General features: G+C 32.6%; 10 protein-coding genes across 14 annotated transcripts in view; 6 read left to right on the top strand and 4 right to left on the bottom strand.

Moving 5' to 3' along the window:
* The window catches only part of LOC107427724 (putative disease resistance RPP13-like protein 1), a 4,168-nt gene extending 2,307 nt beyond the window's left edge, over positions 1 to 1,861 (bottom strand). Inside the window, exon 1 of the mRNA XM_016038100.4 lies at positions 1 to 1,861. This exon is cut by the window's left edge and continues 1,375 nt beyond it. Coding sequence (XP_015893586.3) covers positions 1 to 1,784 — 1,784 coding nt within the window. The 5' untranslated portion in view covers positions 1,785 to 1,861.
* Positions 1,862 to 7,674: 5,813 nt separating this feature from the next.
* On the bottom strand, positions 7,675 to 10,359 carry LOC107427725 (putative disease resistance RPP13-like protein 1). Its single transcript, XM_025077524.3, has one exon. It carries the CDS (start codon positions 10,357 to 10,359, stop codon positions 7,675 to 7,677), a length of 2,685 nt encoding a protein of 894 aa, XP_024933292.3.
* Positions 10,360 to 14,139: 3,780 nt separating this feature from the next.
* LOC107427729 (putative disease resistance RPP13-like protein 1) lies at positions 14,140 to 17,707 on the top strand. 2 transcript variants are annotated; one of them, XM_025077276.3, is made up of 2 exons: positions 14,140 to 16,878; positions 16,983 to 17,143. In XM_025077276.3, exons 1-2 carry the CDS (start codon positions 14,559 to 14,561, stop codon positions 17,009 to 17,011), a joined length of 2,349 nt encoding a protein of 782 aa, XP_024933044.3. In that variant the 5' UTR covers positions 14,140 to 14,558; the 3' UTR covers positions 17,012 to 17,143. The 2 variants fall into 2 exon arrangements, with proteins under 2 accessions (XP_024933044.3, XP_015893592.3); XM_016038106.4 differs by having other exon boundaries at positions 14,142 to 14,876; positions 14,979 to 17,707.
* Positions 17,708 to 19,177: 1,470 nt separating this feature from the next.
* On the bottom strand, positions 19,178 to 27,466 carry LOC107427728 (putative disease resistance RPP13-like protein 1). Of its 3 annotated transcripts, none has more exons than XM_048480912.2 (3): positions 24,219 to 27,466; positions 23,653 to 23,769; positions 19,178 to 22,362 (listed from the first exon to the last, which is right to left on the bottom strand). In XM_048480912.2, the coding sequence occupies exon 1, from the start codon at positions 27,358 to 27,360 to the stop codon at positions 24,274 to 24,276; it is 3,087 nt and encodes a 1,028-aa protein (XP_048336869.2). In that variant the 5' UTR covers positions 27,361 to 27,466; the 3' UTR covers positions 19,178 to 22,362; positions 23,653 to 23,769; positions 24,219 to 24,273. The 3 variants fall into 3 exon arrangements, with proteins under 3 accessions (XP_048336869.2, XP_060667522.1, XP_015893591.4); XM_060811539.1 differs by lacking the exon at positions 19,178 to 22,362 and having other exon boundaries at positions 23,191 to 23,769; positions 24,219 to 26,966; positions 27,043 to 27,182; XM_016038105.4 differs by lacking the exon at positions 19,178 to 22,362 and having other exon boundaries at positions 23,191 to 23,769.
* Positions 27,467 to 54,824: 27,358 nt separating this feature from the next.
* On the bottom strand, positions 54,825 to 59,271 carry LOC132799430 (uncharacterized). The gene is made up of 2 exons (XM_060811249.1): positions 58,706 to 59,271; positions 54,825 to 55,457 (listed from the first exon to the last, which is right to left on the bottom strand). Exons 1-2 carry the CDS (start codon positions 59,019 to 59,021, stop codon positions 55,120 to 55,122), a joined length of 654 nt encoding a protein of 217 aa, XP_060667232.1. The 5' UTR covers positions 59,022 to 59,271; the 3' UTR covers positions 54,825 to 55,119.
* Positions 59,272 to 62,624: 3,353 nt separating this feature from the next.
* Positions 62,625 to 65,182, top strand: LOC125418359 (uncharacterized). The gene is made up of 3 exons (XM_060811250.1): positions 62,625 to 62,731; positions 63,239 to 63,307; positions 64,692 to 65,182. Exons 1-3 carry the CDS (start codon positions 62,625 to 62,627, stop codon positions 64,999 to 65,001), a joined length of 486 nt encoding a protein of 161 aa, XP_060667233.1. The 3' UTR covers positions 65,002 to 65,182.
* A 22,334-nt stretch (positions 65,183 to 87,516) lies between these two features.
* On the top strand, positions 87,517 to 93,069 carry LOC107427696 (GATA transcription factor 24). Of its 2 annotated transcripts, XM_048480746.2 has the most exons (8): positions 87,517 to 87,697; positions 87,822 to 88,205; positions 88,936 to 89,019; positions 89,303 to 89,436; positions 90,945 to 91,064; positions 91,266 to 91,371; positions 92,397 to 92,468; positions 92,699 to 93,069. In XM_048480746.2, the coding sequence occupies exons 2-8, from the start codon at positions 87,903 to 87,905 to the stop codon at positions 92,804 to 92,806; spliced, it is 927 nt and encodes a 308-aa protein (XP_048336703.1). In that variant the 5' UTR covers positions 87,517 to 87,697; positions 87,822 to 87,902; the 3' UTR covers positions 92,807 to 93,069. The 2 variants fall into 2 exon arrangements, with proteins under 2 accessions (XP_048336703.1, XP_060676355.1); XM_060820372.1 differs by having other exon boundaries at positions 87,517 to 88,205.
* Positions 93,070 to 93,666: 597 nt separating this feature from the next.
* LOC107427714 (GATA transcription factor 19) lies at positions 93,667 to 100,233 on the top strand. Its single transcript, XM_048480745.2, has 11 exons — positions 93,667 to 94,292; positions 96,535 to 96,621; positions 96,718 to 96,851; positions 97,155 to 97,256; positions 97,410 to 97,524; positions 97,856 to 97,915; positions 98,231 to 98,299; positions 98,767 to 98,835; positions 99,064 to 99,144; positions 99,776 to 99,844; positions 99,981 to 100,233. Exons 1-11 carry the CDS (start codon positions 94,032 to 94,034, stop codon positions 100,029 to 100,031), a joined length of 1,098 nt encoding a protein of 365 aa, XP_048336702.2. The 5' UTR covers positions 93,667 to 94,031; the 3' UTR covers positions 100,032 to 100,233.
* A 3,109-nt stretch (positions 100,234 to 103,342) lies between these two features.
* Positions 103,343 to 107,408, top strand: LOC107427716 (protein PEP-RELATED DEVELOPMENT ARRESTED 1, chloroplastic). The gene is made up of 9 exons (XM_016038092.4): positions 103,343 to 103,796; positions 104,812 to 104,967; positions 105,352 to 105,420; positions 105,515 to 105,685; positions 106,028 to 106,171; positions 106,283 to 106,441; positions 106,565 to 106,630; positions 106,895 to 106,954; positions 107,186 to 107,408. The coding sequence occupies exons 1-9, from the start codon at positions 103,440 to 103,442 to the stop codon at positions 107,228 to 107,230; spliced, it is 1,227 nt and encodes a 408-aa protein (XP_015893578.4). The 5' UTR covers positions 103,343 to 103,439; the 3' UTR covers positions 107,231 to 107,408.
* A 4,894-nt stretch (positions 107,409 to 112,302) lies between these two features.
* Positions 112,303 to 119,221, top strand: LOC125424313 (fimbrin-2). Its single transcript, XM_048481378.2, has 14 exons — positions 112,303 to 112,725; positions 112,827 to 112,997; positions 113,551 to 113,792; positions 113,885 to 114,056; positions 115,033 to 115,071; positions 115,283 to 115,351; positions 115,464 to 115,580; positions 115,662 to 115,873; positions 116,216 to 116,371; positions 116,632 to 116,831; positions 117,008 to 117,165; positions 117,383 to 117,479; positions 118,081 to 118,172; positions 118,797 to 119,221. The coding sequence occupies exons 1-14, from the start codon at positions 112,639 to 112,641 to the stop codon at positions 118,980 to 118,982; spliced, it is 1,998 nt and encodes a 665-aa protein (XP_048337335.1). The 5' UTR covers positions 112,303 to 112,638; the 3' UTR covers positions 118,983 to 119,221.
* Positions 119,222 to 123,137: the final 3,916 nt, after the last annotated feature.

A 123,137-nucleotide genomic window follows, 5' to 3' on the forward strand; every position in this document is an offset into this window, starting at 1 on the left:
CTCAAGTGAGGTAGCCTCGGCAATAGTTCATGCTGTACTAATCTGAGTGGCAATCCTGTATTTACACTTCTACATTGGGCTTCTGGGAAGGCATGCAAAACTTTAGCTTCAGATAAAGTCTTAAGTTTCTGGAAGCCAACGTTTCTTAGTTGCATCTTGCTAACAAGGGCAAGGGAGATATAGTCATCCAACTTGAAACAAAATTCCCTTGAGATAGATTTAGCTAAATCGTGCACAAAATCATGCAGGGTGATCTTAGATTGACCAGCTCTTGAATGCTGGAGCAATGACCTTGATAGTAGTTGGTTTAAGTAAATTTCTCCAACTCCTTCAATGCTATTACCCATTTGGCGTTGCAAAAGGTCCTGAGCCATCCACATAAAAATTAACTGTTTCTTATCAACTTCATAACCTTTGGGGAACACAGAACAGTAAGCAAAACATGGCTTAAGATAAGGAGGTAGGTAATGGTAGCTCAACCAAAGCGCCGGGAGACTGCTATTTTCCTGGTTGGACGACTCCCATATGTTATCGTTTAGGGCATTTTCCCATGTCTCCCGTTTAGAATGACGCCGCAGGAAACCAGCAAGTACTTTTACAGCTAAGGGCAAACCGTTGCACTTCTCGACAAATTTTGGAGCTAGTACATTTAGATCTAAGCTTGGAACAGACTCTACCTTATCAAAAGCATGTTTCACAAACAATTGCAAGCCATCTTCAGCTGATAAGGGTTTGAGGTCAAAACTTGGAACATTACCTATCATGGTGGCAATAACCTCATTCCTTGTCGTGAAAATTATCTTACTGCCCCGAGCTCCAGATTCAAAGCAACTCTTGAAGAAATCCCAATGAACATAATTTTTATCCCACACATCATCTTGGACAAAGAGGAGTTTTTTACCCACTAAAGATTCCTTCAACTTAAACTGAAGAAAATTGGCATCCTCAACATCGCATGGAATAGAAGTGACGGCCTCAAAAATAAGTTTTGCTAACCTCAAGAGATCAAATTCGTCGGCGATAGAAACCCATACTTTGAGGTCAAAATGTTTATTCACTTGCGCATTTTCGTAAATCATATGAGCGAGGGTTGTTTTCCCAATACCACCCATACCATGTATGGGAATCACCGGTAGTACGGTATGTGAATCGGATAGCAACAATTTGAGAATAGATTCTTTCTCATGATCTCTACCATAAACATCACAATCATCAATCATTAAATTTTTTGGAGGTTGGAATTCTATATCGACACCAGATTTTTCTATCAAATGTTTTGTGTCATAGGCAGCAGTTGCAGGTAACGATTTGGTTTGACTATCATCTTCTTCTTTAAATTCTTTGAGATCGAGCTCATTTTTTAACTCCAAGAGAGATTCTAATTTAGCAATGACCTCCAATATGCCTTGATTTACTTTTTCGACATTGAAAGGAGAGGGAGTTGACATGCAGTTGAGTACCTTATTTGCAATGAAATATTCTCCAGATTCGCGTGCCACTTTGCATCTGAGAGCTTCAGTTTCAATCTCATCCAACAGGTCTTGCGCATTGTAGATTACATCTTCAACCTCGCGAACCCACATATCGATAGCTGTATCTTTGATTTGTTTCTTCACCACATCATTCAGCAGTGTATTCAAGGACAACAGCATGGTCTTCAGCTTCTGAAGCTGCTCTTTCATCGCTTCCTTCTCCTGGATGAATTCTACCAACTCCACAGATTCCAACGTCCTCAAACATGACATCGGCATCGGCAGGATCGCGCTCGCCGCTGGGATTATCATCTTCACACAAAAACACACACACGAATTTTTTTCGTTTCGTCGCCGCTGATTTTCCAAACTAGAAACCAAATTCAACCTATTTCGTTTTATAGCCCTTCCTTTCGACGGTAGAACCGACCCTCTAGGTCCACGTATTTACAAATGCTGCCCTTTCAACACGCCAACATATATAAATATATATATATTTTTTTCAACATTATCCCTTTATATATATATATATATTATTTCCAAAAATTCAAAGTTCGAAAAATCACCAAAATTTTTATATTTTCAAAAATCAAAAAGGACATATTGGTTTCAAATGATATCGACTAAAATTTTAAAAATTTCAATGAAATTTTAAAATATCCTTTAATAATTTTAAAGCAAAAAATATACCTTAACATAATATATTTTAAGGTAAAAAATGAAATTTTAAAACGTCTTTTAATAATATTTTATTTTTATTTTATCTATAAATAATTTTTTTTTGTTTTTTTAAATTCTCTTTCAAATATTATATTATTGGCATGAAAATATGTACCGTATTAAATTTAAATAATATAAATGTAAATAGAAAATGTATTTGGTTTTTTATATTTGAAGAATCAAAAAATATATTCTAAAGTAAATTTCAAAGCTTTTTTTAAGGATCGATTCTTTAAAAAATGAAAATGAAACCAATGCTTTTAGTATTCAACGAAAAGAAAAAAATTATTAGCTATAGTTTAATTCAAAATAAAAGTGAAAAAGTAAAAAAATTAATTTAAATATTGAAAATTACAAATAAAAATTCCATTAAATGTGGGAATTTTACTAATATTAATGTTAAAATCATTTATTCTATATTTAGTAGAGATTATTTGAACATTGGATTGAATAAGCACCGTTTAAACCTTCAATTAAGAATAAAAAATAAAAATCTGACACTAAATAAAAAATTTACAATTTAGAGCCTAAATCCACATTCCCCCTTTCTCCAAGTTACAACGAATTGAAATTGGAGAAAAGTTCATTTAAATCTTTCATTTTTGTTCTAATTAAATTTAAATTTTATATTTTTTAAAATTATTATTTATACCTCATATTTTAGTTTTTATTAATTAATTTTAATAGTTAACAATCATAATTGCATTTTTACAGTATTATTCAATTATAAAATATTAATTTTTAACTAGAAAATTAGTTATAAAACCTAACAAATACATCTATTAATAGTTTTTCTAAAAATGGAAATTGGATATAATTAAAATGGTCTAAGTAAAATTTGTATTGAAATTTGATTAAAAAATATCATAAAAAACCTTTAAACTCATTTTATTTACCAAAAAAACCTTCCAAATCTAGGATGTAATTGAAAATTCACCACCCGTCGCCCTCCCTAGTCAAAAAATGTAGATACGTGATATAATTGTATTACTAAAAATAATAATTTTTAATTTAAAGTTGAAAATTTTTCAGTTTAGATATGAAATATGTGCCTTTAGCACCTTCGTTGAAGTTTCCTTTATTAATAGTCAATTTTAATCACATACCATGCAATTTTTATTTATTTATTTTTTTTTTGTGAAATACACATACCATGCAATTTAAGGAAAAAAAAAAAAGAAGAAGAAAATTTATCCCCTTTTTTTCGTTAACAAATTCGTACTAAAAGACATACCAAAAAAATAAAAGTATTACAGAAGTTTACAATTATTATTTTTTTAAATCATTTAGGATAATTTACTTTTTCGTTGTGAGTGGCATATAATTATATCAATTTATCAACTGTATTAAAATAACTTTTTCTTTGAAAAAAATAAAGGTAAAAAATAAAGTCATATAATTATGTTTCAGGTTTTTTTTTTTTTTTTTTTTTTTAACTTTTCAAACATATGACCACATTTTTTGACATAAAAAATTAAGATTGATAGGGACAATAAAGGAACTGGCTTTAAAAAAAAAAAAAAAAAAAAAAAGGGAGAGGATTTTAGCATTTTGCGCTTTGATGGTTAACTGGTTATTTTTATATTTATTATTTTGCGCTTTGGATGCTCCTTTCAAGAGGACCAGGATCCCTTACCAAGAGACTTGGCATGTGTTCGGGTTAAACTATGTTTTCTTAATTTTTAAATTTGTAAATTTCTATTCTACGAAGCATCAAAGTTCTTAGTAGATTACACTTTAGTTCATCTGTTTGTTTTTCTCTGTGCTTGTTTTTTGTTTTTAATCCTAGCCGTCAATACGTTTGTCATTTGAAATAATAGTCAATTTTAATCATGCAGCCTATTGATTCGTTGATGACACATCCTTTCTATCAGAGTTCAAATGTAAATATAAAATAACAAATTTATTGTGTATATATAGATAATATTGTTGTAAAAAAAAAAAATAGATAATATCATTTTGTATGTGATTAAATAAAAAAATAAAAAAATAAACTACTATAACAACGTTGAACATGTATGTGACTTTAGTTTCGATTAAATAAAAAGGTGTATTCATCATGTGAATGCCAATCAAATTAAATGTAAAGCTGGTTTGATCCTGATTGCCCCGAAAAAAATTAAATAAATAAAAAATGCTAGATTGATCCAGAACAATCAATTAACTAATAAAGCTGGTTTCAAGAGGCAACTAGATATGGTTCATGAATAGTATAGTCAATAACTCCAAATATAAGGATAACAATGTTACATATGAATTAATTAAAATTTTATATCACTACCGTAAAAAAATTTATTTTTTAAATGTAAAAATATTTTCAATTTTTATTATATACATATTTATATTATTTGGTTGATATATACTAATTTAGAATCTGTCAAATATTGTAGTATTATAAAAACTAAAATTTTGTCTTCAATAAAAATGGTATTTCTGAAAATTTATATAACAAATGGGAGGGGAAAAAAAGTGTAAAAAGAGCACTTCTTTTTAAAGCTAAATCTAAAGTGTTGATTTTATAAGTCTTCAATATAATATTATTGGATCAATCTAATAAGATATTGTATACTCCAATTGATATTGGATAGATGTAATCAAACTACATATATTAGATAGAAAAAATTTAAAAAAAAAAAAAAAAACTAACATGTTCTGTGTTTGGAATCTTTTTTTGTTTTTTATTTTTGATTCTTTTCTACTTAAATGTATATAAAATACTTCAAATGCCTTTTTTTTTTTTTTTTCGGTGAATACTTACTTCAAATGCTTATTAATATTAGTCAAGGATGGTCAAACATCTTCATCAATATTAATATGTGTATATATATATATATATTTTTTTTTTTTTTTGGGTTTTTAACCTCTTAATCTTCATCAATACAAGCATAAGAGGTTAAAAATCCCCCCCCCCTCCCCCCCCCAAAAAAAAAAAAAAACCATTTGAAATTATATCTTTTTTTCTGTTTAAAATCATTTTTTCCTTTAAATTTATAATTATTTGAGATGTTCAACAAATTTTAATTCATAATATAAATATTTGAGACGAGCAAATCAAACACAATTATAGGTAGAAAAAAAAACAAAAAACGTAGACAACATCTGTTTGATTTTCTTTGTGCTTGTTTTTTGTTTTTAAAGCTAGCCATCCATCCATTCATTTCGCATTCGATCTAATGACTATTGTTAATGGTGTGCATACAGTGTAGTTACACGGCTGCTAGGTTGACTCATCCTCGACCAGAAGGAGGAAGTTCCTTGGCTGAGCCGAGTAATGAATGTCATTTGGAATGGTGGAACTTATTGTGGAAGTTGTCTCTTCAAAATAAGAAGGTAAATTTTATTTGATGTCCAGAGAGGAAACTTTGATTCATGCTGTTTGGAGTTGCTCTCATGCACGTCAAATTTTGAAAGTACGGCTTTTCCTCCTGTGCTGCCAAATTTATTTGAAGGTGATTTCACTTAGTTTTGTTCTTGGCTTTCGAAAATTTTGGAGGACCAAGAATTTTTTTTTATTTTTTTTATTTGGTTTTTTTGGTCCTCGCTTTTGTTCATGTTGAGTTTTTTAATTAATTTTCAACCATCAATATATATATATATATGTATATATATAGACATGACCACATCATTTGCATTGGCTTAGATACCAAAAGGACTATATGGTCTTTTTCTTTTTCCTTTTTTTTTCCCCATATTGACCATATGGTCTTTTATTTATTTATCTTTTCCCCCAAAAACAAAAAAGAAATTGTGCCGGTGATGCGAACGCCAACTCTATCCAAACTAACATCGGTCGAGCTTTTTTTTTATTTGTTATTTTTTTTGGTTCCTATGTTTCAGAGCTCGGAAAGTTGTTCGGTTTCCAAGCCCACACCGGTTTTATGCTGTGAAAGTTGATCCACATACAAAATTTAAGAAAAAGAAAATATGGGAATTGATGATGCATATTCCATCCTGCTGCAGAGTAAAACCAGAAACAACACAACATTTGAGGTTTGATCCAGGACTATCAAAATAATTTGTAAAGCTTTGGTTTCAAGAGGTTTACCCACAAAAAAATTAAAAAAATAAATAAAAAATAAAAAATAAAATAAAATCAAAGAAAAGAAGCTGGTTTCAAGAGGTACCAAGGAAAAGAGAGGGGACACTATTACGCTCATTCAAACTACCTAGAAAGGAAGGGAGATAAATGCATGTTGTTTTGACCACACAAAAACCTGATTCTCATCCGTGGAAAGTAATGAGAAAGGCTCTCAATGCCATTTCTGAATACGACTCCTTGGAAAGCTACGAGGCAGCACAATATCAAAGAGACGGAGATTCCATGAAAGCACAAGATCATGGAGTAATCAAGATCAATTTTTACCTAAAACGAACATACGAAGCTGATGTGGCAGTACGTACTGTTGCAAAGAACCATCAAGGACTGATCTTATTTATTTGTAAGGCAAGGCATGAGATTCTCTCCTGCAATCTGCTCTCAAAACTGAACCTATGATCTGGATTACAGATTGTGCACAAAAGAGATGTATTTTGCTCTCAAATAACAGTTAAGCTAATGCTTCTTGGTTAATAAGTGCATTTTCAAGATCTATGAGTCAAAGGTTGGATTGGTTAACAATAGAATACAAGGTTAAACCACTCACTCCAGATCTGTTTATTAACAAGGTTAAACCACTTACACCACATCGGGATGTAGCAGTATATTAACCTCTGTTTACCAACTTACTTAGACGATCTAGAAAAGGAGGGAGACTCTAACTCCAGAAACAATGGATCGCATAAAATATGACCCTTTAAATTCAAAAGGCATGTGATATATCAACTTTAGAATCTTCTAAACTGAAAGTATATATTCATACCAGAGACGAGACAAGAACCATGTATATATGCAACTAGGAAGGTAATATGAATACTTTATGAGAAAAAGACAAACATTGCACAGTATATGATGCTTACACTGAATAGCACAAGAAAGCCAGGGGGGAAAAAAAAAAAAAAAAAAACAAAAAGACAAAAAAAATGTAAACAAAAGGATAACAATAAAATGTGCAAAAAAATAGTTATATGACAAACATACAGTGACTTTAAGAAAAAAGGAATAATGAACAATAAGTTTATTAACAAGTAAGCAATTTTAGAATCGCATCTGTTATTACTTAATCTAAACTTTGAAAACTATAGGTCAAACCAAAACCCACTAGGAAACTAAAAATAGTCGAAAAGGGAACAAACTGAGAAAAATGGAGAGGACAAAGAAGCACAATCTCAGCGCATGAATCTGTCCTGTAGCTCTATTATGAAAGATCAGTCTAAAGTCCAGTTAAGAAAGAGAAGCAGGAGGCCCTTCCTTCGGCCAGCAAATTCTCAGAAATGGAGAAGGTTCCTAAAACAGAAGACCAAGAAAAGTTAAAGTGGGGGGAAGTGGGAAGTAGCCTCTCATCAGAAATCTCCAGAAACGCAGGCTCGCCGATATACAGGCTCATCAAATCTGTAATCTAGGGCATCCCTCAATTCTGAGAGTACCTTTCGTATTAGGTATGCTGCCAGTTAATTTGGGACACTCTATCATAGAAAGATCCCTAAGGCAAGAGAAAGCTCCACCTCCCAGAAGCAACCATATTTGCCATTCTGGCATATCGCCAAAGTGTAAAATTTCCAAGGAAGGAAATGGATTTGCCACTGAACCATAAAACTCCTTGCCTATGACTGCCAACTTACCAAACCCCTTAATGTAGAGCTTGATGAGAAAAGGTAACTGGCCAAGCGAAGGCAATTGAAAACAGTTTTCACCATCGCTTAAACAGATGCAGCATAAATTGGTAAATGAAGCATTTCCAAACCATTCAGGGAATCTGGTACCTCGATAAGAGCAGACAGATAATTTCTCCACCTTCCTGGGAGGCCGGAGGCTGTCAAGGACTTGAAGTTCGACTTCTGAATTGTCAGCGGGACCATCCCATTTGAAACATATATCGGTTAGCTGCAACTTACCCTCTAAATTGGCCTGCAAAATATCCCCAACAATAACATTTTGGAGCCCTGAAATACAAAGTCTTCCACACAATTGAAGATTCTGAAGCTCCTTGATGCGAGATCCATTGGCCTTGCCCAGAACAAAATTGGTTAACGTCTGCAGGTCTTTCAAAGCGGACATGTGCGGAGGCATCTCCACCAGAGGCGTGCCTGTAGTGTCAAGGCAGCGTAACTTGGTTAGGTGCCTCATAAGGAATGGCAGTCGAGCAAGAGCGGTACAGCATACCAATAGTAAAGTCTGCAGGTGAAAGCAACTACAAACTACATCAGGTATCGCTTGCAACTGAGTATAAGACAAGTCCAAGTATCTTAGATGCTTCAACATGCCAATGGAATCAGGCAACTGGGTGATAGGATACATGGACAGAGAAAGCACTCTCAAGTATGTCAGAATTCGGAACAACTTTGTCAGCACTGAGCGGTCCCATTTGAATGTTTTGTTGTCCTCCATGGGTCCCAAAGGCAGGAATGTGCGCAGGCGCTTGCTTTCAGACAAAGCCTCAAATTTCTTGACGTCCTGAATCTCTCGTCTCTTATAGGACAGATGACGAGTCTTGCGCACAGGGGTGAAGGAGCTATTGTTCTCCAGCCTCAAACAGAACTGTCCTGACAGCGATGTAGCCAAATTGTTCGCAAGGCAGTGCATGGTGAAATAGGATTCGTTTTGTCTTGATTGATGGATCAAGGACCTCGATTTCAGATCATGGAAGTACTCTTCCCCAACTTGTTCGATGGTCTTCCCATTTTGAGGTTCCAGAAGCCCTTCTGCATTCCACAAGAAGATTAAGTCTTGCATCTGGAATTCATAACCACAGTGATATATTGAGCAGTGAGTAAAGCATCGCTTGAGATGTTGAGGAAGGGAAAGGTAGCTGAACCATAGAGCAGGAAGAATATCACTCTCCCTTTCAGACCGCTTCCATATTGGGCTGCTTAGAATCCTGTCCCATTCCTCAGGATTGGGTTCAAGCCGCAAAATGGAGCCAATCAATTTGATTGCGAAGGGATTGCCTTGGCATTTGCTAACAAGCCTTTTGCCAACTATTTCCAGATACTGAGGAAAATGTGAGGATGTGGCGACGCCATGAAAGATGCGCTCGGCGAATAGCTTCCAGCAATCTTCATCATGAGAAATGGGGTTGAGGAGGTGAATAATTGTGAAGGTAGGCATCAGCACAGGTTCAGGACATGTGGAAGCGGTCATAATGATCTTACTCCTACTACCTCCAAACTCAGAAAGAATCCCCAGGGCATGTGGATCAAAAGGATTGCGGTTGCAGTTAGAATCCAGAACAAGTAGGAAATTCTTGCCGGCCAAAGCATCCTTCAATCTAGCTTGAAGTCGGGATGCATCCTCCTCCAGCGGATTACAGGGGGGTTGGCAAGTGAGCTCCTCCAAAAGTGTTCTAGTCATTCTGAGAGCATCAAAGTCATCTAACACAGGGACCCAGAGCAGAAGGTCAAAGTGGGCGTTAATTCGATCATCAGAGAAGACGAATTGAGCAAGAGCAGACTTGCCAATCCCATCAGGGCCCACTATGAGTGCAAACTTATTAGTGCCACAGGCATCAGCATCAGCATCATCATCATCAGAGAGCAACCAACCAACAATGGCCTCAATATCAGAATCTCTGCCATAAAGCTTAGATTCCTCAACAAAAGAGGTTGAGGGTATCCTCCGGAGAGGTCTAATACTGTCAGCACCTTCTTTGAAACCAAACATGTTCTTGAGTTTGAGAATACATTCCAAACAATTAATGGTCTTGACAAGCTCAGGTTCTATCTTTTTACCGAAAGGAGAGACGAGTTGGGACAAGTAGTCGAATACCTGGATCGCGCTGCTGCCTTGTTCCTTTCTCTGTTTGGATTGGACGTCATGAAAATCGATGGTCTCCAGGGCGTCCTCTCCGTCGTACAGAAGCTCCTGCAGCTCAGCAACCAAAGCCTTGCCGTCGGAGCTAGTGATGTGCTTCTCTTCAGCATCATAGTACAAGCTTTTAGCCGCCAGCAAGTAAAACTTCAAATTTTTGCTCATTTCCTCTGTGTTCGCCCCTCCTTTTCTCCCCCGCATCCACTCCATCAAATCTCCTGAAAACAGCTTCTCCAGGCAAGTCGACAGCATCCATTCTTCCATTCTCTCTCTCTTTCTCGCGTTATGTGAAGGTGGGAAATGATAGATTTAATCAGGACCGTTTAAAGGGTTTCTCTTTGCAACTCAACCCAGAACCCGGTTCCAACCATGATTGATCAAAAGCTAAGGTTTGGATTAGATGGTGTGGAGTGGGAACCGATTGATTTGATCTGGAACGATTAAATTTTCCTGAACCAAACGATATATGATTTGGGTAATTATTTCGGTAACTAAGGGTTTCTGTGTCTCATCATCAACCCGATTACTTGCTAGATTTTCTAAAGGCGACCCAAACAGAAACACAGATGATGTTGTCAGTGAGGGCTTCTGTGTCTGTTTCTGTCTCTGGCTCTGTGTGTGTCACAACCTGACGCCGTTAAGTCATGCCGTTAAAGTTTGCTGAACCACAGGAAGCCTTTTTTTTATTTATTTTTTGGTGGGGATTCTGAGCTACAAAAAACTCATTTGAATATCCAAGGATAAAAAAAAAATCCCCATTGTAAATTTATTTTTTCTTTTTCTATGTTTTTCCTTTTTTTTTCATTTGAAGTATGTTAATATAATTGCTATTAAGGTCCTCTCAGAATAATTAAAATAATAATCATAATGGATTGAATAAATTTTTTTCCGAACGGTTTAATTGATATATGTATGTAGTTAGCCTTTATCAAGTTACTCATACTTTAATAGCATCAAGCTATGAGATTAACTTTTACTTTTTACATACTGAACCAACCTATTTAAACAAATCCAAGAAAATTCCAACAGCTTGATAAGAGAAATTGGCATCTTTTTTTTTTTTTTTTTTTTTTTTTTTTTTTGGGTTTTTGATAGCAGAGATATTAGTTTAACATTAACATACATTAACATATGTAAACTTCTTTTCCAAAAAATAAAAATAAAATAAAATAAAAACCGCATATGTCAACATGATAATAGACAAGTTATATACATGTATGTCATTCAATTTCTTGTGGTACATTTTTTTTTTTTTGGGGTAAATAAAAATTGTACCTTTTGGCAAATAATTTCTAGGATTACATAAACGATACATTTACCTTTGTATCCATTTTGTTCCAAACACTACTATTCTCTCAATCAAACCATTACAAATTTTCTTTACAGGAAAAAAATATATATATATATATTAGTTAACGAATATATATATATATATATATATATATTTTCGTAGTGACATATCCATATACTAAAAATCTACTATTATTTTAGATAACGCAGCTGAAATTGCTTTCATGGCTTTATTATTATTCACTCTCTCTCTCTCTTTTCCCTCTCTCTCTCTCGTTTTTTCCACCATTTTCCGCCGGTTTCCGCCACTTCAACATTTCCTATTGTCTTCGTCTGTTTCTGCTGCTTAGACTATTTCCTTCGTTTTCCGGTGGCCGTTTTCTACCGACTGTTTTCCACTGTTTTCTTCCAATTTTCTGCCGGTTTCCACCGGTTAGGTTGAAAGATAAAAACGGAAATCAAAGATGCATTTTCCTATCCTTAAAATTGTCTTTATTTTTCCTTGTATTTTTAATATTTCAAACCAAATATAACAAAATGGACAAGTGAAAAATGCAAAGAACAATAGAAATTCACATTTTCATTATGGGATTATGATGCTTTTCACTTATGGCATACATTTTCCAGCAACTCCTTTTTAAGTAGACCCATTAATGAATGGTCCAATTCATACATCAAACACCTATAATTGGCATTATTACGAACTACGAAAATCCAATTAATAGAATTAAATTCTAACGGAATGGCTAACAAAGTAAAACCGCACAAAACTGGTCAATTACCTTCTTTCTTGGAGATATTAACAATCATGGTAATGTGAAGAGATGATAAATTTAATAAAAATATATCTATATATATATATATTTATTAATAATTATTGTTTAGATGATTAATGAATGGAAAAGGAAGTAAAGAAAAAATAAGAGATCCTATATATAAAATATCTCAATTAATTAGTTTTTAATTAGTAATGATAATTTTAAAATATTAAAAAGTCTTATTAAACTTTTTTTTTCTTTCATTTCCAGTTAAATTTGAGTAGAAATCTAAATATATTAAAATCGATATAATTTAATCTTTTCATTTCCTTCTCTATCGTTTCCTTTTTATTAATTTTAAAATTCAAATAAAAAATTGAATATTTTCCTTTTTTTTTTCCCCCTCTTATTCCATCAATGAAATAGATTGCATCAATAGTTAACTTTTAAAAAAATAAAATAAAAAAATTAAGACGTGGACTTTATGACATAATGAAATTTAGAATCCAGTGGAAGAGACCTAATGGTAAAAACATAAGATCCACCTATTAAAAGCCTGAACATATATATATATATATATATTCTTTTTGCTGCAAGTGTATATAATATTATTTTGATATGTTTGTTTCTTTGATTACTGGTACAATATTGCGAATTATTATATCCACAAAAAAAATAAAGCAACATTGCAAACAATAAGTTTTATATAAAATGACATACGAACTGAATTAATTTTATTTGACATTTAATTTAGAATTGTGTAAAATGAAATTTTTTTTATTAGTTTTTATAAATCTTATGTTTTGAAAAGAAAGTCTTAAGGCTGTATAAAGATACTTTTAAGATTTTCTTGATACGTATGTTTTTATAAGAAGTTAGAGCTTCCATGCATCCAAACACTTCCCGTTCAAATAAAATCAAATTCCTGCACCTTTGAGAATGAGACGAATTTTCTTTTTAACCCAAAAATGAGCCAGTTCGGCTTTTCTTTTATTTATTTATTTTTATTTTTTAGGTGAAATAATGAGCCAATTCTTGAAAGAGAGGAACATCTATTGTGCAAATTTTGTACTAAATAGCAATAATAGATGTCGACCAACAATGGTTTAATGTGTTAATAACGGCTTTAAGTGTTAAGCGTAGCTTAAACGCTTCCTATATTTCCTCTCTCCACCATAAAAGTCCACAATCTTCAACATGGTCAAACCATATTTCACATTCACACGAATCACGACCATTGAACTCGAATTCAATTTGCCTAACTGTAATTGATGCATAATATGTTTTTGTTTTTTTGTTTTTTTTTTTGGGATTTTTTGGTTTTTCAAATTTTCATTAAATAAGTAAAAAAGAAATGGCGGTGATAACAACAAAGCTACGTTGACCCTTAAAAAAAAAAAAAAAAAAAGCCATGAAAATAACTTCAGCTTCGTTATCTAAAATAATAATGGATTTTTAGTACAAGGATATGTAATTACAAAAATAAAACAAAACAAAAAAAAATCAAATAAAATAAAAAATTCGTTGACTAAGATTTTCATTTTTTTTTTTTGTTTTTTTTCTGTAAAGAAAATTTGTAATGGTTTGATTGAGAGAATAGTAGTGTTTGGAGGAAAATGAATACAAAGGTAAATGTATCATGTATGTATGTAATCCAGAAATTATTTGGCGAAAGGTACAATTTTAATTTACCAAAAAAACAAAAATGCAATACTAGAAATTGAATGGCATACATGTATATAACTTGTCGATTATCATGTTGACATATGCGTTTTTTTTTTTTTTGGAAAGGAAGTTTACATATGTTAATGCCGAACTAATATCTCTGCTATCAAAAACAAAAACAAAAAAACAAAAATGCTAATGTCTCTTATTAATACTGTTGGAATTTTCTTGGATTTGTTTAAATAGGTTGGTTCCGTATATGAAAAGTAAATCTCATAGCTTGATATTAAAGTATGAGCAACTTGATAAATGCTAACCACATACATATCTCAATTCAACCGTCAGGAAAAAGAATATTCAATCCATTATTATTATTATTTTAATTATTCTGAGAGGACCTTAATAAACAATTGTATTAACATACTTCAAATGGCCAAAAAAAAAAAAAAGAGAGGAAAAACATACAAAAAGAAAAAATGGGGATTTTTTGATGGTTGGATATTCAAATGTGTATTTTGTAGTTCAGATTCCCCACCAAAAAAGAAAAAAGGAAGCTTCCTGCGGTTCAGGGAAATTTAACGGTATGTCTTAACGGCGTCAGGTTGAGACACGAACAGAGCCAGACACAGACACAGACACAGACACAGACACAGAAACCCCCACTGACAAATCTCCTGTGTTTCTGTTTCGGTCGCCTTCAGAAATCTAGCTGGTAATCGGAAGAAGAGAGAGAGAGAGAGAGAGAGGAGAATGGAACAATGGATACTGTCGACTTCCCTGGAGGCGGTAGCGGAGAAGCTGTTTTCAGGAGATTTCATGGAGTGGATGGGGGGGAGAAAAGGAGGGGCGAACATGGAGGAAATGAGCAAGAATTTGAAGTTTTACTTGCTGGCGGCTAAGAGCTTGTACTATGATGCTGAAGAGAAGCACATCACCAGCTCCGACGGGAAGGCTTTGGTTGATGAGCTGCAGGAGCTTCTGTACGACGGAGAGGACGCCCTGGAGACGATCGATATTCATGGCATCCAATCCAAACAGAGAAAGGAACACGGCAGCAGCGCGACTCAGGTATTCAACTACTTGTCCGAACTCGTCTCTCCTTTTGGTAAAAAAATAGAACCTGATCTTGTCAAGACCATTAATTGTTTGGAATGTATTCTCAAACTCAAGAACATGTTTGGTTTGAAAGAAAGCGCTGAAACTATTAGACCTCTCCGGAGGATACCCTCAACAACCTCTTTTGCTGAGGAATCTAAGCTTTATGGTAGAGATTCTGATATTGAGGCCATTGTTGGTTGGTTGCTCTCTGATGATGATGCTGACGCTGATGACTGTAGCACTAAGTTTGCACTCATAGTGGGCCCTGATGGGATTGGCAAGTCTGCTCTTGCTCAATTCATTTTTTCTGATGATCGAATTAACGCCCACTTTGACCTTCTGCTCTGGGTCCCTGTGTTAGATGACTTTGATGCTCTGAGAATGAGTAGAACACTTTTGGAGGGGCTCATTTGCCAACCTCCCTGTAATCCGATGGAGGAGGAGGATGCATCCCGACTTCAAGCTAGATTGAAGGATGCTTTGGCCGGCAAGAATTTCCTACTTGTTCTGGATTCTAATTGCCACCGCAATCCCTTTGATCCCCATGCCTTGGGGATTCTCTCTGAGTTTGGAGGTAGTCGGAGTAAGATCATTATGACCGCTTCCACATGTCCTGAACCTGTGCTGATGCGTACCTTCACAATTATTCACCACCTCAACCCCATTTCTCATGATGAAGATTGCTGGAAGCTATTCGCCGAGCGCATCTTTCATGGCGTCGCCACATTCTCACATTTTCCTCAGTATCTGGAAATAGTTGGCAAAAGGCTTGTTAGCAAATGCCAAGGCAATCCCTTCGCAATCAAATTGATGGGCTGCATTTTGCGGCTTGAACGCAATCCCGAGGAATGGGACAGGATTCTAAGCAGCCCAATATGGAAGCTGTCTGAAAGGGAGAGTGATATTCTTCCTGCTCTATGGTTCAGCTACCTTTCCCTTCCTCAACATCTCAAGCGATGCTTTACTCACTGCTCAATATATCACTGTGGTTATGAATTCCAGATGCAAGACTTAATCTCCTTGTGGATGGCAGAAGGGCTTCTGGAACCTCAAAATGGGAAGACCATCGAACAAGTTGGGGAAGAGTACTTCCATGATCTGAAATCGAGGTCCTTGATCCATCAATCAAGACAAAACGAATCCTATTTCACCATGCACTGCCTTGTGAACAATTTGGCTACATCGCTGTCAGGACAGTTCTGTTTGAGGCTGGAGAACAATAGCTCCTTCACCCCTGTGCGCAAGACTCGTCATCTGTCCTATAAGAGACAAGAGATTCAGGACGTCAAGAAATTTGAGGCTTTGTCTGAAAGCAAGCGCCTGCGCACATTCCTGCCTTTGGGACCCATGGAGGACAACAAAACATTCAAATGGGACCGCTCGGCGCTGACAAGGTTGTTCCAAATTCTGACATACTTGAGAGTGCTTTCTCTGTCCATGTATCCTATCACCCAGTTGCCCGATTCCATTGGCATGTTGAAGCATCTAAGATACTTGGACTTGTCTTATACTCAATTGCAAGCGATACCTGATGTAGTTTGTACTTGGGTTAACCTGCAGACTTTACTATTGGTATGCTGTACCGCTCTTGCTCGACTGCCATCCCTTATGAGGCACCTAACCAAGCTACGCCGCCTTGACACTACAGGCACACCTCTGGTGGAGATGCCACTGCACATGTCCGCTTTGAAAGACCTGCAGACGTTAACCAATTTTGTTCTGGGCAAGGGTAATGGATCTGGCATCAAGGAGCTTCAGAATCTTCAATTGTGTGGAAGACTTTGTATTACAGGGCTCCAAAATGTTATCGTTGAGGATATTTTGCAGGCCAATTTAGAGGGTAAGTTGCAGCTAACCGATATAAGTTTCAAATGGGATGGTCCAGCTGACAATTCAGAAATTGAACTTCAAGTCCTTGACAACCTCCGGCCTCCCAGAAAGGTGGAGAAATTATCTGTCTGCTCTTATCAAGGTACCAGATTTCCTGAATGGTTTGGAAATGCTTCTTTTACAAATTTATACTGCATCTGTTTAAGCGATGGTGAAAACTGTTTTCAATTGCCTTCGCTTGGCCAGTTACCTTTTCTCATAGAGCTCTACATTAAGGGGTTTGGTAAGTTGGCAGTCATAGGCAAGGAGTTTTATGGTTCGGCAGCAAATCCGTTTCCTTCCTTGGAAGTTTTACACTTTGGCGATATGCCAGAATGGCAAGTATGGTTGCTTCCGGGAGGTGGAGCTTTCTCTCGCCTTAGAGATCTTTCTATGATAGAGTGTCCCAAATTAACTGGCAGCATACCTAATACGAAAGGTACACCCAGCATTGAGGGATGCCCTGGATTACAGATTTGATGAGCCTGTATATTGGCGAGCCTGCGTATCTGGAGATTTCTGATGAGAGGCAACTTCCCACTTCCCCCCACTTTGACTTTTCTTGGTCTTATGTTTTAGGAACCTTCTCCATTTCTGAGAATTTGCTGGCGAAGGAAGGGCCTCCTGCTTCTCTTTCTTAATTGGACTTTAGACTGATCTTTCATGCTATAGCTGCAGCGCCTGACAGTGGAAGAGGAAGTTGTGCTCATGACTGGTCCCTTGCATTGTTTACAGGTTGACAGATGCATGAGCTGAGATTGTGCGGCTTTGTCCTCTCCAGTTTTCCTCAGTTTGTTCTCTTTTCCACTATTTTTAGTTTCCTAATGGGTTTTGGTTTGACCTATAGTTTTCAAAGTTTAGATTAAGTAGTAGCAGATGTGAATCTAAAATTGATTACTTGTTAATAAACTTATTCTTCATTATTCCTTTTTCATGTATTAGTATTTTTTTTGTATTAGTATTTTTTTTGCACATTTTATTGTTCTCCTTTTGTGTACTTTTTTTTTTGTCTTCTTGCTTTGTTGTGCTATTCAGTATAATCATCATATACTGTGCAATGTTTGTCTTTTTCTCATGAAGTATTCATATTACCTTCCTAGTTGCATATATACATGGTTCTTGTCTTGTCTCTGGTATGAATAAATACTTTCTGTTAGAAGATTCTAAAGTTGAAATATCACATTCCTTTCGAGTTAAAAGGATCATATTATATGCGATCCATTGTTTTTGCAGTTGAGTCTCCCTCCCTCTGTAGATCGTCTAAGTCAGTTGGTAAACAGAGGTTAATATACTGGTACATCCCGACTGCTATGTAAAGTGAGAAAAGACAGTGTTCTGTATCTCCTTAGGTAGCATGCCTAGGTGAGTATAAGAAAAAGAGAGTAAGAAAATGTTGGTGGAAAAGAGGTAATGGGGTAGACTTGGATTGTTAGAGTGAATGTTGCCTGTTTTGTGTGTGAAGTTCAGAACAGGTGTGGAGTGGGTCATATAACCCTGTATCAGTTCCAAGATTGGCCAATCCAACTTTCACTCGTTGATTTAGAGAATGTGCTTATTAACAAAGAAGCATTAGCATAACAGTTATTTGTGCACGAAGTACTTCTCATCCGTGCATAATCTGTAGCCTAGATTCATAGTTTCAGCTTCGAGAACAGAATCACCCAACCTTCACTTGTTGATTTAGCGAATGTGCTTATTGACCAAGAAGCATTAGCATAACAGTTATTTGTGCACGAAGTACTTCTCATTATTGCACAATCTGTAGCCTAGATTCATAGTTTCAGTTTCGAGAACAGAATCATGTAGGAGACTATCTCACAACTTGCTAACATAAAATCTCTCCTTGATGGTTCCTTGGAACAGCACCTGCTGCCACCACTCCACAAAAGATGATCTTGTTTACTCTGTGATCTGGTGCTTTCCGAGGTACTTTTGATGGATCGGAATCAGGTTGTCATATGGTCAAAGCGACATAAATTTCTCACCCTTCGTTCCTCATGTTCCCCAGTACAACACCATGTCCAAGTAGTCGGGTTGTCTTTTCCTTGTTACCACTTGAAACCGGCTTTATTAGTCAATTTGATTGTCCTGTATCAACCTATCATTTTTTTTTTTTTTGGGTAATCAGGATCATACCTGCTTTAGTAATTAATTTGATTGGCATTCACATCATGAATGCACTTTTTTATTTAATCAAATCTAAAAGGACAAAAATTCCACAATTAAAAACAAATATATCTTCATTGTTAGGATTGTTAGAGTGAATGTCTTTGCCTGTTGTGTTTGGAAAGTTTAGGAACAGATATGGAGTGAGTGGTTTGACCCTGTATTCTATTGTTAGCCAATCCAACCTTGACCTATAGATCTTGAAAATGTGCTTATTAACCAAGAAGCATTAGCTTACCAAGAAGCATTAGCTTAACTGTTATTTGAGAGCAAAATACTTGTCGTTTGTGCACAATCTGTGATCCAGATCATAGGTTCAGTTTTGAGAGCAGAAATGCAGGAGAGAATCTCATGTGTTGCCTTACAAATAAATAAGATCTCTCCTTGATGGTTCTTTGCAACAGTGCCTACTGCGACCTCAGCTTCGCATGTTCTTTCTAGGTGAAAATTGATCTTGATTGCTCCATGATCTGGTGCTTTCCTGGAATCTCCGTCTCTTTGATATTGTGCTTCCTCGTAGCTTTTCAAGGAGGCGTTTTGGTAGTTTGATGTTGTTATTTAAAACAACATGTATTTCTCTCGCTTCCTTTCTAGGTAGTTTGGATGAGCTTTAAGAGTGTCCCCTCGCTATTCCTTGGTACCTCTTGAAACCAGCCTTTTTTGGTTTTTTTTCATTATTTTTTTTTTCTAAGTCTCAGAGCTCAGAAAGTTGTTTGGTTTCCAAGCCCACTGGTTTTATGCTGTGAATGTTGTTGATCCACATACAAAATTTAAGAAAAAATATGGGAATTGACGATGCGTATTCCATGCTGCTGCAGAGTTGAAACCAGAGCTTTACAAATTATTTTGGCTGTCCTGGATCAAACCTCAATTGTTGTTTTGTTTCTGGTTTCACTCTGCAGCAGGATGGAATATGCATCATCAATTCCCATATTTTCTTTTTCTTAAATTTTACATGTGGATCAACATTCGCAGCATAAAACCAGTGGGCTTGGAAACCGAACAATATTCTGAGCTCTGAAACACAGGAACCGAAAAAAAAAAAAAAAAAAATTGCTCGACTGATGATTAGTTTGGATAGAGTTGGCGTTCAAATCACGGGCACAATTTTTTGTTTTGGGAAAAGATAAATAAATAAAAGACGATATGGTCAATATGAAACAAAAAATGGAAAAAAAATTGCTCAAGACTTGAATTTGGCACTCCTCAGTAAACTAGCCTGGATGCTGGCCTCAGAGAATGATAGATTTTAGGTGCAGGCAATTAAAGCTAAATATTTTGCTGGTTGTTCCTTCCTGAAATGCTCGAAGAAGAAGAATTGCTCTTCTTCATGGAACGGCATTTATCAGGCTAGGAATATTCTGTTAAAAGGACTCTATTACAAGGTAGGAAAAGGAGATAGAATCAGTATATGGGAGGATCCATGGGTTCCTAATAACCCTCATTTCAAACCAACTCCAATCTCAGAAGCTGTATCCCAAGAATTTGGTATGGTAAACTCTCTCAGGAACAGGGATGGCAGCTGGAATAAAGATAGACTTGACCATCTTTTTGATGCAACCACTGTGAGGAATATTTGTAAAATCCCTTCTTCAAATTCTCATCTAGAGGATAAACTAATCCGGTGCGGCAACACAAATGGGAAATTCACGGTTAAATCAGCTTTCTTGATGGAATTCTGGAGAAATCACTTAGCCTCTCAATGGTGGAAGTATCTATGGTCCTCCAAGATTCATGAAAGACTCAAGTTCTTTCTTTGGAAGCTTTACAATGGAGGACTTCCAACAGTAGAGAACCTCATGCATAGAAATATACATGTCACTAGTAATGAATGCATTCATGGCTGTGGTGTGCTAGAATCGGACAACCACATCTTTTTTCATTGTCAAGTTGCAAGGGCCGTGTGGTATGGCCTCCCGTGGTGTATTAAGTGGGAGACGTTTACAGATTATCCAGTGAAAGAAAAACTCTGTCTGATCTCTAACCCCCTTGGTTCTCTTCCAGTGCTCCCGTCAGACAGGGATTTCTTTTTTCTTTTTGCTGCCCTTGTGATGGACCAACTATGGAAGGAAAGAAACTCCCGCATCTTTGAAAATAAAACTAACCCTCTCGATAGTATCATGGATGTGTTGAATTTCAGGTTTAGAGAGGCCAAAGCCATCTTGCTAAAGGAGGAGAAGGGTGTTCTACTCTATAGAGAACCCAGGAGGATAGTAAGAATGTGGGATACGCAGAGCATAAGAATTAATTCTGATGCAGCAGTTAAAAATGGAGTTAGCTTCATTGGACTGGTGGCAAGGGACTATGAGGTCAAAGTTATAAAGATAAAGTCTATTCGCACCCAGACAGATATCCCTGAGTTAGCTGAAGCTGTGGGAGTCCTGCAAGGATTAATTTTAGCTCAAGAGGAAGGCTGGCAAAAAATATGGTGTGATTCTGACGCCAAAAACATTGTATCAACTCTAAACAGTCAAGACACACACAATTCTCACTGGATAGTAGAAGGTATTTTGGAGGAGATCAGTTCTAAGAAAATAGGCTTCCAGAAGGTGTGTTTTAACTGGATCCCGAGGGAACAAAACTTTTTGGCTCACTCTGTATGCAACTGGTGTATTAGAAATGATGTTACTGGTTTTTTGACAGTTAATTCTCTTCCCAGCAATTTTAGTTATTTTGCAACCCAGGAGATGGGCCTTGTGCCATCATCCTTTTGATGGCTTAGTCATCGGGTTTTTTGGGTTTTACACCTCACCTTGTAAGCAAAAAAAAAAAAAAAAAAAAAATGGAAAAAAAAGAAAGAAAGAAAATAGAAAGACCATATTGTCCTTTTGGTATCTAAGATGGTCATGTATGTATGTATGAATATATATATATATATATATATATATTGATGGTGAAAATTAATTAAACTGGGCTAATCAGTTTATTAAAGCCCACGTAATTCGGGTTTCACATTCATAACATAGAGCCCACATAATTCGGGTTTTTCTGAATAGGTTTATAAAGGGTGAAAGTCAAATAGATAGGCCATTTCCTGGAAGCTGATGGTTTTGGAGGATGTACTTATACCACTCTAATCAGCTTTGATTAACATCCAAAGACCAAAAAAAAAATCTTGGTCCTCCTCCAAAATTTTTGAAAGCCAAGAACAAAACTAAGTGAAATCACCTTCAAATAAATTTGGCAGCACAGGAGGAAAAGCCGTACTTTCCAAATTTGACGTGCATGAGAGCAACTCCAAACAGCATGAATCAAAGTTTCCTCTCTGGACATCAAATAAAATTTACCTTCTTATTTTGAAGACACAACTTCCACAATAAGTTCCACCATTCCAAATGACATTCATTACTCGGCTCAGCCAAGGAACTTCCTCCTTCGGGTTGAGGATGAGTCAACCTAGCAGCCTTGTACCTACTCTTCACTGTATGCGCACCATTAACAGTAGTAATTAGATCAAATGACAAATGAATGAAAAACAAAAAACAAGCACAAAGTAAAACAAACAGATGAACTAGTTCTAATCTACAAAAGAACTACAATGCCTTGGAATAGAAATTTGCAAAATTAAAAATTAAAATTGTCGTCTACATTTTTTGTTTTTATTTTTTTTTTCTACCTATAATTTTGTGTGATTTGCTCATCTCAAATATTTAAACAAAAAGAAAAAAAAAAACAATTTCAAGTGGTTTTCAATTTGTGTGTGTGTATATATATATATATATATATATATATTTTTTTTTTTTTTGGGTTTTTAACCTCTTATGCTTGTATTGATGAAGATGTTTAACCATCGTTAAAACATTAATAAGCATTTGAATTAAGTATTTTATACACAATTTAGCAGAAAAAAATCAAAAATAAAAAACAAAAATAGCGGTTACCAAATATGTTTCGGAGTTATTGACTTTGTTATTCATGAACCATGTCTAGTTACCTCTTGAAACCAGCTTTAATTTATTTTTACATATGAACTTTGATAGAAAGGATGTGTCATCAACCAATCAATAGGCTTTAATTAAATTTAATGGTATGTGATTAAAATTAGCTGTTATTTCAAATGACAAACGTATTGACGGCTAGGATTAAAAACAAAAAACAAGCACAGAGAAAAACAAACAGATGAACTAGACTGTAAACTAATAAGAACTTTGATGCTTCGAAGAATAGAAATTTACAAATTTAAAAATTAAGAAAATATAGTTAACCAGAACAACGTGCCAAGTCTTTTGGTAAGTACACTCAATGACTGTTAAAACAACACAAGAGTCACAAACCATCTTATTTCATCAATCAAAATCAATTTAACGCAATGCATTTATAATATTCAAATTAGCCACATATCCCATAAATTCCTGCATAAATAATCCAACTTGGATTGAAGCTGTCATGCACCACACAACATCTTCTCATTATCGCTCAAATATGTGACTTCCTCAATGAATTAAGAAGTTCACTGGTGATACTAAAAACATCCAATAAAATCCACCCCAACCAAAAAAAAAAACATAAAGAACAAACATCCAATAAAATCCACCCCAACCAAAAAAAAAACATAAAGAACAATCATCCATAATGAATTCGTTAACCCACTGATGTCGATTCCATCACACAATGGACCAGAGCCGTCATACCAAAGAAGCAGTAACGATGTCAATTCCCTCCACGATAGACCATAGCCATTATACAGAATGAGCAGTAAAAGAGTACGGACCTTATCCTCTGGCAGTCAATCACATGCTGAGTTACAAGAATGGAGTTTGGAACGGTGCATGCAGTTTGAAGCAGTTGAAAAGCCTTTGGAAACGGTACCAACCACCAATTGCTCGAGCTGAATTTGAAATCCAACAAGCACATAGAAAATTAAAAAAAAAAAAATTAAATTAAATTTTCATAACTGCAAAAGAAGTTTGGGCATTGTTCAAAATATAAAGCTTATTATGATTAAATTCATGATAAAACTTTTCCTTCCAACATTATTTCCTTAGCTGAGGGAACTGTGAAACTAAACCACGCTACCAAGTCAAATAGAGTAATCAGAAAGATTTAACAGAATAATTCCAATAATATACAATGAAAGAAACAATTTGTCATATTTTTATAGCGTAAATGGATGTCAACCCAGTTGTTATGCCAGGACTTTGGAGTTAAAACAACAACGGTTAAAAAGGTCACTACCCCCTACTAAAACCAATAATAGAATAAAATTTAAAACAAGAGAAGCTTCAACACATACTACTGCAGGAAAAAAAAAATATATATATATATATATATATATACCTGAAGAAAATCCAACGAATAGGTAGACAGGGAAATATCCACATGATTCATCATCTCAATCCCCACACGAGCATGCCCAAGGTTTTTGCCAAATGCTGGGCCCATCTTCCTCCTTGTCTCCCTGATACCACTGGCCTTGCAAAGAAAAGACAGCTGTACTCTGACGAGAATGAGTATCTAGCAGCTTTTCTTCTGGTAAACACATGAACTCATGACAGCAAGCAATTCGCAGATTTTGAAGGGACCTGAGATGTCGGAAGCCATTTCCCTTTGGGGCTCTGAGATTTCTGCAATAGGAAATGGTAAGTGATTGTAAATTTGAAGGCCATTCCCCTTCCGGCAACGTCTCCAATTTCCTACAGTAATATATTTCCATTGTTTGAAGCGATGGATATGCGGTGCCCATCTGCACATCCTGCGGAAGCAAAGTTGCAATTTGTTGACATCCTGATATATGCAGCAATCTCAAGGATGGAAGACAATAAGGCAAGCCACCACATAGCTGCGGGCAATCTTCCAAATAAAGCTCCTCAAGATAAGGAAAACCTCCATCTTCGTTGCCACTTATCAAAAACCATTCCTGCCACTCTGACATACTACGCATGCGTAAAGTTTCAAGTGACCTAAAAGGCTTACTCGTGGAGGAACTGTTATAATAAAACTCCGGACCTATCCTCATTACTGAATCGAATCCAATAATTTCTAGATATCTGAGAGAGGGTAGTTCCCCAAGTGGCGGCAAAATACAGCAATTTTTACAATTTATTAGATGCACCGATACCATATTACAATACGAACTATCTCCTACCCAATTTGGGAATTTTGTACCACCATAAAATTTGACAATGAGTTTCTTTAGGTTTGTATGTGGTTGTACGCTGTCAAGAACTTCCCTTACTCTTAAGGAATCATCTGGGCGACCACTCCACGTCAAACCAAGCTCATTAAGGTACTTTTTATCCTTCAAATTAGCCTCCATGGCGTTTCCAATATTACTAACATTTTGAAGCCCCGAAATACAAAGTGTTCCATGAAGATGCTGAAGCTCTTTTAACTCTTGAATGCCGGAGCCACCATATTTACCCACAACAAAATTACTCAGTGACTGCAAATTCCTCATTCTACTCATTTGCAAAGGCATCTCTGTTAAACATGTGTTGCTAATATCAAGATGTCGCAACTGGTGTAGGGCTGTAATGTCAGTTGGCAACTGAGTAAGATTTCTACAATTTGACAGCAATAGTGTCTGCAATTTGGACAAACGACAAATTGTACCAGGTAGCTGCGTTATTAGAGTTGAAGATAAATCCAAGTATCGTAGATACTTCAACTTGCAAACCGAATCAGGCAATTCCAAAATTGGACAAGATGTTAAAGACAAAGATCTTAAGTGAGGTAGCCTTGGCAATAGTCCATGGTATACCAATCTGTGCAATGGCAATCCTGTATTTACCCTTCTCCATTGTGCTCCTGGGAAGGCATGCAAAACCTTAGCTTTGGATAAGGCCTTAAGCTTCTGGAAGCTAAAGTTTCTTACTTGCATCTTGCTAACAAGGGCAAGCGAGATATGGTCATCCAACTTGAAACAAAATTCTTTTGAAATAGATTTAGCAAAATTGTATACAAGGTTATGCATGGTGACAGCAGATTGACTGACTCTTGATTGCTGAAGCAGTGACCTTGATAATAGATGGTTTAAGTATATCTCTCCAACTTCTTCCATTCTCTTATCCATTCGGGGTTGTAAAAGATCCTGAGCCATCCACATCAAAATTAACAGTTTCTTATCAACTTCGTAACCTCGTGGAAACACAGAACAGTAAGCGAAGCATTGCTTAAGATGCGGAGGTAGGTAATGGTAGCTCAACCAAAGAGCCGGGAGAATGCTACTTTCCTCCTTTGACAACTCCCACACATTGCTATTTAGTATATTGTCCCATGTCTCCTGTTGAGAATGAAACCGCAGAAGACCAGCAAGTGTTTTAACAGCTAAGGGAATACCGTTGCTCTTTTTGACAATTTTTTCACCTATTACGTTTAGATCTGGAAAAAAACCAGACTCCACCTCATCAAAGGCATGTTTGAGAAGCAATTTGAAGCCATCTTCAGGTGATATGGTCTTGAGGTCAAAAGTGGGAACATTGCCAATCATGGTGGCAATAACCTCATTTTGAGTTGTTAAAATTATCTTACTCCCATTTGCTCCGGATTCGAAACAACTTTTGAAGAAATTCCAATGAACATAATTCTTATCCCAAACATCATCTTGAACAAAGAGGAACTTTTTTCCCATCAATGACTCCTTCAATTTAAACTGAAGAAAACTGACGTCCCTGACATCGCATGCAATAGAAGTGACAGACTCAAACATACATTTGGTTAACCTCAGGAGATCAAATTCGTCAGAGACACAAACCCATGCTTTCAGATCGAAATGTCTATTCACTTTTAAATCTTCGTAAAGCAGGTGAGCCAGAGTTGTTTTACCAACTCCTGCCATACCCAATATGGGGATCACTGATACGTTATTGTCATTGGATAGTAACAGTTTCAAAATAGTCTCTTTCTCATAGTCTCTACCATAAACATCATATTCCATTAAATTTTGTGGTGGTGGTGGAGAGAAGTTGTCATCGACGGCAGAGTTTTCCATCAATTTTGTTTCAGGTAAAGATTTGGGTTGAACATAATCATCTTCAAATTCAAATTCTTTGAGAGCGAGCCCATCTTTTAGCTCTAAGAGAGATTCTAATTTAACAATGATCTCCAATAAGCCTTGATAAACTGTCTCAACATTAAAGGGAGTTGACATAGAATTAAGTACCTGATTAATGCTGAAAAAGTCATGAGATTCTCGTGCAAGTTTGCATCTGAGAGCTTCAGTTTCGATCTCATCCAACAGGTCTTGTACATCATACATTACATCTTCAACATCGCTAACCCACATATCAACATCTGGGTTTCGGATTTGCATCTCCATAGCATCACTCAGGAGGTTATTGAAGGACAACAGCATAGTCTTGAGCTTCTGAAACTGCTTCTTCATGGCCTCCTTCTCCTCTATGAAGTCGACCAACTCCACAGAGTCCAACGTCTTCAAACACGACATGGGCAGGGATCCACCCTTCGCTGGTATAACCATGTTTTCGCTACACCACACAAAAAAGAGGATTGTTTTTCTTTTTTTTTTTTTCCTGTTTTTTCTTTGTTTTTGTTTTCGGACTCAGACCTTGCGAAGTAAAGCCTATCACACCAATTTCTACAAAATCTGCAAGGAATATAGACAAGGGTAAATCTGGAAATTGACAAACCCCGTACTCCACTTCACGGATGTCGTTTTCCCTATTTTAAAAAAATGAAATATAATTTGACGTTACCTTTTGAATTTTGTGCACTTCCTTTCCTTGAGTCTTCCTCCCATCTCGGTCCCATCACTCCGTGACTTCTCGATTTCTTTCTCTTTTTCTTTTTCTTTTTTTTTTTTTTTTTTTATTATCTAAAACACGTTTTTAGAACGGCCAACGCGTTTTTTGAACCGCGGGCCTTTCTGCAGTTTTTTTATTTTTATTTTTTTTCCTTCTCTGTAGCTTCCTATCTCCTTGGAGTTCGTACAAGTAACGTTAATTAATTATTTATTTAATTTTGGGTCGTACAAGTAAGGTTTATTTATTTATTTTTTGGGTGAAATCGCACAAGTAACTAGCTATGAGAAAATATTTTATTTATTTATACTTCTCGAGGTTTAATGGAAACACAAAAACGTCTTTGAAATTTTCAATAAAGTCATTTACGCTCCTAACCTTTATTCTCTTTTGTATATATATATAAAATTTTACAGTGGAACGCATATAAATCATAATATTAATTATTATTTTTTTATAGTATTAATAATAATTTTTTAAAAAATTATTGTTAATACTATAAAAAAATATTATTAATATTGTAATTTGTATAAATATCGTTATAGTGTATATATATATATTATATACATAGTTTAAAATTTTCATAATTCTTTTGATATTTTTTAAATATTTATTTTTTCAATGAATGCATAGGAGATACAAATTCTAAAATGAAATAGACATAATATTTATAATTTTTGTCAAAATTTTTAATATTTTTTAAAAATTTTCCCTCCATATATGTACATACCAATTTTTTTTTTTTTTTTTTACATTTTTGTTAAAATGTTCACAGTATTTTGACAAAATTTATGTGAAAATTTTTAAAATATCTATTAAATTTAATATTTGTTATCCAAGTTACAAAAACTAGGACCATTGCTTGTTATGGTTTGGTTACATTTTTTGGTTTATAAAACATGATTTTTCATTAAATATATATATGTTTTTCTTTTTGATCTTTTTGTTGCAAATTAATCCTTATATTTTTGTATTTTTGTTGTAATGCCCTGCCCTGACATTTTCAATTTCACTAGAAACTTCCTTTTGAATTTTCAGTATTTGCGATTTCACATTTATTTGAATTTAAAGTTGGAATGAATTAAATAGATGGGTGGAACGTAGAAATAATAAAAGTAGTATAGTATATATTTCAACTTAATAAAAAGAGTTACCCAAAAAAAAATTAATAAAAAATAATTATTAGATGCTAAAAGTTTTAATTCCAAAGACTTCATAAATTAAATCTTATCAATTATATAATCGAATAATTTTATTTTAGTATGACAATGAGATGGAAATTTTTTTTTTATTATGCCTTTTCCATTTAAAATTTTTAATCTAATTTTATACTTAATTCTTCATAAAATGAAGAAATAGTTAAAAAAAAAAAAATACTACAAGTGTCTCATATCTATCCACTCTTACTTTGGCAATATCACATTGGTTCATGCATGGTCATTCCAGTATAGCCCAATATATTGATCATCTTATCTTTTTTTACTTTGTATATTTCAGAACTTACATATCTTACAATGCAGTTTAATTATCTCTTGTTTCAAATATAAGTATTTTTAAAATTTAAATTTTATTCAATCAAAGTTAATCTATATATATATTATGGATTTTAGCTTTATAAAGTGAACAATTTTGATCTATTAGAAAATAGTTCTCATCTTATATTAATAACTTATTAATGTGTGTGACAAATGCTAAAGACAATCTGATTAAATTTTTAATTTTAAATTATTAATTAATATGACAATCTTAATATTTAATGCATAAACTTGTTCCCAATTTTATATTGAAAAGTTGTTTCTAAAATTATTCATGAAGTGAATGTAATAATTATAATTGAGAATATAAAATTTGTAAGTAATCGTCTGTAAATATTTTCAATGTAAATGATATTAAAAGTGAAAATTTGGAGTTCTCAAATAATATTTGTTTGAGTATAGAAATAGTCATATTGGTAAGTTTGGCAGAATGACAAAGCCCAGTAAATATGAAAATACATTTTTAAAACCAAGTTGAAACCTTGACTTGCCCAAAATCTTTTCTCTCGTACTATAATGTTGAAAAAAGGACCACAAAAAAAAAAAGAAAAAGAAAAAAAAAAGAGCTCAAACAAAAACATTGTGTTATTAACTAGTCACTGTCTTTTTGAACCATAGAAGTCTTATTTATGGATTCATTTTATTGAAAAATGTGCAGCAGCACCAAATTTTTAGGTTCTTTATATATATATATATATATATAGACCGGCTACAATAAGAACCGATCTTATACAGTATATTAGGACCAAAAACATGTTGAATTTGAAAGCTTTGGAATTGGCTCATCTGTCACGAACAGACCAGATTAAAGCCTTCCCACGTGTGGATTTTTGCCCAAAGCTTCCCTTCCCATTTGCTGGTTTCTCTTCCCTTCTCCTCTTCTCTTACCCACACTTCCCTTCCTTTTCAGCCGTTAGATGGTTAAAAAAAAAAAGGAAAAAAAATTGAAACTCCTTAATTTTCTTCTTCTTCTGCAACTAATTAATCCATAAGAATCTTTCCATCTCCTTTCCTCTTCACTTTCAACCTGAAACCTTAAAACCAAATTTATTTCCAAACACAAGCCATAAAATAAAATCTGTATCCAAATAGAAGTTCTAGTCCAAAAAATCCTGATTTCTTCTTCTTCTTTTTATTTTTATTTTATTTTTTATAAACTAATATGAGTATCTATATATATTTTGCTTTATTTAGATGGGTAAGAGAATAGAATGCGAGAGGTAAAGAGAGAGAGAGAAAGAGAGAGAGAGAGAGTATCTAGGCAAATTTGAACTTATGGGTATGTGGAAAGATAAAGAAAAGTCACGGAAAGAAAAAGAGGAGGAGACAAATGCCCATGTGAGGAGGCTTTAATCTGTCCCGTTCGTGACAGATGAGCAAATCCAAAAGTTTCAAATTTCAACATATTTTTTGTCCTGATATATTACATACAGTCGGTCTCATATATTTATATAAATATTTTCTCTATCAGTCTATTTAATAGATTTATAATTTTATCACCAGTTGAGAATTAGTTAATTTGTTAATTTATATATAAGGTGGCAATAATATTTCCAAAAGATTAAAATTCTATATGTGTATATAAAAATGATTTTTATTACTATTGATAATCATCATTAATTATACCCATGTACCCGTATAGTTTAATTGATTATTCATTTACTTGTATGATTTTCCTCTCCCATACTAAATTAAAAATTTTTAAAAGTACATAAAAAAAATTAAATGCAACCCATGGATAATCAATGTTCGTATCAGCAACAAATAACAAAGCTATATACATATTATCAAAAAAAAAAAAAAAGTTATATATATATGTATTTTTTTTTTTTTTGATGACTTGGCAATATGCATTAATTCTTAATTAATTCTCTCCAATATGGGTCCTGTTTTTGGGTCTCCAATTGATTGGAGTTGGAGTTTGGTTATTGGAGCCAACTTCTTGTTAAAATATCAATCTGGCCTTTTTTTGTTATTGACACTCCAATGCAAAGAGATTCGCGGTTGTTAAGATGGGTCAACAATTAGTGAGTTAATATATACTATACACAGAGGAGTGTTATTACTGACGAAAGCTAGCTTTGAAACTTCTATAAACTCGTGTTTTGATAACCAAACGCCTACAAAAACAACTGGTTGGATTAGAGAAGGTGACCAAACTGCTGCGAAAATCCAATCACCTTTCTATATCTTTTCCCAGCCAGACATGAAGACCATGTATATGCATTTGCATAATCCATATAAGAGCCCAATATAGCCTTGAAGTTTCTCATCTTAAAAACCGAAAACTCAAATTTTATAAAATCTTCAATTTTCATTGAGCAATGGCCTTCAGAAATTCCTTGTTCCTAGCCTTATGCTTTGTTGGTTTTGCCTTCTTGAGCAACATCAATGTTGGATTAGCAGGTCGTCAACTTTTGCAAACAACAACTACTCCTCCAAATTTGCCAAAGTTGCCACCATTGCCTACCTTACCAAACTTGCCAACTATGCCCACAATGCCAACCACTCTGCCTCCTCTTCCCAGCATACCAACCATCCCTGCCGTCCCGAAGCTGAGCTTACCTCCTCTTCCGGCGAAAATTCCCTCCATCCCCACAATCCCAACTGCTATCCCATCCATCCCTTTCTTTTCTCCACCACCTGCTAAAACCAGCCCTTGAATATGTTCACTCTGCAGCAGTAGTTTTTCTTTACTCTGAGATTGCTGTTATAGCTCTTATACACATTTGCAATATTTTTTTTATTTTTATTTTTGTTTTTTTGTGAGGAGATTTTTGTGTGCTATTTATTCTATGGAGTCTATGGTAGTGTATTTGATTTATTGCGATCCAGTTTAATTTTACAGCATATTACTTCTATCTGTATTTGGAAGTTTATATAGTTAAATTTCTCATATTTGTGAGTCATTAGAGGCTTATGTTTATTATTATTTTCTTTTTCATTATTATTTTTTTTTCTTTTGGAAATTTTGCGACATTTGTGCAATAAACTATTCAAAATTGCAATTTGACCCCACTTTCCGATCCACGTACCAATCGTGTGAGAATTCAATAATAAAAGAGCGAAAATAATAGTGCGACAAAAAGTGCAAGTTCAGCGTAGAAAAAAAGCATACATAGTCCGCATAAAAAATAAAAATAAAAATAATGTTCACACTGTTAAGCTGTAAGGAAAACATCTCTAATTTTCTTTATTGATAAAGCAGTTTGCCTCATTGGCTCGGAGCTCCTTTTCCACCACTTGGTCACGAAGAAGTACGTTAATGGGTTTTGATCCACCTAGAAACACGGTTTTAGGCTCAATTTTTAACTTTTTTCGCCCATTAGATCTTTGGACCCAATTGAAGCAATTTCTAACATTTGTAAAAACAAAAGGTTGGCCAGGTTCTGTTCCATCTTTTTATATATATATATATATATATATATATATTTATAGGAACATTTTATGATATAGAACATAGCAAAATTAATATTTTTTTAAAAAAAAATTAATTTTTTCTGTGTGTATGTACACAACATACATAATAAAGTTATTTTTTTTAAAAAAAATATCAGTTAAATATGATCTGCGTCATAAAATTATTATATATATATATATATTATTTTTTATTTCTTTACTTCTATATTATATAATATTTTAGAAAATTATTTTTGGAGGTTAGGATGAATTGCATTGCAAAGAAATAGATGAGCTTTATTGTCTATAATTGTTCAACAAAACTTGGCCAACCCCTTTTTTTTTTTAAATTATTCTCTTTACTTTTTTTTTTTTCATGACAGTTTTAGATACAAAATGTATTATTGAGTTCTAGATAAATAAATCTAAATACGCAAAAAAGGGAGAAAAATCTTCCCAAAAATACTAATATAAAAAAAAGAAAATCTTGCTCCACAACCTTTAGAAAAAAACAAAAACAATTACAAAAAAAATAAAATAAAATAAGAAAATCATCCAATAGAAAAAAGGAAGAGAATTTTGGTGATACATTTAATTGAATGAATTGAAGAAGCAGGAGATAAGTTTCAATAGGAAAATCATGAGTGGTAGCTAGAGAAAAAGAGGGTTATCCATAATTTCAGTAACTAGAACATTTTAAAGTATTTTAGAAACTGCTACAATAACTCAAGGAACAAAAGCTTATCTATTTTCATCAAAATAACATAGAAACCATTTTTAACCATGTATCTCCATCTATAAAAACCCAAGATATTATTATTATTTTTTATATATAAAATCCATATATATATATATATATAGATATGCTGGAAAAGATATTACACTATATATTTTGTCATATTAATTGTTATCACATTTTAATTAGTACGTGGATAGATTTCTTTAAATTGTCTTTGAATGCCATCAAATTACATCATTTTGTTGTGCTATTTTTGAATTATAATAAAGAGAGATGGGGATGCAATTAATGACCCAACCGTCTTTAATTGGATTAAACAATTTTAAATTTAATTTAATCAGCTTTAAATTATGCCCAAGTTAACCGTATTTGACTTATGATAGAGTACAATTGATAAAATCCAATGCAACAAACAAACGGATCCTTAAATTTTCTAAAGGGTATTACAACTTTTTAATAGCTCTACCTTACTTTTAACATCTTATATTCTCACATTTTTTTCTTTTTTGGGTTGACACTTCGTATTTTAAGTGGTTAGACCAACACTTCAAAATAATAACAAGGTAGTACAAATATATCATATTGTCAAATTAATTTATATAAATCAATGTAATTAACTACAAACTAAATTTTAACATCGAAGATCTCACCAAATAAATTTGCAGCATTTTGTCTTTCACGACAAATTAAGTATATTAGTTTTGAAATATGGTGATAATGTTAAAATTGAATTCATGCATATTCTTCTATACTTTTTTCATTTTGTAGATAATAACGTTGTTTAACATATCGTAAACAATTAGATAAAAATATTTGATCGGTAAAGCCATTCTTTTTAGGTGATTTTAAGTTATGTGAAATGCCACATCCCCAATTTCTTGAATAAAATGTTTTTATTTTTGCTTTTTGGATCGTCAAACCATATATTATTCCAATCAAATATCTAGATATCGATCTTGATCCTCAAAACCTTTTAGCAAATATCTAATTTTTATGGACATTCACTAATTCATTAATTATTGAAAATACTCAAGTTCATTTATTACCATAATTAGCTAATATCTATAGTCACAAACAATTTAACCCATAATGACATTGACATGCATCCAAGAATTATAAGAGCCAATGACATACATAGATATATCAGTTTTAGAATGTTAAATGAAATTGATTTATTTGGTATGGTTTAGCTCCAAAAATATCTTATTTTTTTATATTATAAATTATTGTTGTAAGAATAAAAGAATATATATAAATTTTACGATAAAAGGTTAAACAAGATTAAACTGGGGAACATAGTTTCTCCATTACATATATGAATACCAATAATAAAAAGATCGAGGATCTCTGAAATTTTTTCCTTTAATCGGGACTCTCGATTTCTAATCAATTTTAATTGGTTGATCATAACAGGATGAAATTGATGGAAAGATGCATTAAATTAAAAACACGTGTTGGTTTTCTATTATCCATGTTATGGCTCTGAGTCAACAAACGATTTTTATTATTATCAAAAAGAAACTAACTTACAAAAAAAAAAAAGGGGTCATTAGAAGGCCTTCAACTGCAATTGTGCCAAATTAGGAAGCAGTACATTGTTTTAAACACCAATAAACAAATAGAACATTGTTTCTCCATAACTAAAATGTAGATTTTAGTTAATTTTATTTCCTATAATTTATAATAGTTACTTTTTGACTTTAAAGTAGTTTTTTTCACTTGTTGACCTTTCCAATTTGGAATGAGCTTGGTGGGTTAAGATGGGTCCAACAATTTTGTAAACTAAGGCGTTAATGTAGATTTGAAACTCTATATTACAAGCTCATGTTAGATAACCAAATACTCTAGAAATTATATAAGAAGGTACGCAATTTGAGAAGGTGAACAAACTACATCAGAAAAACTCAAAGGCTAGAGAACATTCTATCCGTTTCTTCCCAACCAAACATGAAAATAATGTATCCTAATTGGGCACTACTCCGTGACTCTCCATATCTATAAAAACCCAAGTTATATAGCCTCGAAATCCATCATAACAAGATCAAAACTAAACCTTTCATTTTTAATATTAAGTCAGTTTGTAAGAAATTTCCTCTTGAATTTTCATCTAGCCATGGCTTTGAGCAATTCCTTCATCTTGGCCTTATGCTTTGCTGGTTTTGCATTTTTGAGCAATATCAATGTTGGCCTAGCAGGTCGTCAACTTTTGCAAACAACTCCTCCAAATTTGCCCAAATTGCCTCCATTGCCTACCATGCCAAACTTACCTCCTTTGCCCACACTGCCAACAACACAGCCATCTCTGCCTAAACCAGGCACTCTGCCTCCACTTCCAACCATCCCAAGCATCCCCAGTCTCCTCAAGCCGAGCTTCCCGCCCCTGCCAGCGACTTCGCTTCCCAACATTCCCTCCATCCCTACAATTCCATCCAATATCCCTTTCTTCTCCCCACCACCATCAAAAACCAGCCCTTGAAGATACATATTCACCCTGTACTGTTCTGTTTTCTGGAGTAGTACGTGCTCTATGTATGCATATATACGATACATTATTATTGCTTTGTAGTGAGGACATCCTCGGTGTGTCTGTGATCTTCTAGCACTCTATGGAGTTTGTAGCAGTATATTTGATTTTTTTGTCATGCAGTTACATTTATCAATAATAAATTTATCTGATATCTTGAATATATATATATATATATATATATATATATAAAGCTTCTTTCTTTATTTTGTCTCAACATTTTTTCTTTATATTAATCGTATTGCATGCCCTCATCGGATATAACTATCAACAAGGGTATTGGAAAAATAAAAAATAAAAAAAAAGGAAAAGAAAAAACAACAACAACAACAACAACAACAACAAACAAAACATAATAAAACGAGATAAATAGAGAGTAAATGTTTAATATTTTTGAAGTCTCGAAATCTAATTTGATGGCTTCCTAGGTGACACTAATTTCTACTTACTTTCAAAGGGGATCTTTAATAACCAAAATTATTATATCAGACATGAAAGACACTTTTTGTGGATATAAATGATGGTCATAAAAAAATGAACAACAAGTATTTTCCACGTATCCACATCTTGCAGTGTTATATGATATATTAACTTCCATGTTTAAATTAATCTCATCCACTTTCTTCTAACAAATGGATTTGGCAAAGAACTGTTAGAATTTTAAGGATCTAAATATACATAATAAATTCTATAAGTTATAAATTACTAACCTTCAAACGCAGCCATTGATAAATTAAAATTTTAATCTTGCAAAATAGAAAAGAATGTAAAGTAGTGTATATGGACACACTACTCTCAAACCACTCTTAGATCTTCGAAAAACCTAATCTCAAAATACCGTATATGGCATATGTTTGTTTGCTTGTCCTAAACCTTTTATAGTATTTGCAAGTCAGACTTACCTATTAATTTTTAACACACACAAAATAATAATAATTTAATAATATAATAATAATAGAAAAAATATGGGTAAGTCATTGGGCTTATAAAGAGAGTTGGTCCTCCAGTCCAATGGGTCAATTGGAGTCTTACAGAGAGTGTGTGACCAATGGTCCAACTACAAAAATAAAATAAACTAGTCTCATTAATAATATAAATAGGCCCTGTAAGTGAGTACTTGATTATGCTAAGTTCACAAATTATTTATTTATTTAACATTCTCTCACTTAGACTGCATAATCATCATCATATATATAATTCAAACTCACTTATTCCGAATCTCCCGAACCATAATACCATTTCATCTAAATATATAGCATACCAACATGGTACAACAATATACTAGACTAGGTAGTAGAAATTCTCTCAGTAAATCTCCCAAAACATGATACCATTTCAACTGAACACTTTGCATGTCGTAAACTCAGTCTAGATAGTAGAGATTTACTTAATCACGTGCAATCCTCCAATATACAAATACCATTTTATTCAAGCACATTGTGTATCGACAGGATAGAACAATATACCCAGACTAGGTAGCAGGGATTCATCATGGTACTTGTAGATCAACATACACATATACATAGACTAATAGTCTCAACGAGCCTATAAATATAGGAGCAATAATATGTGTAATAAATCATCTCATAAATAAATAATGATCCACATACATCAATGTATCAAAATACTCAAAAAAATAAATAATACTTAACATGGATATTACTGCAGAAAATATAACAAACTCCCATTGACCCACAGCAGTCTCAACTGTCTAACAATCCCATATATGGAACATATGTTCCTCAAATATGTCTACTAGTAAGGCTTTGGTCAGTGGATTTGCCACCATGCTGTAAGTAGGTGTGCGAACAACAGTAATGAGGCCTTTTTCAACTTTTTCCTTAACCACAAAATATTTTACATCAATGTACCTCGCACTAGAGATACCTTTTAAATTATTGGAGAAAGACACTGCTGTAGTATTGTCATAATACATCATAATAGGCCTTTCAATGGAATCAACCACTCCCAAATCATGAATAAAATTTCGAAGCCAAACTGCATGACAAGTAGCCTCATAATACACCACATACTCTGCCTTCATAGTTGAGGATGCTGTCACAGAGTGCTTGGCACTCCACCAAGACACAGCACCTCCTGCCATGATAAATATATATCCAGTGGTAGATTTCCTATCATCCACACAGCCTTTATAATCTGCATCACTATAACTAACTACATCAAGCGAGTTAGTACGTCGATATGTTAACATATGATCTTTAATACCCTGAAGATACCTAAAGACCTTCTTAACTACTTGGTAATGAATAGAACCAGGATTACTCATAAATCTACCAAGCACACCCATAGCAAAAGCTATATCAGGCCATGTACGAACTTGAGCATATATTAAACTACCCACTGCTGAAGAATAGCAAACATTTTTCATTTCCATCCTCTCTTTATCATTCTTGGGACATTGATCCTTAGAAAATCTTTCACCCTTTGTGACTGGTAAACTTCTAGGAAAACAATTATGCATATTAAATCTCTTAAGGATTCTATCAATATAGGCTTTCTAAGACAATTGCAACATATAATTAGTCATATCTCGAACAATCTTGATGTTCAAAACAAAAGAAGTCTCACCAAGGTCTTTCATGTCAAAATGATTGCAAAATATTTGTTTTGTCTCAGCCACTTGGTCAATGTCATTAGTAGCTAAAAGTATATCATCAACATACAACACCAGAAATATAAAACTGCTCCCACTGACCTTCATATATATGCACCTATCAACAACATTCTCCTTAAAGCCATTTTTTATGACAACCTCATCAAACTTGAGATATCATTGCCTCGAAGCCTGCTTAAGACCATAAATAGACTTCTTAAGCTTACAAACCAAATTTTCATTCTCTGTTTGCTAGAAGCTAACTGGTTGAACCATATATACATCCTCATACAAATCACCATTCAGAAAAGCAGTTTTGATATCCATCTTATGCAACTCCAGGTCATAATGTGCCACAATCGTCATAATAATTCTAAAAGAATCCTTTATGCATACTAGCGAGAATGTCTCTGTATAATCAATACCTTCCTTCTGGCTAAACCCTTTGGCTATAAGTCTAGCCTTATACCTCTCCACTTGACCATTAGAGTCTCTTTTAGTTTTAAAGACCCATTTGCATCCTATAGGCTTGCTACCCTCTGGTAACTCAACCAAATCCCAAACACCATTTGATGCCATATATTTCATTTCATCTTCCATTGCATCCAACCAAAAATTTGAATGCAAACTCTTATGGCTTCTTCATAAGTGACTGGATATGAATCATTACTTATGTCAAAATCATACTTTTGCAAGCAAACCTCATAGTCATCAAGAATAGCTGACCTCCTAGTCCTTTGTGATCTTCTCAAAGGCACATCAGTATTTGCAATAACTGGAATATCCTGCCCTTCATTAATTGGTTCATCCTAACCAACTACTGGTTCATCAACTACTAGATTAATAATATCTCTATTAGGAACAACAATACTGGGATTGAATACATTTTCTTCTCTAAATTAAGACTCCCTTAGACCATTATTATCATCAAACTCAAAATCATCTTCAAAATGAACAGCCTTGTCTGATTCTATAATTCTGGTGGTGTGAGATGGACAAAATAATCTTAAACCCCAAAATCCAATATAATAACCAATAAAATATCCACTAATAGTTTTAGGATCCAACTTCTTAATTTGGGGATTATAAATCCTTACTTCAGCCTTACAATCCCATACTCAAAAATGGTGCAAATTAGGCTTTCTTCCTAACCACAACTCAAAAGGTGTCTTAGGAATATATTTACTTGGTACTTGATTCAAAATATAATCCGCTGTCCTTAAAGCCTCTCCCCACAAATAATCTGGTAAACTAGTATTTGCCAATATAGATCGCACCATATCCAACAAAGTGCGATTTCTCCTCTCAGCTATACTATTCTACTGAGGTGTACCATACATCATATATTGCGCATCAATGCCACACTGACGTAAATATATTGCAAAAGGTCCTGGGTTCCATCCAGTCTCATCATATCTGCCATAAAATTCACCATCTTTATCAGACCTCACAGCCTTTATCTTCTTATTTTTTTGAAGCTCCATCTTTACCTTAAACTCCTTAAAAGCACCTAAAGAATCTGACTTCTCACGGATAAGCTCAACATGTCTATAACGAGAAAAATCATTAATGAATGTAATAAAATACCTATAACCACCCAAAGTAGTTGGAGTGAAAGGTCCACATATATGAGTATGGATTAATTTCAAAACATCTCCACACTTTACTATCTTATCCTTTCTAACCTTGGAAATTAGTTTTCCTTTCACACATTCTATACAAGTCAACAGATCGGAGAAATCAAGAGAGGAGTTATTCCATCCTTCACTAACCTTTCCATCCTGTGCCTAGAAATATGTCCCAACCGCTTATACCACAACATTGAGGAATTATCATTAGCTTTTATACGTTTAGAAGCAACAATAGGGGCAACAATAGAATTAACAGAATAATTAAGACTATTAAATAAATCAAATCTATATAAATTGCCACATAAAATTCCCAAACCAACAATTTTGCCATCCTTGTACACTTCAAATTTATGTCTAAACAAGAGACTATAACCTTGACTATCCAAAAGAGAAATGGATAATAAATTACTCCTAATTGAGGGTACATATGAAACTTTTTGTAATTTTAAAAGATATCCAGTCGTAAGCTTCAACTTGATTGTTCCCATAATATCAACTTTCACTCTTGAGCTATCTTCCATATAAACATGCTGCTCAAGATTGGTTGCCCCCTTTTGCCTTATTATCCCCTGCAATGAATTAGTAACATGAATTATTGCTTCAATATCTTACCACCAAGAATTCATAGGCACATCAATAATATTAATCTCAATCATTAAAATATTATCTTTCTTCTCTTGCTTTTCCTTTAAATTACAACATTCTATCTTCTTGTGTCCAACTTTATTGCAGTAGCCACACCTTCTATTGAAGTACTCTTTCCTTTCTCCTATCTGATAAGCAGCATCATACTTAATATTATTTAAAAGGTCCAAATAATAATGCTCCTCATTCATATCAAACTTGATAAATTTATTTCTTTTCTCCTCAAGAAGTTTCTTTGCAGTATCAACCTTAGGAATACTTGCATATATAGCTTCATCCATATAATTCTCCATCATCATCATGCAGCACTTATTAGAATACTTTCAATCCTCATAAAATTTCCTAATTGCTATACTACTCTCATCAATTGGTATATCTGGTAGATCTATCTCCAAGACCAAATCCAATTTCATAAAGGTCAAATTCATAACCAAAGTTTTCTTCCACTTCTGATAGTTTGTCCCATCCAATTTCATTATAGCAGTCATCCCTTATCACATAACATAAAATCAATATAGTTAGGGTCTTTGTAGCACTAAAAATACCCTTTCGCGGGCCAAGGACAGTCAACCAAATAATCACAATCAAATGCATTGAACTGAATCACCGACAGGGTAACTCAGAATCTGTGATTCATGGCATTCAATCAACTTCCACTGCCATTCCAAGAGTCATACAAAGTAACTAAAACCACTGACAGGGTAGCCTAGTTACCCGTATAGACCCTGGTTAATAAGAGGGAGATAACAACATATTGGCAATTTCATAAAATAGGTAAATATAAAATATTCCATTCACTATGCCAACATACATTACATTGGTATATATAATGCAGACAAAATAAGTCTCACAACAGGTGAGTACTTAAAATTCCACACTACTATACCAACTAGGCACAAAGCCTCTTTAAGGAAAGCTAACACAATCCAATTCTCCAAACATAAATGTTTAATTTAATTCAATAAATTTGGAATAAAATAATTAAACAAATAAACAAATGAACTAATTACCAATAAATAAATAAATAACAAATTTTTATGTTTTTATTTTATAATAATAAAATAAAAACAATAGATAAATAAATAATTAATCAACAATAAATTAAATAAATGAGAATAAATATAAGTAAGAAAACATGTTTTTTTTTTTAATTTTCGGCTGCTGACGTCAGCAAACGACATGTCATGCTGATATCATTATGCTGACATTAGCAGACTAGCCAAAACTACATATCGTATGTTTCATCTTCTGCAGCTAACCAGGTCACGGGAGACTCAGTTCCACTCCAAACGGGTCACGCGACCCGCTTATTCGACCCACCTGGAAATTTCTTTTCCGATATTCTTTTCCTGGGTAATATTTTCCACAAATCAATTTCAATGTTTTAGCAACCAAAACCAATGCCCAAGAAAACTTATTCATTCGGCCAAAACCGAGTGTCTCAATTTATTTATTTTATTCAAAAAAACAAAAAGGTTTCCAGTCCAATTAAAGATGTTAAAGAATACAATTCATGACAACAACCTATTTTTCCACCGTGCCCATATCTTAATTCGAACTAAAACAAAAAATTCACATAATTTGCACAAACTCAATATAAACCCGATATTGCGCAAGAGAAAAGAAATTAATCAATAAAATTCAAAATTAAAATTTGGATCTCTAGACAATCAATAGCCGTAAACACAGATGAATATTACATATTGTATTTCAGGAAACAAGCATGTAATAGCATAATCACAAGGACGAGAGAATAATTATAAAATAAATATCATGTCATCAACATACACAATCAAAGTTCAATGGCCGCATATCAATATAACGACAAATTTCAAAATAATTTATTATGCATATTAACAATAGGCTCGATACCAATTGTTAGAATTTTAAAGATCTAAATATACATAATAAATTTTATAAGTCATAAATTACTAACTTCCAAGTGCAGCCATTGATAAATTAAAATTTAATCCTGCAAAATAGAAAACAATATAAAGTAGTGCATATTAACACACTACTCTCAAACCACTCTCAGATCTCTGAAAATCCTAATCTCAAAGTACCATATATGACATATGTTTGTTTGCTTGCCTTAGACCTTTTATAGTCTCTGCAAGTCAGACTTACCTATTAATTTTTAACACACACAAAATAATAATAATTTAATAATATAATAATAATAGGAAAAATATGGGTAAGTCATTGGGATTATAAAGAAAGTTGGTCCTCTAGTCCAATAGATCAACTGGAGTCTTATAGAGAGTGTATGACCAAGGATCCTACTACAAAATAATAAAATAAGTCAATCCCATTAATGACATAAATAGATCTTGTAAACGAGTAATTGATTATGCTAAGTCCACAAATTATTTATTTATTTATTTAACAAGAACTAGTCTTTTGACCAAGAGGGACGTAAAAAACAGTTAACACGAATACAATAAAGTCCCAACCCCACTGCCTTGGTTCGCATCAACCCTGCCATGCCATGCTTAGACCTTGTCTAGGCGCTGAAGGGGCATCTCTCTTCTTTCCTAACTGTTTCTAATTATATAAGCAATCCGTGTGTATATATATATATATATATATATATATTGATGATGAAAATCAGATCGAAATTCCTTACAATTTCAGACTTTAAATTGATGAAACAATTTTTGTTTATAGATTTTGTCATTCTGAACAAGAACAAAAAGCAATTATTAGGAAAATAAATTTATCTCTTTTAGTTTGGGCTGGGAATTTTTCATAATCAAACAAGTTCTTCTAACCATGTCGAACAAACCAAAAAAAAAAAAAAAAGGTTTGTTCTAACAGCTAAAAGAAAGAAAAGTAGCTTTAGTAAATGCAATACCTCGCTGCACAAGAAATGTTTATTTCCATAGCCACCATTGTTCCTCTACACTACTGCACTTGCTCTCAAAAACTATGAACAAGATGAATATTATTTTGAGTTTGTGCGATGTATAGATCATGTAACCACAGGTTTTCTAGTGATAATTTTGTAGATAATATAGAGATTATTCATGTTATGTTACAATTTATGAGCTAGAAATATAGAGTTAAAACTCTTTTCACCTCCTTTGTTATGATAATATGAGATCGGATTCACTAGCATTAACTAATCCCCTTTTCCATTCTCGCATAAAACATAATGAAATTGAAATTTTCATTTTGTACAAGAGAAAGTTTCGTAAATAACATTGGAACTCCTATATATTCTAACCTTACATGTTTTAAAGCATTCTAACGTACAAAACTAGATGCAGGTGTGTCCAAGATAGCAACAAATAAAACAGAGGATGCTTACTCAATTAAATATATGCTTTCTCATATCTTTGACCCAATGATTTAGTGCCATCAAAAAAGATGTTTTTTATTACCATTAATATCACTAGAACATATATATCATAGATAAAGGATAATTTAAATGATTATTATTAAAATGTTTAATTTTAAAGTTTAAATATAAAAATAATATAATTAAATGGTCAAATTAAAATTTACCACATAAAATCGGTAATAAAAAATAACAAGATTAACTAAAATGTAAATTTTAATTATTTTATTTCCTAAAATTGTAACTTGAAAATTGGGAATTAATTGTAATAGTTGCCTTTTGACTTTAACGTAATGCATTTTATTTCTTACCTTCCGATTTGAAATAAGTTTGGTTGGTTAAGATGGGTCAACAATTTTGCGACTAAATGTAAGCTTTGAAACTTTATATTATAAACTCATGTTAGCTAACCAAACACCCTAGACAGTAGACAATAATCTAAGATGGTACGTAATTTGAGAAGGTGAACAAACTAAATAAAAGCTCACAAGTTAGAGAAAATTCTCTCTGTTTCCTTCCCAACCAAACATGAAAACTATGTAACGTTAATCGGACCCTACTCCATTAATCCATGTATCTATAAAAACCACCCATGATAGCCATGAAATCTATCATAGAAAAATCAAAACCGAATCCATCATTTTTATATTAATTCAGTTTTTAAGAAATTTTCTTTAGAATTTTCATTCAGGGATGGCCTTGAGCAATTCCGTCTTCTTGGCCTTATGCTTTGCTGGTTTTGCATTTTTGAGCAATATCAATGTTGGCCTAGCAGGTCGTCAGCTTTTGCAGACAACTCCTCCAAATTTGCCCAAACTGCCTCCATTGCCTACCATGCCAAACTTACCTCCTTTGCCCACACTGCCAACAACACAGCCATCTCTGCCTAAACCAGGCACTCTGCCTCCACTTTTAACCATCCCAAACATCCCCAATCTCCCGAAGCTGAACTTCCCGCCCCTGCCAGCGACTTCGCTTCCAAACATTCCCTCCATCCCAACAATGCCATCCAATATCCCTTTCTTCTCCCCACCACCTTCAAAAACCAGCCCTTGAAGATATATATTCACTCTGCACTGTTCTGTTCTCTGGAGTAGTACATGCTCCATATATATGATCCGTTATTGCCTTTATAGTGAGGACATCCTATGTATGTGATCTTCTAGTTCTCTACGGAGTTCGCAGCAGTATATTTGATTCGTTTGTTTTGCAGTTTCATTTATAGATAATAAAATAATGTATCTGATACTGAATTTTTATTTTTATTTTTATTTTTTTTGTGTGTAATGTGTTGTATATTTTGGGATTGTACTCGATAGATTTCACACAGATGCTATATCAATATCTAGTCATGTAAATTAACGTATTCATGACACATTGTAGCACAATATCATGTCTTTCATTAATGCGCCTTCAAATCATATTAATATTATAATGTTAAAGTGTTAACGCTTGCTAGCCCAAAAAAAAAAAGAAAAAAAAAAAAAGGAAAAAGGGAAAGAAAGAAAGAAAGAAACATTTTATTAATCATGCCCCCAGAAATATACTATTAGCTAATGATAAATAGTATTTAAAAAAACAAAAAAAAAAAAACAAAAGAAAAAAAGAAAAAGAAAACTAATATTAACGAGTAAATGTAAGATTTTCAAAGGCAACACAATCTAAGTTCATGGGTTCCACGTTCTATCTGGGACAAATTTTTAGTGTTTCAACAACTTTTCCCTCTTACAAACAGGTGACTCCCATATATATAATTAAGAATATAGAATTTGTAAGCAATCATTATAGATATTTTCTATGTAAATGATATTGAAAGGGAAAATTTGGAGCTCTCTAATAATATTTGTTTGAGCATAGAAATAGTCATATTAGTAAGTTTAGCACAATGATAAAAAAGAACCATTAAATATGAAAATACATTTTTAGAACCAAATCAAACATTGACTTCGCTAAAATCTTCTCTCTCGTATTGTAACGTTAAAAAAAAAAAAAAAATGTTCAAACGAAAACATAGGGTGTCATTAACTAATCACTTTCTTTTTGAACCATAAAAGTTGTAATATAGGTTCACTTTATTCAAAAATGTGCAGCACCAAATTTGTATGTTTTTTTCTTTTTTTATCAACTTCAATATAGATATATATATATATTATTTTATTTTTTTCTCTATCAGTCTATTTAATAGATTTTATTATTTTATCGGTCTATTTAATAGATTTACAACTTTACGAAAAACTTGTATTGTCAGTTTCGAAGGTTTTCTTTATCATATGTATTGAGTCATTAGAGGCTCATAGATTATATGTATCTAATTCATAGTTGTCCTATATATAATTGATTTGTGTTGTACTTTGAGGGAATCTTTTTTATGTCTATTTGTTTATTCTAATAAGATTTCACTGTATATTTTCTCATTTTAATTGTTTCACATGTTAATTTGTTGATAAATTTCTTTAAATTCGTAGCATTTTGTCTTTCACGTCAAATTAATTATACTAGTGATGAAATATAACGAAAATTTTTATATTGAAATCATGCATATTTTATTTTTTTGTAAATAATATTGTTGTTTAAAATATCAAGAACAAATAAGGTAAAAATATTTGATTGGTAAAACCATTTTTTAAGTGATTTTAAGTTCCAACAATATAAAAAATAAAAATATTTTATTTAAATAGGCGGTGATGTGACATTTCACATTTTCAATGCTTTGTTGGTTCCTCAAACCGTATATTACCCAAAAAAAATAATAATAATAAATAAATAAATAAATCTAGATCTCAATCTTGATCCTCTAAACCTCTTCGCTAATCTCTAATTTCGATGGAGATTGTTAATTAATTTATTATTGAAAATACTCAAACCAAGTTATTACATAGCTAAAAAGGCAGCCGACTGGGTTGCTAGGGCTGCCAAAAATAGACATATTATTATCCCGGGTGGGAATGGGATACTATTCTGCCTTGAGTTTCACTCTATTTTGGAAGGTGATTTGTGCTGATGTAATATTAATAAAATATTCTTCTTGATCAAAAAACAAATATATATATATATATATATATATATATAAAAAGTAAAATTTTACGGTGTAGGTGATTTGCTTCAAAAATGATAATTTTTGAAAAAATTATAATCAATATTAATAATAGTTTTTTTATAAATTATAATCAATAAAATGAAATCTACATTACAAAATCGTACGGATATTTATACTATAGATGGATTTTATATCTATATATATATATAGCTTACCACTCAAGTCACAACCAATAACATCATTTATATAAATTACTAGTGCCGATACACATACTATCAATTTCAGATCATCTGCAATAGCTTTATTCCCCATAAAAATTTATTTGCTTACATTAAAAAAAAATTATTTAAAAGATATTTTTTAATAGGTTTGTTCAAAAATTTTGTAAAGATGATATTGAAAAAATAAATAAATAAATAAATATAAACTTTCAATGTGAGTGTTATTTAATTTTTGTATAAAATCTATTAGACAGAGTAAACATTTAATGACACACTTATAAAAAAAAAATTAAAAACAATCTGCATAAGAAAATTTATTTTTAAAATAAAAAATAATTGACACATCATTGATTAATTAAAATTTAGATAAAATTATCAAAGATTAATTTTTGGATTTAACATCTATCCAGTGCTAAACATTCATGACAAATAGAATGAAAATTCTTCTAACCCATTAGAAATCCTTTGAGGATTAAAAGTTAAACAAACGTCTAGTATAATTTGGTAAGATTATTGGGGAAGTTTGATACTCCACAAATAATAACAATAATAATAATTGAGGATCTCTGAATATTTTCCTTTAATCAGATTCTAAATTCTTAATAATTTTTTATTAGAACATTTTTTTTTTTGGGTTTTCTGGTGAAAAATAAATTTTATTAGGACAGTTGATAACTTTACGGAATGAAACAGACGGAAAGATATGTGTTCGTTTTCTGTTAGCCGTGTTGTAGGTCCGTTAACAAATATTGTCTTTTTTTATTATTAAAAAAAAAAAAAACTAATTTTAAAGAAGAAGAAGAAGAAGAGGAAGAAAGAAAACCGTTAGAAGGCCTTAAATTGCAACTGTGCCAAATTAGGAAGTAATACAATGTATTAAACCCCCATTAGACAAATAAAATATTAGTTTGTGTGTAACTAAAATGTAGATCTGAGTTCATTTTATTTCCTAAAATGATAACCTGAAAAAATGGGGATTAATAGTAATAGTTGCCTTTTGACTTTAAGGTAATGCTTTTTCTTTGTTGACCTTCCCTATTTGCAATGAGTTTGGTTGGTTAAGATGGGTCACCAATTTTGTAAAATTAAGTTTTTTTATTTTTTTATTATTTGTATTTTTAATGTAGCTGAAATTTATATCATAAACTCATGTTTGATAACCAAAAACCCGCGTCAATAATCTAAGATGGTACGTAATTTGAGAAGGTGAACAAACTACATCAGAAACTCAAAAAGCTAGAGAAAATTCTCTGTGTTTCGTCCCAACCAAACAGGAAAACTATGTATGCTAGCTAGCCAATTGGACACTACTCCATGAATCTCTTCATCTATAAAAGCCCAGAATAGCCTTGAAATCCATCATACAAAAGCAAATCTGAAACTTTCATTTTATATATTCAGCTTCTGAGAAATTATCTTGAATTTTCTATCAACCATGGCTTTGAGCAATTCCTTCTTCTTGGCCTTATGCTTTGCTGGTTTTGCATTTTTGAGCAATATCAACGTTGGCCTAGCAGGTCGTCAGCTTTTGCAAACAACTCCTCCAAATTTGCCCAAATTGCCTCCGTTGCCTACCATGCCAAACTTACCTCCTTTGCCCACACTGCCAACGACACAGCCATCTCTGCCTAAACCAGGCACCCTGCCTCCGCTTCCAAGCATCCCCAATCTCCCGAAGCCGAGCTTACCACCCCTGCCGGCGACTTCGCTTCCCAACCTTCCCCCCATCCCAACAATCCCATCCAATATCCCTTTCTTCTCCCCACCACCTTCAAAAACCAGCCCTTGAAGATATATGTTCACTCTGCACTGTTCTGTTCTCTGGAGTAGTACATGCTCCGTAAATATGATACATTATTTGCTTTATAGCGAGGACATCCTATGTGTGTGATCTTCTAGTACTCTATGGATTTTGTAGCAGTATATTTGATTTGTTTGCGTTGCAGTTTCATTTATAGATAATAAATTAATGTATCTGATACTGTTTTTTTTTTTTTTTTTTTTTTAAGTTTTTTGTGAGTATGTGTGTTGTATACTTTGTGATTGTACTCGATAGATTTCACAGAGATGCTATATAAATATCTGTTCATATAAATTACGGTATTCATGACACATGGTAGCAATATCATGTCTTTCGTTAATGCACCTTCTAATCATATTATTATTGTAGTGTTAACAATCTATCAAAAAACAAAAAAAATGGTGTTAACGCTTGCCCAAAAAAAAAAAAAAAAAAAGAATGAAAGAAAAGAAACATCTTTATTATTCATGCCTTGCAAAAATATAACTCTTAGCTAATGATAAATAATATTTACAAAAAAAAAAAAAATTAAAAACAAACAAACAGAAGAAACGTTACAATAAGGAGTAAATGTGTGAATTTTCCAAGGCAACTCAGTCAAGTTCCATGGGTTCCACTAGACAAATTTCCAGTGTGTCAACAACTTTCCCTTATTACAAACAGGTAGTTCCCATGTATATGGGTCTCTCACGTAGACTTCATACATCTGGATCCTATATTGTTCTTATCTATTTGTGAGAGAGGAATTGTGCTCCTGGAAGCGTAATGAATTTTTTTAATCTGTATGGGATTTTAATTTGCTCCTATCTAGATGATATTTAATTTCAGAATTTTTATAAGCCTTGAAGTCAATTGTTTTGAAAAGATTTTGGTTGTTAAAAAAGTTTTTCATTTACATTTGAATCAACATCGTCTCATATCCAGGATTGTATGAAATTGGATATTAGTTGTCTTTGCCAACAAGAGAGGCTACCAATGCCTCATGGCCCACATATACCTCGGCAACGTCACAGTGGTTCACCAATAGTTGTCTCACTATATCCTATTGTATTGTTCACTGACATTGTGATCTTTTTTGTCTCGCATTTTTCTGACCTCACAAATCTTACAGTATGCTTTAACTAACCCTTATTTTGAATTTAAATATTTTTAAAATGCAAATTTCGTTCAGTCAAAATTAATTTACATATATATATATATATATATATGGAAAAATTTTACGGTATTGATGGTACATATGCGATCTCAGTATGGATGATGATTTTTTGAAAACATTATCGTCAATATTTTTTCTGTATGATAATATTGATGATGATTTTTTAAAAAACTGTCATTAATACTCATGGTTCATATACAGACTATCTGTACCATAGACGAACTCTATATATATGTGTACAAATATATACATAGGAAAATTCTACCATACCATAAATGGACTCTCTCTCTCTCTCTATATATATATATATATTATGGATTTTAATTTTATAAAGCGAACAATTTTGATCTGCTAAAATATAATTGTCATCTAATGTTTATAGCTTATTGACATATGTTACAAATGGTAAGGGCTATCCAACCAGAGTTTAAATTTTAAGTTATTAATTGATATAATATTCTCAGCATTTAACACTTTAACATATTCCCACTTCTATATGGGTAACTAGTTTCTAAAATTACTCGTGAAGTAAATGTTATAATTATAATTAAGAATCTAAAATTTGTAAGCAATCATCTGTAAATATTTTCAATAAAATTGGTAGTTAGGGAAAATTTGGAGCTTTCAAATAATATTTGTTCGAGTATAGAAATAGTCATATTGGTAAGCCTAATTAGCACAATAGTAAAAACCACTAAATATGAAAATACAATTTTAGAACCAAATTCAAACCTTGGCTCGCCTAAAATCTTCTCTCTCGTGTTGTAATGTTGGAAAGAAAAAAATAAAAAAAATGTTCAAACAAGAACATAAGGTGTTACTAACTATTCACTCTCTCCTTGAACAATAAAAGTCGTACATAGAGTCACTTTATTGAAAAAAAATGTGCAGCACCAAATTTTTATGGTTTTTTTCTATGTATATTTTCTCTATCAGTCTATTTAATAGATTTATAATATTATCACCAGTTGATTGTCAATTAGTTAATTTGTTAATTTAAGGGGTAATAATATTTCCAATAGATTAAAATTCTATATGTATATAAAAAATGATTTTTATTACTATTATAATCATTATCAACTATAACCACGTACCCATATAGTTTAATTGATTATTCCTATAAGTTTCATCTCCCATATTAAATTTAAAAGTTTTGAAAGTACAAAATAAATAATTAAATGCAACCTATTCACAAACATTGTTCATATCAGCAACAAATAACAAAGTTATATATATATATATATATATATCTGATGTCTTGTATGAATTAATTCTTAATTAATTCTCTCCGTTATCGGTCCGGTTTTTTTTGGCTTGGAGCTGGAGTCTGGTAATTGGAGCCCGTTTCTTGTAGAGTTAAAATAAATATCAATCTGGCCTTTTCTGTGTTTGACATTCCAGTACAAAGAGATTCGTGGTTGTTAAGATGTGTTAACAATTAGTGAGTTTATATATATATATATATATATATATAGGAGTGTTGTTGTGGATAAGTGGTGGGTAACTTTCCACACAATAACAATTCCATATATATATATATATATAAATATATAGAGCTAGCTTTGAAACTTGTATAAACTCATGTTCTGATAACCAAACACCTGGAGAAATATAACTGGTTGGATTAGAGAAGGTGAGCAAACTGCTGTCAATCATCTTTCTATATCTTTTACCAAACAGATATGAAGACATGTACATGCATTTCCATACATCTATTTAATTTCTCATATTTGTGAGTCGTCAGATCCCAATTTTCGATCCACGTACCAATTTAGACAAATGATAAAAGAGCGAAGATAATAGTGCAACAAAAAATAAGTTCAGCATACATGGTGCCAAAGTTCGAAGGAGAAAAAGAAAAGAAAAGAAAAAAAGAAAAAAGCGTACATAGTGCCAAGAAAAAAAAAAAAAAAAATAATGTTCACACTGTCAAAGCTCTAAAGAAAACATGCCTAATCTTCTTATTGACTCGGAGCTTTCTACCACTTACTAAAGGCCTTGGTCACGAAGAAGTAAATTCATGGGTTTTGATCCACCAATAAACATGGTTCTAGGCTCAATTTTAAACTTTTTCACGCATTAGATCTTTGGACGCAATTGAAGCAATTTCTAACATTTCTAGAAAAAAGGTTGGTCAGGTTCTGTCTCATCTTTATATATATATATATATATATATATATATGTATGTATCTTTTATTGTTTATTTCTTTACTTCTATATGTTCCAACATCTTTGGAAATTGTTTTTGAAGGTTAGCGTGAATTGCATTGCAAAGAAATAGATGAGCTCTATCCTCTAGAATTGTTCAACAAAGCCTGGCCAACCCTTTTTTATGATTATTCTCTTTGCTTTTCTTTTTCGTGACAATTTTATATACAAAATGTATTATTGAGTTCTAGATAAAGAAATCTAAATACACACAAAAAAAAAAAAAAAAAAAAGAGAGACAAAAATCTTCTAAAACATACTAGTACAACAAAAAGAAAAGCTCGTGCTCCTAACCTTTAAGAAAATAACAAAAACAATTACGAAAAATAAAATAAAATAAGAAAATCATCCAGTAGAAAAAAGGAAGAGAATTTTGGTGATACATTTAATTAAATGAATTGAAGAAGCAAGAGATAAGTTTGAATAGGAAAAATAATGAGTGGCAGAGGAAAAGAGGGTGATCCATAATTTTAGTGACTTGAACATTTTAAGGTAAATTACAAACTGCTACAATAACTCAAAGAACAAAAGCTTATCTATTTTTATCAAAATAACATAGAAACCATTTTCAACCATGTATCTCCATCTATAAAAACCCAAGATATTATTATATTTTTTATCTATAAAATCCACACACACACACATATATATATATATATATATACACTGGAAAGGATTTTACACTATATATTTTCTCATATTAATTGCTATCATAATTTAATTAGTATGTGGATAGATTTCTTTAAATTGTTTCTATATATTTGACTGCCATCAAATTAATTACATCATTTTTGTTGTGCTATTTTTGAGTTATAATAAAGAGAGATGGAGATCTAACTAATGACCCAACCGTTATTAATTGGATCGAACAATTTTAAATTTAATCTAATCAGCTTTGAATTATGCCCAATTTAACTGTGTTTGACTTAAATGGTAGAGTACAATTCATATAATCCAATGCAATGTCCCAAAATTTTTCTAAACGTGTATTACAACTTTTTAATAGCTCTTCCTTACTTTTCAAATCTTATCTTCTCACATTCTTTTTTTCCGTTTGGCAATCGGCACTTCGAATTTTTAAGTGGTTAGACCAACACTTCGAAATAATAACAAAGAGTACAAATATATCATATTTATATAAATTAATATAATTAACTACAAACTGATTTTAGCGTCGAAGACCTTACCAAATAGATTCGCAGTATTTTGTCTTTCACGTCAAATTAATTATACCAGTGTTGCAATATAATGATGATATTAAAACTGAATTCATGCCTATTCTTTTTTTTTTTCTTTTTTCCTTTTTGTAAATAATAATGTTGTTTAACATATCGTAAACAATTAGATAAAAATATTTGATTGGTAAAGCCATTTTTTTTTTAGGTGATTTTAAGTTATATGAAATGCCACATCACCAATTTTTTTAAATAAAATATTTTTATTTTTGCTTTTTGGATCTCGATCTTGATTATTAAAGCCTCATAGCAAATCACTAATTTTTAATGGACATTCACTAATTAATTAATTATTGAAAATACTCAAAGAAGTTCATTTATTACAATATATAGCTAATCACAATAATCACAAACTGTTCGATTTCATAATGACATTGGTATGTATCCAAGAATTATAAGTGCAAATGGTATATATATATATATATATATATGATCAGAATAATTTCTACTAAAAAGGAAATGAAGCATGATTAAATTGAGGATGTCAATTTCTCCCAAAAAAAACATATATATATATATATATATACATATATATGCACAAATGATACAAAATTAAGGATCTTGCAACTTTTTCCTTTAATCGAGACCCTCGATTTTTAATCAGAACAGTTGATCATAACAGGATGAAACTGATGGAAAGATGCATTAAATTAAAGACACGTGTTGGTTTTCTATTAGCCACGTTATAGTTTTGAGTTAACAATCAATTTTTATTACTACTAAAAGAAACTAACTGCGAAAAAAAAAACAAACAAAGTTCATTAGAAGGCCTTCAATTGCAGCTGTGCCAAATTAGGAAACTGCAATAAACAAATAGAATATTGTTTCTCCATAAGTGAAATGTAGACTTTAGTTAGTTTTATTTCCTATAATTATAATAGTTACGCATTGACTTTAAAGTATTACATTTCACTTGTTGACCTTTCCGATTTGCAATGAGTTTGGTGGTTAAGATGGTCCAACAATTTGGTGAACTAAGGTGTTAATGTAGATTTGAAACTTTATATTATAAACTGATCATTTTAGATAACCAAACGCCCTAGACAATTATATAAGATGGTACGCAACTTGATAAGGTGAACAAACTACGTCAGAAAAACTCAAAGGCTAGAGAACATTCTCTCTCTTTCTTCCCAACTAAACATGAAAATAATGTATCCTAACTGGGTACTACTCCATGACTCTCCATATCTATAAAAACCCAAGATATATAGCCTCCAAATCCATCATACAAGATCAAAACTGAACCTTTCATTTTTAATATTAATTCACTTTGTAAGAGATTTCCTCTTGAACTTTCATTTTGCCATGGCTTTGAGCAATTCCTTCTTCTTGGCCTTATGCTTTGCTGGTTTTGTATTTTTGAGCAATATCAATGTTGGCCTAGCAGGTCGTCAGCTTTTGCAAACAACTCCTCCAAATTTGCCCAAATTGCCTCCATTGCCTACCATGCCAAACTTACCTCCTTTGCCCACATTGCCAACAACACAACCATCTCTGCCTAAACCAGGCACTCTGCCTCCACTTCCAACCATCCCAAACATCCCCAATCTCCCGAAGCTGAGCTTCCCGCCCCTGCCAGCGACTTCGCTTCCAAACATTCCCTCCATCCCAACAATCCCATCCAATATCCCTTTCTTCTCCCCACCACCTTCAAAAACCAGCCCTTGAACATATATGTTCACTCTGCATTGTTCTGTTCTCTGGAGTAGTACATGCTCCATAAATATGATACATTATTTGCTTTATAGCGAGGACATCCTATCTGTGTGATCTTCTAGTATTCTACGGAGTTTGTAGCAGTATATTTAATTCGTTTGCGTTGCAGTTTCATTTATAGATAATAAAATAATGTATCTGATAATGAATTTTTTTTTTTTTTTTTTTTTTTTGGTGTTGTATGTGTTGTATACTTTCGGGTTATACTCGATAGATTTCACACAGATGCTATATCAATATCTATTCATGTAAATTACCCTATTCATGACACATTGTAGCACAATATCATGTTTTTCATTGGAGCTCTCTGATAATATTTGTTTGAGCATAGAAATAGTCATATTAGTAAGTCTAGCACTATGATAAAAAAGAACCATTAAATATGAAAATACATTTTTAGAACCAAATCAAACATTGACTTCGCTAAAATCTTCTCTCTCGTATTGTAACGTTAAAAAAAATAAAATAAATGTTCAAACAAAAATATAGGGTGTCATTAACTAATCACTCTCTTTTTGAACCACAAAAGTTGTAATATAGGTTCACTTTATTCAAAAATGTGCAGCACCAAATTTGTATGGTTTTTTCTTTTTTTATCAACTTCAATATATATATATATATATATAATTTTTTTTTTCTCTATCAGTCTATTTAATAGATTTTATAATTTTATCGGTCTATTTAATAGATTTACAACTTTACGAAAAACTTGTATTGTCAGTTTCGAAAGCTTTCTTTATCATATGTATTGAGTCATTAGAGGCTCATAGATTATATGTATCTAATTCATAGTTGTCCTATATATAATTGATTTCTGTTGTACTTTGAGGGAATCTTTTTTATGTCTATTTGTTTATTCTAATAAGATTTCACTGTATATTTTCTCATTTTAATTGTTTCACATTTTAATTCGTTGATAAATTTTTTTAAATTCGTAGCATTTTGTCTTTCACGTCAAATTAATTATACTAGTGATGAAATATAACGAAAATTTTTATATTGAAATCATGCATATTTTATTTTTTTGTAAATAATAATGTTGTTTAAAATATCAAGAACAAATAAGGTAAAAATATTTGATTGGTAAAGCCATTTTTTCAGGTGATTTTAAGTTCCAACAATATAAAAAATAAAAATATTTTATTTAAATAGCGGTGATGTGACATTTCACATTTTCGGTGCTTTGTTGGTTCCTCAAACCGTATATTACCCAAAAAAAAAAAAATCTAGATCTCAATCTTGATCCTCTAAACCTCTTCGCTAATCTCTAATTTCGATGGAGATTGTTAATTAATTTATTATTGAAAATACTCAAAACAAGTTATTACATAGCTTAAAAGGCAGCCGACTGGGTTGCTAGGGCTGCCAAAAATAGACATATTATTATCCCCGGTGGGAATGGGATACTATTCTGCCTTCAGTTTCAATCTATTTTGGACGTTGATTTATGCTGATGTAATATCAATAAAATATTCTTCTTGATCAAAAAGCAAATATATATTTATATATATATATATATAAAAAGTGAAATTTTATAGTGTGAGTGGTGGTTTTAAAAATGATAATTTTTGAAAAAATTATTATCAATACTGAAAATCATAATCAATAATGAGATCTACGTTATAAAACCGTACGGATGTTTATATCATAGATGGATTTTATATATATATATATATATATGTATAGCTTACCACTCAAGTCACAAACAATAACATCATTTATATAAATTACTAGTGCCGATGGCATATACACATACTATCAATTTTAGATAATCTACTATCAATTTTAGATAATCTGCAATAGCTTTATTCCCCATAAAAATTTATTTGCTTACACCAAAAAAATAAAAAAATTATTTAAAAGATAAGATATTTTTTAATAGGTTTGTTCAAAAATTTTGTAAAGATGATATGATAAAAATAAATAAATATAAACTTTCAATGTGAGTGTTATTTAATTTTTGTATAAAATCTATTAGACAGAGTAAACGTTTAATGACACACTTATAAAAAAAATTAAAAACAATCTGCATAAGAAAATTTATTTTTAAAATAAAAAATAATTGACACATCATTGATTAATTAAAATTTAGATAAAATTATCAAAGATTAATTTTTGGATTTAACATCTATCAAGTTATAAACATTCATGCCAAATAGAATGAAAATTCTTTTAACCCATTAGAGATCCTATGAGGATTAAAAGTTAAACAAAGGTCTAGTATATTTTGGTAAGATTATTGGGGAAGTTTGTTACTCCACAAATAATAATAATAATAATAATAATAATAATAATAATTGAGGATCTCTGAATATTCTCCTTTAATCAGATTCTAAACTTTTAATAAATTTTTATTAGAACATTTTTTTTTTTGGGTTTTTTGGTGAAAAATAAATTTTATCAGGACAGTTGATAACTTTACGGAATGAAACAGACGGAAAGATATGTGTTCGTTTTCTGTAGCCGTGTTGTAGGTCCGTTAACAAATATTGTCTTTTTTTATTATTAAAAAAAAAAACTAATTGTAAAGAAGAAGAAGAAGAGGAAGAAAGAAAACCGTTGGAAGGCCTTAAATTGCAACCGTGCCAAATTAGGAAGTAATACAATGTATTAAACCCCCATTAGACAAATAAAATATTAGTTTGTGTGTAACTAAAATGTAGATCTGAGTTCATTTTATTTCCTAAAATGGTAACCTGAAAAATTGGGGATTAATAGTAATAGTTGCCTTTTGACTTTAAAGTAATGCTTTTTCTTTGTTGACCTTCCCTATTTGCAATGAGTTTGGTTGGTTAAGATGGGTCACCAATTTTGTAAACTAAGTTTTTTTATTTTTTATTTTATTTTTATTTTTAATGTAGCTGAAATTTTATATCATAAACTCATGTTTGATAACCAAAAACCCGCGTCAATAATCTAAGATGGTACGTAATTTGAGAAGGTGAGCAAACTACATCAGAAACTCAAAAAGCTAGATAGAATTCTCTCTGTTTCGTCCCAACAAAACAGGAAAACTATGTATGCTAGCTAGCCAATTGGACACTACTCCATGAATCTCTACGTCTATAAAAACCCAAAATAGCCGTGAAATCCATCATACGAAACCAAATCTGAAACTTTCATTTTATGTATTCAGCTTCTGAGAAATTATCTTGAATTTTCTATCAACCATGGCTTTGAGCAATTCCTTCTTCTTGGCCTTATGCTTTGCTGGTTTTGCATTTTTGAGCAATATCAACGTTGGCCTAGCAGGTCGTCAGCTTTTGCAAACAACTCCTCCAAATTTGCCCAAATTGCCTCCATTGCCTACCATGCCAAACTTACCTCCTTTGCCCACCCTGCCAACGACACAACCATCTCTGCCTAAACCAGGCACCCTCCCTCCGCTTCCAAGCATCCCCAATCTCCCGAAGCCGAGCTTACCACCCCTGCCGGCGGCTTCGCTTCCCAACCTCCCCCCCCTCCCAACAATCCCATCCAATATCCCTTTCTTCTCCCCACCACCTTCAAAAACCAGCCCTTGAACATACATGTTCACTCTGCACTGTTCTGTTCTCTGGAGTAGTACATGCTCCATACATATGATACATTATTTGCTTTATAGCGAGGACATCCTATGTGTGTGATCTTCTAGTACTCTATGGCGTTTGTAGCAGTATATTTGATTCGTTTGCGTTGCAGTTTCATTTATAGATAATAAATTAATGTATCTGATACTTTTTTTTTTTTTTTTGGTGCGTGTGTGTGTTGTATACTTTGTGATTGAACTCGATAGATTTCACAGAGATGCTATATAAATATCTGTTCGTATAAATTACCGTATTCATGACATATTGTAGCAATATCATGTCTTTCGTTAATGTGCCTTCTAATCATATTAATATTGTAGTGTTAACAATCTATCAAAAAACAAAAAAAATGGTGTTAACGCTTGCCAAAAAAGAAGAAGAAAGAAAAACAAACAAACAGAAGAAAAGTTATAATAAGGAGTAAATGTGTGAATTTTCCAAGGCAACTCAGTCAAGTTCCATGGGTTCCACTAGACAAATTTCCAGTGTGTCAACAACTTTCCCTTATTACAAACAGGTAGTTCCCATGTATATGGGTCTCACGTGGACTTCGTACATGTGGATCCTATATTGTTCTTATCTATTTGTGAGAGAGGAATTGTGCTCCTGGAAGCGTAATGGATTTTTTTAATCTGTGTGGGATTTTAATTTGCTCCTATCTGGATGATATTTAATTTCGGATGATATTTAATTTCAGAGTTTTTATAAGTCTTGAAGTCAATTGTTTTGAAAAGATTTTGGTTGTTAAAAAAGTTTTTCTTTCACATTTGAATCAACATCTTTCATATTTGGGATTATGTGAAATTGGATATTAGATAGTCTTTGCCAACAAGGTAGGCTACCAATGCCTCATGGCCCACACATACCTCGGCAACGTCACACTGGTTCACCAATAGTTGTCTCAATATATCCTATTGTATTGTTCACTGATATTGATTTTCTTACAGTATCTTTTAACTAACCCTTGTTTTGAATTTAAATATTTTTAAAATTCAAATTTTATTTAGTCAAAATTAATTTACATACATATATATATATATATATATATATATGGAAAAATTCTATGGTACGGACGGTATATATACGGATCTCAGTATGGACAATAATTTTTTGATAAAACTGTCGTCAATACTCTTTCTGTGTGATAAATGATTTATTCAAAAACCGTCATTAATACTCATGGTTCATATACGGATCGTCTGTACCATAAACGGACTATATATATATATATATATATATATAAGTATATACTTATATATATATATATATACATGGGGAAATTCTACCATACCATAAACGGACTCTCTCTCTCTCTCTCTCTCTCTCTCTTTATATATATATATATATATATATTATGGATTTTAATTTTATAAAGTGAACAATTTTGATCTGTTAAAAAATAATTTTCATCTAATGTTAATAGCTTATTGACATATGTTACAAATGCTAAGGGCTATCCAACCAGATTTTAAATTTTAAGTTATTAATTGATATAATATTCTCAGCATTTAACACTTTAATATATTCCCACTTCTATATTGGTAACTAGTTTCTAAAATTACTCGTGAAGTAAATGTTATAATTATTATTAAGAATCTAAAATTTGTAAGCAATCATCTGTAAATATTTTCAATAAAATTGTTAGTTAGGGAAAATTTGGAGCTTTCAAATAATATTTGTTCGAGTATAGAAATAGTCATATTGGTAAGCCTAATTAGCTCAATAGTAAAAACCACTAAATATGAAAATACAATTTTAGAACCAAATTCAAACCTTGGCTCGCCTAAAATCTTCTCTCTCGTGTTGTAATGTTGGAAAAGAAAAAAAAAAAAATGTTCAAACAAAAGCATAAGGTGTTACTAACTAATCACTCTCTCCTTGAACAATAAAAGTCGTACGTATAGAGTCACTTTATTGAAAAATGTGCAGCACCAAATTTTTATGGCTTTTTTCTATGTATATTTTCTCTATCAGTCTATTTAATAGATTTATAATTTTATCAGTAGTTGATTGTCAATTAGTTAATTTGTTAATTTAAGGGGTAATAATATTTCCAATCGAATAAAATTCTGTATGTGTATATAAAAAATGATTTTTATTACTATTATAATCATTATTAATTATACCCACGTGCCCATATAGTTTAATTGATTATTCCTATAAGTTTCATCTCCCATATTAAATTTAAAAGTTTTGAAAGTACAAAATAAAGAATTAAATGCAACCTATTCACAGACAGTGTTCATATCAGCAACAAATAACAAAGTTATATATAGGATCCTTCTACAACGAGGACCGACCGCATGCTTCATTTGTGGACCAAAAATGTGATGAAATAAGAAGCCATTGGATTATCATACCTGGCATGAACGGCCCAGATTGAATAGCTTCTCACGTGTGAAATTTTGCCCAAATCTCCCATTCCAACTTGAACCGCCTTTGCCAAAATTCCCCAGTCGCTCCAGCACCACCATTGTCACCCTTCAGATTCTTCCCAAACACAAATCCCATTTTTCCGATCCTTGCTGTTATTGGGATTCATATAAAGATTTTTAAAAAAAAATCTTTATGGCTTTTTTCCCTCTCATTTTTCATATTTTTGGCAAATTGGTTTGGATTTTTAAATGATGAATAACTTCATAACATGAACAAAAAACCCAAAAGAAAAAACTCATGTGAACCAGATCAATTAGAAAATAAGCCATCATTTATCAGAATTGGGATGATTTCTACGAATCTAGTGCCCCACTAAAACCAAATTACTTAACCATGCATATCTCTCTCTCTCTGTCTCTCTCAGAGACACCTGCAATTTTTTACCACCTTTCTGCCTCTTCGAAACCCCCAAAATCCCGTCCTCTCCCACTACCCAATTCCAAATATTAATATTGTTTAACTTTCTATTCAGACAATCTCTTCCTTTTGATTTAAAATTTCTAACCCCACCAGTGAGATTGTTTAAAAGATCACTACCCACTTTGATTTCTTGCACATTGGTTTTTAGGATTGGAGTAGTGTTCCTTCGTTGATGGAGATGTAATAGTAATTAGTGTTTGGAAAATGTATCGAGATGGGTTTCTAGTTCCAATGGAGATGAAGAAGAAAATAAGGGTTTCTACAAGTTGGATTTGAAGGTAGGTGAGAAAACAGCTTCTGGAAGGTTGGAAGCAAAGGAGAAAAGGAGAAATGAAGAGAAATGTGCAAATGGGAAGGAGGGATTTGGGTAAAATTCCACACGTGAGTTTCTATTCAATCTAGGCCGTTCATGCCAGGTATGATAATCCAATGGCTTCCCATTTCATCACGTTTTTTGTACTCAAATAAAGCATGAGGTCGGTCCTTATTCTAGAAGGACTTGTTATATATATATATATATATATCATATGACTTGTATGAATTAATTCTTAATTAATTCTCTCCGTTATCGGCCCGTTTTTTGGGTCTCCATTTGGCTTGGAGTTGGAGTTGGTAATTGGAGCCAGTTTCTTGTAGAGTTAAAATAAATATCAATCTGGCCTTTTCTGTGTTTGACATTCCAGTACAAAGAGATTCGCGGTTGTTAAGATGTGTCAACAATTAGTGAGTTTATATATATAGAGAGAGAGTCTACCATGGGGACCGACCGCATGCCTCCTGTGCGGGCCAAACATGTGATCAAAATTGGAGCCATCCGATCTGCACATCTGGCATTAACGGCCCAGCTTCAAATTGCTCTCATGTGAGAATTTTGGCCAAAATCTCCCTGAGCCCTTTGCAGCTTCCTCTTCTATTTGCCTCTGCATTTTCCCTTTCCATTCATGAGATCTTTGGCCAAATTTTCCCTGAGCCCTTCTTAGCTTCCTCTTCTATTTGCCTCTGCATTTCCCCTTTCCATTTGTGAGATCTTTTTTTCGTATTGCCTTCAAGTTGGGTTCTTGGAAACCAGAGGTTAAAGGAAACGAAATGCAGCTTTTGTATTAATGAGAGTCTTGGGATTTTGTGTTTTCTTTTGTGGGTTTGGGGATAAAGGATTTGAGGAAAAAAAAGAAAGAGGAAGAGAAGAAGAAGACAGCAGAGGCTACAACTGAGCCGAAGAAGAAGGAAAAAAGGGTTTTTGATTTGGCTGGGTAGAAGCGAGACCCTCCTGAGGAGGTATATTTGTCACTTTCTTTATTCTCTGTGAGAGGGAGAGATAGTGCTCGAGAATCTTTAAGTAATTGTAATATCAAATTCTGAAACTTCAAAGGGACCCATTAATGATTTTCTACGAAACGCTGTATAAGCAAATTCCACATAGCGAAATGGCACAGTTCTGGTGAGTGGGAGAAACCAGTCTTTCTTAATTACCTTCTTGATATCATATGCATACATTCAGTTCGGTTCGTAGAAGGATTATACAGAATAAAATTCTAATTGCATTGGCATTCTAGCAAAACTATATTCTTAGGATGCATTAAGTAGAAAACTTATGGAGTGGGAACCAAAGCATGATAAAAGTATGGGATGGCACTTTCTTTTACTGAAAAAGGGAGACTGAGAGGATGAATCACTTGGCGAATGGATAGCTTGTAGAAACTTCGCTTATAAAAACATTGAAAACCTTTGATCTGCAAATGTACTTGAGCATTTCTTAAAGCAATGTGCATATGTCCATTATTTATAAAACAAGATTGTTAATTGTTTAACACATGCTACTTTTTTCTATCATTTCTTAACATTATTTACCACATTCCGTATTTTTGTATTTTTATTGGACTCTTCTGTGTAAGATTCTATTCTCAACCATGCGTATGGGTTTAAACTGGATGAGCTACCTAATGTATTCTTGTGGAGTATTATAAGTTAAATACCTCTCAGAACAGGGGTCTAATAATATAGATGACCAATTATGTTCTCACTGCCATATTTGTATGTTTGTTTTCTGGCTTATTACTGGATATCAAAAGGCCTGTCTTCAAGCATGGGGGTACACTCTTAATCATGAGAATGTACCTTATGATAATTAAATGCCACCTCTTTTTGTGTTAATAATATTTTTGTATTGTTTCTCTTGTAGTCTTATGTAAAGCCTTTCTTGTTTCTTTCTTTCTGAAATTACATTTTTTGCGTAGGCTAAACATTACTCTTCTTGTTTCATGGTTCGTTGTTATATATTGCATGATGGTAACGTGATAGTCTCTTCTTTAAACCTAGCAAGTCATGTTGGATTTTCGTTCCTTTTATTCTAATAACAAATCCATATTTTCATTCAAGAAGCTTTTTGCATTTCTTTGCCATTTACTCTGCGTGTGATTGAATTAAATCTGCCACTTCTTTATCACACTTTTTTCTATCTAGCTACGAGGCTGTCTGTTTAAAGATGCAAAAGTAAAAATCTCACAAAGTAGTTGCATGCTTGTATAGGATGACCTAACACTCCTTTTTCCCCTTACCTCTATTCTGCTTAACTCAATTGCAACTGATTAATCATCACTTTTGGAATATGAATTTATTCAGAGCTGAACAGTTATTATTTTACTAGTGGTGCGAATAATGCATTGTGCATGCTGAATGTCATTATCTATAGCTTAGTAATTTATAAACGTCCTTTTCTTGTTAATTTAGTCATACCTCACAGCATATAAAATTAAAAAATTTCTTCTTGTAATTTAATTGTTGATGGCTTTTTTTATTAACCATGCATTTCAATTTGACTGGAGGATGATGGAATGTGGTTTGCTTTCAAAAGAGGAGGCGAAGAAAGCCTTTGAGAAGAAGCAGAAGAAGAGTCAGCAGCAAAGGCTGGTATCCCCAACAAAATCTGCAATTGCTGTTAAGAGCACCAAGTCTGCTACTGTTAGGAGTACAACATCATCCTCCCCAAATTCTTCCAATAAAAAGACCAAAACAGAATCCAAAACTGGTTCTAAGCAGATTAGAAAGCGGAAGATTGAAGATGAAAGCTCCAACGATGATTCTGATGATGACTTTGTGGCCAACAGACTCATGAAAAAAAAGAGAGCAGCCTAATTTATAATGTTTCTCATCAATTCAAAATTCATTTGCTATTTGAAAATCATGATTTAGCTTATTAGTTGTTGTTGTTGCCAACATTGCCTTTATTATTAGTTCTATGATTTAAGCAATGGAAACTTTTCACCTAACGATTTTTATTGTCAACTCACATTTGAGACCTTGGATTATTAATTAACCAAAATTCCTTAGTACTCCATGATTATGTTCTTTATCATCTAATGAACAGTTTGAACCGCTAGCCACTTTGATCACTAGCATTAACGAGTGTTTCTTTTTATGTGTTTATACATTAATTCATAATATTATTTTTAAATTTCTCTATATTTCAGTTGCTTCTTTATTAGAGTTTGTTTAAAACTCGATTACTGGATCAGGCACGCATTTAGAGTTTTACTTCTAGTATATGACCAGGTGGAGCATGGCATAAAAAAAACAACCAAGTCTGGTGGAAATAAAAGACTGATATTCTAAACAGGGGAGTGGCAAAACCACACTGACACTGCCACTTTTCATAGATATATATATATATTTTTTTACCTTTTTTTGCTTTTTTTTTTTTTTTGGTTACAAAGGGAAAAATAATAATAATATTGATAACAAGGCCTTTTTCATGGGTATTTGGAAAAAAAAAACAATTTACTTATTTTCATGCAAAAGAAACTAGGTTTCTTAAGTCTTTTTCTTTTTTTTTTTTTGGGTTGGTTTTTTTCTCGAGCACTAATTCACGAATGTCCAAGACCTCTCTTTTGGATTGTTTTAATGAGGAAGAGAAAAAGTTGCAGATATTTTACTAGAAATTCCTAGTCTTATTCATAAAGAAAACGAGGGAGTTGCTGCTGTTGATAAGGCCACCAATACTGAAATTGCGAATAAGGAGATTCAATCCTCAAAGCCAAAGAGAAAATTGCCTAAAAAAATGGTAAACATATATATATATATATACAGAGAGTCTTCTCTTCCTCTTTCGTTTTTTTTTTTCAAATCCTTTATCCCCAAACCCACAAAAGAAAATACAAAATCCCAAGACTCTCATTAATACAAAAGCTGCATTTTGTTTCCTTTAACCTCCAGTTTCCAAGAACCCAAATTGAAAGAAATACGAAAAAAAGATCTCACGAATGGAAAGGGGAAATGCAGAGGCAAATAGAAGAGGAAGCTGCGAAGGGCTCAGAGGAAATTTAGCCAAAGATCTCATGAATGGAAAGGGAAAATGTAGAGGCCAATAAAAGAGGAAGTTGCGAAGGGCTCAGGGGAGATTTTGGCCAAAATTTTCACGTGAGAGCAATTTGAAACTGGGCCGCTGATGCCAAATGTGCAGATTGGATGGCTCCAATTTTGATTATATCTTTGGTCAGCACAATATATATATATATATAAGAGTGTTGTTGTGGATAAGTGGTAGGTAACTTCCCACACAATAACAATTCCATACCGGCTACAATAAGGACTGGCCGTATGCAATATATCAGGACCAAAAACATGTTGAAATTGGAAGCCTTTAGATTTGCTCATCTGTCACGAACGGGCTAGATTAAAGCCTCCTCACGTGTGGATTTGTCTCCTCCTCTTTTTCTTTCTTTTCACATAATCGTGACTTTTCTTCTCCTTTCCACATGCCCATAAGTTCAAATCTGCCGAGATCCCCCCCTCTCTCTCTCTCTCTCTTTACCTCTCGCACTCTATTCTCTTACCCATCCAAAGAAATCTGCCTAGATCTCCTCTCTCTCTCTCTCTCTCTCTCTCTTTACCTCTCACACCCTATTCTCCTACCCATCCAAAGAAAGCAAAATATATATAGATACTAATATTAGTTTATAAAAAATAAAAAATAAAATAAAAATAAAAAGAAGAAGGAGAAATCAGGATTTTTTAGACTAGAACTTCTATTTGGATACAGATTTTATTTTAAGGTTGAAGGTGAAAAGGAAAGGAGATGAAAAGATTCTTATGGATTAATTAGTTGAAAAGAAGAAAATTAAGGAGTTTCCATTTTTTTTTTTTTTTTTTTTTACCATCTAACGGCTGGAAGGGAAGGGAAGTGTGGGCAAGAGAAAAGGAGAAGGGAAGAGAAACCAGTGAATGGGAAGGGAAGCTTTTGGGCAAAAATCCACACGTGAGGATGCTTTAATCTGGCCCGTTCGTGACAAATGAACAAATCCAAGGCTCCCAATTTCAGCATATTTTTTGTCCTAATATATTGCATATGGTCGGTCCTTATTCTAGCCGATCTTTATATATATATATATATATATGTAAGTTTATAGAGCTAGCTTTGAAACTTGTATATACTCATTGTCAGGACCCGTCCAGAATTCCTTCCCCGGAACCCTAGACAGCCCTGATCCCAGGGAAACCCTACCGAACTCTCCAACGGAAAATCCGGCAGAGCTTCCCCTAAGGGATTTACTTACCACAATTTACCTGCACTGAAAACACACTTCTAAAAACAACCCCTTATTCCTCCCACATTACTACAGATTGATTCCACAAATTACAGCACTCCAAAATAAATACAGTAATCCAGTGCATAATAAATACAACAAGAGTGAAAGAAATATTACAACTGCAATAAAAGAATAACGGGTACTGCCGAACTAAAACAGCGAGGAAGATCAAGTCCGCTCCGAATGAACACCGACAACCTGGTACCTAGAGGAACGGAATTTAAGAGTGTGAGATGCTAATCATCTCAGTGAGTGACCCTATCTACTGTACAATATAATACCACTGTAAGGGTATATAAATAATAATTATTTGGAAATAATATTTTCTCTCAAAACCCTTACAATTCTCTTAGTTGGAAAGGTTCCCCTTTTAAAACATTTTCACAAAACCCTTTATTCATATTCCCCGAAAACCAAGACATCAAATAATTAAATACCAGAAACAGTAATAATTAATTTTAATTCCAAAACCATTTTATTTTTAAAACACAGTTCCAAAATCAGTTGATGCACCCACTATATACCAGTGGCGCCAGAGTACCCAGCGTCCCGAGGTACTGCCAGACAGGAGGTTATAGAGAGAAACCGGCATACGGTCGCGTGGCGTCCCACTGCGCCGCTGCTAACCTGGTGTCCCGGCCAAGGGGGTGGCCTACCCTCATCCGATGGCAACCACAGGACAACCTTATCATATCAACCGCGCGCTACTCACACCCACCTGCGCGCTAATCACAACCGTGTGCACACTAACCATATCACATATAAACAGAAAACCAGTACGTGCACGGTGCATCCAAAAATCATAAAATCCACATGTTTAAATTATATAACAAATTTCACATTTTTCATAAACATAGCGGGCATAGTCCATCCGCTTGAACCCGGAAATTCTCCGTAATTTCTTTATAATCAACACCATAAATTCCATGATTTTCAAATCCATCAATTCAAATATCCACATTTTCTCAATAGCATAAATAATTCTCGAAATATAATAATCAAATCTCATAATATTCCATGGGCATATTTTATAAAAATTGAAATCACCAACATAACCAAATATTTTCCTTGAAATATTTGAAAGTCAAATCGTGCCCAATTTACCATTAAAACCACACCAATTTCAAAATCCTCAAAACCATAAAATAATTTCACATGGCATAAATTTGTAGAATGCACATTTTCTTAAATCCAATAAATTCATAAATAATTCCACAATAAATCCAATAAATATTTGGCACATAGAAATTAAATTCCAAATATTTAAATCGCACATAATATATTCACCAAATAAATTCCCAAAATTAATTTGAAGGTGGGTCACTCACCTGGAGCACGCAATTAACCCATGACCCACTACGGGATCAATTCTACGACTCACCGGTGCTCCTAGAACAAAATTCACAGGCAGTCAAATAAATTAATATTTTATTCGGATAAATAATACCTGGTACCCGGGGGGTCAAAACATAAACGATACCTAGAATTTACGAGTTATATACCGAATCGAAGCTCGAGTGATGCTGATCACAGATTCGGTCTCAATTTCCAAGGATTGTACCCGACGGGGTCGGAATTTCACCGGGAAGCTTTTCGGGTTTCGGCTCCGCAATTCTCCCAAACCGTCACGAATTGGCGGAAACGGAAGCCGGATTCGGGTTCAGGAGGTCGAACACTGCGGACTGGAGCTGGCCGGAATTTCGGATACTCGCCGGAACAGTATTTTCCGGCGAGCTGCCGCGGTCACCGGCAACCGTCGCCGGCGGGGCGCTTGCGGTGGCCGTTGGTCGTGAAAATTTGCAGTCTTGTAGATCGTGAGGAGAGCAATCCAATGGGACCGGCGGTGAGCAAAACGGAGGCCGGACGGCGAAGAAATCACCGTTTGAAGATTTCCGGCCCCTCGCCGGAAAACGTTCCGATCCCGGCGCGTCGGTGGTCCGATGGCCATGATTTTTAGTGGGTCGGTCGGACTTGAGGAGGGGATCAAGGCTAGCTGGCGCGTGTGGCCGGAAAATGGCCGGAATAGTGTCGATTCGCGGTGGCCGGAGGTGAAGGGGAAAAAGTCGCCGCCGAACTTCGGAGCTCCGATCCGGGCGCGTCCGGCGGCCGTTCACCGTGAAATTTGGAGGTTTTGCCGGAAATGAGGTGGGCAATCTGCCTGGCCGGCGCGTGTACAGTAACTCGGCCGGAACAGTGCAAAAATTCGGGTGGCCGGCGGTCCTCTCTCTCTCTCTTTCTCTCTCCTCTCTCTCTTTCTCTCTCTTCCCCGAGAGTTTTACCAAATAAAAACCCTTGTTTGACACTGTTCATACCACGTGGACCAATCAGAAGCTGACACGTGGCGTTTTAACCGGATGTCCGTTTTGAGCGTGCCGCTAGTCTGTGAACTCGTATCGACGAGCACTTCACAACCATGTACGAGTCAAAGCTCAATTCCCCATAAACAAAAAGTCAACTCCGGCACCCCTGGACAGTTTGGACCGCAACTTGTTTCACCCATAACTTTCAAACCGTAGCTCCGTTTTCGACGTGCTACCAGTCTACGAACTCAGGGCATCGTGCACTTCGCCCCGGTACCCTGGTCAACTCGAAATTCCCACCGAGTCAAAAAGTCAACTTTTGACCCCTTGGTCAACGGTCAACCTCGGTCAACGTGCACGGATTCCGGTGCGATTCGGGACGGGGTGTTACACTCATGTTCTGATAACCAAACACCTGGACAAATATAACTAGTTGGATTAAAGAAGGTGAGCAAACTTAGACCTGGCAAATTGGATCATGACACGGCGACATGACTCGAAAATGACACGGAATAAATGGGTTTGGGTTTATTATAAATGGATTCGGATCATAATCGGATCAACCCGTTTAACACGAATATTAATCGTGTCGTTTTCTGGTTGACCTGTTTAACTCGAAATTGACCCGTTACGACCCATTTATTGAACGTGTCAGTCTCAACCCGATACGATTATACACCTATTACAACCCATTTAAATTTAATTTTAAATTAATATTTTATCACTAATATAATATTTAATAACTAAAAAATATTATAAATTAAAAATTTTATAAAAATAATTTTCTAAAAACAAAAAATACATCTTTAATAAAACAAAAACATAAAAATAAAATTTTTTTTGGGTTAATAGGTTAATTTTCGGATTAACGGGTTAATAGGTTAGTTTTCGGGTTAATAGGTCAATTTCAGGTTAATGGGTTAATAGGTCAACACGACCCGTTAAAATAATCGTATTAAACGGGTAGTGTCGTGTCGTGTTGACCTGTTTATAAACAGGTCGGGTTAGTGTTTTAGGTACCTGACACGATTAATAAATGGGTCATGTTCGGGTTAGGTATTTTTGACACGATTATTAAACAGGTTGACACGAACACGACCCACGAACACGAATTGCCAGGTATAAGCAAACTGCTGTCAATCATCTTTCTATATCTTTTACCAAACACACATGAAGACCATGTACATGCATTTCCGTACATCTATTTAAAAACCCAAAATAGCCTTGAAGTTTCTCGTCCAAAAAACCGAAAACTCAAATTTTATAAAATCTTCAATTTTCATTCAGCAATGGCCTTCAGAAATTCCTTGTTCCTAGCCATATACTTTGTTGGTTTTGCCTTCTTGAGCAACATCAATGTTGGATTAGCAGGTCGTCAACTTTTGCAAACAACAAGCACTCCTCCAAATTTGCCAAAGGTTCCACCATTGCCTATCATACCAAACTTGCCAACTATGCCCACAATGCCAACCACTCTGCCTCCTCTTCCCAGCATACCAACCATCCCCACCATCCCGAAGCTGAGCTTGCCTCCTCTTCCGGCGAAAATTCCCTCCATCGCTACAATCCCAACTACTATCCCACCCATCCCTTTCTTTTCTCCACCACCTGCTAAAACCAGCCCTTGAATATTTTCACTCTGCAGCAGTAGTTTTCTGTATAAACTCTGAGATTTCTCTTATACACATTTGCCTTTTTTTTTCTCTTTTTTTTTTGCGAGGAGATTTATGTGTGCTATTTATTCTATTAAGTCTGTGGCAGTGTATTTGATTTGTTGTGATCCAGCTTAATTTACTTTTAGAGCTCATTACTTCTATGTTTATTTGGAAGTTTATATAGTTTAATTTCTCATATTTGTGAGTCGTCAGATCCCAATTTTCGATCCACGTACCAATTAAGAAAAATGATAAAAGAGCGAAGATAATAGTGCAACAAAAAATAAGTTCAGCATACATGGTGCCAAAGTTCGAAGGAGAAAAAGAAAAGGAAAAAAAAAAAGAAAAAGTAGTGCCAAGAAAAAAAAAAAAAATTACGTTCACACTGTCAAAGCTCTAAGAAAACATCCCTAATCTTCTTATTGAAAATGTTGTTTGTCTTATTGACTCGGAGCTTTCCACCACTTACTAAAGGCCTTGGTCACGAAGAAGTAAATTCATGGGTTTTGATCCACCAAGAAACATGGTTCTAGGCTCAATTTTAAACTTTTTCACGCATTAGATCTTTGGACTAAATTGAAGCAATTTCTAACATTTCTAGTAAAAAGGTTGGCCAGCTTCTGTCTCATCTTTTTATATATATATATATATATATCTTTTGTTGTTTATTTCTTTACTTCTATATTTTCCAACATCTTTGGAAATTGTTTTCGAAGGTTAGGGTGAACTGCATTGCAAAGAAATAGATGAGCTTTATCCTCTAGGATTGTTCAATTTTTATAATTATTCTCTTTGCTTTTCTTTTTCGTGACAATTTTATATACAAAATGTATTATTGAGTTCTAGATAAAGAAATCTAAATACAAAAAAAAAGGGAGAAAAATCTTCTAAAAAATATTAGTACAACAAAAAGAAAAGCTCTTGCTCCTAACCTTTAAGAAAATAACAAAAATAATTACGAAAAATAAAATAAAATAAGAAAATCATCCAGTAGAAAAAAGGAAGAGAATTTTGGTGATACATTTAATTAAATGAATTGAAGAAGCAGGAGATAAGTTTGAATAGGAAAAATAATGAGTGGTAGAGGAAAAGAGGGTGATCCATAATTTTAGTGACTTGAACATTTTAAAGTATATTACAAACTGCTACAATAACTCAAAGAACAAAAGCTTATCTATTTTTATCAAAATAACATAGAAACCATTTTTAACTATGTATCTCCATCTATAAAAACCCAAGATATTATTATATTTTTTATCTATAAAATCCACACACACACACATATATATATACACTGGAAAAGATTTTACACTATATATTTTCTCATATTAACTCTATCATAATTTAATTAGTACGTGGATAGATTTCTTTAAATTGTTTCTATATATTTGACTGCCATCAAACTAATTACATCATTTTTGTTGTGCTATTTTTGAATTATAATAAAGAGAGATGGAGATCTAACTAATGACCCAACCGATATTAATTGGATCGAACAATTTTAAATTTAATCTAATCAGCTTTGAATTATGCCCAATTTAACTTTGTTTGACTTAAATGGTAGAGTACAATTCATATAATCCAATGCAATGTCCCAAAATTTTTCTAAACGTGTATTACAACTTTTTAATAGCTCTTCCTTACTTTTAAAATCTTATCTTCTCACATTCTTTTTTTCCGTTTGGCAATCGGCACTTCGAATTTTTAAGTGGTTAGACCAACACTTCAAAATAATAACAAAGAGTACAAATATATCATATTTATATAAATTAATATAATTAACTACAAACTGATTTTTAACGTCGAAGACCTTACCAAATAGATTCGCAGTATTTTGTCTTTCACGTCAAATTAATTATACCAGTGTTGCAATATAGTGATGATATTAAAACTGAATTCATGCCTATTCTTTTTTTTTTTTTCTTTTTTCCTTTTTGTAAATAATAATGTTGTTTAACATATCGTAAACAATTAGACAAAAATATTTGATTGGTAAACCCATTTTTTTTAGGTGATTTTAAGTTATGTGAAATGCCACATCACCAATTTTTTAAATAAAACATTTTTATTTTTGCTTTTTGGATCTCGATCTTGATTATTAAAGCCTCATAGCAAATCTCTAATTTTAATGGACATTCACTAATTAATTAATTATTGAAAATACTCAAACAATTTCATTTATTACAATATATAGCTAATCACAATAATCACGAACTGTTCGATTCATAATGACATTGATATGCATCCAAGAATTATAAGTGCAAATGGCACATATATATATATATATATATATATCAGTTTTAGGATGTCGAATAAGTTAGTTCAGTTGGTATGCTTTTGTTCGAAACATGCTTCATTTCCTTTTTATTAGAAATTATTCTGATCATATATATATATATATATATATCAATTTTAGGATTAAAACTTAAACAAGATTAAATTGAGGAAGTCAATTTCTCCAAAAAAAAATAAATATATATATATATACAAAAATGATACAAAATTGAGTTTCTTGCAACTTTTTCCTTTAATCGAGACCCTCGATTTTTAATCAGAACAGTTGATCATAACAGGATGAAACTGATGGAAAGATGCATTAAATTAAAGACACGTGTTGGTTTTCTATTAGCCACGTTATAGTTTTGAGTTAACAATCAATTTTTATTACTACTAAAAGAAACTAACTGCGAAAAAGGGCCAAAAAAAAAAAAAAAAAAAAGTTCATTAGAAGGCCTTCAATTGCAGCTGTGCCAAATTAGGAAAACTGCAATAAACAAACAGAATATTGTTTCTCCATAAGTGAAATGTAGACTTTAGTTAGTTTTATTTCCTATAATTATAATAGTTACACATTGACTTTAAAGTATTACATTTCACTTGTTGACCTTTCCGATTTGCAATGAGTTTGGTGGCTAAGATGGTCCAACAATTTGGTGAACTAAGGTGTTAATGTAGATTTGAAACTATATATTATAAACTGATCATTTTAGATAACCAAACACCCTAGACAATTATATAAGATGGTACGCAACTTGATAAGGTGAACAAACTACGTCAGAAAACTCAAAGGCTAGAGAACATTCTCTCTCTTTCTTCCCAACCAAACATGAAAATAGTGTATCCTAATTGGGCACTACTCCATGACTCTCCATATCTATAAAAACCCAAAGTTATATAGCCTCCAAATCCATCATACAAGATCAAAACTGAACCTTTCATTTTTAATATTAATTCAGTTTGTAAGAGATTTCCTCTTGAATTTTCATTTAGCCATGGCTTTGAGCAATTCCTTCTTCTTGGCCTTATGCTTTGGTGGTTTTGTATTTTTGAGCAATATCAATGTTGGCCTAGCAGGTCGTCAGCTTTTGCAAACAACTCCTCCAAATTTGCCCAAATTGCCTCCATTGCCTACCATGCCAAACTTACCTCCTTTGCCCACATTGCCAACAACACAACCATCTCTGCCTCCACTTCCAACCATCCCAAACATCCCCAATCTCCCGAAGCTGAGCTTCCCGCCCCTGCCAGCGACTTCGCTTCCAAACATTCCCTCCATCCCAACAATCCCATCCAATATCCCTTTCTTCTCCCCACCACCTTCAAAAACCAGCCCTTGAAGATATATGTTCACTCTGCATTGTTCTGTTCTCTGGAGTAGTACATGCTCCATAAATATGATACATTATTTGCTTTATAGCGAGGACATCCTATGTGTGTGATCTTCTAGTATTCTACGGAGTTTGTAGCAGTATATTTAATTTGTTTGCGTTGTAGTTTCATTCATAGATAATAAAATAATGTATCTGATACTGATTTTTTTTTTTTTTTTTGGTTTGTTGTATGTGTTGTTTACTTTCGGGTTATACTCGATAGATTTCACACAGATGCTATATAATATCTATTCATATAAATTACCGTATTCATGACACATTGTAGCACAATATCATGTCTTTTATTTATGCACCTTCAAATCATATTAATATTATAGTGTTAACATTTAAAATCTATCCCAAAAAAAAAAAACCAGTGATAACTATTGCCCAAAAAAAGGGAAGAAAGAAACATTTTTATTAATCATGGCCCCTAGAAATATAATTATTAGCTAATGATAAAAGTATTTAAAACAAAAAACCAAAAAAGAAAACAAAAGAAAACTAATTTTAATGAGTCTTACATTTCAAAAGCAACACAATCTAATTCCATGGTTCCACGTTCTATTTGGGACAAATTTCTAGTGTTTCAACAACTTTCCGCTCTTACAGACAGGTGATTCCCATATATATGGGTCTCATGTGAACTTCAAACATGTGAATCCCATATAGATCTTATCTATTTGTGAGAGAGGAATTGTGCGCTCCTGGAAGGATAATAGATCTTGTCCATTTGTAAGAGAGGAATTGTGCTCCTGGAAGGATAATGGATTTTTTTTAATCTGTTGGTTAATCTAACCTTACTTCAAATAGGGTCTTAAGACAAGAATTCTTATAAATCTTAAAACCAACTGTTTTGAAAAGATCTTGGTCGTTAAAAAAATATTTAATTTATATTTGAACCAATATCATTTCATACATGATGGATATGAGATTGGATATCACACGGTTTTTACCAATAAAATAATCTGTTAGTAAGGTAACCTGTTGATACCTCATACCTATTAATACTTACCATAGCAAAATCACACTAGTTTGCTTATGATTATCACAATATATCTCAGTATATTATCACTGATCTTGCCTTTTGGTATATCACATTTTTAGAATTCATAGGCCTTATAACGCACTTTAGCTATTTATTGTTTCAAATTTAAATATTTTTTAAAATTTAAATATCATTCGGTCAAAATTAATCTATATATATATATATATATATATTATGGATTTTAGTATTATAAAATGAACAAATTTGATCTGTTAGAAAATAATTCTCATGTATGTTAATAACTTATTGACACATGTTACAAGTGTCACGGGTTATCCAACTAGATTTTTAATTTTAATTCATTAATTGAAATGAAATTTTTACCATTTAAATCATAAGCATGTTCTCAAAATTTTATATTGGAAACTTGTTCCTAAAATTACTCATGAATTAATAATTAAAATTAAAATTATAGAATTTGTAATTAATCATCTGTAAAATTTTTCAATGTAAATGATATATTGAAAGAGAAAATTTGGAGCTCTCAAGTAATATTTGTTTGAGTATAGAAATAGTCATATTGGTAAATTTGGCACAATGATAAAAAAGTACCACTAAATATGCAAATACATTTTTAGAGCCAACTTCAAACCTTGCCTTCGATCTTCTCTCTCGTATTGTAATATTGAAAATATATATATATATATATGTTCGAACAAAAACATAGGGTGTTATTAACTAATCACTCTCTTTTTGAACCACAAAAGTCGTATATATAGATTCACTTTATTGAAAAATGTGCAGCACCAAATTTTTATGGTTTTTTCTTTTTTATCAACTTCAACATATATATATATATATATATATTTTTTTTTTCTCTGTCAGTCTTTTTAATATATTTAATTTTATCACTAGTCAATGGCCAATTAGTTAATTTGTTAATTTATATACAAGGTGGCAATAATATTTCCAATGTATTAAAATTCTATATGTGTATATAAAAAATGGTTTTTATTAATACTATCGATAACCATCGTTAATTATACCCATGTACCGAGTATCCATATAGTTTAATTGATTATTCATTTATCCATATGATTTTCCTCTCCTCTTTGAAATTTAAAATTCTAGAAAGTACCAAAAAAAAAAAAAAAAACAACCGATTGACAATCAATGTTCATGTCAGCAACAAACAACAAAGCCATATATATATATATATATATATTTTGATGACTTCGCTATATGCATTAATTCTTAATTAATTCTCTCCATTATGGGTACCGTTTTTGGGTCACCAATTGGCTTGGAGTTGGAGTTTGGCAATTGAAGCCAGTTTCTTGTTGAGTTAAAATAACTATCAATCTGGCTTTTTTGTTATCGACATTCCAATGCAAAGAGATTCGCGATTGTTAAGATGGGTCAACAATAAGTGAGTTTATATATATATATATATATATATAAACACATATACGGAGGAATGTTATTGTGGACAAGTGGTGGGTAACTTTCCACAATAACAATTCCATATATATATATATATATATATATATAAATATATAGAGCTAACTTTGAAACTTGCATAAACTCATGTTCTGATAACCAAACACCTAGACAAATATAACTGGATGGATTAGAGAAGGTGAGCAAACTGCTGCGAAAATCCAATCATCTTTCTATATCTTTTCCTAAACAGGCATGAAGACCATGTATATGCATTTCCATACATCTATATAAAGACCCAATATAGCCTTGAAGTTTCTCATCCAAAAAACCAAAAATTCAAATTTGATAAAATCTTCAATTTCTATTGAGCCATGGCCTTCAGAAATTCCTTGTTCCTAGCCTTATGCTTTGTTGGTTTTGCCTTCTTGAGCAACGTCAATGTTGGATTAGCAGGTCGTCAACTTTTGCAAACAGCAAGCACTCCTCCAAATTTGCCAAAGTTGCCACCATTGCCTACCATACCAAACATGCCAACTATGCCCACAATGCCAACCACTCTGCCTCCTCTTCCCAGCATACCAACCATCCCCGCCGTCCCGAAACTGAGCTTGCCTCCTCTTCCGGCGAAAATTCCCTCCATCCCCACAATCCCAACTACTATCCCATCCATCCCTTTCTTTTCTCCACCACCTGCTAAAACCAGCCCTTGAATATGTTCACTCTGCAGCAGTAGTTTTCTCTATATACTCTGAGATTGCTCTTATACACATTTGCTTCTTTCTTTTTTATTTTTTTCCCTTTGCGAGGAGATTTATGTGTGCTATTTATTCTATGGAATCTGTGGCAGTGTATTTGATTTCTTGTGATCCAGTTTAATTTAATTTTACAGCGTATTACTTCTATGTTTATATGGAAGTTTATATAATTTAATTTCTCATATTTGTGAGTCATTAGATCCTACTTTTCGATCCACGTGCCAATTTAAAAAAAAAAAAGATAAAAGAGCGAAAATAATAGTGCAACCAAAAATAAACTCGACAAAAAGAATAATTTTAATAGTTGGACACTTTTATCCATACTATAAGAATATAAATTCAAATTATAAAAATAAAATTTGGAATAATTTATAATTTAAAAAAAAAAAAACAAAAAACAAAAAATAAGCTCAGCATACATAGTGCCAAAAAAAAAAAAAATTTATGTTCACACTGTCAAAGCTCTAAAGCAAACATCCCTAATTTTCTTATTGAAAAAGTTGTTTGCCTTATTTACGCGGAGCTTTCCACCACTTGCTAAAGGCCTTGGTCACGAAGCAGTAAATTCATGGGTTTTGATCCACCAAGAAACAATGTTAAACTTTTTCACGCATTAGATCTTTGGACCCAATTGAAGCAATTTCTAATATTTGTAGAAAAAAGGTTGGCCAGATTCTTTCTCATCTTTATATATATATATATATATATATATTATTTTTTATTTCTTTACTTCTATATTTTCCAACATCTTTGGAAATTGTTTTTGAAGGCTAGGGTGAATTGCATTGCAAAGAAATAGATGAGCTTTATCCTCTAGAATTGTTCAACAAAACCTGGCCAGCCCTTTTTTTTATAATTATTCTCTTTGCTTTTCTTTTTCGTAGACAATTTTATATACTTAATGTATTATTGAATTCTAGATAAGGAAATCTAAATAAAAAAGGGAGAAAAATCTTCCCAAAAATACTAATGTAACAAAAAGAAAAGCTTGCTTCTGAACCTTTAAGACAAAAACAAAAACAATTACAAAAATAAAAAATAAAAATGAGAAAATCATCCCATAGAAAAAAGGAAGAGAATTTTGGATGATACATTTAAATGAATTGAAGAAGCAGGAGATAAATTTGAATAGGAAAAATAATGAGTTGTAGAGAAAAAGAGGGTGATCCATAATTTTAGTCAGTTGCACATTTTAAAGTATTTTACAAACTGCTACAATACCCTAAAGAAAAAAAAGCTTACCTATTTTTATCAAACTAACATAGAAATCATTTTTAACCACGTATCTTCGTCTATGAAAATCCAAGGTATTATTATGTTTTTATACATAAAATCCATATACATATTATATATATATATATATATATATATACTGGAAAAGATTTTACACTATATAGTTTCGCATATTAATTGCTGTCACATTTTAATTAGTACGTAGGTAGATTTCATTAAATTGTTTCTGTATCTTTGAATGCCATCAAATTACATCATTTCGTTGTGCTAGTTTGAATTATAATAAAGCGAGATGGACATCTAATTAATGACCCAACCATCTTTACTTGGATTGAAAATTTTTAAATTTAATCTAATCAGCTTTAAATTATGCCCTATTTAACAGTATTTGATTTAAATGGTAGAGTACAATTCATACAATCCAATGCAACAAACAAGGTTCTAAAATTTTTCTAAAATGTATTAACAACTTTTTAATAACGCTACCTTAATCTTAAAATCTTATCTTCTCGCTTTTTTTTTTTCTTTTCGTTTTTTTCATTTGGCAATCGACATTTCCAATTTTTAAGTGGTTAGATTAACGTTCAAAATAATAACAAGGTAATACAAATATATCATATCGTCAAATTACTTTATATAAATTAATGTAATTAACTGCAAACTGATTTCTAGCGTAGAAGATTTCACCAAATAAATTCGCAGCATTTTGTCTTTCACGTCGAATTAATTATACTAATGTTGAAATATAATGATAATATTCAAATTGAAGTCATGCATATTATTTTTTTTTTTTCCTTTTTGCAAATAATAATGTTGTTTAACATATTATAAACAATTAGATAAAAATATTTGATTGATAAATCCCTTTTTTTGGGATGATTCTAAGTTAGTGAAATGCCACGTACGTCCCCAATTTTTTAAATAAAATATTTATATTTTTGCTTTTTGGATCGTCAAACCATATATTATTCCAATCAAATATCTTGACCTCGATCTTGATCATCAAAGCCTCTTAGCAAATATCTAATTTTTATGGACATCCACTAATTAATTAATTATTGAAAATACTCAAACAAGTTCATTCTTTACAATATATAGCTAATCATTATAGTCACAAAAAGTTTGACCCGTAATGACATTGATATGCACCCAAGAATTGTAAGTGCCAATGGCATATACAAATATATCAATTTTAGGATATCAAATAAAGTTGGCTCATTTGATATGTTTTGATTTGAGGCATTAATAAATAAAAAAATATATATCAATCTTAGGATTAAAAGTTAAACAAGATTAAGTTGAGAAACTCAGTTTCTCCAAATATTTATATATATATATATATATATGCAAATAATAAAAAAAAAATTGAGGATCTCTGAAATCTTTTTCTTTAATCGAGATTCTCGATTTTTAATCAAATTTTAATTGGGATAGTTGATAATAACAGGCTGAATCTAATGGAAAGATGCATTAAATTAAAGACACGTGTTGGTTTTGTATTAGCCATGTTATAGCTCTGAATTAACAATCGATTTTTATTATTATTAAAAGAAACTAACTGTTAAAAAAAAACTTTTCATCAGAATGCCTTCAATTGCAATTGTGCCAAATTAGGAAGCAGTACATAGTTTTAAACCCCAACAAACAAATAGAACATTGTTTCCCATAACTAAAATGTAGATTTTAGTTAATTTTATTTCCTATAATTATAATAGTTACATTTTGACTTTAAAGTAGTTCGTTTCACTTGTTGATCTTTCCAATTTGGAATGAGTTTGGTGGGTTAAGATGGGTCCAACAATTTTGTAAACTAAGGCGTTAATATAGATTTGAAACTTTATATTATAAACTCATGTTAGATAACCAAACACCCTAGAAATTATATAAGATGGTACGCAATTTGAGAAGGTGAACAAACTACATCAGAAAAACTCAAAGGCTAGAGAACATTCTCTCCCTTTCATCCCAACCAAACATGAAAATAGTGTATCCTAATTGGGCACTACTCCATGACTCTCCATATCTATAAAAACCCACAGTTATATAGCCTCCAAATCCATCATACAAGATCAAAACTGAACCTTTCATTTTTAATATTAATTCACTTTGCAAGAGATTTCCTCTTGAATTTTCATTTAGCCATGGCTTTGAGCAATTCCTTCTTCTTGGCCTTATGCTTTGCTGGTTTTGCATTTTTGAGCAATATCAATGTTGGCCTAGCAGGTCGTCAACTTTTGCAAACAACTCCTCCAAATTTGCCCAAATTGCCTCCATTGCCTACCATGCCAAACTTACCTCCTTTGCCCACACTGCCAACAACACAGCCATCTCTGCCTAAACCAGGCACTTTGCCTCCACTTCCAAGCATCCCCAGTCTCCCGAAGCTGAGCTTCCCGCCCCTGCCAGTGACTTCGCTTCCCAACATTCCTTCCATCCCAACAATCCCGTCCAATATCCCTTTCTTCTCCCCACCACCTTCAAAAACCAGCCCTTGAAGATGCACATTCACACCGCACCGTTCTGTTTTCTGGAGTAGTACTGCTCTATATATATATATATATGATACTTTATTAGCTTTGTAATGAGGACATTCTATGTGTGTGATCTGCCAGACTCTCTGGACTTTGTAGCAGAATTGTTTGTATTGCAGTTTCATTTATCGATAATAAATTAATGTATCTCATACTGAATTTTTTTTTTTTTTAAATTTTGTTGCTTGGTATACTTTGGGATTGTACTCTATAGATTTCAGTTCTATATGATCAATATCTATTTATATAAATTACCGTATTCATGACATATTGTCGCAGAATATCACGTTTTTGATTAATGCGCTTTCGAATTATTTATAATATTGTATTGTTAAGATGTAATATTTATCCCAAAAACAAATTGTCAACACTTAATATTAATCTCTTTCCCAAAAATATATATATATATATTTTTTTATTAATCATGGTCCCAAACATATAACTAAAGAACAAAACAAAACAAAACTAATGATAAGTAGTAGATGTGAGTTTTTTCAAAGTCATCACAATCTAATTCCATGGGCTTCACGTTATATTGGCACAAATTTATAGTGTTCAAGGGAGCACATGAACTCTTCCCCTCCCACAAACAGGTGAGACGCATACATATGAGTCCGATGTGAATTCCATATATATAGATCTTATATGGATCCTATATGTTTGTGAGAGAGGAATTTGCTTCCCGTAGGTTTATTCGATCTATTGGTTAATCCACCCTTACTTCAAATGGGATCTTAATTAGTTCAAGTGACCAAAATAAATTAAAAATTGGGACGTAAGAAAGCACCTTTTAACTATCACTTGTTTGGGAATCAAACATTTTTAAAAATATCATTCAGTCAAAATTAATCTATATATTTATATTATGGATTCTAATCTTTATAAAGAGAATAATTTTGTTTTGTTGAAAACATAGTTCCCATTATATATTAATAATTTATTGACATACATAGTAAATGGGTATTTAGCACATCAACATGTTCTCAAAATTACTCATCAAATGAATGTAACAAGTATAATAAGAATCAAAAATTTGTAAGTAAGGAGTGAATATTTTCAGTGTAAATGGTATTGAGAGGGGGAAAATTTGGAGCTCTCAAATAATATTTGCTTGAGTATAGATAGAAATAGTCACAATGGTAAAAACTACTTAATATGAAAATACATTTTCAAAGACAAGTTCAAACCTTAACTTGCCTATAATCTACTCTCTCGTGCTGTAATGTTGAAAAAAAAATAATAATAATAAGGTGCTATTATTCTCTCTTTGAACCATAAAAGTTGTACATCTTTTATTGAAAAATGTGCGTCACCAAATTTTTATGGTTTTTTCTTTTTTAATCAACTTCAATATTTTTTTTCTCTATCAGTATGTTTAATAGATTTATAATTTTATTACTAGTTTATTGTTAACTAGTTTTGATTTGTTAATTTATATGTAAGGTGCCAACAATGTTTTCAATATATTAAAATCCTATATGTATATAAAAAATAATTGTTATCACTATTGATTATTATCATTATTGTGGCCCATATTCACACATGATAGTTTTATTGATTATCCCTATAAGTTTACTCTCCCATATTAGAAATTACATGTAATCGATCAATAATCAATGTTCATAGACTAACAAAGAACAAAACTATATATATTTTATGAATTGGATAGATATATGCATTAATTCTTAATTAATTCTCTCCGTTATGAGTCTTGTTAATTGGCTTGGAGTTTGGTAATTGGAGCCACTTTCTTGTGAAAGTTAAATAAACATCAACCTGGCCTTTTAATTTGTTGACATTCCAATGCAAAGAGATTGGCGGTTGTTAAGACGGGTCAACAATTAGTAGTAATATATATATATATATATATATATATATATATCTACGCGCACACACATATATGTAAATCTATAAAGCTAGCTTTGAAACCTGTATAAACTCAAGTTTGATAACCAAACACCTAGACAAATATAACTGGTTGGATAAGAGAAGGTGAACAAACTGCTACAAAACACCAATCATCTTCATTTATCTTTCTCAACCAGACATAAAAAGCATGTAAGTACGCATTCCCATCTATATAAATACCCAATATTGCCTGGGAGTTTCTCATCCAAAACACCCAAAACCCAAATTTGATAAAATCTTTGATCTCATAGAGCCATGGCCTTCAGAAATTCCTTCTTCCTAGCCTTATGCTTTATCGGTTTTGCCTTCTTGAGCAATATCAATGTTGGATTAGCAGGTCGTCAACTTTTGCAAACAACAACTACTCCTCCAAATTTGCCAAATTTGCCACCATTGCCTACCATACCAAACTTGCCAACCATGCCCACAATACCAACCACTTTGCCTCCTCTTCCCAGCATGCCAACCCTCCCGGCCGTCCCGAAGCTGAGCTTGCCTCCTCTTCCGGCGAACATTCCCTCCATCCCCACGATCCCAACTACTATCCCATCCATCCCTTTCTTTTCCCCACCACCTTCTAAAACCAGTCCTTGAAGATGTTCACTCTGCAGCAATAGTGTTCTCTATACTCTGAGATTGCTATACTTTTCTTTTTTTAAGGAGATTTATGTGTGCTATTTTATTCTATGGAGTCTGTGGTAGTGTATTTGATTTGTTATGATCCAGTTTAATTTTACAGCTTATTACTTCCATGTTTATTTGGAAGTTTATACAGTTTAATTTTCTCATAGTTGTGAGTCATTAATTAGAGGCTTATATCCAAGCTATTTATTTGTTTGTACCTGGGTCTATTTTGAGATTGTACTCTATATATTTATACAGAATATTGTTGTCATTTTTTTTATTTTTTATTTTTGGTCTTTTAAGATTTGCTATATCTCATTGAACATGCTACAAAATTTTTTTAACTCGTTTATTGTCTTTAGAAGCAACATAAATTATGTTAGCTGGCGTTTTTAGTAACAGAGAATTGAAAGCAAACATACAAAGATAAGATAAAAAAGAATTACTTAATTTGGGTCAGTGTTTAAAAGGAATTGCCCATCAATTAATTAATTAAACAGCCCAATAATTTGGCAAAGTAAAAAGAATATTTAAAAAAATATCAAAAACCAAAATGTGCATATCTCTCGGTAAAATTTTATACTCCAAGAAGAGTATTTAAAGGACCAATTGAAAACAGCCAATGACGGAAGAATTAAACAGAGAATTGAGAAATCTGAAGGAATATACTTAAAACTTGTCAAATTAGAATGATAATAATCACATTTATAAAACAAACAATATCTATCTATATATATATATATAGCTTTAAACTCTCCAGTAATTGGCAATTATCAAAGAAACAACCAAGCAATGTTGAGGCAAAATCATACAAAGTAAAGGCCAACGGAAATTTGCCAAACAAGAGCAAGCACAAGTGAAAAAGCTCTACTCTGCTTCATTATTGCCACCTTTTTCTTTCATAAAAATAAAGGTGCATCCACCTTGCTTCTTGAAGTAAAAAAATAGCAAACGCTTTTTTATTTGACAACGACCTCTATATCATAATCTCTGCCAAAAGCTTGGATATTGATTTTTCTTGGACCAAAAAATAAAATAATGTTTTAATTCTTTCAAATCAAATGTATGAATTCCATTTGGAGAATGCACATCTTCATTATCTAGTATTAATCTTTTGTGTGCCGAATTTCCATACATAGACTTTAGAATTTTAAACCTAATAAGTTAAATATCGGCCGTCATTGTTGTCTGAATTTTGGACGACCTCAAATTATTTATTGATTTGCAAAAATTCTAATTTCAACTATCATCTGTTCAGAAAAGTTGCTAAACTTACTGCTTTACCACTAAAGTCACTTTTGTGGGGTGGGGAGCCATTTTTTTTTTTTTTTCAAAAAACCAAAATGGAAAATTGATAATCAAGAAGATTTTCAACTATTTCTGTTTTTAAATTTGGGTTTTGGCTATTTATAATGTGGATTTTTACTTTATATATGTAAGATTTAATCCTGATTAATTTGATAGAAAAAGTTGAATAAAAATGAGACAAACTTCCATGCCCGATCCATTTATTTAATGGATAAGAGTTAGAAATAAAACCCATATGGAGCTGGCAGAGTAGATTATGTTGGGGCACAGTGCATGTCATATACTTGGAAGAAGATTTTGTTTGCAGCAGTGGAAATTTAGTACTCGGCATTTCATACATGTAGTCAAACAGCCTTAACACCGACATGTGGTCCTATCAGTGCCTCCCAAACACAAACCAAAGTAGCCAACCACGGGCCCACTTCCCAATCCTCCGACTCCGAAACCTAGAGAAAGAAAAAGACAGAGGACACTCACTTTTGTATTCTGTTTCAATTTTAAACTGCGTGTCTCTAAAACAAATGTTGAATAAAAATGGGACAAAAAGTGTCATGCCCAATTAAAATAGGCCCATTTATTTAATTAGGCATAACCATTTCCATGAGCCTGATGAATAAGAGAAGATTATATAAATAAAAAACATAAATGATGTTAGCCATCAACAATCCATTGATCTCTCAAACAATAGATTTTATATGGAGAAATTCCAAGTAGCTAGCATAGATAAGTTGCTGTCTATAATCAATGCTCTTTTCTGTATATATTTTTCTTTTTTGGTACGTAATTGATCTATAACCGTGTTCAATTTGGACAATTTAAAAATCTTACATTAACTTATTCAGTACTTAAACCTCTTTAATACTCAACTAACATGCACAAAGCCACAAGGCAGACAGTACTTGCATGCTAAATTTTCTATAAGTTCATCTTATTAGGAAATTAAATGGATGATTATGTCACTGTCGAAGAAATGTGAAAACATGGACACATCATTAAGAAGAAGAATCATGAGAGGATGGTTCTAATTAGGTGGAAAAATAGTGATTATGGGATATAAAATTTGGACTAATTAATCCTCGGACATATATGTTTAATTACCCTCTCTCAACTCCAACAAGGTCAAAGATGGTCTTATTCACCCAAAAAAAAACAAAAAAAAGGTCAAACTGGTTTTGGTAGAAGCTTAATTTGTGGGACGGACCTAATAGATATGGACTAGCAGTACAGACTATACATGCTGATGTTGATTATTTATCTATTTATTTTTTCTTTTCAAGTTATATAAATAATTAAGCTTTATTAATTATAGGACGGGTCAACAAGATTTCAAGTAATTTACATCTATAAATTTCTCTAACAATGTCTGCAATAAACTTTTTGGTCTAAGTTCCTTTAATTTTAGATGTTATATATTTTAGGTAGATTTTGTTTGCGGCGTTAGAATTTAGTACCTGGTTGCATTTCATGATTCATATGACAAACAATCCATAGCACGACACGTGTTCTCATTTAGCGCCTCCGAAACACAAAGCCAAGTAACCCAACCGCGAGCCACAGTCCCAATCCTCCGAATCCGAATCCATATCCGAATCCGAAACCTAGCTTGCTTGCATTTACTCAGTGGCATTATCGCGTAAATAATCTTATAACTTGGTCTCAAAATTGTCAATTTACATATTCTTCTGTTGTCCTCGCTCTCCATCATCATCATCATCATCTTCTTCTTCTTTCTTCCCCGCTCTCTTTATCAGATTCAATTCCCAGCATCCCACTCAATAAATTACAGAATTGTGAGGGAAAAAAAAAAAAAAAAGGAAAAGAAAAAGAAAAAAGCGGTCTTTTTTTTCTGGGGTGCGAATTTAATTTTTTTGTTTATTTTCCTTTCTTTGAATTGTGAAAATTTTTCTTTGTATTTTCTTTAAGTTTTTTATTTCTATTTATTTTTTAATAATACAATTTCTGTTTTGGCTTTTAGGGTTTTTTTTTGGGTTTGGAATTGGGGTTGTTTTGAATTTTCTTTTTCTTTTTTTGGGGTGTAATGGTATGAAAAAGAAAAATGGCGGAAACGAATCACCACCACCAGCAGGCTTCAATGTTCAACAACATACAACAGAGTGGCCAAGTGGAGGATGAAGACGACGACGTTGCGACCGCGGAGGAGTCAATTGACAACCCTCAGATCCGTTTCGAAGAAGGTTCCGGCGTTGCGCCGATGAACGGCGTCCAAGATGTTCCTCCCAATGCTCTTTACGTTCCGAGCTCCGATTATCATCCCGTTGCCGAGAATGGTGGTTCTGATCAGCTCACGCTCTCCTTTCAGGGCGAGGTTTACGTCTTCGATGCTGTTTCGCCCGATAAGGTGTGGTTTTTTAATTTTTAATTTTGTTTTTGGCTGAGAATTTTCCAAATTGTACTCAGTTAAGCGAACTATGCACTGTTTTCTGTGTGCGTTTTGTGTATTTGCTTGAAATTTGCATTGCTGTTTTGCTTCAATTTACCTAAAAAAAAGTTTCGTTCTTTTTTTTTTTTTAATTCTTTTTGTAGCTTGCTAAATTAAGTTCTTGTTGTTGTTTCTGGTTGCAGTTTCTTATAAAAAAAAAAGATTGCATTTCATGTATTAAAGATTAGTCACATCTTAATCTTTAATGCATAAGTATTACTTGTGCATTTCTTGAAAATTGATTGCTTTGTTGTGCATTTCATGAACTCTGTAGTTGTTCTAGATTGCTTGTATGTGTTATTTGTGGTGTGGTAGTATTTTTGAGTGTTTTAAGATTTGGAGGAGTTAATGTGGCTCTTGGTTCGCATTGCTTATGTCTGAGGTTGTTCTACTTTAACTTGTTCTAGAAAGCAAGGCCATTATTAAGTGCCAGTAAATTGAAAGTTGTTTTGTTAGAGGAACTTTTCAATGGTAGATTAGCTCAAACTAGCTAGACAGGGTTATTTTTTTGTTTTATAAAATTGTAGAGCAAAGCTGTTGGTTGGGTAAAGATGTTCTAAGAATCGAAATACTTTAGGGGCTCCAATTTTGTAATTATGTCAGAACAATACAAGGAACTCTAAGCATTTCAGATGTTTGATGTTTGCAGGTGCAGGCAGTGTTATTACTGTTGGGTGGATATGAGATACCCTCTGGCATTCCTGCCGTTGGATCGGTCCCTCTTAATCAACGGGTAATATGCTGAGATAATCTATTAAATATGTTAAGTATCTTTCGATCTTTCGATATGAAATCTAATTCCAAACTCTTTATAGAAGTCATTCTCTTATTTTATAGCTTGTTTGAATACAAAATTGTTTTCGAAATTAATGAATCACATGGTTATTCTTTTCCAATTGCAAAGCAGACGCACCCTAAGGGTGCATCCTTTGTAATCATTTACTAGTAAACAAATGCCATGATTAGACTATGTGAGTGTTGCTTTCTCTTCTCAACTATGATATAATTTCTTTCAGGGCATAAATGAATTTACTGGAAAACCGATTCAGCCACAGCGAGCTGCTTCTTTAAGTCGGTTCCGGGAGAAGAGAAAAGAGCGTTGCTTTGATAAAAAGATCCGTTACAGTGTCCGTAAAGAAGTTGCACTGAGGTAGTTCCTAGAATAAATATCCTGTTTGTTTGTTATTCTTGTGCTTTTCAATTGAAGAGAAATGGGAATAAAAGATGTTTGCCATCTTCTGGCAGAAAATGAAGTTATCAATTTAATAGGATGTAATGTGTTTTGATCCAGAACATATTATGAATAAAGATTTTCGATTTTATGAAATTAGATTATATTCATTTTAGACAATTGTGCACACCACTTTCCAGGGTTGTGCTTTTTTTTTTTTTATATGTTACTTTGCTATGTTCCACAAATGTCTATGTTTGCATGCACACATGCGCATGGTTGTCAAAATTTGTATCACAACATGTCTCATGCATTGTAATGTTTATTTTGGTGTTTACTTTTTGTCATATATAGTCGTTGGGGTTTATGGTACACCCAAAAAATCATTTCCTAGTCCCTGTACAATATAAATCTTAAACATAGATAGAAGCATCAATCGTTAAGGTAAACTATGAACCTTATTATTAAGGTGAAATTCCTAAAAACTTCCTAAACAACTAAATGTTCTTTTTTCAGTCATCTATTTCATTTTTAATGGCATGATAATCGTCCTTTAATGTCAAGAAAATTTCACTCCCTAATTTTTTACAAAACAAGATAGAATTACACCGATCTTTGTCTGTTTTACACTGAAAAGCTGGTGTTATGATAAAGTATTGTGTATCGTACAATGGTTGTATCGTACATATCATTCTAAGATGTATTGTGTCCGACAATATGTTGCAATTTCCAATACAGGTAAGATATATATGGTTTTTTTTTTTTTTTTCCCTGCAACACACATATTGTATGTATCTTGTCATGTATCATGCAATGCTGACAACAATGCACATGCATATGCTCTCTTGTTTTCTTTTAAATATTGTATATCAGTGAATGGAATTCAATGAGGCATTAATTGAAAGCTTTAAAAGATAGGAAAATTGTTTGAAAGGTCAATAATCTTGCCTCCTGAGGATATTTTATAACTGCCATCCTAATTGATGTGTAAACTGCCAAGCATGATTAAATTATCTAAAAGAACAATTTATTTGTTTGCAATATATATTGCCCATGCCGATGGCAGCTTGTTCTAAGAAAGGAATATCCTTCCAACTTTTTGTGAATTTAAATTATCCTATATCCACCAAGCTTACTTCTCCATGGGAATCTCTTAATTTGCCATGCCAGGAATACAGTAGGTTTAAATTGTTTCGAGTTTCCAATCACTGTACCAAGTAATATTTAAATTGCAAGAGTGTTTTGATTCCTTCATTTATTTAGGAATATTAAATATGTTAACCAATATGCAAATGCTATCGTTACTAAGGAATAGTAAACTTGGAACTATAGTACTACTCTGGTGTGCAAACTAGCTTTATTGATCAGTATAAGAACTTCAGTTAGAGACGCTTTTTCTTCCTTCCCAAATTCCATGGCATTCTTATCATACCAAAGAGGTTTTCTTTCTACCCATCATTAAATATATACCTTATGCAATTGTTCAGGATGCAGCGGAAGAAGGGCCAGTTTGTATCATCCAAGGTTAGTTCTGATGAAGGCTCACCTTCATCTGTTTGGAATGCAACACAGGGTTCCGGGCAGGATGAGAGCACACAGGAAACTTTGTGAGTGTATAGTATATTTACATTCCTATGTATAGTAACTTTGCATTCTGAGGACCTTTAAATCGATACTTCCAATCTCCTCTCTATTTTCCTTTCATCTTCAAAGAAACGTATGCTGCTGTTGACTGCTCTTCAAATTCAAGTTACACTAATTTTTCGGTTATACTTGCAAGTTTGGTTTTTAATATCATAGTTGTTCAGATGTACGCACTGTGGAACAAGTTCAAAGTCTACTCCAATGATGCGTCGTGGACCAGCTGGTCCAAGGACTCTATGTAATGCCTGCGGGCTCAAGTGGGCCAACAAGGTTTGTATAGTTTTAAAAGTATTTACATGTTTATTCTTTTGCTCATTCCAGGAGAATATATGACTGAATAAGAAAATTCTGCTTAACCAGTATGGAAGAATTTTTGCTTAACTAGGGTATCGGATTTATGATGGATAAGGGAATTGTTTTATCATGGTTGAAGTTTCTGATGGTTGAGAGATCATGAATCAATATTGCATATATTAAATGAGGATGTTAAGCAAAATTAGTAATCACTCTAAGCATTATACATGAGATACAACAATATAGATCTTTAGACATAGCACAGTTAATAGAGAAACAGATAATTATTGCCGAAGTTGATTCCTTAAGGCTACAGTACACTTGATTTTTTGCCAACACTGATAACAGGAAAGGTTTAGTCTGTCTAGAAATCTAGTTCTTCATATTCATAGCTGTATAAAAGTAACTGCAAAGCTTTTGCTATCAATAGACAAATAAATGAATGCTGAAATCAACAGCAAGAAAAAATCATTGCTATCTTGTATTATTTAAGGTGAGATTCAGACTATATGGTGGTGAAATCCTTTTGACAATCATTACCTTCTTTTTGAGGCCGTAAAAGTTCATGTATCCTTCTTTATGGGTGATTGATCAAGTGTTTAGTGGACTTATTTCTTAGTGTTGATACAAATATGCTTTCCTAAATGGGATAAATGTGCAAAAATGTAAAGAAGACAGAGAATGTATTTCTAAATTTGTTTTAGGAAGAATGTTCAACACAAGTTTGTTTCCTCCATTGTTCAATGATCAATGTTTGGAAGGTGTTTAGGTTACTAACAATCATAAACCTTCTATTTGTTACGTAATGTTCCCATGGTGTTGAAATGCTATCCCTCACTTAGACCAATATTCTGCCCTGCATTTTGCTATTAACCTTGAAAGTGTTTTTAAAAAAACTTACTATGAGTTGTATCTTCTACGGTACAAGAAACGAGAATGTATTGAAATTAGTTGCCGGATTTGTCAAGCAATCTCACTGAGAAAAGCTTGTTATTTTGCAGGGAATCTTAAGAGATCTCTCTAAGGTTTCAAGCACCGGAATCCAGGATCCGTCAGCCAAGGAGACCGAGCAGGTATAACTCAAATGCAAACAAATAAAGGTTCAAAAAGTCCCTGTACATAATTCTACCTTCCAGTGTTCCCGAGGAAACAATAAGACTGGCAAGAGTTTCTCCCACCAAAAAACCCATTTAGGATCCTAGCAACCCTGATCCTTTAAAATCTTAGCAAAAGAAAAACCAAAGAAAACTGTAATTTTGTTTCATATTTGGGTGTTTCTTATGGTTGTTTGTTGGTGTTATAGAGTGATGGTGAAGCTAATGACTCAGATGCTGTAACCACAACTGCAGACATTGTTGCTACTAATGGTGACAATTCAGCAATGACTGCTGCTGCTGCTGCTAAAAGGTGAATGAATGACTAGTTAGTTTGATTCCCTTGAAAGCAAGTTTCAATAGCTATTTTCTTTCTCCCCCCTCAACATTGTTGTGAAAATAGGTTTATCAAATGTGTAATGTAACTGGTTCTCTGGATATTTTCGTTTTTTTTTTTTTTTTTTTCCTTTTTTTTTTTTTTTTTTTTTTTTGCATTTAATGTGTATATATAGTTTAGGTTCTCGAGAATAAAGATAATAATTACTTTTGGAATTTATATATTATTAGCATTTGTATATTTCTTTCTGATTATCCAAGTTTAGAATTACTTTTTCACCCTTAAAGCGAATAATGTAAATTTTCTGTGGAGTAGATGACAATTTTCTTTTCCTCAATTACATTTTTTTAACTTAAAAGAAATTAATCCCTCAGAAATTGGTACAATACGAGGCTGACGAAATGATAGACAATTAAAAATAAATAAATAGATTTGCAATTGATCAAAATTTATAATATATTATAGAAATACACGTAAAATGGACCTGTTATATAAACATTTTTCTTTAATTCCTCTACCTTTAAAAGATGTTTGTCCAAAGTATAAAGCAAAAAGAGGGGAAAAAAAATAAAATGTTTAAAAGCGAAAAAGATATCTGTAAGGTTCACCGTTGGATCTAACATATGAACGGTGATGGAACGTGGATATCCCTATGCGTTCCTTCGTGTCCCTTCATCTGACACACGCCCTCCACGGCACGTGATATATACCCTTACTAGGTCCCACGTTCCCCACCAACTCATCCACGGATCAACGGCTCCGATCTCCTCCTTCCATCACAATCTTTCACAACTCCCAAAAAAAAAAAGGAAATAAAAATAAATTCTGGGAAATACAAAGTAAAAATTGCTGTGTTTCTTCTTTGTAAAAGCTCAAATGAAATCGTTTCTAGGAAAGCACAAAAACACCAACTTTCAATTTTCTCCGTTTCTGGCGTCATAATTTCTGCACCTATACATACACTGTATATATAAATATATATAGATATATTTGTATTTATATTATACACAGAGAGATAGATGGGGTTAGTGACTTAAAATTAATTTTGAGTCAATCTTTGGTCATCTTTTGGTTAGAAAAGATTAGACTAGGTGTTTGGGAAGCGAGAAAATTTACAGAGTTCAAAGTTCGAGAAAAATAGAGGTGCGAGAGAGAAGGGGAGAAATAGAGGTGTGAGAGTTTGAAGTGTCTGTGATGCTTGAGAAATGGAGATGGTCAATCCGCAGCCGCTGCAAGCTAGGCCTTACAGGAATGGAGAAGATGGAATCCAGCAGATTCCGTCGCAGGTCGAAAGGGGTGGTGTTGGTGGAGGTCGTGAGGAGTACATGAATGGAGTGGAGGAGGAGAGGGCGACGAGCTCTGGTGTGACGGTGAATCGCAATTCCGTATCGCATTCTCGGACTGGCGAGCTAACCATTGCGTTTGAGGGCGAGGTCTACGTTTTCCCTGCGGTTACTCCTGAGAAGGTTTGGATTCTTTTGCTTGTTAAGAGTTTTTTTTTTTTTTTTCTTGGTTCTGTTTGTTTTCTTGGAAAGGTTGGGAAAGAGTAAAGAATAAAAAATAAAAAAGAAGAAGTTTAGCATCCGTTTTTCTTTTTCCTTTAAAAATGTTGTTTAAAAATTATGAGTTAGAAATGCATGGCTAATTTTCTAAGTGCTGTCAGATACTTGGAGAAATTAATTTAGATTATAAGAGTTACCTTATTTCTAATGTTATTTTGAATATACAATTCTCAAGTGTCCTGAGTATATATTTATATTTCATAATTTTTTACATTTCAATATGCTTTCCTTTTTTGTTGTGTACCTACTTTCTTCCTTGAGAGTTCATATTGCGTATTAAGTGTTTAATTTACTTGTCAAGAAAAATGCTTTGCTTGAATGGGACAACTCGACTTTACGTGTTTGCCTTGGAGATTGAACTGGAGTTTGTTAATTAGGGTGTATAGTACCCCAAAAAAACAATAAATAAATAAAAAATAAAAAAATAGAGGAAAAGATAGGGGTAAAAGGTGTTTGGGATGTCAATTTTTTGAGAATGAGATGACTTATGAGTCATGGAGATAGGTCGTTATGGGGTTTATTGGTGAGTAATAACCATTAGTTGAACATTGAGATTTCATTTAGCTGCTGATAAAAGAGTCCAAAGGCATTGAAATTAATGTTATGTCTGAAAATTGATAAACTTGCTAGATTAAGCATATTTGAGGGTAATTGCTCTTTAATGGTACATTACAGTTCAAGATTTGTTGTGATTATATCAAATAGTGAAGTACTTGATGTCTTTTCCTATAAAAAAGAGTATTTGATATCTCTTCAAATGTAGTTTTAATTAATTTCTATACAATAGACATTCCAAACTATACATTATGGTTGTTGTTGTACTATGCAGAGTGCCTTGTTATGCATCATGTATGCTTATGCCTTCATTGCAAACCCTTTCTAATAGGAAACGCGATGTCCTATGCTTGTCTGAATTGTCTTACCCAGGCATTATTCATGGAATCATGTTATATTTTAAAAAGATGCCCTTTTCACTTAGGATACAAGGGGCATATGCAATGATGATTTTACATACCAAGCATATCTTTTGCAAGTTTATGATTGGCTTGGATCCAAACTGCTAAGATGATGATACTTTTGAAAATAACATTATTTTGTAAATTAATGTCAAGAATAAGAACAAGAATAACAGTAATAGAAACTATTATAACTGTAATCACATAATTTACAGCATTTTGCAGAATAGATTAAAAAATCAAACAGATCAGTCTCAAGTAGAGTACCATACATACTTGTGAAACATGGTAATGGAAGATAAATTAAAGGTCTTTTCCTTTAATTTCTATTTTTCTTGTTACAAGTGTCTTATAAACTAATAATCATGTGATTTTTTAAACAGCTGAGATAAGGAAGGTATATGAGAGAATGATTTTGAAACCCTCAAAGATTTAGCACCTCTATAGGCAATCGTGTTCTCTAAAAGAAGTTGATTACCCCCTCATAGTCCACCGAGAGCTAGTTGTTTGAATAGAAAAACACACCCAGTGGAACATCATAAATATAATTAACGAAAAATACAATTCAAGTGCATGCCAATATCCTATCCATATAATAATGATAATAAAAAAAAGGGGTGTATGCTACTATTCATATTTTAGTTGCTTTGTTAGGCAAGGAAAGTAAAGGAGTAGATAATTTTATTTCCCTCCTTCCAATTGGAGAGTCTTGTGTTACAAATTTCTTCAAAATATCAACAAATCCTTTTGAACAACAACTTAAATTACTGGTAGTTTTGCATTTCAATCTTCTTATGTACCTTTTGAAATGGATAATGTATGTGACACAATTTCCAGGGGTCTTAAATAGCTAAGTTGAAGTTGGCTCTTTTTCCTCCTTTCTCTAGTCAAGTAACCCATACTTATGAGTCACTCTATTAATGTATGATGATTTATCTCTTTATTTTTTTATCACTTTAGCTAATTTGTAATATATATATATATATATATATATTTTTTTTTTCCCCCCCTGTACTCTTTTCAATGACTATTTATTTTCTGCTTCCATGGACAAATGGTTTAAGCATAGTACATATTTTAGCTAAGAACTTGAGATGCTTTTGATTCTTATAGTGTAGCATACAATTAAAGCCGGTTATTCTGCGTCCTTTAAGTTAAGAATGCATATTTTGGGTATATCTCCACTACAGGTGCAAGCAGTGCTGTTACTTTTAGGAGGGCGTGATGGACTTAGCTGTGTTCCTAACCCTGAGTTTATGTTACAACAAAATAGCAAGGTGTTCTTCTATTAAGTCACGCTCTCTTTGTTTCTCTTTCAATGTCAATCTTTTTTTTTAATTGTGGATTGTTTTTTCAATAATAATAAACACTAGGGTTTAGGCGATCCTTCACGAAGTTCGAAACTTTCACGAAGGATTGCTTCCCTTGTTAGGTTTCGTGAAAAACGAAAAGAGAGATGCTTTGAAAAGAAAATCCGTTATACTTGCCGAAAAGAAGTTGCTCAAAGGTAAGGTTTAAGATGTATTCAATGCTTAATATCACTAAAAGGTACCATTTTCTTTTTTTAATATGATTGTAAGTTGACGACTTTAGCTACCTGTTGAAATTATTTTCTTAGATTTCTAGAAAATATTTTACATCATCATCAAAAAAAGCACATTTGCATATTTATATGAGTCTGATACTCTTCAGAAATTCTTTTACCTTTCATTGCATGATATATTTATATAAGCTTGTAATGATGCACAATAATTATAGTGAAGTTTGGTATTGTTTGTTTATTATTATTAATATTTGTTTTCTTCTCCAGAATGCATCGCAAGAATGGACAGTTCGCATCAGTAAAGGAATCCTGCAAACTGGATGCTGGAAACTGGGATTCAAGTGACAGTATTCCTTGTCCAGAATCTACGTGAGTTTGAATCTTCTCTTGATTGGTTTGAACTTTTCTGATGTAGAAGTTTTCTTCCACAAGGATTTCACTGGCTTGTTCTGAAGCTGTCAATTATTTTTTCTGATTCGATCCTTGTTCTTTTTGTGGTTATTCTTTCAACTATCTTTGCAGATTACGTAGATGCCAACATTGTGGGATTGATGAAAAGTGTACTCCAGCAATGCGTCGAGGGCCAGGTGGTCCAAGATCTCTTTGCAATGCTTGTGGACTCATGTGGGCCAACAAGGTGAGTTTTATCTGTTAATCAAATTTATATATACTGGTTGTATTTGTGCAATAATTTATAGTATTTATTATTATTATTATTTTTTTCCATGTTTATGAAAGCTAGTAGGCAAACAGTATTTACATGGACAGATGTTAGGAATCATCTTTGGCTTCTTCCTACTAATTAGCCGTAGTTGCCTTAGCATATACAAACTCAATGCATTGGCAATTAGGAACTTTAATCACATACTTTTTAGTTCCATTGGACTGATCTAGTGCTGTTAATGCTTGTTTTGATTTTTTGCATTGTTCATGCTTTGGTGTTACTTATTCTATTATTGAACTTGAAGGGAACTCTGAGAGATCTCACAAAGGCAGGAAGGGTGACTTCTCTCGATCACACTGAGCCGGTATGTATTTCAAGCCATACTTTCTAAATTTCCTAGTCTCTCTCACCACAACTTTATGGGAAATCCACGTAAAATAAATGTAGTTGTCATGAGGACCCAATCTCCTACATGTGAGGGTATGCTACGTGGATTTAAGTTACTCTTTTTGGCTCAAGGAAGACATTTTGTGTTTCAAATATATCTCCTGAAATTTTTCTATAGATAATAGTGGCCTATCTGATGTCTGTGCACATTATAACTTTTTTATGTACAGCTATATGTTGTTTTCTTAAAACTAGTCTCTTCTCTGACAATACATACTCATGTGATCTTTAGGAAACTCCAGCTGAAATTAAGCCATCAAGCGTGGAGCCAGAAAATTCGTATCATGAACAGGACGAGCTGGTATGACTTTTTAGATTGGCTTTTATGGTTAATTGACAAATTAGCTCCAGTGCGTAGTTTTTCTGAAACATGAAATTAATTATGTTGATTTCAAAGTTATTTCGTAAGTTTTTCTAGCACATCTGTATGGTTTTTAAGTACCTCCTGTAGGTCTCAGGTGACCAAGTAATTAATTTTAATATTAATGATATTCCAGAAGCATGTTAAGTGAAAATATATATATATATATATATATGAAATTCCTGCATTTTTATGCTTGTGTTTTTTCATTTTTCATTTTCGTTTTTCTAAATTTTCTTGCGGCCTTAATGAGGTCACGCTTGTCGACCTATGTATCTGGTGATGTTACTAGGAAGTGGTTCTGATTAAGATATAGTAGCTTTACAGAAAGCAGTAGAATCATTGAACTGATTATCAATGCTCCACATTGGCTTGACTTGCTTGACCTTGTAATTTTGCGTCATCAGGGAAGCCCAGAGGAGAGTAAACCTAATCAATTGAAATCGGAAATTCCTTCTTTGAGTCTGGATGAGCAGGTACTACATATTTATAAAGCTGTAATACACTATATACACTACATATTTGGATTAATATGGGAGGGGTCTGCAGCGATTTTCTGCTGAAATTTTGTTTCTGATTTTCTGCTGAAATTTTGTTTCCTATGTGGTTACAAAAATGTTGCCCAGTATAACCAGTTTGAAGTTGATGAAGAGGTTATTGCTAGTGCTTGGAATCCACCATAGATTTAATCTTCTATTGTGCAGGATATGCTGGAAACTGATGAAGTTGTAACTAATCATATATCTGTTCAAATGGAAAATTCTTCTGTTGAGCTTGATGAACAGGTATTCCTTTTGTCAAATTAATAATTTAAGCATTTAAGGTTGAACATGGACAGATGGTTGTCCCATTATGGGTTCTGATCCACTTTGATTGAGCTTATACTGTTTTCCTGCTAACATGGATGGAAATGGAATCTCTAGAATATCAAGGGTTTAGAATAATTGCTTGAAGTAACTTTTTGGTATATTTTTTAATTTTTATGAGGGAGCGATTCAAGTTCTTTTGATAGTATCTATTTGAAATATTATATATATATATATATATATATGAATGTATATAAAGTGAAATCTGAAGCTTATTGGCCAATACTCCGATCTAGAAACGGCTTTTAACTTAATTGTTTTAAGCTACGTGGTAATAAAGTCAATTATACTGAGGTTGGTCCAGCACTTTATCATGGCATTACATTAGAATTCTATGGGAACAAGTTCTTTTGTGGTGTTGCACATTTGTACTGCACTTTGTGCTACTACATCAATGTATATATAATAATTACAATGAGTAATTTTTCCCTTACTGAACATGACTTGCCTGTAGGTATATCTGAAAAACCATAACGTTTGAGTGTTATCATGGGATACATGAACAAGACACATATCATAATTGATCATTTTCTAATATTGGGACTTACAGGACACACTGGATGATTTTGCCAACGCTTCAGGTTCAGAATTTGAGATTCCTGGAAATTTCGATGAGCAGGTATCTGTCTTTAGCAGTTTGGCATCAAGTATATAGGGGACTAATCATATATATAGGAGACTAACTGACTGTATGAGTTTGGCTGGGTTTAAGCTTTAAATGTTACTGGTTCAAGTTCATGAATACCAACCTACAGGTTCATGATGTTTATGACTGCAACATGGGCACTCACTGGCCTGGAACTTGACATCATGCGAGGGAACCGTGAAGTGCACATGGTTTAATTTATTTCGTCAGAATGGAGATCCAGTGCTAATTTCTTCCTGCTAACATTGGATTTCAAGATTATGGTTTTATGTTTATATCTATAGGACTTCCATAAGTTATTAGAGTTGCTAGACACCTGTTTCCCAATCTCTATAATGTGAATAAGTTCCTGTTTTCTATCATATTTTCCCCTTCGCTTCTTTCAGCATGTTGGACTTGTTTAGATTTGTATATTTTGGTTGGTCTTCACAAAATGCCTTTTTTGTTTTTTTCACCCCGGTGGAAAGAACACAACTTTGCTTTTGTCTTAACAGGGCTACTGGTTTCAAAAAAATTTTGATCATAAAAAGTCAGCTGAATTTGGATAAAATTTCATACAAAATGAGAGGGAATTTTATTTTATATGAGGAAGGGCGGAGAGGGAGGAAGCATGTGATATTGATTCTTCTTTTGGGGTTTGAAATTTAGGTTGGTGGTTTTTGGTTAAAATAACTCGCTTCCTTGCAGCATTTGAAAAGTAGCTTGTTTTGAAGAAGACTTTTTTTTTGGATGATATATCGTTGAAGCCTTGAGTGCTTCTATAATCACTAAAAGTGCTTCTACGAGGATGAAATTATTTTATGTATTATTTAGCTAGAAGTAATGTACTTCTTGGTGATTATTAGTTGGAAGGTACCATTTTTGTTGTTTGTTTGTCTTAGGAGAAGTACTCGATGGGTGTTTCTTATTTAAGTTCTGTAAAAGGAGAAGTTTTTGATACAAAAGCACTGCGACAAGTCGTTTAATATTGATAAGAAAAATTAACAACAATAACAAGAAAACAAGAAAAACGTCATCAAATTCGTGAATTTATCGATAGTTATCTGTGACTAACATTTTATATGCTAATTGTTTTTATCATCAATTTATTTGCAAAATAATGTAATAATATGTTAGTAGTTTAAAAATTAATATAAGCTAAGAAGATTAAGTATATCATTAAATTAAATAAATTAGCAAAATTTAATATAAATTGATAAAATAAAGCACACCAGTTGATACCTAAAGATTAAGGAGTACGTACTGAAAGCTTTTTTTGTTTTTTGTATTTTTTTGGTTTTTTTTTTTTTTTTTTTTTTTTTTTTTTTTTTTTTGGCTTCCTAAGAAACTAAAAGCATTTTTGGCTATCCGTAGATCCCCCCGTCCAGCATATTCAAATTTATTCAAATCCATGCTTTTGAAATATAAAGAGATGTTTGACTATTGAAGCTATTAAAATTACTTTGTTTAAAGAATTAAAATTACTATTGTTGAACATCTGAAGCTACTACTTTTGTTTAAAGAATTAAAAGTATACTACTTTTGTTTAAAGAATTAAAAGTATTATTGTTTAGGATTTGCTTCCTCTATATATATATATATATATATATATACACAACTCAAGGCATAAGGGACAGCAAAGAAAAAAAAAAAAAAAACTCAAATTAAATACAGAAAGGAAAAGTAACCATTTATAAAGTCTTATAAATGTTAAAATTAGCAAAAAGCCCCTCCATCTTCCCATTTCTTATTTTCTTTTATTGGTTCTACTTCTCTGTTATTACTATCGATTGTAATCTCTACCGACACATTTTTCTTCTTCTACTCAACACCATTTCCTCATCAACCGTCATTGTACGAAATTAAACCCTCTGCTCAAATTATGCAGACCTTCTCTACACACAAAAAAAATAAAAATAAAAATAAAAAAATCTTTCGGTTGGAGAAGTATTCGCAGTTTACTAAAAATACCCATTTTCAATTTCCGCAATAAGAACTCGCATCCATGGTTGTTAAAGCTTTTAAAGTAGCAATCTAATGCGCCACCATGTGAGTTATAAATAGTGTTAATATGGTGAACAGGTGAACAAAATTATCGAAAATGGGATATTACAAACCAAAATCCAAAAATATCCAGTGAAATTCTCTTTAAAGATTACAAATAGTGTTGGATCCATTCATTAACCTTGAAAATTAGTTTCGATCCCTGTATCTGGTATTTGGAAGCATTACAATGTTTTATACCATATGTATGAAGTGTAGTTTAGAAAATAAAAAATTTGGAGAATGTATTAAGTTATTTCGGTTTTATAAATAGAACTTCTCATTTTCTTTCCTATTTAAAAAACAATGATTTGTCTAAATTGCACTGCTGAAACTAATTTATTGACATGGCATTATATTATGGTGACAACTTCATCCGGTGGTGCCAATTCCATTCCCCTCTCCATCACTTATAATTAAACAAAATTTTGTGTTTATTTCTCATATGAAAAAAATAAACAATACATAATAAATAATCAGCTAAATCTCACCTTCTCCATGTAGGTGCTGTTATTTATTTGATTCTTTCCTCGCAAACTATATCAAAATAATTTTAGTATCATCATATTAATTCTAATATTAGACCAACTTAACTAATTTAAATATTGAGCCATATGAATAATGCACCCTATAAAAGTAATTAGGATTTTTATTTTTTATGGAAAAATATAATGCTTCAAACAATTAAAAACAATAAATATAATGTTTGTTTTGCTAGATTTTTTGCAAAATGACAATATATATACATATATATAAACCCTAATATTGATATGCAACATTGAAGATTTTATGTTATGAGGAAATCTTAACTTCATGTCCAATATAGTTATTGGATGATATAATTTCAAAGCAAACTAAAGGGTTGGATGATATAATTTCAAAGCAAATTAAATTTTGCATGTATCAAATCACCGCCAGAACAAAAAAAATATTTATATGTTGATTTTTGTTTTATAAGATCAGTTTTGTAGACAAATAAATTTAATAAACGTTTTTGATAAATCATTTTAATTCTAATCATTAGATGAGGTTCATTCAATAGTTGAAAACTATTTCATACTGATGGATTCTAACTTATAAAAGTTAATTTTATGAATAACTGATTTATTAAGATAAACAATTATTGAACATTGAATATGAAAAATCAAAAATTAAAATGATTTGTCAAAAGCATTTATCAAATCTCTTTATATAAGGGAGTAGTCTCCTTGTTTTTTTTATTTGTTTTCAGTAACATTTTCAAATCATTGAACGGTAAATGTCCCTACCATTTTTTTTAACCTTATTTTTAGAATTATCTTTAAACAAAATGTGAAAGGAGTTTTTGATAAGTTAAATAATAAAAGGAGTGTGAATAAAGCTAATTTGAAATTGGATACTACAATCATTGTGTAATTTTTTTATTTTACATTTTTATTATTATAAAACTGTTATTATTTATGTTGGAAATCTTCAGCAACCGCTATCACCACCTTCAAACACAAAAACCCACCCAAAACCCAAAAGAAGAAAAGGAAAGGCAGAGAGAGTGCCAACTGCCAAGGCTATGTTGCAGAGAAGCCTGTTCTCATATGGTTGTTCGTGCCCAGTACCACTACCTCGGAAACCTCGATCCCGAAGCAATTTCTCATCCACTTCGTACCTCTTTGCCATGCCCTCATCCCACAAGCCGAACCTGCACAAGCAATGGCAGACAAAGCAACCCAAGAAAAATGGAAACTTTCTGGCCATGGCCGCCACTTATGAGGTTGGTGGAGGATACCCAGATGATGAATTAGATGTACAAGACAGAGACAGAGTTGCCCAGGAGCAAGGCAACCAAAAGTTGGATGCTTCCCAGTATGAAGCTCTACTCAAAGGAGGAGAGCAAGTCACTTCTGTTCTCCAAGAGATGATCACTCTCGTAGGTTCTCGTTTCTCTTCGTTTCATTAGCTTTTGTTTGGTTTTGGTTGCTGAGAAAACAGAGGAATTGAAAGTGGGTGGAGATTTGGATTATAACGTATTCATATCTATATATATATATAAGACTCATTGGATTTATGCTTCTTTTATAATGGGTCCTAAGTGTTTGTGAAATTTACGAAGTCGAAAATTTATTTCGGTTCTTATATGTACCTCCTGTGCAATTTATATGATTTTATTTTTTCTGTTAGTCTATATTAATCCTATTATTTGCGTAACTTGGTGAATTTGTATTATACAGCTATTATTATTATTATTATTATTTGTTTTGTGAATAGCTTTGGAATTTTTATACGTTTATTTGTGGATTTATGTTTGGGCTCAGATTATCCGGTGTGTTCCTTTTTTTCCCTTAAGATTTATATTCTATAGCAATTCATTATGCTTATGTTCCGATTAGGTGTAAGTATGGCCCAAAACGTTAGTAAAGCTTATGATTTTTCTGCTTTTTTGAAATTTTTTGTTCTGAGTGTCCAATCTTGGTAGCAATTAGCTCATCACTATTTCCAAAACTAAAAGAAATTTAGAGGGAAGGAATTCATCTTGTTCTATGATTAAGTCTAGGTACAAAAATTAAACATAGTAAATATGATTTATGACATCATGTCAATTTTTCACATTAATTTATAAAATGGGTTTGCGCTTTATTTCCAAAGCTAAAATATTTAGGTGAAGAACTAACTGAGACTATAATTGGTTATTAGGCTATTACTTCTACATTTATAGACTTCCTTGTATAGTTGTTGTTATATTTAGCAATCTCCTATCTATTCTTGGCAAGCAGCTTTCTTGTTCCTCTTTTCTTATTTCACTTCCTCATCATTCAATGCTTCCACTCTGCTGGTTTTTAAGCCGAAAATTCTCTAGACTATTTCTCATTGTGCTGTTGAAGTGGAATCTTAAATCTATCATTGCTCTCTTATACTGATTATAAGATGTATATATGTGGGTTCAGTTGGAAGATATGAGCATGGATGAAGCATCGGAAGAGGTGGCAGTGGAGTTGGCTGCACAAGGAGTCATAGGCAAGAGAGTTGATGAAATGGAATCAGGGTTTATGATGGCTCTGGACTACATGATTCAACTTGCTGAAAAGGACCAAGACGATAAGGTTCCATTTCCACTTGTTCATTTTCTTTATATTAGTTATACAAACCTTCTTCCAGTGTTAAGTACAATGTTTTTTAAATGCTTGCTAAGGTCTTATACTTTGAGCAGGGATGTATTGACTTTTAGATTTTGGTACTTTAAATTGACCTGATGCATTCAAAATACTTGTCATGACTCATGAAAAGGATGTAGTCTTGCTTCCTCTCATTTTGTTTATGCATGTAAAATTTATAACAGGCAAGTGGTTACATATTAGTTTTTATGGTACCTTACTGCCTTGTGGTTTGTCTGGGTAAAGGGTGGTTCAGGACTCTATCTGGCAGCTGTTTTACTACCACTCATTCTTGGTGGTTAATTTAACTTGTTTTTTATTGTCTATTTACAGCGTAAGTCATTATTGGAGGTGATAAGGGAAACCGTATTGTCACATTTAACAAAAAAATGCCCTCCACATGTAAGTACTTTTTCTTCTAACTGAATGCCTGGTTCTCCTTAACTTGATACTCTTAAAAAGTTATGGTTAATTAAATATAACATCTGTTTTCTAGGTACAAGTTGTAGGCCTCCTCTGTAGAACTCCTCAGAAAGAGAGCAGACATGAATTACTGCGCAGGGTGGCTGCTGGTGGTGGTGAGTTTAAAAGTGAGAATGGAACTAAGATTCATATTCCAGGGGCAAATTTAAATGAAATTGCCAACCAGGCTGATGACTTACTGGAGGTAATTACTAAAATAGCGCTGCATGGTATCATCTTCTTGATTCTTGTTGAAGCATTTCCCATGCTGTAAATTATATGGCTTATTATCCATAGCTATTCATTTTTTAGTTGAGGAACTGGTTTTGTTACAAATTGGAGTAGGTATTTGGCTTGGGTCATACTCTTTCTCTCCTAGTGCCCAATGTCAGTTGGATTAACACTGATAATCAGCATTTTCAGCTTACAAGCACTGTAGTTTTTGTACATGCATACTATGATGCATGAACATTTATTTGTTTCCCTTCAACAACTGAAATCTGTATTTGTTTGTTCAATCATTTTATTTTTATCAATACTCTTGAAGACAATGGAAACTCGGCCTGTTGTGCCGGATCGGAAATTGCTTGCGAGACTAGTTTTGATTAGAGAGGAAGCTCGAAACATGATGGGAGGTGGAATACTGGATGAGAGAAATGATCGTGGTTTAAATACTCTTCCTGAATCAGAGGTATGTAGGCCGATAATAAGCCTTTCTTAAAGTACGCCAGCTAAGCATTTTCGACTTTATTTTTTAAAAGAATATGATCCATGAAATCATTATCATGTCTTGGCGGTGCAGGTGAACTTCTTAACAAAACTGGTAGCTCTAAAGCCTGGCAGAACTGTCCAGGAGATGATAAAAAATGTCATGCAAGGAAAAGATGAAGGTGCAGATATCTCTAGCTCTGTTGAGGAACGTACATCGGGTAAAAAAATTTCAAGTGGAATTGCGGGAAGGGTGAGTCAGTCCATAATTATCATGACTAAATTTATCCACGCGCACATACCCATATATGTACTCACTGAAGTGTTTGCAAAAAGTGATGCTATTTAGTACATTGACATGACTCATAATTACTAGGAGAGTATGACTGGACGAAAACCTCTTCCTGTGCGACCTGGCATGTTTCTTGAGACTGTCTCCAAGGTAAGAGCCACTCGATGCATGGGATTTACTTCTTGAGTTGTGATTCTGACCTGATTTATTCAGCTTATGCACTTGAAGATGTTTATAAGTACTGAATGCAAATTGGGAAACGCTTGGGGAAATTTTTAATTTTATTCTAAACTTACTTTTTCATCTACTCAGTTTATATGGGTTGTTTGTGCTTGGACCACTCTTAACAGAACATAATTATAATTAATGTAACCAGCAATTAAGATAAAGAATATCGTTCCTTGAAATTCTCAGGTCTTAGGTGGTATATATGCTGGAAATGTGTCTGGAATTACAGCACAACATCTAGAATGGGTGAGTTTCTTTTCTTCTTGATTCCCTTTCTTTTCAATAAGTATTCCTTTTTTCTTTATTCAAAGGGTTTAGTAAAGCATGTTCTAGAACATTTATCTTTTCAGCATCCCAAGTAAATTGTGTGTTGCCTAAATAGGCTTGTTACATCATTCCCATTATATATGTTTTTTCTTTTCTTTCACGACCATTTTCTTGACCAAATGATTAACCTGTTCTTTGTCCTACATCCAGGTCCATCAGAAAACACTCCAAGTTCTGGAAGAAATAGCATTCTAGGTGTTTCATGTAGGTACCTAATCATCCATTCCCATACATTATAAATCCATTTTTGAAAATGTGAAGTTGGAACTGAAATTTGTGGGTTGAGTCTTGTGAATACCTCTCCTCCATGGTCTTAAGTTATCAGAGTATAAACCAATTGTCTTAAAATTTATATTTTTTTGGGGTAAAATAATGATACATTTTCCTCCACCCCCAAAAACAAAAAAGAAAAAAGGAAAAATCCCTTCACACAAGTGAAGATCATTGTGAATAATATCTTCATGATTATACGAATCACCTACCAATGTACTCCAAATCATACTTTTTTTCCAAGAATCAACTGAAAAAATGATGAAGATTCACAGTCTAATTGACAAAAAGTGGGAATACCATGTGGCCGAAGGGTCCACAATACCAAGTTATTTTTTGACACTTGCATTAGCGTGTGTATAGGTGGACCTTGTAATGATTTGAATGCTATGCGAAGTAGAAGCAAACACAGCAAGGATATCTACGTATTCTCCAATTATATATATGTACAGGACTTTGTTGCTCACGCCCACTTGGAAAAAAATAAAATAAAAAGCCTTTGTTTTATTGCCTTAGTGTAAAGCAATTGCACAAATCAAATGTGAATAAAACTCTCTCACTGGCTTGGATTTTGCACCACGCCTTCTCTATCCTCTTGTCCCACATTGGTCTCTACCCACTGTCCCTCCTCATTCTCTTTTCTTATCAACCTCTTTGCTCTCTATAAAAACAATCTTCTTTTAGGAAGAAGAAAGAAAGAAGAAAAGCAATTGCAATAAAAAGTTGATTTGCCCATCTGACCCATCTTTTTCAAATTAGTGCTTCACAACCATTCGAAATATGGAAATAATGACCCACATGTCTAATAAATACTCAATAGTGAAAATAAAATAAAATAGGAAAACGTCCTCTTGGAGATTAAGAAGAGCTTGAATCATGGTTTATGACTTCTTTAATGAAAAAGGTGAATCAAACGTTGGTCTCTGATGATGTAATTATATATATTTTGATGCCTTTTCACATGAGGAAGAGAAAAACTACATAATAAACGTGAGGATGGACTTCTTTTTTCTATGTGATTCGCTCACATGCATATATATATATATATATATATATAGATAGATTGATTGAAAAAGAAAAATTAAAATTGCAGGCATTTCTTTTTCAATGCTTGAGTTTTGTGCTATAAATATATGGATTCAATCATCTGGTTGTTTGATATTGTTTGTCATTTAAGTTGGGGATTTTGAGTGATGAGACTTGTGAATATTTGCAAATTTACTTTAATGTTTTGTGATCGATCAATAGCAATGAGGAAGATAAGAACAAGAGGAAAATACAATTCATGAGAAATAATTTTAAATGTTAGAGGCGGAAGATTTTGATGGGCACCCTTGGAAGACAAGGGATTAGGTTACTTGTCAACTCCTTTCCTTTTCAAAATCTAACTTAATTTTTCACAAAAAGACCATGCAACACCAAAACAGACTCAGAGATCCTTGCAGAACTAGGTCAAGATGCTATTCCATTGTACTGATTTGGATTAATCAAAATGGTGGGTCATACATGTTTTCCTTAGAGTTAAACATGGTAACAATTCTACTTAAAAACTTTTAACCAAGTTTGTTACCTTTTTCTAATTCTAAAAATAATTGGTTTGTCAATTATTTTCATTGAAAAGAATTTGTAGTTTGGGTTGTTTTAGATTATGAATATTGCAATAGCAATATTATGGACGATAATTTTGTTTATCAAATTTTGAAGATGGTCAAATGATAAAATAGTACATGAGATATAATATTAAAAGATAAATATGTGTAAAAGTAAATGAAATCATATAAAAAAGTGTGATAATCATGTTAACCGAATATAGCGACTAATATTGTTGGCAATAATAATCACCTTAAAAGCAAATTTATTTCAATGGATAGCTAAGATAGTAAAATGTCAATTATTCTTTTAAGACCATGATCTGGATTAAATCCATTTAGGTTGCATGTCTTTTAAAAGTACTTCCTAACCAAAAAACAAAAGGAAAATTACCTTGAAGCCCTTGGATATACCATCAGAAAGGGATATACATTTTTCCTTAGCCTCCATTAAAATGGAAGGGTTATTTACAATTAATGTAGAAGTCAGTTTTAGAACCACTTATTGTAGTTAGTTTATAATCCATTGATTGTATAAATATATATATATATATATATATCTATATATATATATATTGGGTGATGATGATAGATAAAAGGACTGAAAATGGAAGTCTGTTAGATGCTGATGTGCCGTCTAATGAATACCTAAAAGTTTTCTGCTACCATAAATCTTGTCTCCTAGCTTATATTGGCATCAACAGCTTTGCTTTACTACAAACTTGTAGATCTACTACAGAACATATTTACAGAAGCTATTTTGACCAAAAACATAAATAAATAAATAAAATAAGCATATATATATATATATATATATATTTACAGAGGGAGGCCATTATTATGTCTCGCTTCCCAACCAGAATAAAACCACAAAACTAGGCAGATCTATGTCCATTTACTTGTACTATTTCTACCAAGCATCCAAAGATGGAGCTAGAAAGTTTGGCACTAGGATTTCCAATATTGCTTTATTTTTATTTACATTTTTATAGAGAAAGGGGAAACAATGTGAAATTGAGTTAATTAAGATTCTTGATGACCACCAAAACACATGCCACTGGCATTTCTTTGACTGGAAGTGAGTAAATTTATAGTGATTAGACAACAAAATCATATCTCATTTGTATGTTTCCTCATTCATTAATTAAAGCAAAACACATTTAGTCCTTTTCACACTTCATCAACAACAACAAACTGTCTTTTTCTCATGGACTTGTTTAAGAATGATTTGGTAACACAAGAATTTCATCTTTTACTTAAAGACCATATGAAGAAAATTTCAAGGTGACTCCAACTATTTTTTTTGTTTTACAATTGGGTATGATATTTCAAAGCTATTTGTCTAATTAAATTAAACTTAGATTGTGACCTAAAATTAGATGGTATTTACCATCCAAAATATCATTTCATTTATTCAGATTAAGTATTGGACAAATAAATACATAGTTTTTCCACTTTATAATTATTTTATCAAAAAAAAAAAAATTAGATAGCCTAAGTGAATCAAACTTGTTTTGGTATTAGAAAGTAACAATATTTGTTACTTGAATTATAATTTATGAATCAAACAAACTTCGATATAGGAACATGACCATATTTGTCATGTAAAAGAAACCAAACAATCCTAGAAATTGTTAGAAGAGTCTTTCTTATTTCTCTACACATCAAATAAATTGAAGACCACAGATCCACCAACTTTAGAAGGACCTTAAATTCTTTGTTACTAATGGTTGGTGTTCAAATTTTGGTAGTTTTGAATATCTAAAATGAAGTTGGAAGAATTTCAAGTTGTAAGAAACGTTAAAAACAGCTCTATAACTTTTTAAAAAGGCAAGCAAAAGTTTTTATCCAGTGGGCCTTTCAATTAGGAAAAGCCCCCAAATCATACGTCTACCTAATCCAATTCCAATTGACTCATTTGACCTTCCAAAAGCTGCCTCTTTTTAATGCTCTGTCTATTAGTTTAATACCAATCACTAATGATTTCAAGGACAGGTCTGGCTTTGAATCATGTAACTCATGTGTCTTTTAACACGACCAAGTAAAAAAGCTAGTTAGACATACAAAAAAAATTTAATGACTTCTATAGCAAAAAATTGGCTATGAAATGAAAAGTAATGGAAAAAAAAAAATGATAGAAGAAGAAGATAAATTACTATTGATAACTGATATTGATAAATTACTCATTTAAAATTTTTTATATAAAATAAGTCAAAGCTATAAAGAGAACAGCTATCAAACAAGGGATTGCTGCAATTACCCACAAAAAATCAAGGAATTAGTACTCTTATCTTTAATTCTCTCATTATAAATCTCTTTCATTCATCATTTCTACCACATATAAAATATTATTAATCTTTAAAACATAATAAATTGTATAGGTCTTCAACCTAATTTATTATTTTCTTATTAAAAGCCTTGCAGGACCTATATAAATATTCCTTAAATGGGATTTGGTAAAAAACTTAGTAATTAAAATTGTTAGCATCTTTACTTTTACTTTATGCTTTTACCGATGAAAAACACTACATAATATATATTTATTTAGTTAGAAGATTATTAATAACATTTTATAAATTAATTATTATTTAGTATTTACAATACTAGTACCTAACATAATTGATATTTTATCTATTAAACAAATAAAAGGGAAAACATAGTTGATACTGAAACCATTGAATTGAAAAAGATTGACAGATCACCTAAGATAATAAAGATAGAAAGTATTTAACAACCTTCACTTTAAAAATTACCAACAAAAAAAAAAAAAAAAGGGTATGGACTTGAGCTTAAAAGATAATAAAGATAGAAAGTATTTAACAACCTTCACTTCCAAAATTACCACCAAAAAAAAAAAAGGTATGAACTTGAGCAACATCATTAATAACCTTCCTTATATATTTTACTTCAGATTTTCTTTTTCAAGATACCCTCATAAAACACAATCTCCCTTTTCTAATTTTACTTAAAAAAAATTATTACATGTACTTAAAAAAAATTATTACATGAATTTTTGATTAAAAAAATTATGTTTAAAGCTTGTATCAAACCATGTTCAACATTTTAAAAGTCACCAAAACAAAGTTTCATCTTTTAAATTAATATATATATATATATATATCACAAATTCAATTACTAATTAATCATTTTTTTTTTTTTTTTGGGTGTAATGTGAAACAAATCTTTCAAGTTCAAAGTGACTGTACATTTTAAAATTGAGAGTACAACGGTAAAGAGAACAGTAGAGAGCTAGAGAGAGAGAGAGGGGGGGGGGGGGGGGGGTGGGGGGACATAAAGGTCATAATTTGAATTGGATCATAGTACAGTAAGTGGGTCCCAGTCCCAAGTGTTATGTTTCCAGTGAGAGAGAGAGTGAAGAAGAAGAGGGTCATCATCATAATTTGAAAATCTCAATCAAACTTTGCAAAGAACTCTGACAGCTCTACTCCGTCCCAACTCTCATCCTCCTCTTCTTCCTCTTCTTCCTTCTTCATTACAGAACAATATCTCTGCCCAAAAAAAATTCAAAAAAATAATTACCAAAAAAAAATATCAAATATATTTATATATAAAGAAAAACTCTGTTTTAGTCTTCTAGATAGATTTAAAGCAAAACAGAGCTCATCAGACCTCTCTCTCTCTATCTGCATAGAAGAGGAAGAAGAGGAAAGAGGAAGAGCGTTCTCTTTCTTTTATATATACATATACGTTGATTTATATATCAGCTGCTTTGGACGTCAAGAAATGTCTGGTTATGTGGGCATTCTGGTTTCAGATCCATGGCTGCAAAACCAGTTCACCCAAGTCGAGCTTCGCAGCTTGAAGTCCCATGTGAGTTCTACTATGATCTTGTTTTGTTTTTGTTTATGTTTTTTCTCTTGGTGGGTTGAGATTAAGATTTCTCTTTTCTCTGTTTTTTTGGGTGTTTGAAGTTCATGAGCATGAAGAGGGAGACGGGGAAGCTTACGCTAGCAGACCTGAGTTCAAAGATGTCGAGGCTCAAAGGTGTTGGAGAGAATCTGACTGAGGAAGACAGAGCATCTTTCATACAGAATTTGCATCACAACCTCGTAGATGACGTTGATTTTGAATTCTTCCTCAGGGTCTGTTTTCTTTTTTTTTTCTTTTTTGACAACTTCCATTCTATTCATTTCGTATTCAAGATAACATCTTTTTGTGTGTTTGGTTACTGCTATTATAGTGGAAGTCTTTTTTCACAACTTCCATTCTATTCATTTTGTATTCAAGATAACATCTTTTTGTGTGTTTGGTTACTGCTATTATAGTGGAAGTCCTAGAAACAGAGAAAAAGAAAGAAAAAGAAACCAACTTTTCTTTTCCTGTGAAAAAAAAAAAAATTCCATCTTTTTTAAAACCGAATGAAGGGAATATAGTATATATTTTAAACATTATAAAATCTTTTCATGCTCTGCTTAAACAGTCTGTAATAAGATGGGATTTCGTAAATTCAAGATCAAATATGTGGTTATCAGTGAGAAATGATGTCCCCTCTATATAGATGATCAGAACATTTTCCAATAAAAATGGAATTTTTTTGTAACACATAAGGGTAAGAAAATTTTTGGAAGCTTGATATCCGTGATTAAATTAAGATCTTCAATCTTATGTGTTTTACCCAAAATTTAAACATGGCAGGTTTATCTGAAACTCCAAGCCCATTTAAGTTCTAGAAATGGAAGTCCTGCGAAAAACTCATCCGCATTTCTCAAGGCTGCAACCACTACACTGCTCCACACCATTAGTGAATCTGAGAAGGCATCCTATGTTGGCCATATCAACAACTACCTTGCAGAAGATGAGTTCCTGAAGAGATACATTCCTATTGATCCTTCAACTAATGATCTTTTCGAGATCGTAAAGGATGGAGTACTTCTATGGTGATCATATTTGTCTCTGTTGTTAAAATTGTTAAGTTACTTGTTTCTTCAAAGTGGGTTTGATTATTTAGAATCATTTTGTTCTTCTGCAGTAAGCTAATCAATGTGGCAGTTCCGGGAACAATCGATGAACGAGCTATCAATACCAAGAGAGCACTAAACCCCTGGGAAAGAAATGAAAACCATACACTCTGCCTCAACTCTGCCAAGGCTATTGGATGCACTGTAGTTAATATAGGGACCCAGGACTTCATTGAAGGAAGAGTATGTGTTAATGCTTTTTCATTGATGTTCACACGCATAAACACACATACAGTATGTGTTGATGCTTTTTCATTGATGTTCACACGCACAAACACACATACATCGTCATTATCAATCTGTGTTGCTTTGTTTTGTTGGTTTGAGATTTTAATATCTGTTAATCAATGACTGACTGATGCATTGACTGATTGATGCACTAAGTGTTTGGTTTCCTGGATTTCTTTAGAGCCTTATTTGTAGAGTATATGTCTTTGAAATGAAAGGCTTCCAAGACACAGGAGTACTGGAAACAGTTTTTTGAATCCGACATAAGGCTATTTATCCCTGCTGTGAATTCCAAAGTTTCTCACAAGTTAGTTACAGTGCTGCTTTAGTTTGCTGTGGACTATTTTAAGGATATATTTGTTATAGAACTGCTAGTATACAGGGAATGTTTCCTTTCCCTGCTTTAATCATTAATTTCTCACCTATGAAAAACAGTTACCAAGTTATCTTCTAGGTGTCATAATTTCTTATGTCCTCACGTTTTCCTTATTTTTCTTGCCAATCTGGTTTGAACTTTTGTTTCAGCCTTTGTTCAGGATATCATAAACAAGTGAAATAATGAGAAGAATCTTTTTTTTCTTTTTTCTTTTGTATTTTTTAGGTAGTTGCTTAACTAGTTAGAAGTGTGCTTGATAGTTCAGTCACATCTTTAGTTTTATGGAGCATGATCTTCTGGTTGAAAACTATCTAATCTAAAAGGTATCAGAGTTTGCAAGTGTCAAATAACTTTGTGAAAAACATTGCAATTTACCATGGTTGAATTAAGGAATAACAGCTCCAGGAGTTTAACCTAAAACCAATGTCAATCATATTCTCTTGCTAGATGGATTCTTATGAATTCACATATTTGTTTTTATGATATATCACAATTCAATGCTTTTTCACAATCCTAATGATAAATATGAATAACATCCTCATTGTCTTATTTCAGCGTCACCTAGTGCTTGGAGTGATTTCTCAAATTATCAAGGTAAAAAAATCCATGGTTATCTAATTGATTTTACTTTCTATTGAGGTTTTTATATACATTATCATGAAAAGTGATGAAAGATATGTAAATGTTGGAAGCCTCCTAGCCTAGGGATCCATATAGTAGAAATGCAGTGTATATGATATGTGTAATGTTTACCTTGTATTTATACTAACTATTGATTGACCTCTTTTATTGTTGTGCTCCATAGATACAATTATTGGCAGACCTCAACTTGAAGAAAACACCGCAGTTGGTCGAGTTGGTTGATGATAGTAAGGTAAAGATTTATTGGTGCACTAGCTTCTGTTTCATTCTAATCTTAGTGTTACAGGTGTCTAAATCAATAAACTCTCTGATAATTGTTCTCTTGTTACATTTAAAATGTATAGGATGTGGAAGAGTTGATGAGTCTTCCACCAGAGAAGATATTGCTAAGATGGATGAATTTTCAATTAAAGAAAGCTGGGTACAAAAAGATAGTCACAAACTTCTCCTCCGATGTGAAGGTAGACAAGAATAAATAGTGATGCAATACTGTTTTTCACATGCTATTCTCAGCCCATAACTAACTCTAATTTTCCCTGCAGGATGCAGAGGCATATGCTCACTTGTTAAATGTTCTTGCACCTGAACACAGCCAACCATCTGCATTGGCGGCAAAAGATCCTTTGGAAAGAGCAAAGTTAGTACTTGGACATGCAGATAGGATGGGTTGCAAGAGATACTTAACTGCTAAAGATATTGTTGAAGGCTCACCAAATCTTAACCTTGCTTTTGTTGCGCATATTTTCCAGCATAGGTGAGAATGACCCCCCCATTTTGAGAAATATCTATTTTTTATTTATTTATTTATTTAAAGTGACTAGTTTTGCAGTGAATAAATCTCTGTAGAGCTTCACAATGCATGCTATATGAGGCTACAACCACAACCTTAATGGCTCGTGAGCATGTTTTAGTTGGACAAAATCTTCCATTGTGATGTTAGCTGCATTTATATTTGAGTTCCCTAAATTTGTTTAAAATTTTCTAACTCAAAATCCTGCACAGGATTTTATAATTTTTGCGATACTTAAATTTATGTTTAGTTAGTCCATAAAGAATTGATAATTCATATGCTTTTCTCTTTTACTTTTACTTGTAGGAATGGGCTCTCAACTCAAACAAAGCAAATATCTTTCCTGGAAACTTTGCCAGATGACACCCAAATCTCCAGAGAAGAAAGGGCATTTCGCTTCTGGATGAACAGTCTTGGAAATTCATCATATATCGACAATGTCTTTGAAGACCTTAGAAACGGGTTAAGTATTTTAGTTTATAATCAATTTCATAGTACTTCATAAAAATCTTTGAAAATAATAAGTCAAATTCTGTTCAGCGATGTTTCCAACACAATTACCAAGTAACTTCTGTCTTAATTCTCATAATTCAAACAGAACGAAGTCAGAAACTTTAGCTTCTACTACATGTTGAAATGATTGTTTTTTTTAGAAGTTTGATATTTCCTACCATTTGACTGTGATATTTTATCCAGTGCTAAGTGAAATTGGTTGTCTGCAGGTGGGTGCTTTTGGAGACACTAGACAAGGTTTCACCAGGAATTGTTAATTGGAAGATTGCAAATAAGCCTCCAATTAAAATGCCATTCAGAAAAGTAGAAAACTGCAATCAAGTTGTAAAAATTGGGAAACAATTGAAGTTTTCCCTGGTAAATATTGCTGGAAATGATATTGTACAAGGGAACAAAAAGTTAATACTCGGTATGTATTCTGGTAGATCTGTCACTAGCACACTAGAAATTATTAGGAAATGACTTTTAGTTTTCTTTTGATAGCATTCTTAAAATGCACCAAAATGAATTCTTCAATTTTTATCACGACTCAAGAGTGAATAATCTTTACTATGCTTCTTTAAGAGTTTTGGCTTTTGTCTTCAGCATATTTGTGGCAATTGATGCGGTGCAACATCCTCCAACTACTAAAGAACTTGAGATTCCACTCTCATGGGAAGGAAATCACAGATGCTGATATTCTAGAATGGGCCAACACAAAAGTCAGCAACTCGGGAAGCCAGAGCCGAATGGAAAGCTTTAGGGTAACATTTCTTTTGCTATGCTTCTTATTTCATGTACTATAGTGCCTGATACTGATAGCTTTCCCTGAATGCTTATGCATACATGAAATGTAACTTTGTATTCACTAAAGCACATAAGTTCAAGTTGTGATTTTTCTTTTATAGTTGAATTACCATTTTTTCTTCAGTAAACAGGGAACATTGAAATTCATTAGATGTTACTATTTTACTTTTACAGGACAAAAGTTTGTCAGATGGCATTTTTTTCCTGGAGCTGCTTAGTGCTGTGCAGCCTAGAGTCGTCAACTGGAGTCTAGTTACAAAAGGAGTGACTGGTATGTTTACTTCTTTTCTACATGATCAAAGTTTCTTGAGTAAGTCATACTCAGATAGAGTTTGTGTATGTTATTTATAGTTATTGTTAGTTACCATCAATCCTAAAAGTTTATAACATGTGACCTCCTATATATAGACTCGTCTAGTATTGGACAAAACAAAACTTTACACGTGCAACATATAGATTGGTTCAGGAATGTGTCTAAGCACATATAGACTCGTCAAATATTGGTCAAAAAGTGTGTTTTAAACAATAAGTTAGCATAAAATTTGGCCTAGTGAGATTCAAACACATCAATCCTAAAGCTTAATTTGTTACAAAGTGGATCCAATTATGTTTGCCAAGCCAAACATAAACACACCGTAACATGATTCAAATGGAAGAACTGATTGCTTCAAATGGACTTATCATGTAGAAATCATTAATCATATAGTTTGCCTTATACTAACTTTATAATGTAGAATGACAGGCTTATTATTAACTAAAGCACATTCTTCAATAATTTCATTGGTTGATGCAAATCTTAAATCTGAGATATTGACTACTGCAATTCTTTATTTCTTCTGTTAATCATGTTTATAAACTTGGATGTTTGTCAGATGAGGAGAAAAAGATGAATGCCACCTACATAATCAGTATTGCAAGGAAGCTTGGATGTTCAATATTTTTGCTTCCTGAAGATATAATTGAGGTACTTCTGCCATTACACATATTTTTGAAAACAGGAAAAGTAGGCATGGACATCATTTTACGCACTTATGAGTGCAATTGTTGCCCAAGTTTGTTTTCCATGAAAACCAATTATGACAATTGGACTTTCTTTAAAAGAAATCTATTATTCTACACATATATGATATCCTATAACCGCATTGTCAAATTCTCAACACATATGATGACCACTCGGGTAATTAAGAAAAATTCATTATGTTAATTATATTTTGTGGCAAATAACGTTTTTCTTCAGTTTCATTTACCAATGTTGACTAGGCAGCATACACCAATGAACTTGTAGTTTAGGTGGTCAATAAAAGTTAAGATGGTTGGTTCAATACTTGTCTTTTATTAACTCTTGAATTATTTACCTCTGTAAGAAAACATCTGTGAAGTCTAGTCCTCTCCCAGTTTTCTGTTCACTTGCCTGGCTGCTCTTCTTCTTTTATGTTGAGGGGAGGTACTACAAGTGACTTCCTGCTTGAGGAAGAAATAGTAATCTTAGGATCAGCACTAAATGAAAGTCTTTCAACGAGAAACTTCATGCATTTTTGTTGTTCATCTGCATTTGCCTTACATACATATGTTGTTACATTTTTGTCAGGTGAATCAAAAAATGATCCTTACCTTGACTGCAAGCATTATGTATTGGTACTTGAAACAACCTGGTGAAGAGAGACCCACTGGAATATCAGATAGCGAGGGCTCCAGTCAATCGGAGACAATCTCAAATTCAACAACAGATGACTCTTCTTCTGAATCATCATTGGAGGAGCATGGACATTTATAAATAAACAAACATATATATGATTTTTATGGTAGAGCTTTTGCTGTCTCGAGCTCTTATGGATTCTTTTTCTCCCCTTTCTTTTCTTCATTTTCTGGTTAAAATTTGATTGCAAATATCAGTGTATGACATATAGGAATTCAAGTGTTTTCAAAGCAAAAATTTTGTTAAAGCAAATTTCATATGTGAATAGCTATCTCTCCTCCCCCATTTTGAAATGTATCTGAATTGTCATTTTGCTCCATCGAATTTCGTACCAATATATCTCACCTCTTCTGCTCTTTCCTTGTCTTATATACAAATCATTTTAATAACTCATTTAATTAAAACTCAAAAGTGTGTAAAATTCTTCCCAATGCTCTGACAAATAAATAAATGTAATAAAAAAAATGTTAAAAAAAAAAATGAAATTTTCCCTCCTTTCAACATTTTATTGTTCCTGTTTGTTTGCATACATAAAATGAAGGAAACCAACTTATTTATTGCAGAGTGGTATTATTTTGGAAGAATAAGGCCATAAATTTATTTATAGAGTATTGTTGAGTTGTGATCTTTTACAGTTTAAATTAACTGTCAATTGTTGCACACAACATAATATTTTGTCAGCTAAATGGGTTACAATTTTTATAAACATATTATTGAAAATATTTTTCTCACTAATATTAGTATTATTATTATTATTACAGCTAATCTCTAGCTAGTTCAATTTGGTTGCTAGCTAGCTAGCCATTGCTTGTCTTTATTATGCCATGGATCCAGGAATAGTGCTACTGAATCACTTTAACTAGAATAATCCATGAATTGCAAGACCCATGTCCATTGGACAGTACTCCATTTTTTTCTTCAAATTCAGCCTCCTAGATTTGCCAATGATATTGAAGGAAAATGCCAGGGAAAAAATTAATGTCAAAGTTGGTTGAATTTTAATTTCTAGGTTGATGGGTCAGGCATCATAAACAAAGTTAGATACTTTTAATTCATATAATTATTAAATAATTTTGATAAATAGAGAGTATGGAAGACACCTGTTGTTGAGTCAAAAAGGCAATTGGGTGGTCCAAAAAGTCCTGGAAATTTTAAATATATATATATATATATATTTATGTATGTATATATATATATATATATAAATTAATTAAGAGCATGTGGATCCTTGTTATCTCAACATAAAGCCTAATTATGAGTTGGTTAAAGAGTCTAATTCTAAAGCTTAATTGTTTGTATGTCAACTTGCAGGCAAAATAGGCCCACCCATGTTCTAAGTCCCCTCTACTTTGGCTTATATACTCAAGGCCATCAATTCCTCTATACAAGAGAATAGTGCTGTTCTCCTTCTTTCTGGTGTTTGGAATTTTGGTTTGCTTGTCTTTCACTTCACAATTGTTTCTTCATAATATTTTTCTTTAAAGTTTATAATTTTATGCCCTTGCCACTTCTTATATATATAATATAGAATTAGTTTTATTAACTAATTAATTTGTTCTGATGAAATACATATTCTTCAGACCCAAAGGACAAAACATGTGATGTTTCAAAATTTTTTTAAGAGTGTGGTAGCCAGAGAGAATATTATATATGCAGCAAACATGGAAAAGAAGAGAAAAAAGGAAAGCCAAAAAAGAAAAAGAAAAGCACAAGGCATAATGTATAATACAAGCACATTAGAGAGAGGTTTCAGTCTCTCATTTTTGCAGAAAACAAGTCAATTTCTTGCATGATATTGTAAGCTAGATCGTTTGTTTATTTTCCTCACAACTTCTTGTGTAAATCAAATTGGTATTTGTTTTCCCAAAAAAAAAAAAAAAAGATAAATTGCATGGATGAGATGACCTTGTTCTGCTACCATAAGAGTTATGCTTCAAATTGGTACAACATACCTCTCTGTCTATCTCTCTCCCTCTAATCACCAAATCCAATCACAACAAGAATTGTAGATATTGATTAGTTTGAGGTTACACTAATTTGGCTGAGATGAAGATGTGAGCCAAAGAGCATAATTGTGGTTTACAAACTGTCACTTTCTTTAATACATACCACATAACCGATGTTCAAGGAAATCCATTAATTCTTTCTTTTATATATGGCACATTAATTTGGAGGTGATCGTGAAAATGATGTTAGGAAGTGATCATGAGAATTATGTGAGATGCAAGGTGGAAGTTAACGTCTCAAACACACTAGCTAGTGTAGAAATTTTGTCTTCTGTGATCGAGTATATATGTTAAAATATAAATATTGAACCAAATAATGATCATATTTTCATATGAGTTTCATTAATTAGGTAATCTTTAATGGATATATATGTTTTTGATTGTTGTAATTATATATGATTTATTTTGTTTTACTTTTCTTTTGCTATCTAATCTAGCTCCCATTGTAAACCTACATATATAAACTTCGTAAAAGCTTATATAAAAAGCTCAATAAGGTGAAAACCTACATTTTTTAGTATACTAATTAAACCTTATTAAAGATTAGGAATTGTTCTTTTCAAAAAAAAAAAAAAAGATTAGAAATTGTTATATATATATATATATATCTTCTTTTAAGGTGTTGATGAATCTTTTTTATCACCTGTGTGCTGATATCACCAATTATATGACAAAATGTTATAGATTTACTTTCTTGATTTGTATATGTTTTTTTAATTTTACTTTAGAAAATTAAACGCAATTTAAAATAATTTATAATTTTGATGTGACTAGTGCCTTTTAGACAATTTAGTTGGCAATAATCAATGATAATATCTCTTATATATTGAGTTTAAAACCTCATGTTAAAATCTCTCATCTTTGATTTACCATAAAAAACAAAAAGCAACCAAAAAAAAAACAAAAAAAACAAAAAAATCTGATGTGAACTACAAATGGGACCCCTTATATTCAATGAAAAGCAAAATAATCTTTCAATATAATGGATTACTATTAAAGGTTAATATTCCCATATGAAATTTGTAGATTTAAAAAATAAAAGAAAATATTATATGCAACTAATTAATATTTTTACCAAATCAACTTGGATCCTATTGATAATCATCCTCTTTATTATTATTATTATTATTTATATGCTCATACACTTTACATTGATGAATTTGTTGAAGATCTTTCAACTATATTATTTTAATTTAATTAGAAGAGTTATAACTAATAAATTAGGGGACCTAATTAATTTCCTGAATAATAACTGCTGAAAAAATACGTCCACAAAGCAAAACTCAGACTCCAATATATTCAAAATTTACCAACTGCTTAATTTTCACTCTACTGCATTTTTTATTTTTTATTTTCTCAATACGTCCAAAAAGCCTAGAAGTCTAATTGATAATATTTGCTCACAGAAGCGAGAAATCATATTATAATGTGCTTGTTGGTTAAGGAGAAAAGTTTCATCTTTTCTGTTGTTAATGTATTAGGCTATTTGCTAAGACATAATAATTTTACGTCAACGTAATTAATAAGAACTACGCTTTTCAAAATAATAATAATAACAAGAAGAAGAAGAAGAAGAAGAAGAAGAAGAAGAAGAAGAAGAAGAAGAAGAAGAACTACACATATCCATTTCTATTTCATGATTTCTATATTAAGACTTTGACTGTGTTATATACATATATTAGGATTTATATGTTGGTACAGATATTTAGGATGACGTATAAAAATTTCAATATAGACCACATATACATTTAATTAATGGATAGGACTTGAAAACCAATTTCTCAACAAACATGTATAGGACACATAACGATAATTTTAAGAAGAATTGTACACCTAATTAATACATTAATTAAGATTTTTTATAATTGGAAGCTTTATTAAACTAGAAGCACGCAGATGTAGGTGTAGTTTAATTTATATATAACTATAAACACAAATTCTTTTTTTTTTTTTATAAATAATTTAAACATAAAAATTTTAGAATAGCCGACTTCACCAGCCGGTCCCAGCGAATTTATTATAAAACTAGCACACAGAGAGGGAGAGCGATAGAGGGGACTCAAAATTTTTTTTTTTCTTCTTTTTTTCCGGAGTATACAGCAAGAGACAAGATTCTAAGCGTGCCAAATAATATTTTTAAAACAATTTTAAATCTCATGCAAATTAACCAATCAAAAGGAAATTAATTAAGGTATTTGTAAGAATTTGCAAAATCAATCACCACAAA

The sequence above is a fragment of the Ziziphus jujuba genome, chromosome 9 (genome assembly GCF_031755915.1).
Source record: "Ziziphus jujuba cultivar Dongzao chromosome 9, ASM3175591v1".
NCBI lineage: Eukaryota > Viridiplantae > Streptophyta > Magnoliopsida > Rosales > Rhamnaceae > Ziziphus > Ziziphus jujuba.

Coding starts and splice junctions, on each gene's coding strand:
- LOC125424313 (XM_048481378.2), top strand. CDS start 112,639: ATGTCTGGTTATGTGGGCATTCTGGTTTCAGATCCATGGCTGCAAAAC. Junction 117,480..118,080: donor AGTTACAAAAGGAGTGACTG/GTATGTTTACTT, acceptor GATGTTTGTCAG/ATGAGGAGAAAAAGATGAAT. Junction 118,173..118,796: donor TTCCTGAAGATATAATTGAG/GTACTTCTGCCA, acceptor CATTTTTGTCAG/GTGAATCAAAAAATGATCCT.
- LOC107427729 (XM_016038106.4), top strand. CDS start 14,559: ATGGAACAATGGATACTGTCGACTTCCCTGGAGGCGGTAGCGGAGAAG. Junction 14,877..14,978: donor ACGGCAGCAGCGCGACTCAG/GTATTCAACTAC, acceptor CTCAAACTCAAG/AACATGTTTGGTTTGAAAGA.
- LOC132799430 (XM_060811249.1), bottom strand. CDS start 59,021: ATGGAGCATGTACTACTCCAGAGAACAGAACAGTGCAGAGTGAACATG. Junction 55,458..58,705: donor TGGAGGAGTTGTTTGCAAAA/GCTGACGACCTG, acceptor GCAAATAATGTA/TCATATTTATGGAGCATGTA.
- LOC107427696 (XM_060820372.1), top strand. CDS start 87,903: ATGGCGGAAACGAATCACCACCACCAGCAGGCTTCAATGTTCAACAAC. Junction 88,206..88,935: donor ATGCTGTTTCGCCCGATAAG/GTGTGGTTTTTT, acceptor TGATGTTTGCAG/GTGCAGGCAGTGTTATTACT. Junction 91,065..91,265: donor GAGAGCACACAGGAAACTTT/GTGAGTGTATAG, acceptor ATAGTTGTTCAG/ATGTACGCACTGTGGAACAA.
- LOC107427714 (XM_048480745.2), top strand. CDS start 94,032: ATGGAGATGGTCAATCCGCAGCCGCTGCAAGCTAGGCCTTACAGGAAT. Junction 97,525..97,855: donor GACTCATGTGGGCCAACAAG/GTGAGTTTTATC, acceptor TTGAACTTGAAG/GGAACTCTGAGAGATCTCAC. Junction 99,845..99,980: donor CTGGAAATTTCGATGAGCAG/GTATCTGTCTTT, acceptor ACCAACCTACAG/GTTCATGATGTTTATGACTG.
- LOC107427728 (XM_048480912.2), bottom strand. CDS start 27,360: ATGGTTATACCAGCGAAGGGTGGATCCCTGCCCATGTCGTGTTTGAAG.
- LOC125418359 (XM_060811250.1), top strand. CDS start 62,625: ATGGGGACCGACCGCATGCCTCCTGTGCGGGCCAAACATGTGATCAAA. Junction 62,732..63,238: donor CAGCTTCAAATTGCTCTCAT/GTGAGAATTTTG, acceptor GAAACTTCAAAG/GGACCCATTAATGATTTTCT. Junction 63,308..64,691: donor AGCGAAATGGCACAGTTCTG/GTGAGTGGGAGA, acceptor ATTTGACTGGAG/GATGATGGAATGTGGTTTGC.
- LOC107427716 (XM_016038092.4), top strand. CDS start 103,440: ATGTTGCAGAGAAGCCTGTTCTCATATGGTTGTTCGTGCCCAGTACCA. Junction 104,968..105,351: donor AAAAGGACCAAGACGATAAG/GTTCCATTTCCA, acceptor GTCTATTTACAG/CGTAAGTCATTATTGGAGGT. Junction 105,686..106,027: donor AGGCTGATGACTTACTGGAG/GTAATTACTAAA, acceptor ATACTCTTGAAG/ACAATGGAAACTCGGCCTGT.
- LOC107427725 (XM_025077524.3), bottom strand. CDS start 10,359: ATGGAAGAATGGATGCTGTCGACTTGCCTGGAGAAGCTGTTTTCAGGA.